This window comes from Ascaphus truei, chromosome 16, assembly GCF_040206685.1.
Source record: "Ascaphus truei isolate aAscTru1 chromosome 16, aAscTru1.hap1, whole genome shotgun sequence".
Classification (NCBI taxonomy): domain Eukaryota; kingdom Metazoa; phylum Chordata; class Amphibia; order Anura; family Ascaphidae; genus Ascaphus; species Ascaphus truei.
This window is the reverse complement of record NC_134498.1, coordinates 31,150,232-31,294,410: the sequence shown is the minus strand read 5'-3', so window position 1 is coordinate 31,294,410 and position 144,179 is coordinate 31,150,232. Positions and strand designations below refer to the sequence as shown.

The 144,179-nt window shown below is 45.0% G+C and overlaps 5 protein-coding genes across 28 annotated transcripts; 4 read left to right on the top strand and 1 right to left on the bottom strand.

Moving 5' to 3' along the window:
- The first annotated feature begins 2,347 nt into the window (after positions 1-2,347).
- On the top strand, positions 2,348-15,390 carry LOC142467358 (uncharacterized). 3 transcript variants are annotated; one of them, XM_075572953.1, is made up of 4 exons: positions 2,348-2,534; positions 9,067-10,212; positions 12,686-12,886; positions 14,093-15,390. In XM_075572953.1, exons 2-4 carry the CDS (start codon positions 9,081-9,083, stop codon positions 14,245-14,247), a joined length of 1,488 nt encoding a protein of 495 aa, XP_075429068.1. In that variant the 5' UTR covers positions 2,348-2,534; positions 9,067-9,080; the 3' UTR covers positions 14,248-15,390. The 3 variants fall into 3 exon arrangements, with proteins under 3 accessions (XP_075429068.1, XP_075429066.1, XP_075429067.1); XM_075572951.1 differs by lacking the exon at positions 2,348-2,534 and adding an exon at positions 3,377-3,464; XM_075572952.1 differs by lacking the exon at positions 2,348-2,534 and adding an exon at positions 4,098-4,173.
- Positions 15,391-35,170: 19,780 nt separating this feature from the next.
- LOC142467357 (uncharacterized) lies at positions 35,171-106,010 on the bottom strand. 17 transcript variants are annotated; one of them, XM_075572950.1, is made up of 7 exons: positions 104,822-105,975; positions 102,650-102,789; positions 101,976-102,132; positions 89,211-89,305; positions 88,682-88,817; positions 69,334-70,909; positions 35,171-36,804 (listed from the first exon to the last, which is right to left on the bottom strand). In XM_075572950.1, exons 3-7 carry the CDS (start codon positions 102,073-102,075, stop codon positions 35,646-35,648), a joined length of 3,066 nt encoding a protein of 1,021 aa, XP_075429065.1. In that variant the 5' UTR covers positions 102,076-102,132; positions 102,650-102,789; positions 104,822-105,975; the 3' UTR covers positions 35,171-35,645. The 17 variants fall into 17 exon arrangements, with proteins under 17 accessions (XP_075429065.1, XP_075429053.1, XP_075429054.1 ...); XM_075572934.1 differs by lacking the exon at positions 35,171-36,804 and having other exon boundaries at positions 68,912-70,909; positions 88,682-88,802; positions 104,822-106,010; XM_075572938.1 differs by lacking the exons at positions 69,334-70,909; positions 88,682-88,817; positions 89,211-89,305; ... (1 more) ...; positions 102,650-102,789; positions 104,822-105,975 and adding exons at positions 37,675-37,830; positions 41,121-41,179; positions 44,571-44,645; positions 45,292-45,333 and having other exon boundaries at positions 35,171-37,093.
- LOC142467359 (uncharacterized) lies at positions 57,454-66,716 on the top strand. Of its 2 annotated transcripts, XM_075572955.1 has the most exons (4): positions 57,454-57,608; positions 58,322-58,462; positions 58,860-58,921; positions 60,515-66,716. In XM_075572955.1, the coding sequence occupies exons 2-4, from the start codon at positions 58,410-58,412 to the stop codon at positions 61,942-61,944; spliced, it is 1,545 nt and encodes a 514-aa protein (XP_075429070.1). In that variant the 5' UTR covers positions 57,454-57,608; positions 58,322-58,409; the 3' UTR covers positions 61,945-66,716. The 2 variants fall into 2 exon arrangements, with proteins under 2 accessions (XP_075429070.1, XP_075429071.1); XM_075572956.1 differs by lacking the exon at positions 58,322-58,462.
- On the top strand, positions 91,511-99,616 carry LOC142467361 (uncharacterized). The gene is made up of 2 exons (XM_075572961.1): positions 91,511-91,595; positions 93,595-99,616. Exon 2 carries the CDS (start codon positions 93,664-93,666, stop codon positions 94,789-94,791), a length of 1,128 nt encoding a protein of 375 aa, XP_075429076.1. The 5' UTR covers positions 91,511-91,595; positions 93,595-93,663; the 3' UTR covers positions 94,792-99,616.
- Positions 106,011-106,073: 63 nt separating the features above from the next.
- Positions 106,074-141,548, top strand: CLCN5 (chloride voltage-gated channel 5). Of its 5 annotated transcripts, none has more exons than XM_075572929.1 (14): positions 106,074-106,189; positions 107,092-107,253; positions 108,697-108,844; positions 124,318-124,463; positions 125,276-125,375; positions 125,795-125,982; positions 128,442-128,564; positions 129,569-129,775; positions 130,320-130,400; positions 133,632-134,174; positions 136,756-136,942; positions 137,868-138,266; positions 139,055-139,271; positions 140,568-141,548. In XM_075572929.1, the coding sequence occupies exons 3-14, from the start codon at positions 108,700-108,702 to the stop codon at positions 140,656-140,658; spliced, it is 2,427 nt and encodes an 808-aa protein (XP_075429044.1). In that variant the 5' UTR covers positions 106,074-106,189; positions 107,092-107,253; positions 108,697-108,699; the 3' UTR covers positions 140,659-141,548. The 5 variants fall into 5 exon arrangements, with proteins under 5 accessions (XP_075429044.1, XP_075429041.1, XP_075429043.1 ...); XM_075572926.1 differs by having other exon boundaries at positions 108,652-108,844; XM_075572928.1 differs by having other exon boundaries at positions 107,092-107,292.
- Positions 141,549-144,179: the final 2,631 nt, after the last annotated feature.

Genomic DNA, 144,179 nt, shown 5'->3' with positions numbered 1-144,179 from the left:
TATCCAGACATTTCCTGCAAAGACACAGTAGGGACCCTGGCTCCCTTGCCATTATGGGACTTGAGCATATTCCCCCATCGGTATGGGGGGGTGGGGGAGGATAGGTTCAAACGACTCTGTATGAGGGAGACTCCTAGGGGGTTTAATGAGTGCCTGGATACAAGTACACTCATTTAACCATTAGGCCCAATCATCTCTTGGAATCCTGAGGTTAGTCCTTTATATACTATCCCCTTGGTCTCATGGTTCTGTTGTTTGCATTATGAATTCGGTATTGATGCCGTAGCTACATTTTGGCCAGATGTCAACATCTCCGGTGGTAGGTCTCATTTATCTCACATTCCCCTGTATCTTCATCCCTTCCCAGTCTCTTTCCCATCCTTCCCTGGGTTTCCCCTCTTCCTTTTCTGTCCTCCCTTTCCCCACCCTATATATCATACACATACATATATAAATATATACACACAAAGAAAAAAGAAGTGTCAGCTCCATAGCATAATACTGTATGTCGATTTATTATAAAAGAGAGTGGGTCGCAAGGACATGCACTCACATAGGGAAATATAAAACAGTCATTTGAGAGAAGCTGTAAGCAGGCGTCACCAGCTGGAGGACGGCTCAGGTAATAAGTCACAAACGGTGCTGTGCTGAATACAACTGGAGAAACCTTGAGGTGTGTGCAGATCTGATAACCAGGGTCCCCAGCAGGCCTCCACGATCTCCCTGATGCCAACGATGATTATTCTGCCTCACTGGCGTCGCATATACACCGCGGTTAGTCTTGGGTATTGAAGCACCTCACAGCAAACACTCCGTTCCTCCTAGCTGAGCGTCCCGACGCGTTTCGTCACGTGAGTGGCTTCCTCGGGGGTGATTGGCTCACAGCATTCGTGGGTTGACAGTCACAGTTGCTAAGCAACGGACGTAAACAAGTTCAGAAAATCAGCTGTAAACCACTATATGACTGTGAGTGAGCTAAAGAGTCAATCAATAGAGTAATAACACATACAAAATAAGTTCTATTGGTATTGAGTCTGTCCCGGCCTCGAAATAGGGAGAAGACAGATTCAAAACCCCATGCATTTGTGAATCCTATTGGATTTATCGGTTAGGTACATTCACACCATCAGGGCTTAATGAATGCATTGTTACCAGTATATTGCTATGATGGCATTTGGATGCTGTCACTGCCTCTCTCTTTTTGCCTTAGCTACTTATAGTTGTCTCATTCTTTTAGTGGTGGCCCATTGTGATAGCTAACCATTTACCAGTAATTTGTAGCCATGACCTTGGTCACAGTTTAACCCTTCATGGTAATCGTACGTTATTAGATTGTCTCTTCTATTAACATCAATTACTTATAGATGCTATCTTAAAGTATTTTACATTGCTCAGCAATGTCATACCACTCTAGGTTAGTATTCATATCTACAGTACATAACATTTATATAGATCACGTTTTATATTGTGTTCGAAGTAGTGGTTCGCATTTCTTTCAGCATTTTTATCACATAATACAGATACACATTTTTTAATTCATAAGTGCACGCGACGGATTAAATACATTTGTTTTGACGCGGCGTCACGGGACTATAAGCGCGGCCTAAACTTACCCTAATAGAGCACTCAAAGACTCCTAATGACGAGTGATGGATGTGTATTTGTTAAAACTTATTTTTTTATGGTGATCAAATTAAAATAAGGTGGTACATACAAAAGTTTGTCATTTGTATGTACCACCTTATTTTAACTTGTTTACAATTAAAAATTAAGTTTTTACAAATACACATCCATCACTCATCATTAGGAATCTCTGAGTGCTCTATTAGCGTGTGTGTGTGTGTGTGTGTGTGTGTGTGTGTGTGTGTGTGTGTGTGTATATATATATATGTGTGTGTGTATATACACAAACTAATTTGCATGTAATTTCCCAGAATCCATTGCTGCAGTGGAAGCACTATATGCTAGGATGATAACGGCGAAAAGCAGGGTTGCAGAACAGTCTAGGACATGTGAATGTGCTCACAAGTGATATTTTTATATGATATATATATATATATATACACAAGGTCGAAACAGCTGTCTGTGGGTGGTGTAAATACGAAGATAACCATCTGAGCCAGAGAAGGAATTGCAGAGGGAATAGTAACACAAACAGACAGGGCAATACACGTATGAAAGGAATAGTGATAAATGTGTGCATATAAAGATGTATACACACGCTCGGTTCCTGCCGTGGACAGTTGCTTTCTAATCTGTGTTGCAGGCCCCTCTCGCAGTGAGAGGGTTAATAAGGCCCGGAACCATGCCTATGTTGCCATGGAGTTTGGAAACAAGCCATGGGAAGCGTTAGCCCCTGGAGATCGGAGGGGGATAGCCGCAAAACAATAGCCCCACGTGGTGTAATGTGAGCTGGGCTGACAGGCAGTCACAGCTAAAACAACAAGGCGCCTGTAAGGTGACATCTTTTATTGGGCCGGTAGATAGTCGATATAAGTTGCAAGCTTTCAAACCCACACGCTGATCTTCGTCAGGTAGGTCTCTGAGTAGAACGCTGGCCTTGGAAGTGGGAGAGGGGTTTGTGTTTGTTTTTAATAGTGAGGCACTGCTGGGGAAGTGGTACCAGGGGAGGGGATGGAGATATGTGTTTTGTGTGTGTGTGGAGAAAGATAGGGAAAGATCTGTGTGTGTGTGAGAGATTATATATATATATATATATATATATATATAATAGAATATTTGGGGGGGGGGGGGTCATTTTTTTGGGGTGGGGGTAGTGTAGGTGTTTTTTGGGGAAGGTAGTGTATGTATGTATATTTGTAAATGACATTGTTTTGTACAGAGTAACAATGAAAAAACCTAAAAAAAAGGGACTTATTGTGAGATTTATTCCCCCACATATTTTGTCGTATATTAATGCTGATACAGTATATACCTATTGGTGTGTACAGTATATGTATGTGTTTGTGGGAGTGTAATATTCATGCTTGTGTTGCGGCTCTCGGAATACTTTGGAGAAATACTTTTTTTTTTTTAGAAATAGAAAATGGCTCTTCTTCCTTGAGAGGTTGCAGACCCCTGTGCTAGTGTAACAGCCAGCGGAGAGAGTTTTACTTTACTACAGTCCCAAGTTGAGAGAGAGATATATATATATATAAATAGATGATACCGTTCTGTGGCTAACGAAATGCTTTTATTTGTGCGAGCTTTCGAGATACACTGATCTCTTTTTCCGGCGATGTTACAATATATATATAGATAGATATATAGATATATAGATAGATATCCCCGTAAATCCACCTTCAAACAATACCTGGCGAGACACCTGTGCTCACAAAAAGAGCACACCTGAGGTGCACCTCCCCCCCATTCCCCGTCAAGCACCTACAGTATGGGAGGGGATAGGAAGCCGGAATTGGCTATTTGGTCGCAGCTGGACCCCGGGGGGACGCTCCGCCGAGAAGGTACGTGTTAGGTTAGGGGGTAAGTTTGAGGGTTTTAGCAGTTAGGGTAACGCATTTTAGGGTAAGAGGTTTAATTTTTTTTTATGATAGTGGGTAGCATTAGTATTAGGGATTAACATTAGGGTTTTTGGGGGTAAGGGTCAAGGTTAGGGACTTACTGTAGAGGCGGAGTGTCAAGCGCGGTCATTTAGTCGCAGAGAAACAGCCGCGACCAAATGTCCTTGACCGATAGTACGCATGGGGGTCCCCGATATTAAGCATGGGGGTCCCCGGTAGTAAGCATGGGCCCGGTAGTCAGCACGGGGGTCCCCGGTAGTCAGCACGGGGGTCCCCGGTAGTCAGCACGGGGGTCCCCGGTAGTCAGCACGGGGGTCCCCGGTAGTCAGCACGGGGGTCCCCGGTAGTCAGCACGGGGGACCCCGGTAGTCAGCACGGGGGTCCCCGGTAGTCAGCACGGGGGTCCCCGGTAGTCAGCATGGGGGTCCCCGGTAGCCTGCTGCAGGTGACACTGGTGTTGTACACACAGGCCCTGAGCTTTCAGAGGCTTTCTTTCCTTTAGAGGAGAAAGGGCCAATCAGAGAAGGAGGAAAACGGGACATAGGAAATAGGACCAATCAGAGGAGTGAGGGGGTGGGACAGAGAATCAGAGAAGACCAATCAGAGGAGGAGCAGGGCGGCAGAGAAGAGCAAAGAGAGAGACGGACAAGAGGTACTGAGAGAGTGAGAGACAGACATGGGGGGAGAGACAGCCTTTGGGGGCAGAGAGGGAGAGAGACATGGGGGGCAGAGAGGGAGAGACAGACATGGGGAGCAGAGAGGGAGAGACAGACATGGGAGGAGAGACAGCCTTTGGGGCAGAGAGGGAGAGAGACATGGGGGGCAGAGAGGGAGAGACATGGGGGGCAGAGAGGGAGAGACAGATTGGGGGGCAGAGAGGGAGAGACATGGGGGGCAGAGGAGAGACATGGGGGGCAGAGAGGGAGAGACAGACATTGGGGGCAGAGAGGGAGAGACAGACATTGGGGAGCAGAGAGGGAGAGACATGGGTGGCAGAGAGGGAGAGACATGGGGGGCAGAGAGAGACAGACATTGGGGGCAGAGAGGGAGAGACAGACATTGGGGAGCAGAGAGGGAGAGACAGACATTGGGGAGCAGAGAGGGAGAGACAGACAATGGGGAGCAGAGAGGGAGAGACAGACAATGGGGAGCAGAGAGGGAGAGACAGACAATGGGGAGCAGAGAGGGAGAGTGAAAAATACAGCACCCATACACAACTGTCTTAACCTGTACAGGATTATGTGTGTATGTGTATATGTGTGTTTGTGTGTATGTGTGTATGTGTGTATGCATACAGTGGTCTTTCTGTAGGGAAAAACGTGTCAGAAGGTTAAGCAAGTAAAAATATATCTAAACTAGAATAAATAATTTATTTTAAAAATGTGATAGAAAAAACATTAATCTTTTGCCATTTCTAATAATGTTATAATCACAATATGTAGTTTTTGTTAATCCCTATAAAAAGGTACTAGAATCCCCTTAGTTTGATGTGTCTGTGCTTGGGTGCGCATATGTAAATAATATACACACATTGCCGGGCCAGCCATACCTTTGGCGGGGCCCCTCCTGCAGCATCATGGCGTATTGAAATTGCGTCGCCATGACAACGTGACGCTGCAGAAAAAGGCATCACCAGATAAAGTAAGACCTAACCCAGGTATATACACATACACACACACACACCCTCCCCCAGCTACAAACACACCCTACCTTGGGGTGAGCAGCGGTGCGGTCCTTCGCCATTTCGAGGACTCCCCAGATCCCGTCACTGACATGAGGAGGGAGCACGGGCCCAAGGCAATCTCCTTGCCCTAAGGGCTGGGACCCGCTGCGTGAGAGTTCCCCACCAGCAGGGGAATCCTTCTGAGCCGGTCCCAGTCCCCCCTCGCTGCACGGCTCACTACGCGCTGTGACGCGTCAGCCGCCAGGGGATGCAAGAAAATTGTGATCCCGAGCGGTGACGCGTCACGTGGTGCGCTGATGAGCCTATCAGCGGCGGGGGCGAGAGCTGTCAGACAGCTTCCTACACAAGGTAGGGGGGTGGTGTGTGTGTGTGTGTGGCATTTGTGGGGGAAGGGAGCGGGAGCTGCTTACCTTCCAGCAGCCCGCAGCAGCTCCCTCCTGCAGCCCGGGAGACCGAGCCCGTGGAGGGAGGGGGGGGGAGTAGCGGGTCCCTCCGCGCAAACCACGCCCCCGCCCCCCTCCCGCTCCGGCTCCCTAAAGACCGCATATCGCGGTCTGTGCCTGTCAGCGCGCCGCCTGTCTGCAGGGAGCGGGGCCTTAGCCTAAGGCCTGCCCTGCGACAGGAACCCTTGGGTTCCCCAGGCATCCCTAAAGGGTTCCCTACAATTGTTAGGTTATTTGAAAATTGTATCAAATACAGAAGAATTTACAATGCATCTGATCACAGAGTTGCTATTAGAGATGGTTGGATGTTCCACAGAATTTTACTTGGGGTTCCTTAACCAAAAAAAGATTGGAAACCACTGTACCAAGGAATCGCTAACGGCCTTTTTTGGCACAAAATTGGCATGTTAAACTGAATTTCAATTGCACTTGTGTGTACAAACAGGAAATTTCTCCATCTGTGTCAAAAATTAGGTTTTTCGTTCATTTTGGCGCACACAAAACAGACTGCGCTTGGCGAACACAAGTTATTTTAATGGTATTTACTCAAATATAATGTTTCTGTGCATTAAAGAATCTATTAAAAGTGCGTGAAATTGTCCGCCAAATTTTACTTGTAATAAACCCTAAAAAGTCTGTGAATAGTGTAAGCGCAGAATTAACTTGCTATGTGTCACAAATGTTTTTGACTCAGCGCGGATGTTTAATTATATAGGTTAAATACCATTTCACAGTATGGCTGTTATCAATTATTAGTGTAATATTATTTATATTTACCACATAGTCCGTTTTTCATTTAAACTGTATCAACCAGTTATTCAACATGAGGTGATACGTCAATATTCATTTCAAACAGCAATATATGAGTCATTTGTATGAAGTCTTCTTACAAACTTTGCACATTTGATGAAGGTTTGTATTACTTTTAGCACTGAAATTTTGAAGCACAAAAACATGTAAAATAAAATATTAGTACAGAGGCCCCTAAATCAGGTTGTAATTCCAGCGCTACATTTTTTGTCAACACTACTGTTTTTCTGATTACATGTAAATTCTAAATTGTGTCAATATGCACAGATGCAGTGTTATCTAAGTTGGCTTTCGGCGCGAGGAAACTTCTGCTGAACAGGGCCTGACGCGGCCGGATCGCAGCTTCCCCATGCTCAAAAGCCCAGTAAACTGGCTGCTCTGAAGGGATTGACGCAGTGGGGATCCCTGCTTCTGAAAGGGACTCCCACTGCGTTAATTGTACCCGACCACCACCAGTCTAAGAGCTGTGCAGAGAGATGCGGTCCCTCTCTCTGTGTCTCCCCCACACAGCTCTTACAGCAGAGAGATCAGAGAGAAGCGGCCCCTCTCTCTGTGTCTCCCCCACACAGCTCTTACAGCAGAGAGATCAGAGAGAAGCGGTCCCTCTCTGTGTCTCCCCCGCACAGCTCTTACAGCAGAGAGATCAGAGAGAAGCGGCCCCTCTGTCTGTGTCTCCCCCGCACAGCTCTTACAGCAGAGAGATCAGAGAGAAGCGGCCCCTCTGTCTGTGTCTCCCCCGCACAGCTCTTACAGGCGAGAGATCAGAGAGAAGCGGTCCCTCTCTCTGTGTCTCCCCCGCACAGCTCTTACAGCAGAGAGATCAGAGCGAAGCGGCCCCTCTCTCTGTGTCTCCCCCGCACAGCTCTTACAGCAGAGAGATCAGAGAGAAGCGGCCCCTCTCTCTGTGTCTCCCCCACACAGCTCTTACAGCAGAGAGATCAGAGAGAAGCGGTCCCTCTCTCTGTGTCTCCCCCGCACAGCTCTTACAGCAGAGAGATCAGAGAGAAGCGGTCCCGCTCTCTGTGTCTCCCCCGCACAGCTCTTACAGCAGAGAGATCAGAGATAAGCGGCCCCTCTCTCTGTGTTTCCCCGCACAGCTCTTACAGCAGAGAGATCAGAGAGAAGCGGTCCCTCTCTCTGTGTCTCCCCCGCACAGCTCTTACAGCAGAGAGATCAGAGAGAAGCGGTCCCTCTCTGTGTCTCCCCCGCAGAGCTCTTACAGCAGAGATATCAGAGATAAGCGGCCCCTCTCTCTGTGTTTCCCCGCACAGCTCTTACAGCAGAGAGATCAGAGAGAAGCGGTCCCTCTCTCTGTGTCTCCCCCGCACAGCTCTTACAGCAGAGAGTTCAGAGAGAAGCGGCCCCTCTCTCTGTGTCTCCCCCGCACAGCTTTTACAGCAGAGAGTTCAGAGAGAAGCGGCCCCTCTCTCTGTGTCTCCCCCGCACAGCTCTTACAGCAGAGAGATCAGAGAGAAGCGGTCCCTCTCCCTGTGTCTCCCCCGCACAGCTCTTACAGCAGAGAGATCAGAGAGAAGCGGCCCCTCTCTCTGTGTCTCCCCAGCACAGCTCTTACAGCAGAGAGTTCAGAGAGAAGCGGTCCCTCTCTCTGTGTCTCCCGCACAGCTCTTACAGCAGAGAGATCAGAGAGAAGCGGTCCCTCTCTCTGTGTCTCCCGCACAGCTCTTACAGCAGAGAGATCAGAGAGAAGCGGCCCCTCTCTCTGTGTCTCCCCCGCACAGCTCTTACAGCAGAGAGATCAGAGAGAAGCGGCCCCTCTCTCTGTGTCTCCCCAGCACAGCTCTTACAGCAGAGAGTTCAGAGAGAAGCGGCCCCTCTCTATGTGTGTCCCCCGCACAGCTCTTACAGCAGAGAGTTCAGAGATAAGCGGTCCCTCTCTGTGTCTCCCCCGCACAGCTCTTACAGCAGAGAGTTCAGAGAGAAGCGGTCCCTCTCTCTGTGTCTCCCCCGCACAGCTCTTACAGCAGATTGCGCTGATTTTATTATTATTTTTAGTACATAGGATCTCTGAAGCTGAACCGCATTAATTTCAGGTCAGGGTGTTTCCCGAGGTACATGTCTCCGTGTCGGCTGCCGGTTTCACCTGCAAGTTTAAATCTCCTGCATCACGGCCCACGTGACCGGGACATATAAACTTGCAGGTGATACTGCACCCCATTCTGAGACCTGTACCTCGGGAAGCAGGGGGTCCCTGGACCAGAAATCTTGATAGGTCTTATGGTGCTTGACACAATACCTTGCTGTCTGTATTTGGGAACTGCCACTTCCACACAGACTGATGAAGGAACTTGAGTGCTGGTCCGTGGATAGAGCTGATAAGCAGGCACCCAGGAGCCTTCTTTTCTTGAGCCCCCTATGTCGTGCCATATTCCTTTTACTGAAACTGTTTAGGGCTCTGTCTTTAGGGGCTCCATACTTAAGGGTTACTGGCCCTACCTGCAGCTATTGTTCTGCAACTGTATATTTCTGTTGTAATTAGAGAAAGAGAGGGAGACTTCATAACGTAGATTATACATTGAATAAATGAAATGAATGAATAAAAAAAGTATTGTCCTGAGTACTGTATAATAGTTTCTCTTTGATGTTGCAGCCTATGGAAACACCATGGAGAAGTATGAGAAAATACTGAAGATTGGGAGAGGGGCAACAGCTGAAGTTTTCCTCATGAGGAATGTAGAGACCAAAAAAACATACGCAGTCAAAAGAATTAAGGTAGATGCCACAAAACGGATGAGAACCAAAGAATCTATCATTCAGGAGGCTACAATCTTGGGAAAGCTCATGCACCCTCATGTGGTGATGTTCCACGAATACTTCTGTGACCCGGGGGACGAGCATATATTTATTGTTGAGGACTATTGTGATGGTGGGACTTTGGATGACCACATCAAGCAGAGGAAGGGTGTCCTCTTCTCAGAAGACACCATAATGGACTGGTTTGTCCAGTTGACTATGGCAGTCCAATACATCCACTCAATGAAGATCCTTCACCGGGACATCAAGACATCCAACATCTTTCTCACCAAGAAGGGAATGGTCCGGCTTGGGGATTTTGGAATCTCTAAGATGATGAGTAGCACCATAGATATGGCAAGCACGTGTGTGGGAACACCATATTACCTGAGCCCAGAGCTGTGTCAGGACATACCTTACAGCTCTAAATCAGACATTTGGGCACTTGGGTGCCTACTTTATGAGACTTGCTCTTTGAAGCCGGCTTTTGATGCAACAAATCTAATAAGTCTCTTCTACAAAATCGTAAAGGGGGAGTATCCTTCTCTCCCTGAATGCTTCTCCAAAGACTTGCATAACTTGGTTCAAACCATTCTGGATAAGTGTCCGGAATCTAGACCTAGTGCAAACTGCATCCTGAACCTTTCGTTTGTCCAGGGCCACTTGAAACTGTTTATCCAGAAGCAGGAATTCCAGCTGTTAAAGCAGAATCTGGAGAAACAAAACACAGAGAATGTTCACCCACCAGACAATCAGAGCAGAACATCAATGGGTCATCATGACCCAGCCAAACTTGAATTCAGGTCTAAATCGGTAACACCCAGTTCTTACAAGCCTGACGTTAACGCTTGTGAGCTGTGGGATCAGGAGGAGCTATCCAGCACGGGAGACAGATCGGACTATTCTGAAGACTTTGACAATGACAGCTTGTCTTCCGTTGAGGAAAACATAGAGGGGGAACCTAGTGTTCCCTGCCAGACAGAGGATATTCCATCAGAGATAGGTGAGTGTTAAAGAGTACAGACATACTAGTAACCATCTGGATCCTGGAGAAGTGTTTGGATATTTTTTCACGGACCAGCAAGAGTTGTTTATAGATAGTAATAGTGTATACAGAGCTTTCCAGACGAACATGGTCTCTTCTTCACATGTGCAGAGCCTTCCAGATCTTACAGTTTTCTTCTTCACATGTGCAGAAATTTCCAAGCCTCACAGATCTCTTCACGTGCAGAGTTTTCCAAAAGAGTTTTCTTCATGTGTACAGAGCTTTCCAAATATGACAGGTGTCTTTCTCACATCTACAGAGCTCTCTAAATATAACAAACCAAATTCTGTTACTTGGTATAATATGACAGCATTTGAAAAAAAAGACTTAATACTGTAATTCAGTTTAATGGGTCAGTGTTTGAATTACAGGATTTCATTCAATCATGAAATTTTTATGGCACCATGTTTAAAATTACACTAGATTATAGAATTAATTGTTGTAATTCAAACATGGTGAGGCTTCATGATATTTATGTTTAGTAATTAAAATTAATGTGACAATACACTGGGAGCCAGTATTGAGTCTCGTCATTCTGTCTTATTGACATTGCCCTAAATTATAGTATTGTGTGTTGTAATTCTGTGTCTAAATGTCAAGCCTTAATTCTTAATGACAGAATGGTTTAACTTTCCAGATAAAGTTAAATTTCAAGTTCAAGTAGCCCATTGCAATTCCCATATTTGAATCCTGTCTCAATCACCCCTTGATGTGTCTCTTAATTAAATTCAGCTTTTACACTTAGGCAGGACAACACCCTGTTTAGAAAAAACATCTGTTTTAATGTGCCTCACATATGCTAATTAAGCAGGCTGGGCTGCACTTAATTCAGTCAGGTGACTTCTTAGGCCCATATAACCGCAGACATAGCAGCCCTTGCTGTCTGCAGCCCATGTTCAAGTAGCCCATTGAAGTAGCAAGCAAAGTGGGGTTTAAGCGGGAGTGGACAACAAAAGGAGTGGACAACACCTACTGGTCCTGATTCCTGAATTTAATCTACGCTGGAAAGGAGGATATTATCTTTCCCCGACTGCCCATCTTGGCACTTTACTATTGCTGTGATGCCGCCTTTACTGTTTATATTTGCTATGGCCTCACTTCTTTTCAAATTATGCACTTCTTTCTACCAGCCTCTTTATGTCTCCAACTCTATTCATATATCTCCATCTCTCCTTCCGTCACCACTTCTCAGTTCACATGATCTCCTTTGTTACCGGCGCCCTGTGACACTACACAGCTATATCTCCTGCACTAAAACCCACCCCTACTAATCCTCCTCACTCATTTTCTTTCTATCCATGCTTCCCCTCCTTGCTTCTGGGGATATCTCTCCTAATCCTGGTCCCTGCCTTATTTCTACCTGCCAAATGCAACTTCTACTCCTTCTGGTGTCAACCCCTCCAACCTCATACCCATCCCCTGTCACCCTCTCTCCCTTTCTCCTGTGCCCTTTGGAATGCTTGCTCCCTTTCTAACAAGTTCCTCTCTGTGCATGACTTCTTTCTCTCTCACTCTCTGCTCCTATTTGCTATAACTGAGACCTGGCTCACTCAGTCTGACTCTGCTCTGGAAGCTGCCCTCTCTTATGGTGGCCTTTCTCTCACACTCCACGCCCTGTTGGCGAATCTATGGCCAATCCACAGAGATCACAAACTATAAACATAAAATTAAAACTATTTAGCAGATAATCACATGCTGCCCCTACAGTGTATGATGGGATATACTGGAGAAAAATCTCCTACAGTACTTGGTTGGAAAAACAGACTTGGTAGCATATACCTCAAATGAGATGGTCTGCAACTCCCATTTATACACAATACTAAAACTCAAAGAAGACGTAGGGACAGACTTGGAGCACTAAATCTCATAAGGAGAGACAAACAGAGGGATGCAAATAACTAAAATACCGTATTACAATATATGTAAAGCGTGCACATAGCCATAATAGTGGTGACTATGTGGTCATGAGTGATAAATTGATAGCTAGTATACAGTAGTGCTTGTGTACTAATCAGTCTGTGGCCACAGATGAGAGCTTAACTGTTTCCCTGTGTGTTACATTCCATTCCTGTAATAACACCTCCTAATTATTATTGGGGTTATTGCTCATGTTCTTCTGGGCAAATTAAAGATGTCACCTTCCCATCTTTGAGTAGGGTGGTGGGGACACAGACACTACTCTTTTGGCGACGGGAACAGCCTCCCCTCTTTTGTAGCTTCTCTTCTTTGGGAGGAAGTAGGAGAGAAGTTTTTTCAGGGAGAGGGGGGAGTTTGGTCTCTGTTTTATGTGGGGGAGGGCAGCATCTTTGCATTGAGTCCTCCCTCATCTTCACCACCACCACTACCCTTACTGCCCCATTAATATCTCACTCATTCAAATCAATTTATGATCTGGGACCGAAAAGATATTGGTTTTATGTGTTTTCCCAAGGTTCTGATGATGAAGGAGATGTTCCTGATTATCCTGACGATTTTGAGGAGCTTGAGGGAAACACCCTGGAGATGGTAGTCAGTCATGCCCGGTCAGCGATGGAAGTGGCCGCTGATAACGAAACCTTCCAGGATGACAACGGAGACGAGGAAGTCTCCTCTCTGTCAGCGACACTGAAGACAATACGCCAGCAATGTATAGGTACAAGGGGACCCACCATATCTATCGCTTCATAGACACTGACCTCATATAAAGACCATATAGTGCACCCAGTCTGACCATCTCCCCTACTTGCTACAAATTCAAAGGGGCATCTGAATCCAGATGGTGCTCATCCCTCTATCCCAAACATGCTTATATTTAAAACTGCCTTTGCAGTGGATGAACTCACTCGAAATCCCAGGATCTGCTCTCATGGTGACTGTACGAGATGTGTGCAGAGGTTTAAAAGAGGAGACGTAGTTTAAGAGAAATCAAAACAGGCTTTTAATAGCCAGTGGTTTTAAAAAACACAGCTTAGTTTCCACCAAAAAGGGAGCAGCAAAATAAACAGACCTAGCTCCTATAAGGAGCTCTGACTCACATCAGTCTTTAGTCCCTTTACCATTGGGCCCCAGCTTCCTCCAATTTGGCCTAGAGGGGAGGGGGTCGGGGGGGGGGGGAAGAAGAGTCCCAGTGCAGGTTTCTCTCCACAGAGGTCCAGCATCCAGTACTTTCCTGTAGTCCCCGTGTGATCTCTCCAGAAGTCCAGGGTGTCTCCCTGTGCTAGAGATCTCCATGCAGTCCCTACCGCAGGGTTTTTAAAAGTCTGCTAATGACCCAGGTGGAGACGTATTAATTGCTTCAGACTGCAGATAACCAACTCCCTGCTACTGATATGATTTTTCATCAAAGCCTTTTGACAGGGAAGAGACCCTGTCACGGTGACATTTTCAAAGTCAGTTTATCTCCCTCTGCTACCAAAATTAAATTGAAATTTTGGACAGGGACTCGCTGTGCCGGTGCTACTTACACTGTCAGCTCTACATGTGTGTAAAACGAGCGCAACCTTTGAGGAATATAGGATGAATATATATATATATAAAGGTTACCAGTAAGGCACATTTCCCATACAAAATAGGAAGCTTAAAACAAAAGGGCATACTCTGGAGCTGGAGGGTGGTTAGGCTCAGAGGAAATGTGAGAAAGTCCTTCACCTAAAGAGTAATGAATCCATAGAACAGCTTCCCAGCAGAGGTGGGACGGGTTAGTACAGAAAAGGGATTGAAATAGACTCCAAGGGGTCCTAAATATGGGGAAATGCAATCTAGTGGGGTCTGAGGCTTCACAGCAGGTAGGAAAAACTGCAGACAGAGCGGGACCAGTGCCCCTTATCTAATGTCACAAGGCTTTATCTTCTTTTCGTAGGTGACGTTGGGAAGACAGTATATGACGAGATTGCCGTTCACTTCCTCAGTGGTTTGACGCCAGCAGATCTCCAGCCGCAGTTTGAACACAGGATGGGACCCGACAGGCTAGAGACTTGCTACCTCCTCTTTAATATGGACCAGGAAGCATCTTAAAGCAACAATCCCACCCGAAATGTTTATCTCCAATGACCCCGTGGTTCATGAGGTACTTACAGTTTTTTGTGCCAATGCAATTCCTTGTTTATTAAATATGGCGCCCACGGCCATCCAGTAGGAAGCCACATCATCATCCATGGTTTGACAGCCACTTTGCTTCTCTGGACTAGGAGAAGAATCCGGCACCTAAAACTATAAGTATCTCAGCTATGAGGGGGTCCCTGGAGCTAAAAATAGTGTGGTTGTGCTCTGAATGGACTCACTCCCCCTACCCGTTTTAAACCCTGTTAGAAAAAAACGAGCAACCGGTATTGCCTTTTCCAGGTACATCATGGGCACTTACTCTTTTTCTAGTGGGTGATCGGGGCGACCACTCCCACAGAGTGGGCACCCTGATCAAAACAGAAGTGGAGCTCCCTTCACTTCCATTCGCGGTCATGTGATCGCTTGTGAAAAATCACATGACTGGAAGTGCCGAAGGTCTGGCAGCACCAGTCAAGGATTGTGGACCATATTTGGTACTGAAGAGGACACAGTCTTCTTCCTGAAACATAGACATTCTGTGCTATTGAGGTTCTACTTTTATACTAGGTGCAGTTCCCCTTGTTTTATCACTCAAGGATACCACACACTGTACAATACGTGGTCTGGTTTTACCCCCCTGGTGTTTACCCTGCTTATTCCACGTTTTATTCCTACAAAATGAACCCAAATCTTAAATGAATATGGCTGCTAAGCACCTACCACATTGATATCCCTGGACTTCAAATGTGTCATATCAGAGAATCCCAGGATAAGACAGTTTCTCTGACACTTCTTTTTCAAGACTGCATGGAAAACAGCTCTGTGCTGCTTGGTGAAGTGGAGTAAGTGAGAATTAACAGCAAGTGGACGCTGCTGGCAAGTGGCACGCTGTGGGCCTGTTTAAAGAAAAATAATTATTGTTATATTGTAATATATATATAAACAGTTATATTAGAGATACATATATATTAATTGCTCTAGGTGTAAAATATGTATTATTTGTTAGGTAATAATTCTTTTCTGTAACAAGCAGTTCAGGATCGCAGGTCATTATTTATTAAAGTGATGGTAAATGGGAGCAGTTACATTTGGCTCCAAATAATCAAGAGATTTCAATACGTATCACGTGTTTTTATTTCACCATTTCAACATCAATAATAAGCTTAAGAAATGCAAGTTTATTTTTTGTGTGTATATAAAGATGTATTTGTCTGTTTATACAGTATATCTATATATAGTTGTGTGTGTACACATACCCATCCAATTGCATCTATTTAGTAGGTACACTACATGTTTTTAGCTAAAAGATCAGGTGTGTGTGTGTGTGTGTGTGTGTGTGTGTGTGTGTGTGTGTGTGTGTGTGTGTGTGTGTGTGTGTGTGTGTGTGTGTGTGTGTGTGTGTGTGTGTGTTTGTGTGTGTGTGTGTGTGTATATATATTGGTGTGTGTGTGCTATGTTTTTTTCCTAAAATCGGTCCTTCCGAAAACTTTACTCATATTACTGTATATGCTCAAACTAACACCTTTTACTTTTCATGTACTGTAGAACACCTTCAAACCTTTAGGGTCGTATTATGTGTGAGGCCGTACTATATTCGGGCCAATACGGTAATTTTGAAGTGCCTGTCCTTCCTTTGTTCTGTATACCTTCTTTATTGCTGAATTCCTCAATATATCTTAAAACAAGCCGTCCCCACCCAAGGCCATAATCTGACAAAGTATTTGGATGAAAACGGCCCCAGCATTTATTAATACAAACCTAGTCCTTGCTATCCATTAACCATTTAACATATGCCAGCTGCTAGCTTCAATGTCAGTGGGCATGCATCAACCTTACCAAAGGTTAGTGCAACCCGAGCCGCGAAGCTAAAGGCGTTGCACTACCTTTCCTAGGCCATATATGGCCAACAAAAACCCATCATCTTTTAAACAAAAGAAAAAGATAGGAGGCGCAGACACAGTGTAGAAACTTTATATAGGAATAAGTTCAATGCCAAGTAAAAATTGCACTCACAAATATAATGTAAATATAGATATAGCCGCCTGTAGTTAGAGACCCCTGTCTCTCACTGCCTCTGATAGCAAACAGCTGCTGATTTCCTCCCCCGTTTCCTCTGGCGCTTGGGATCTTAACCGTTGGAGCCTCTTCGTCTTTTTGAGGGTGATGAGGTTCTCCTGTGAGCGCGTGGCGCCCCCTGTTGATGTGCAGAGGTCATTCCTGCATTCCGTGAAGCTCCCTTGTGTCCTCCACCGGCGTCCTGGTTTTTACGGCAACCTCCCGGATGTGACGTATGTGTCCCAGAAGTGAATTTTCCCTGTATGCGCATCGATGGAAACTGAGCTGTGGGCTGATGCGGGGTGTCGGCTTGGGGCTACTGAGAGACGTCTCACCAGTGTGTTTGCTGACATCCCTCTATGTCCCTACCTGTTTCCCTGCCCCTAAAAGGTGATACAGTTATAACTTGTAGGACATGAGACTCCTCTCTGTGTGATTCCCTTCTCTCTTACTGTTCTGCAGGTAATAAATGTATATATCTTTATTTATATAGTGCCATTAATGTACATAGCGCTTCACAGCAGTAGTACATGTGACAATCATATAAATAACATAAATAACACAAAGTGCTCCAGACAAAAGTACCATTTAGGCAAAAGAGTCCCTGCTCCGAAGAGCTTACAATCTAATTGGCTGGTAGGAAGAACGTACAGAGACAGTAGGAGGGCGTTCTGGTAAGTGCGTCTGCAAGGGGCCAAGATTTACATATGAGGTGTTAATTATCAGCCATGGAGCTACTCATATGGTTTCTTCAGCAGGTGTGTTTTGAGGTGGGTCTTAAAGGTGGATACAGAGGGTGCCAGTCGGAATGTAACAAAAATTGCAAAAGGGCAATCAAATGAGCAAAAATGGATAATGAAAAAAGGATTGCAATAGAAAGTAAGATCAACCCTAAAAAGTTCTTTAAGTACCTTAATAACAAAAAAATGAGAAAAGAATATATAGGACCCTTTCAGTTAGAGATGGGCAGGCAGATAATTGGAGATAAGGAAAAAGCAGAGGTATTAAACAAATTCTTTGCCTCTGTGTTTACCAGGGAAGAATCAATTGCAATTGTAGTTCCGCAGGAGGAAGCCACAACCTCCATATTAATGAGCAATTGGTTAACTGAGGAAGAAGTTCATTGGCGGCTTGAAAAAATTAAAGTAAACAAGGCACCTGGCTCCGATAGCAAACATCCAAGAGTTCTCAAGGAGTTAAGTTCAATAATTGCCAAACCATTACATTTAATATTCAAGGACTCCATTTCCACAGGCTCAGTACTGCAAGATTGGTGTAAAGCAGATGTGGTGCCTATATTTAAAAAGGGAGCTAGATCACAACCGGGGAATTACAGACCTGTAAGCCTGACTTCAATAGTGGGGAAACTACTTGAAGGTTTAATACGGGATAATATTTAGGAATACCTAATGGAAAACAAAATTATTAGTAATAGTCAGTTTCCAACGACGGTGAAGAGAAAATCTAAGGCTAATAAATCTTCCCAATTGAACTACTCTATTGGTCACCACCAAATAACTGTGAAACAGTCATTTGAAGAGGAACAAACTTTTGACCCAAACACCCTATTGCACAGCAGATCATGAGAGCCATTGTTGGCATTGGACACGGAGGTAAGTGAAGAGTATGTGTCCAGAATACCAAATTCCATCTAGATTTTATTTCTATAAATAAGCCATTCCAGATCTGTACATGGAGTTTCAGGGCAAAGGTCACCAGTCATGAAAAATACCATAGCCAACTATTGTATCTACTTGATTACAGATATGTGGACAAGTAGTTCTGTTCAAACTAAGGACTACATGACCATGGTACCCTACAGGACATTGCCTTCAGCAATAGCAAGACACCCTCTGTCATCATTTCGGTATACTAACATATACTTTTCCCAGGCAATCTGCTTTTTTGATTGCTAGCTTCACTAAGAAGAATACCAGTGCTAATCTCTTAGATAAACTAAGAAATGTCTTGCAAAATGGCTGACCCCTCTTGGACTCTCCTCAGGCTTCATCATTTCAGATAAGAGTGTATATTGTTTGGGTACTATGACCTTGAGACTTTGAACACGTACCTTGTTTTGCACACACTATCAACTTGATCGTATAGAATTTTCTGAGACATGATAGGTCTATACAGGAAATGCCGGCTGTCATACTTAAAACCTCTGGTCTTTTTCAGCATTCAGTAACAGCTTGCAAAACACTGGAACAGCTGCAAGAAAAGTAGAATATGCCATGGTATCCACTGAAGCAAGAGGTTGTAACAAGGTGGAATTCCACCCTCCATATGCTTTAGCGATTTGTGCAGGAGCACCAAGCCATCGACAGCTATACTGCATCCCATGAGATAGGGAACGAAAGGACTTGTCTTACTTTTGGAAAAGCAGCTGGAGGAGCAGGATTATATGAAAAATGATGGTGTTAGATACCCTGACTCATTGTGGTGCTTAGTAAGGCCTCAGGGGTTTCTACCATACTGAGGTCTGAGCAGTTCGTCTTGGCAACCATGCTTGACCCTCAGTTTAAGCCAAACATGCCTTCTGTTCTTCCACCAGGCACAGATGTCAACACCTGCAAAAAGCTCCTTGTTGCAAGGTGTCAGTTACAAAAGTCACTTGGACGTCAACCTTCTGCTTCACCACAAACCACTGGGTCTTCTAATGTTGTAAATGTATTGGTACCAATCAAATGTAAAACTTATTGGTGCCAATCAACAACAAGCAAGAAAAAACGGACATGTATAGCCCCGGTGTACAGTAATAGTCAGGTAGTGATATAGAAAAAGAAGATATATGGTCAGACTTAAAGGACTTGTTCAAAGATCCTGCTGTTAAGACTCAAACAACCTGCTCAGTTTCTAGAATGGTGGAAGATTATTTTAATGGTAACAAAGAGGTTGACATCAGCACGAGCCCATTTATATACTGAGCGTAAAAGAGGACTATTTGGAGCCCAGACTTCACTTAAGCTGTCCACCCTCCTGTGTGCCCTCTGACACAGTATTTAGCCCAGCTGGCAGCTTTGTAAGTGACCGTCGCCGGAGGCTATTGACAGAAAATGTTGAGAAACTGGTATTCACGAAAATGAACTACAGCGTCATTAGACAGTACATCGTGTTTATTATCACCATATGGATACTCAGCATAATTATACAGTACAGCATGGTTATCAGTGTATAGAGATACTACAGCCTGTTTGATGAATACCGTCAAATTGAAAAGAAACATTTTGTGGTTGATACCAGTTGGACGAGCTTATATTAGGTCCAATGGACAATGCTGACAGCGATGATAATGATCAAGGTAAGGAATATGGATCATAATCACGAAACATAATTCTTGTTGCTGATACAATAATCACTCTTAGAGGGCAAACACACCATTTGGATGGTGGAGTTGAAATGGTAGTGTTAACATATACCGATGCACATACTGTAGATGGTGACTATAAAATTTCTATTTGTTTTATATTAATGGCACAATATAAGGGTTGGGAAGGGGGCATTGTGGTTGTAGTTGTGGTCATTTTGTGGGGACCCAAACAAGTTACCAGTTGTACAGCATTGCCAACCAAAGATGTTACATCCATGTGGGTACAGTGCCTGGCTTGTTCTGTATGTATGTCCTACCTGTTTTATCTGTGACACAAGGGACAGGAGGGGGGGCCAAAGACATACAGAACTTCTTTTATTTTTTCCCCTCGTGATTATTTTTGCCTATTGCCACAGCAATGTAGTCTAGTGAGCCAATGTTTGCTGCATTAACGAGAAAGTGCTCAAGACCACAAAGTGAGCAGAATTCTTCATGCACTACATCTCCAATATAACATACTTGATTTGATAAAATGGTTCAATACTGTTGGTAGGAGGGAGGGTCCGAGAACCTACACTTTATTTATTGGTTTTGGACATTGTTTTGAAAAGTATTACACACTTTTAATTCTTGTAACCACAAGAAATGAGGATGTGTCTTATGTTGAAAGTGAGCCCAGTGGAACCCTGTTTAAAGCAGATTAACAAACTTATTTTGTGTTTTAGCCATAGTTGTTTTAGATTTGATGTAGTGTTTTCTTTATAAAGGCCCAACACCTGCAATAGATTGTCCACATGGCAGCCTCTACTGTTTATTCTCACTTGCTCCACTTCACCAGGCAGAACAGAGCTGTAATCCATACAGATTTAAAAGATTGATCATAGAAACTGTTTTATCCCGAGCTCCTATGATAAGGCTCTTTGATGCCCAGTAATGTCACAAAGTAGGAGCATCTGTGCAGTCATATTAATTTAGATGGAATAAAATACAGTTTACAATTCTGTGAGCAGGGAAAAGGCTACAGAGGTGAAAACTGACATAAACACACAGTGGGAACTTCGCCTGTAAATAGAAAGTGGAGTATATTAAAGTGTATTATAAAAAATAGTGGTAATATCAAACATCGATGCCAGTGCACACGTTTAGGATGTAGGATTACACCACTGTGTAATTTACTATCTAATGATTCTCTATGGGACTTAGGCCCATATTTTCTAAGCAGTGTTCTGCCATAAGACTCCTTCTGGCGCTAGAAGACACCTTACAGACTACTGACTTCAATGGACTATAAAGTGTCTTCCAGCACTGGAAAATTCCCTTTGGCAGAAGACTGCTTAATAAATATGGGCCTAAATGTTCTCGATGCTCTTATAAATATACTGCATTCGCTGTGAAATACCTGGACCTGTTTACTAAGCATATAAGCCCAGATTCAAAGAGTTTTGTTATTGTCTTAACTCAAGTTAATGCCTCATTATGCTTTAACGAGTACCTTCAAAGCTCAATAACGCAGTGTTAATTGTTGTTTTAGTCCCCATAAAAAAACATCCAAAACGGTTTGTTAAAGTAAATACAGTGCAGGTATTTAATGTGACGTTAGTTAAGTCATAGCCAAACTTTTTCTTACTCGGTTTAAGGCCCTGAAATAGGACTTTTACAGGGTCTGGATAAGTGTAAGACGACAGTTAGGTGTGATTTAACTAACATAGATATAATGCCGCAAGCAACGTTCTCTCCTTTCCTCTACTTTTTTAACACCTATTCGGGGTCTGGATAGGAGTAACGCCACCCTTAGGTAAGAGTTGTTTAACGCCATGTTATTTGAAGCAGACGCAAGATAGTGCTAACTTAACACGGAGCTAAAGAGTTCAATCATGGCCGTTGTTCTTGTATATAATTAGCTTTGTGGATATGCATTCACCCCAGGGAAAATAACGTCCTTTGTTGAGTTTGATATCAGTAAGTTACTAGCACAGAGTTAATAGACCTCTGTGGATCTGGGCCTCGGTGCGTCAGTACTCACCCTCTCTGCCCCACAGTTGCCATCGTACATAGACCTTATTGTTGTTTTAAAATCATTAGTCTGTGGCTGAAACATTTTCCTCTATAAGTTCAGGCTTTGACTTCTCGTCTTTGTGACATTTCTGATGCGTCTTGAGATGTGAGTGTTCAGGGAAGCTCTCCCCGCAATCGCTGCAGACGTAGAGAATCTCAGCCGTGTGGATTTTCTGATGTATGATAAGATAGGACTTGCGTGTATACCTTTTGCCACACTCATCGCATGCAAACGGCCTCTCTCCTGTGTGGATTCTCTTATGTAACACAAGTTGCAGCTTACGTGTGAAACCTTTCCCACACTCAACACATACATATGGCTTGTCTGCTAAGTGGGTTTTCTGATGACTAGCAAATGTAATGCGGTTGCTGAGGCTTTTCCCACACTGGTTACAAATATACACAGTGTTTTCTGTGTGAAGTCTCTGGTGGGCTACCAGATTTGAGTTGCTACTGAAGCTTTTTCCACATTGACTGCAACTGTACGGCTTCTCTCCTGTGTGTGTTCTCTGGTGTATGACAAATGTTGAACCATCGCTAAAACACTTCCCACAATCCTTACATGAATACGGTTTATGTCCCGTGTGGATCCTCTGGTGTAAAACAAGGTGTGCACTTTGAGTAAACCTCTTCCCACATTCTATACATGCATATGGTCTCTCCCCCGTGTGGATTCTTTGGTGAGTAGCCAGAGTTGAGCTACGTGTGAACCTTTTCCCACAGTCAGAGCATGGATAAGGTTTCTCGCCCGTGTGAGTTCTCTGATGTGTAGCAAGAGTTGAGCTATGAGTAAAGCATTTGCCACAATCCAGGCAAACATATTGTCTGTGTCCAGTCCAAGTTCTGTACTTCGTCTGTCCTGATTTCTCTGTGCTGCTGGTAATAGGATCACTGTGTTTATATCCCATAGACTGCACGTTTTCCTCTACTTGAACTGATTCCGTAATGAAATCACTGCTGCTGTTATTACGCTGAATCTCAATGCTGTCTCCTGGTTTGTACATCAGGGTTACTGAAGGATTTTTCCATACACATGGGGTGGGTCCCTCTGGCGAATCTATTGCAGAGTTTGCCTCTTTATTAATCCCTAATTCTTCATTCCTCAAGTTTTCTTCTTCAGGACCCCACAGGTTGTTATCTTCCATAGTCCAAAGCAATGAGCGATAAGCTGTGTTAGACTCCTCTTGAATATCAGCGCTCATTCATCCCACAACCTAATGGAAAAAAATATACAGTGAACAACGAATGCGAATGATTTTTATAAACAGGGTACATCCTTTCTTTTAAATACATGGTCAAAATGTTAAAGACAATATACATCACATGGCCATACTAAATCTAAAAAAAACAAAACAATATAAAAGTCAAGCATAATTGGGGAGGGCTTAATCACCAATATAGTACAATATACAATTAAGAGTATGTTTGTTAGTAGCTATTAAAGTAGTCATATTTAACTGAGCACTAAATTACGGGGAAATCTTTATACAACAAACTTTACTATACATATATACAGTATATATCAGGGATGGAAAAATCTTGAGCGTGTAGTATCACGGACGCCTAAAACTTTAGTTACGGCACATATGCCATTGCTGTTTGACCTGTGAGTCACAGCTGCAGCATAGGCACTATGCTGGCCAGGCCGACCGCAAAGCATGGTTCCAGAGCCACATTACATAAACATAAGGCCTTTTCATTTAAATATTTTAAATGCTATGTGATGAACATAGGGTTCGGATTTTGCCAGACTATATGTTCTCTTTTTGGACCATACCATTCGTTTTTTGGGCTAAGCCCAGCATCCTGGAGGCATGATAACACAACATGCCACTCCTGCACCGCTGCAACAGGTCGGCAGTGTCTTGCCCCCAACACTGCCTTCTCATTTTCACCTGGCATGCTTATTTCCACCTTGACCTTTATAGCGATGGGAATGGCATGCCCCGTGAGATAGGAAAAGGCAGTGTATGGGACGCCAGGTGGGCACACCATTGCAGCACTGGCTGGCTGCAGCCCAGCTGGGGTGGGCTGCGTTCATCGCTTCTGTCCTGCAAGAACTCCAGCAACAAGCCCAGAGAGCAGTTGCCCGGGCAAGCTGTCCCTAACAACATCCAACAACTCCTGGCAGGGCCCTGGGATGGCATCCGATGAGCAGAGGGGAGAATTGGACTGTTTGTGGCATGCAAAAAAGTACAGCCACTGACACATCTATTCAGTGTGTATTAGAGCACCGTGGGGGTTATTTAATAGTTTCCAATAGTGCTGATTGGGGCACTATCACCCGCAAAATACCATTGATCACAGGAGTTTCTGTGCTCTACTGCCCAGTTTGGCACTATCATAGCTGAATAATGAACCCCCCCCCCCCCCCCATATACTGTATATTACTATACTGCATATTTTGGTGCAACGCCATTATTCAGCGTCAGGACATCTTTCTTTGGGCGAGATTCACGAAGCTCCGTTATGTTATCTAAATCAGTAACAGACGTTATGTTCCGAGATTAACTTGTATCCACAAAGCTATGTCCAAAAGCAATGTCTGTTCTACTACATCTAATGAGCATAGGCTCAACATAAAGTTATTGTAGCATCACGTTGGTTTATCTCCCAATTACATGTTAAGTATGTCTTGGCTTTACTCTCCGATCCAGAAATAGGGCTTTAAAGCAGCAGTCCAAGCTGACGATTAAGTCACTAGATACAATTGGTGCACAGCTAGAGAGAGGGCAGAGCTCAAAAAGGGGTGTGCCACAGCCTGTTTCAGAAGATGAATGGGATGTGACTTTGTAAATGGTTGCTATAGAAACAAAAAATGCTTGTTACGTTATAATACATAAAAAATATCATTCAGAGTTGTTTAAAAAAAAAAAAACTCTTGTGGCGGTAGGAGTAGCATGCATCACAAAACTGGGATGAAGCCCAGCTAGCTACCCCTAAATCCATGTAACTTGTCCACCTATGTAAGGCTTATTTCGGCCAAATGCACTTTAATATCTGGGAAAGAACAGGGAATGTGTAAATGTAACCCATGTCTGTAAGTATGTATTTCAAAGCATTCCCTGTGACAATCCTTCCCCCAGTTTAGAAAGCTGGCATTGTCTTATGATGTTATTGGTGGTCTGGGGTGTAAATCACTGTAATGTGCTTTAGGTGTCAGCCCTGCAAGTAAGTAAATGAGATATTCCACTGTTACTGTCATTTCTATGGAGAAAGACTCAGCAATCCACTTAGTTGAAGCTTCCCATAGAATGTGGGCATGTGTAACTGGAGTATGTGTGCGTACGTGTGTATAAGTGGGATAGTGTGTGCACACACGCAAGGGGGAATGTGAGGGGGAGAGAGACGGGGCCGAGAGACAGGGGACGAGGGTTGGGGTTCCCCAGAATTTCAAAATCGAATTCTGGGGTTCCCTAACCAAAAAAAGGTTGAAAACCGCTGGTGTAAATAGAGAGCAGCCATTCAGCTGTGTGTGTAAATAGATAGTAGTGATTCTGCTGGGTGTGTAAATAGAGAGCAGTGGTCGGATGGGTGTGTAAATAGAGAGTAGTCATAAAGTTGTGTGTGTAAATAGACAGTAGTGGTTCTGCTCAAGGTGTGTAAATAGAGAGCAGTGGTCTAATGGGTGTGTACAAAGAGAGCAGCAGTACTGTTGGGTGTGTAAATAGAGAGCCATGGTGTGCTGGGTGTGTAAAGAGAAAGCAGCGGTACTCTTGGGTGTGTAAATAGAGAACAGCGGTCTGTTGGGTGTATAAATAGAGAGCAGCCGAACTGTTGGGTATGTAAATAGAGAGCAGTGGTACAGTTGGGTGTGTAAATAGAGAGCAGTGGTACTGTTGGGTGTGTAAATAGAGAGCAGTGGTCTGATGGGTGTGTAAATAGAGAGCAGCGGTACTGTTGGGTGTGTAAATAGAGAGCAGTGGTACGGTTGAATGTGTAAATAGAGAGCAGTGGTCTGATGGGTGTGTAAATAGAGAGCACAGTACAGTTGGGTATGTAAATAGAGAGCAGCTGTACTGTTGGGTGTGTAAATAGAGAGCAGCTGTACTGTTGGTATGTAAATAGAGAGCAGCGGTACTGTTGGGTGTGTAAATAGAGAGCAGCTGTACTGTTGGTATGTAAATAGAGAGCAGCTGTACTGTTGGTATGTAAATAGAGAGCAGCTGTACTGTTGGGTATGTAAATAGAGAGCAGCGGTACTGTTGGGTATGTAAATAGAGAGCAGTGGTCTGATGGGTGTGTAAATAGAGAGCAGCTGTACTGTTGGGTGTGTAAATAGAGAGCAGTGGTCCTGTTGGGTGTGTAAATAGAGAGCAGCTGTACTGTTGGTATGTAAATAGAGAGCAGCTGTACTGTTGGGTATGTAAATAGAGAGTAGCTGTACTGTTGGGTATGTAAATAGAGAGCAGTGGTACTGTTGGGTATGTAAATAGAGAGCAGTGGTCTGATGGGTGTGTAAATAGAGAGCAGTGGTCCTGTTGGGTGTGTAAATAGAGAGCAGCTGTACTGTTGGGTGTGTAAATAGAGAGCAGTGGTCCTGTTGGGTGTGTAAATAGAGAGCAGCTGTACTGTTGGGTGTGTAAATAGAGAGCAGTGGTCCTGTTGGGTGTGTAAATAGAGAGCAGTGGTCCTGTTGGGTGTGTAAATAGAGAGCAGTGGTACTGTTGGGTGTGTAAATAGAGAGCAGTGGTCTGATGGGTGTGTAAATAGAGAGCACAGTACAGTTGGGTGTGTAAATAGAGAGCAGCTGTACTGTTGGGTATGTAAATAGAGAGCAGCGGTACTGTTGGGTGTGTAAATAGAGAGCAGCTGTACTGTTGGGTATGTAAATAGAGAGCAGCTGTACTGTTGGGTATGTAAATAGAGAGCAGTGGTACTGTTGGGTGTGTAAATAGAGAGCAGCTGTACTGTTGGGTGTGTAAATAGAGAGCAGTGGTCCTGTTGGGTGTGTAAATAGAGAGCAGTGGTCCTGTTGGGTGTGTAAATAGAGAGCAGTGGTCTGTTGGGTATGTAAATAGAGCAGTGGTACTAATGGGTGTGTACATAGATAGCAGTGATATACACAGCCCTGCCTGGGTTCAGACCCCTGCATGACTCCTTTGAAAGGAGCAATTGAATCATCATTACTGAGCTCATTAGCACTAAATAAGCAATGACGTAATAAAGCCTGCAATTAAAGCCCCTCTGTGAGCAGCCTCTTACCTGCAGCTGTCCTTTGTGTGCAGAGGTGTTACTGTGAGCTCACAGAAGCCAATAGGAGGCATAGGGGCAAGGGGTTCTGTGAGTTGTAGTTTCCTTGCCATTAGGGTGGTGTGTATTGTGCTGACAGTAGAAATACAACTCCCATAATGCAGTGCGCCCCACACAGACAGTGCATCAGCTTGCTGTCACTATGTGCTTCCACTGTGCTGCTGGCAGTCTGTGAGGCTCTCTGTGTGATTATCACGTGTGGTGCTATAAAGGGTTACTCCCAAGTAGCAGCAAAGTTACCCAATGACAGTGACTTGTTCAATGGGTTAAACTGCAGTGGTGCACAAACTCTGGGGACGCGCCCTCCAGGGGAGTCGGGAGAATCTTTAGAAGGGGCGCGGCAGTTACAGAGGCCCCGCGCTCTTCCCCAAGGCATTTAAATTAAATGCCGGGGGAGGCGTGAGGCCTCTGTAACTCGCCGCGGGGTCACGTGACGTCACGAGTCGCCGTGGCAACACGCGTCAAATGACGCGGCAGGGTCACGTGATGTCACATGACCCGCAACGTAATTTGACGCCGAGCTCATGGGTGAGGTTGGGCGCGAACGCTGCGGCTCCCGGGAAGGGGGGCGCAGCTCCAAAAGTTTGCGCACCCCTGGGTTAAAAGGTCAGTCCCATGTTGGAGCAAAGTGACCTAATGACAGTGTATGTATATCTTTATTTATATAGCGCCATCCATATACATAGCGCTTTACAGCAGTAATACACGTGACCTAAAACGAATAAGCGCTTCATAAATAAAAGTAACATTGGGAAAAGTAGTCCCTGCTCAGAAGAGCTTACAATCTAAGTGGTAAGTAGGGAGAAATTGCAGCGACAGTAGGAGGGTGTTATGGTAAGGGTGTATGCAAGGGGTCTAGGTAAATGTATATGAGATGTATAGTACTAGCTAAGGAAGCTACCCAAAAACTTAATTAAAGAGGTGTGTTTTAAGAAGGGCCTTAAAAGGTGGAGACAGGGTGCTAGTCGGATATTGAGGGGCAGGGCATTCCAGAGGTGTGGGGCAGTCAGTGAGAAAGGTTTAAGGCGGGAGAGGGCTTTAGACACAAAAAGTGGTAGAAGACATCCTTGAGCAGAACGCAAAAGTCGGGCAGGTGTATAGTGAGAAATTGGGGCTGCGCTATAAAGGAGGGGCAGAGGAGTGTTTAGCCTTACCAGAGCGAAGGAGAATTTTGTAAGTAATACAGTATTTAGTAGGAAGCCAGGAGAGGGATTTCAGCAGGAGACAAACAGATTTAGAAGAGAGTAAAGTGATTCCAGCAGCATCTAACAGTGTGTAGGGTAGATTGTAAGAGAGAAGGGTAAGAGGCAGGAAAGCCAGACAGTAGGTTAAAATAGTCAAGACTGGGGAGAATGGGTTAGAGCAGCGGTGCGCAAACGGTTGGGCGCACCCCCAAGGGGTGGCGCAAGACTGACTGCAAGGGGCGCGGGGTTTACAGAGGCCCCGGCGCTTCCCGAAGGCACTTAAATTAAGTGCTGGGGAAGCGGCGAAGGTCCCCGTAAACCTCACTTACCTTTGCTTCGGCGGCTTCTTAGACGGGTCGCCATGGCAACGCGGCTGCAAACGACGCCGCGAGGTCATGTGACGTCACGTTGCTATGGCAACGTGACGTCGACGCCAGAGCCGAGGTAAGCTGGGTGGGGGTCGCGGAGAGACAGGAACTGCCGGCAAGGGGGGCATAGAGAAAAAAGTTTGCGCCCCCCCGGGTTAGCGTTTTAACAGTAGATGGAGCAACAAAGGGTGTATATTTGCAATTTTATTGAGGAAAAATCAACAGGTTTTAGTTACAGTGAGAGGAGAATGTGAGGGAGGTCAAATGTGAACCCTGGGCAGCATGCTTGTGATACGGGGTGTGTGATAGGGCTGGTAACAGTAATGGAGAAGGGGACCGTAGGACCAGGCTTGGGAAAAAGTATGAGGAGCTCTGTCTTTGACATGTTTAGTTTGAAGGTGAAAGGCCCACCCAGGATGATATAGCAGCGAGATATTCACTAAGGTCATGGGTTGATAGATAAATGTGTGTGTAATCAGCAGAGGTAGTATTTGAACACAAGATATGTGATAAGGTGTAACGATGCTCGTCTCAAGACAGAAAGCGACCTGCAGGGCTGAGATAGGATATTAAATCACCAACCTGAACCGGGAGACAGAGTCCTGAATCGAATATAGAGTAGTCGAGTTACAGGCTGGGTTCAAGGTAGGTGACAGAGGTGCAAGGTCAGGGTCACAGGCTTGGTGCAAACAAACAGGAACCATGCTCTGGTATCTTCCTGGAGGACGTCCGGCCTATTTATAGGCAAGACGCCAATAATCAAGATGGCCCTGGTAGCTTGTGTGGGCGGAAGTGAGGAAAGGATTGCCAAGGAATAAGATGGTTGTGGCAGCTTCAGTGTGGGTGCTGATAGCGCCGAAGCCTCGTATAATGCCACCTAGAGTGTGAGAAGAGGTTCCAGGACAGACCACTGGGATACACCCACAAAAAAATCGACAGAGAAGGAGGAGTTCAAAAACGAGACAGTATGATACGAGAGATTAGAGGAAATACAGGATAGAGCTTTGCTGCAGATACTAAGGGGCTTATTCTGTAAGCTCCGTTAGCGCTATACCGAGCGATCTGCATGGAAATCCCAATTGACTGGATTGGGGTTTTCCGTGCAGAACGCACATTAAAGCGCTAACGGATCTTACAGAATAAGCCCCTAAGAGTATGGAGAATGTGACGAAGAGGGTGGTCCACAGTATCAAAGGCTGCAGAGAGGTCGAGTAATATAAGCAGGGTGTAATGACCTTGGTCTTTGACAGCATGGAGGTCATTAGTTATTTTGGCGAGGGCTGTTTTTGTGGCGTGAGAAGAATGGAAGCCAGATTTTAGAGGCTCTAGGAGAGAATAGGTGGTAAGAAAATGGAGCAAGCGAGAGAATACAAGGCATTCAAGGATTTTAGAGGAAAGGTGAGAAGGGCAATAGAGAAGCAGGTAGACTCAAGCCTGATGTTTTTGAGTAAAGGTATAACTGGTGCATGCTTGAAGGAGGTGGGAAAGATACCAGGGTTGAGGGAGGAGTTGAAAATATGCGTAAGTGTAAGGGCTGTTATATAGTGTGTGCGGCCATGCGCACGCGTGTGCCTGTGCGAAGGCGCGTGCACGTGCCGCACACGTTTTGTGTATATACTGTGCACGACTGTGTGTGTATGTGTATGTATGTATGTGTTTTAAAATAAATAAAACCTGCAATAATTTTTTTAATACGTTGTACATACATACACACACATACACACATATACACACACACATATACACACATATACTTTACATTTTCAGTGGCGGTAGCAGCGCGATTTCTTTTTTTTCTTTCTTCTTTCCCCCTGTCGGCCGGTTACACTCTTCTTGCCGTGTGTGCGCGCGGCGCCATTATAGAAAGGCTGACTAACGTCAGCCAACTAAAATTCCGCGCGCGCGCACGGTGTAGCGTGCGCCCGGCACTATAGAACGGGCCTAAGGATTAGAGAGCAAGAGGTTTGAGGAGATTGGAGGGAATGGGATTAAGAGGGCAAGTGGTAGAGGGGGGAAGATTAGATCAGCAGCGACACATCCTCCTCTGTGACAGCGGAAAAAGATGGTCGTCTGAATAGACAGTCAAAGACAGACAAGATGCGGCGTGGTTTGGACTTACGAGTGTTGCTTAGTGAACAAAAGTGGGTTTGTTTAGCCTGTGAGAGGGCAGAGTTGAAACAGGATAGGATATGTTTGTAGTGAAGGAAGTCTGCGAGAGTATGAAACTTCCTCCAGAAGTGTTCAGAGGAGCGAATCATACATGTATGGGAGTTTGGCCACGGTCTGGGGTTAGAAGGGTGAGAACAGCAGAGAAAAAGAGGGGCATGTAGATCAATGGCGGATAGAGCAGAGTTTTCGTTCATTATCAGGTCGTCAGAGTCTGTAGTGGAGCAGGGGAGAGGGGAGGAGCGCAAAGTGGAGTCAAGAGCCTGTAGATTAATGGAACGCAGAAATTAGGTATACAGTAGATGGAGGTGAAGAAGAGGAGAGCGGAGTGTAAATGAGATCAGGAGAGGGGGAAATTGAGAAATTGAAAAGTTTTCGTGAAAACAAGGTCCAGGTAGTGTCCATCCTGAGGCTACGCTTAAAGTGCCAGAGACGCCGAAGTGCACTTCCCTGAGGAAGGTCCTCTTGCTGGGACCGAAACGTTGGAGTTTGTGTGTCATGTTTGTGTTTTAATACACTGATTTGAATCATTTTATATCTGAGTGCTGCTTGGTGATTGCTATTTTGGTGGGGATCGCAATATTGTGTAGATAGATAGATAGATAGATATCTGTACCGTGTTAGCCGAGCTTAATAATCAAAAACAAATACTCAATACCGTTCTGTGGCTAACGAAATGCTTTTATTTGTGCGAGCTTTCGAGATACACTGATCTCTTCTTCCGGCGATGTTACAATGAATGAAGCAAGAAAAGTTTTACTTTAAAACAGCCTGGAATGTTATCTGTGGATGAAACCTATCCCTCCCCCCTGTGCAGTATACGATTTATGACTTTAGGTGTTAAAGTCCCTAAATGTTTGTGATGTGTGTGTGTATGTGCGTAAATATAAATTTATAAAGCGGCCACAGTGTATACAGCGCTTTACAAAAGGTGTGTGTGGAGGGGAGGGTATACCAATAGTGTTGGTGGGTGTTGAAATGTAAGAGTGTATTGTATTACTATAAATGTGTATGGATACTATGTGGTCCCTATTGGTATATAGGGATAGAATTACATTGTACATTGGTGTGTGTAAGAGACAGATGTGTGCATTCATATTGTGCAGTATTTATAGACATGGGATTTAGCACTCATGGGAAGAGAGTTCTCTTGTGTAGTGGCTCATGAAGCTGCGGTCTCGGTTTAGGCCACCGGTCAGTGTCCCGAACAGTTTAATAAAGCTGTATTCATGCAACCGTCCCTCTTTCGGTGTTATATTACCTTTGAGTATAGCCACCTTCAGATCGTTCATCTTATGGCCAGAGTTAGAGAAATGTTCGCCAACAGGACTGTCTCTTGTTCCGCGTGTGATGCTGTGGCTTGATAAAGGACCGGAAGGTCGCTCCGTCCTGTCTTGTATGTACCCCTGATGCTTCTGATATAAATGAAAATGTTCTACTTATGATAGTAACCAGCGAGTGCTGCGGATCTTTTGGATTTTTGTTGCTGGATGTTGATCCTGGCTGCACTGCAAGCACCCTGACTGATAAGGGATTTGACCTATTTTTTTATCAATTTAAGTGCCCTGAACAGTGTGTGTGTGTGTGTGTGTGTGTGTCTATATATATATGTGTGTGTCTATATATATATACATATATACAGTGTTCGACAAACCTATACATTTGCTCGCCCCACACACAGTGGTTGACAAATCACAAAAAAATCTACTCGCCACCTAGTACCAAACGTGTGCTGCTTGGGCCAATATTTACTCGCCCGGGGGTTAAATCCACTCGCCCGGGGCGAGCAAATGTATAGGTTTGTCGAACACTGTATATATGTATATATATATATATATATATATATATATATATATATATATATATATATATATATATATATATATATATACATACACATATATATATATATATACACACACACACCAACTAAAGAGCAGATACATTTAGGAGGTGAATAAAATCCTATTAGAGAGTATTCTAAACATAATATATCAAAGGAAAAATACCAAAATAAAAACGTAATTACAGGTGATAATAGTTAGGTAATTGTAGGATCATGGGGGGAGGTAAGGGGGTAAGAGAAGGGAAAGATTAAAAAAGGAATGGGAAAATGACAGTAGTAACAGATGAAAGAATGTGCTCTTAGACCAGGGTACTCGTGTCAAGGCATTCATTAAATCCTGCGGGGGTCAGAGTACGTAGACGCCCCAGAAATCGGGCGAGATATTGATGCTTTAATGCATCTTTTAAAAAAAAAAAAAGCATGGGATTCTCCTCTTTATGTATAAGTGGGGAAAAGGGGGACTCTTAAATGTTAGCTCTGGGGACCCATGATTCTCGTGATGCTGACACCTCCGTAGTTGCTGACTAGCACTACGATTCTTAAATCTCTCGCAGCAAGCGGCTTCCTGTTGGCTCCAGTGCAGTGTGAAAATTTAAACCAACATAGCTGAAGGAGCGGCGCAGTGAGTAATGGCGCTGGCTCTGAGAACAATGAGTTTGAAGCAGGGGAGCCTGGTTCATATCCCGGTGTCGGCTCCTTGTGACCTTGGGCAAGTCACTTTATCTCCCTGTGCCTCAAGCACCAAAAATAGAATGTAAGCTCCACGGGGCAGAGACCAGTGTCTGTAAAAACGCTACTGTCAGCGCTATACAAGGAAAAAACGATTATAATTATATTGTTTACCCAGCCAGGCCTTACTTACATAAACAGAAAAAAGACAGGGCGCACAACGCACATAGTGAAATAACGTTTAAAAAGTAATTTTACTCAAACAAAAATAAGTTCTGCGTACATCAAAGTTAAAAGTATCAAGCTATGGATAAGTGGGGTTACCACACAGGGAGACGGCAGGACTCGTCAGACTTCATCCACCGCCGGGAGGAAAACCGGAGACCAACGATCAGCTGACCAGGTACGTGGTGAAGAGATGGAGGAGGGGTAGAGGGGGAAGCAGTGGAAGCCCTAGCAGAGAGGATTACACTGGCCTTTGGGACTTGTGTGTGTATTCACACTGTGGACTCAACACCTGATATCTCGGAACGGAGTGAGTGCTATCCGTGGACCCAGAGGGCTTCCCCCTCTACCCCTCCTCCATCTCTTCACCACGTACCTGGTCAGCTGATCGTTGGTCTCCGGTTTTCCTCCCGGCGGTGGATGAAGTCTGACGAGTCCTGCCGTCTCCCTGTGTAGTAACCCCACTTATCCATAGCTTGATACTTTTAACTTTGATGTACGCAGAACTTATTTTTGTTTGAGTAAAATTACTTTTTAAACGTTATTTCACTATGTGCGTTGTGCGCCCTGTCTTTTTTCTGTTTCTCTAGCTTTAGGGGTGCCGAGCCACCCCTCAAGAAAAGGCTGGAGATGCACTTTTTCTGCACTTATAAGGTTATCAATATTGTTCACTATACACTGTAATCACTTTGTATATTATTATTTCCTATTCTGTTCACAATTAGTGAATTCTTTCACCATATCACGGTATTAGCTGCGCACTATCACCTTTCTTTTTATCTTACTTACATAAGTAGTGTAAGAAGTACCTCGGGAAGCAAGGGGTTCTGAAACTAATGCCGTTCCGCTCCGAAAACCAGGGGGCCTTAAAAAAAAAAGACAAAAAAAACAAACCTAGGCGAAACACTTTTAGGAATTTGAATTATTGACAGGAATGTGACGTTTCCAACAGCGTAAATGGAACCGATTGTCAGGCAAAAATCGGACGTGTCTTTAAAGCGGGGGCGCGCAAGAGTTTCTGGGAGGGGGCGTGCAGCACTTACAGAGACTCCGCGGTTCCCCGGAGGCATTGGCGAAGGCTTCTTTCTGCAAGGTCCCTTACTCTGGCTCAAATGGCTTCTGGCGTCGTGATGTCAGAACGCCGGAGCCAAGGTAAGGCGGGGAGGGGGGGCTAAGATTGCGCACCCCTGCTCTAAAGCATTGTTTAAATGTGTAACATTTTCATGGTAAACGAAAGCTTGGGAGTTATGACTTTCATCTAACTTTTTGGGTGATCAGATTGTTAGTCGGCTCTCAAATGCACAGGTAAATCTGAAGCAAGCCCTCATTAGTCAGACAGAGAAACAGAAGGAGCTGATACCCTGGAATTCAGTGTCCCGGAGAAAAGCAAAACATTCATTTATCACCAGGTATAAAAGAAGTAAACAGTTACTTTAACCCTTCGTATGACCCAGGACGTAGTCGCTACATCATAGGGGTTGGCACTTCGGGGGCCGCATGATGTAGTGACTGTGTCACGCCCAGAGAGGTTTGTTTTTCATGCTTTCCCATGGGAGCGCAGGACACGATCTGCCCAGTGGTAACTCCTCTTCCGTTTCCTGGAATACGGCCGCCATGTTCACGTGACGATTCAAAGCAGCTGTGGCATTCTGGTGCCGCAACACCTCCGGAACTCAAAGGGTTAAATCTGTCTAAATACTCAATTGGAAAGGTGTATAACCGGAGCACAGCAAAAAATAAAAAAAGATAAGTAATCCAGGGCAACTCCAAATAAAAGTTAATTTATTGTGTAGCTCAAAACGGATGATAGATGGAAAACGCACCTGCGCGTTTCGCGCACAAGCACTTTATCAAGGCTCAATGTATTATTTACTGTGTAGAGGATATCATTGTGTGCCATATACTGTGTTTACCTCACGGACACCGCTAGGCGCTTACTCCTCTTTACTACCACTATACATGGACTGTTCTTATTGTGGACAAATTATCACAGTACCCAGGATTCATATGGACATATCACAAAAAGTTGTTAACAGGGCTCACGTGATCTTAAGCACCATATTCTACTAAATACTCAATTACACTGAGGTGTTTCATATTTTAATTACTACACAGGAAATAACTGTGGCTAAGGTACAGTGAATAAAATGTGAACCGTTATTAAAACATGAGGGGCTCCTTTTCTACGTATAAATATATAATTTGTTTGGATTTGCCTGTTTTTTTTTTTTTTTTTTTTACTAATCACGAGTTTTTTCTTGGGTGTGATCTTTGCTGTGGATAGCAAGATCGCAGATTTGAGAAAACCCTTCCCCGCATGAATTGCATTTATACAACTTCTCCTCTGAGTGGACCTGCCGATGTTTAACCAGTGTCGATTTGTTAGCGAAGCTCCTATCACATTCCGTACACGCGTACGGTCTCTCCCCTGTATGGCTTCGATGGTGTTTCACAATATGAGACTTGCAGGTAAATCGTTTCCCACACTGCGCGCACTCATAAGGTTTTTCCCCCGTATGGATTCTGCGGTGACTGGTGAGGTGCGCGCTCTGGGTAAACCGCTTTCCGCAGTCTGTGCAGGCGTACGGTCTCTCTCCGGTGTGAGTTCGCTGGTGCTTGAGGAAGGTGGAGCGGTCGGTGTAACTTTTGCTACACTCTGTGCAGGCAAATGGGCGCTCGTTCGTGTGGATCCGCTCATGGGCAGCCAGCGCGGAGCTGTCCACAAAGCTCTTGTTGCACTTTGGACATGGATGGGGTCCCCCCCGTGTGTGCGTACGCTGGTGTTTTACAAGGGTTGCTCGCTGGGTGAAGCGTTTCTCGCACTCCGTACAGGCGTAAGGCTTCTCGCTGGTGTGAGTCCTCTGGTGCTTCACAAACGTGGATCGGTCACTGTAACTCTTCCCACATTCGCTACAGGCATAGGGTCTGTCTCCGGTGTGAATTCTCCGGTGGGTGATCAGTGCAGAGCTGTGGATGAAGCTTTTGCTGCAGTAAGAACAGACATATGGTCGCTCTCCCGTGTGAGCCCTCTGATGTATGAGCAGAGACGTGCTGTTCGTAAAACTTTTCCCACACTCCGCGCAGGCAAACGGTCTCTCCCCTTTGTGACCCCGCTGGTGTATGACCATATTGGAACTGCTGATGAAGGTCTTCCCGCAGTCGCTGCACGTGTACGGCCTCTCTCCTGTGTGAATTCTTTGATGCTTAATGAAAGTGGAATACTGCGTAAAGAATTTCCCACACTCCGTGCAGTTGTACGGTTTCTCTCCTGTGTGAGTCCTCCGGTGTATAACCAGCTTGGAGCTGCAAATAAAACATTTTCCGCACTCAGAGCAGCTGTAAGGTCTCTCTCCTGTATGGATTCTCTGGTGTACGAGCAAATGTGAACTCTGAGTAAACCTTTTGCCGCACACAGTACAAGAATATATCTTTTGCACTTTTACAGTGCGTTGCTGAACGGTATTACCCAAGAACCTCTCTTCAGGTTCATCATACTCATGGATACTGTTTCCATCCCCCATGCTCTCCTCAATAAGTTTAAGTGTCTGCAGCACGTTCCCCATTGCTCCTCCAAGTGGAGTGGATACCTCTCCCAAATTTGAAGTGCTCCCTCTTGGTTGATTCAGTTTGTGTGAGTTCATGAAGCTTTTTTCTCCATACCAATTAGTTCCATCTTCCATAATCCAACCTGGGGAGAGAAGAGCGGAGTTAGGTTCCACTATCTTATTTATATACACTTTCAGCCTTATTAGGGAAGGCGTTGTAGAAAGTAGGTAGAGGAAACTATGTAAGAGCTTAGCGTTTTGGGGATTGATCAGGGGAGCAGTCAGGGGGAGGCGTTGTAGAGAACACGAATGCGAGAAGCTAGGGGAGGCATTGGAGGGAGTGTGAATGGAACTTGTTATGGGTGGATTATAGGAAGCAATTAGGGGAGCAGTTATAAAGTTAGTTAGTAAACATGGCGAGCCAAGAATTGGGATATCATAACATCCTGGACAGGAGTTTGCGCAGGCAAAGTGTCCCTCTCTCCTACCTCCTTATATTTATTGGTTCTAACAGGGACAAGACTGGTTGGAAGTTGAGTCAACACTTGATTGACAAGCCCTCCCACCCATTCAGAGGCCCAGATGAAAAGAAAAATATCTTAATTCTCAGAGAAACCAAAACCGACAAATATTTGATTTAAGTTGTGGTGCATTTGTTTAAGGAGAGAATGATGTTATGTATGCTTTTTTCTTTGCCAACAGGGATTACACCTTAAATACCCACCTGCACTGATATCTGCAGAGCTGTCCCTCTCCTCCACACCCTGCTCCTCCCATACCTTCAACTCCTCTCCTTTACTCGCTGATAGTACCTTGGTCTTCACATTGTGAGGCCCTGTTGAATGCATGGGTTTTGTCACCCCGGCAAATACTGATCTGTCTTTGGGAGGAGATTATAGATATAAGAAACATTTATGAGAATGCCACATCAACCATTAGATTACATAAGGACACAAGCAAGATAAGGATCAGCAAGATAAGGATCAGCAAGGGAGCGAGACAGGGAGACACCTTGTCAGCAAAGCTTTTCACAGCAACACTTGAAGAGCTGTTTAAAACATTGAATTGGGAAGAAAGAGAAAACAACAGCGAATACTTGAGTCACCCATGACATGCAAACGGCATTTTGTGACAAATCTAGAAGACCTTCAGAAACGAATCAGAGAACTCACCAAAGCAAGTGAGGTGGGCCTCCATATGAATCTCAACAAATGTGTCAACTCTACTAAGTTTGATATAAATGCAATAGAACCAGAAGTCTGAAAACTAAGTACTGCTTGGCAACCAAGTATCAATGGAGGGGAACCTTTCAAATGAAAATCAATAGGAGAGTGAAATGGCATGGAGTGCATAGAATATGGAAGAAACAATCATGCAAGTGAACCTTTCACTGTTCCTCAAGAAGAAAGTGTTCGACCAGTGTATTGTGCCTGTGCAGACGTATGGATGTTAAACACGGACCCTAAATGCAAAGATAATTCATAAGCTTCAGACAACGTAAGGAAGTATGGAGAGATGTATGCTGGGTATTACCTGAAGAGACCGGAAAAAGAATGGATGGATTTGAAAGCTAACAAAAACTTAGTGACATCACATGGGTGAAGAAATTAAAATGGCGGTGTGCCGGACATATTGCGAGATAAAAAGACTACTGTTGGACAAAGAAAACACTTGAATGGATTTCATAGTGTTCTAAAGACCAAGACGAAAGACAAAAGTAAGATGGGAGGATGACATTAGAAAATGTGTTGGAGTAACAAGGAAGAGGCTTGCAACCACAGCACCAGGAAGATCACGAAGAGGCCTTCATCCAGCAGCTGACCGATTTCACCATATCGCAGTTATTTTCCTTTACTTCTTCAGTTATAAGCTTATGTCTTACAAATATCTGTATATCGAGGTTTTGTATCTTGGGATTGCTTCATTTCTTGTTGTACCCTCCTTAACTGATGAAAGGCTGTGTATGGGCCTGAAACATCTCATTGTAGTGGGACATGTTCCTTTGCAAACAAAAGCAACGTTTTTTCATCATCCATGTGTTACGTCTATAGTGAATAGGATACGCTCCTACGAATTGCGAGTATTACTTTATTTAGGGGTAGTGTGCTGGCTCTTTTTCTTATGTCCATTATATAAAGTGTGACCAAACTTTCACACGAGCACCTTCCCTTATTCCTCTGAAGAAAAAGAGATTGTTTGGCTTCATTCTGAGGTGTTTGGCACTTGTTCCCTAATTATTTCTTTTTTGAAGTGAAACTTCTTTGCTGGCGCCTACAGGGTTTTCATGGGGAAAAATCCTTGCTTTGTAACGAAAAACCGTAACGCGAGTAACGTTACGGTACTAATAGGCGTGCGTCACCGTCACACTCGTGCATGCGCCAAAAAAACCTCCTGGGTCACGCCGCACATGGGCACTGGCGACCGGGTTGGCGCTTGGGCACCCACCCATACGCAGGCAAACAGACACACAAACGCACACAGAGACAGTTAGTATAACTATATAAGTGCAAATAGCTAAAACAGGTTTGTGCCGAGCACGCGCGTTCTAAGTCAAACTTCTTTGCGTTTTGCCACTGACATTGTGTTTTGAATTTTAATTAAAAATATCACCATCACAAATACAATATTTGTGACAACAGTGACCAAAGACAGAAGTTTCACTTAAAGTGTGTGTGACCAGCACACACGACTGTTTCCACACGACTGCTTTGTCTCATCTCATATTTTCTTATCCTTTTTTTCTACTGTAAGCTTTCAACTACATTCTTGATAAGTGTTTCAGAATTGTTTAAGTATTCCCATGCATCTCGAGCAAGCTGAAGCGATTTTTTTGTCTCTAGTCTAAATTCTCTGCTGTCATTTTTGAGGTTCTTGATGATTGATTTATCTTCTTTTTAAAATCAAAATTTTCTTCTTTCCATCTTCGCATTAAAATGTAGTTTGCCGCAAACCGAATCAGCGATCGCTTTGTGTGCCAAAACGGGTAAGGACTGTGCAGCCTTCAATCGCGTTTCTTGTTACCTAGGATAGTCAATGTCGTTTTTGCTTCGAATGGCTCCACTGCATGTCCATTTTCTATTTGAATTATTTTTAAAGAAAAGATCGTTTAGCAGTTTTTGCATTCTGCAAATTCTATCAATCTGTCGCCACGTTCATTCCCGTTGCCGTAACCATACTTACCAACCAACGCTTCGCTTTTTTGCTGGCCACCACTGTTTGCATGTAAATCTCCCATAATGATCTTGAGGTCAATTGAACAATTTCCTTTGTTGTTAGGTTGGTTGATGTCCTGGTAGAAGTTTTCCACTTCATTGTCTGCATGACTTGATGTTGGGGCATACACTTGGATTACTGGATTATCTGCATCTCTTTTTTAATTTAATGAGGATTGCAGCTGCTCTTTCCAATTAGCTCTCATACTCTACTATGTTGTTTCTCAATCCCTTGTAACCGATGAAGCCTTCTCCACTGATGCTTACATTTTCTGTGCCTCTGTAATATAACAGGTGGTCGTGTTTGAGCTTAATAAGGCCTTCATCTTATCGTCTTCACTAAGGCCAACAATGTCCCATTAAATCTTTTCAAGTTTGTCTTCCGGTTCTTTCATTCCTGCTTCACTGGAAAGAGTCCAACAGTGGTAGGTACCAAGATAGAGGTGTAGATGACAGCTGGTGTTAAACCTCTATTGATTCTTAGCACCCTCTGCCTCCATGCCTTGTTCCTGAACGCTGGAGAATGAGTACCATCGCTTTTCTGTAGTTTTAATATTTTGAGGTTGGGTCTTAACTTGCCATATTGGCCTCAACAACATGTTGGCAAGTACTTTTCTCTCTTTAACCGGGTATACTGTTCAACCTTTCACAGTATGGTTGAACCTACCAAGCGTTACCCATACATAATCATACACACATACACACATACACGTTGAACTGCAATTCAAGCGTATTTTAGTACAAGACATCAATTAGGCCAGGGGTGCGCAAACTGGTGGGCGCACCCAGAGACTTTTTTTTTGGGGGGGTGGCGCGGCTCACTTACCCGGCTTCAGTCCACGCGTCTCCATGGCAACGCCGCATTAGAGGTAAGGGGGGGGCAGGTGTAGAGCAGGCAGGGGGGCGCAGTGCAGGAAGTTTGCGCACCCCAGAATTAGGCGATCGGAATCTCTCTTACCTGGTGAATTGAGGGTCCGATCCTTCTCCATCAATGTTCTTCCGGAGTCTCCCGCACCTCTAAATAAAATCAAACATGGAAACACCTTCTTTAATAAGATGCAAAGTCAAACGTATCACTTACCTGTTCCCAGGGGAAAGTTATTTTCACCGGGTCCATTGCAATTCTAATTTTATCTGATAAGTACTGTCTTGCCCTTTTTTTATTTGGATGTATAATTGGGTTATAAGACAGAGAGACACACAAAAAAAAAAAAAGTGCGCTAACAATATCCCCCTATATAAATGTCTGTTCATTACAAAAGGTCAGGAAAACATTGTAGAAACCCTACAAACAATTAGGTTATTTTGAAGGCATAAAAAAAAAAAAAAAACACGCCTTGAACAATACTTTTTTTTTAAAAAGAAATAAATCAGCTATATTTAAATGTCACTTTGCTCCTAGGTGGGTCTGACCCTTTGACCTATTAAACATGTCACTGCCATTAGATCACTTGGTCCTACGTGGGACTGACTCTTTAACCGTTTGAGTGCCTCATGATGTAGCTAGTATGTTATGGGGTCAGGCTCTCCAGAGGTGTCATGACGTAGTAGCTATGTCAAAACACTGCAGCTCATTTTGCAAAGGAAGATCATGTCATGACATGAGTGCATGACATGATTCACACCAATGAGGAGGGGAAGAGGGTAACTTCTCACCTTTCATTCCATCTTCAGTGACAGAACCATCACGTGATCTGAGTGTCAGAGGGCCCGTGGCACTGATACCGTGGCACTCCAATACCACAGCCCCTCCAGCATTCAAAGAATGAATCCACAAAACTCGTCACGGTCATTAGGTCAGCAGTACGTCTTCTGTCAGTCAGAGCTTTGCTTGCTAAAGTCGCTTCCCATAATGCTTTGTATCGAATCATGCGAAGCACGACATCAGCATACTGCGCGGTGAATGATATTTCTGCTTCCAAAGACGTTTTGCTGCAGCCCAACGGTGAATCAGTGCAGGTAGTCTAAATCTTTCAGAGTGTGTGCGTGAGTGTGTGTGAGAGTGTGTGAGAGAGTGTGTGAGAGAGTGTGTGAGAGAGTGTGTGAGAGAGTGTGTGAGAGAGTGTGTACATATATATAGCAAATGGAAATATTACTGTATGCTCATTTGCATGTCTTAGGCCTCGGCCATGTTAACCGCTTGCTGGCGGAAGCGTGCTGAGGCGCGCTCCCGCTCAGCACTGAGCCCCTACAGTCGCAATTAGAGCGGCTTTAGTAGGGGCTCACCTGCGCTTCTGCGCGCTTGCGGAAGCGCAGGTCTTAGGGGAATTTAAAATTCCCCCGCTTGGCGGCGCAACAGGCCGGTCACGTGAGCGGTTCGCCCAATGAGGGCGAACCAGCTCCGTGACGTCACTGGTCCGCCCCCGGCCAGTGACACGCCTGCCCCCTGACGGCCCGCTGACGGCGCATGCGGTAAGCAACCGCAAGGCCAGGGAAAGCACCCGCTTTCCCTGCGCCTCAGCACGCCAGCAGGGAGCATGGCCGAGGCCTTAGACAGGTCTGCAACCCCGCCTTTCACCATTATTACCCAGCACACAGCACTTCCACTGCAGCAAGGGATTCTGGGAAATGACATGCAAATGAGCACACACTGCCACTTTTTGCTTCAAAACCATTTTTAACATGGTTCCCTATAGGCTTAATCTTGCTGCATGGTCACAGCTTTGAGCACAGCCAGGGTTAAGATGCATAGTCAGTAAACCCACCCACAGACAGCCGTTTCTCATTTGCATGTCATTTCCCAGAATCTCTGGCTGCAGTGGAAGTGCTGTGTGCTGGGTAATAATGGTGAAAGGTGGGGTTGCAGACCTGTCTAAGACATGCAAATGAGTATACAGTAATATTTCCATTTGCTATATGCTTTGCTGTGAGGGTTTTTGTCACTTTTTTTTATCCACCATAACTTAAAAAAAAAAATATATATATATATATATATATATATATATATATATATATATATATATATATATATACACAGTGGTCGACAAATCACCAAAAAATCTACTCGCCACTTAGTACCAAACGTGTGCTGCTTGGGCCAATAGGAGCTCGCCACGATGTTAAATCCACTCGCCCGGGGCGAGCAAATGTATAGGTTTGTCGAACACTGTATATATATATATATATATATATATATATATATATATATATATATATATATATATATATATATATATATATATATTCAAAAAATAAATAGACGATACCGTTCTGTGGCTAATGAAATGCTTTTATTTGTGCGAGCTTACGAGATACACTGATCTCTTCTTCCGGCGATGTTACAATGAATGAAGCAAGCAAAGGGTATACTTAAAAACAGTGTCTCTTGGAATGTTATCTGTGCTTGTCTCTTCCCCCCCCCCCCCCTTGTGTGAATGTGATTTATGGCTAGAGGTGTTAAATGGTTCCTGAAAGTTAGTGATGTAAGAGTGTGTGTGTGTGTGTGTGTGTGTGTGTGTGTGTGTGTGTGTGTGTGTGTGTGTAAGCTCGCACAAATAAAAGCATTTCGTTAGCCACAGAACGGTACAGATACACACACACTCTTACATCACTAACTTTCAGGAACCATTTAACACCTCTAGCCATAAATCACATCCACACAGGGAGAGGGGGGGGGGGGAAGAGACAAGCACAGATAACTTTCCAAGAGACACTGTTTTTAAGTATACCCTTTGCTTGATTCGTTCATTGTAACATCGCCGGAAGAGATCAGTGTATCTCGAAAGCTCGCACAAATAAAAGCATTTCGTTAGCCACAGAACGGTACCGTCTATTTATTTTTTGATTATTGAAACTCGGCTAACACGATACTGATACATCTACATGTGTATATATATATGTGTGTATATATATATATATATATATATATATATATATATATATATATATATACATGTAGAGGTATCAGTACCGTGTTAGCCGAGCTTCAATAATCAAAAAAATAAATAGATGATACCGTTCTGTGGCTAACGAAATGCTTTTATTTGTGCGAGCTTTCGAGATACACTGATCTCTTCTTCCGGCGATGTTACAATGAATGAAGCAAAAGTATATATATATATATACACACATTATTTATATATATATATATATATATATATATATATACACACACACTACCCTATCATGTGTGTATAGACAGGGATTCCAATTGCCACCTGGAGCGGAGCAAATTTACACAAAAGAAAAAGAAAATATCCACATCGTGGAGCTGTGGATAGATATATAGTACAGCACATAGCACAGCTCTGTACCTATAGAGGCATAAATTATTTTTTTACGGCAGAGATTACAATATAAATGAGGAAAATATTGACTCATTTAAGGATAACAGAATTCGAACCGTGAACTACTGCTTCAAAGACATTACTACAATGGGAAGAGGGTAGTGAGAATTAAAATGACCTACCTTGCAGGGACGAGGGTTCAGAGGCACACCCTTAGATATCCAGGCCAGAGGAGGAGGGTTAGATCCACAGTAGGACTAATTTATGAGGTGTGATGATATTAGAGGGGTTTGGAATATTAGTACTTATTTTATTTAGAAAACCTGAGAACTTTATAGTGGGTCCCTGTGCCTGTAACTGCTTCAATTGTCATGGTGCCAGTCTGTCCCTGTCATTTTCACTGTGTCACGATCTGTGTGTCTGTCACTATGACGCAATCAGTGTGTTGGTCATTGTGCCTGTATATCTATCACTGTTACAGCCCATGACTGTCACTGTCTAAATAGGAACCACACTGACACACTGTTTGCCGCTAAGTGCATCTCTGCCACTCACTTGTGTCAAATTATCCGGTTTTAACTTCATATTTAAGCATTTTTGTGGTAGAAAAAGAGGGAGGACAAGAAGGGGGGGGGGGGACAGAGGAGGGGGCCAGGGGACAGAGCCAGGGGACAGAGGAGGGGGCCAGGGGACAGAGAATGGGGCCAGGGGAGAGAGGAGGGGGCCAGGAGAGAGAGGAGGGGGACAGGAGAGACAAGGAGAGGTACAAAGGGGGAAGGGGGAGAGAGTGAAAGGACAGGGAAGAGTTGAGGGGGAGACAGCTAAGAATGAGACAGAAGGAGTGTAGCGACACTGCTTCCACGCTTTAATCCGGATCACATGATCACTGTGAATATGAATTACCTGCACTAGTCACTCACACCTGGACCGGAAAAGAGAAGGTGGGACCGGAAGTTCAGCACAACCCAAGCCTCGCTCCAATGTTACGCCCTGATTGGCTCACAGATTTGTCATTTGCTCTCTGCTCTCCGTGGGATTCTGGGAGATGTAGTTCTATTTCGTATTTTTTTAACACTCGTTATTGAGCAGAGATTTGTACAAGCAGGACTGTGCGATAGACAGACAGACAGACAGACAGACAGACAGATAGACCAATTAATGGTGTACATAAATATTGTATATACCCAGGCTATTTGTACTGCACTTATCCTGATATAAAACGTTTTCTATTTTTGTACCCATAATTTTGGAGCGGATCCATATATATATATATATATATCTACCTATATATAGATTATAGATTATAGATTATTTATATTTATATATATATACATATACATATACATATACATATACATATACATATATATATATATAATACTGAGTTAAGTTATGGTGAGTAAAAAAAGTGACAAAAACCCTCCACAGGAAAGCAAATATGCAAATACAACTGTATGCTCATCTGCATGTCTTAGGCAGGTCTGCAACCCCGCCTTTCCCCATCATCACCCAGCATACAGCACTTCCACTGCAGCAAGGGATTCTGGGAAATGACATGCAAATGAGCACACAGTGTCACTTTTTGCCTCAATAACCATTTTTAACATGGTTCCCTATAGACTTAAGCTTGCTGCATGGTCACAGCTTTGAGCACAGCCAGGGTTAAGGTGCATACCCAGAAAACCACCCACAGACAGCTGTTTCGACCTTGATGGGTCTCATCAGTGTGGGGTTGATTTTACTGGGAACCATGTTAAAAATGGTTATTGAGGCAAAAAGTGACACTGTGTGCTCATTTGCATGTCATTTCCCAGAATCCCTTGCTGCAGTGGAAGTGCTGTATGCTGGGTGATAATGGGGAAAGGCGGGGTTGCAGACCTGCCTAAGACATGCAGATGAGCATACAGTTGTATTTGCATATTTGCTTTCCTGTGGAGGGTTTTTGTCACTTTTTTTACTCACCATAACTTAACTCAGTATTATGGTATATATATATATATACATACATTTGCTCGCCCCGGGCGAGTGGATTTAACCCCCGGGCGAGTAAATATTGGCCCAAGCAGCACACGTTTGGTACTAGGTGGCGAGTAGATTTTTTTGTGTGGCGAGTAGATTTTTTGGTGATTTGTCAACCACTGTATACATATACATGTATACAGTATACATATATATACATACCACATACAGTGGTTGACAAATCACCAAAAAATCTACTCGCCACCTAGTACCAAACGTGTGCTGCTTGGGCCAATATTTACTCGCCCGGGGGTTAAATCCACTCGCCCGGGGCGAGCAAATGTATAGGTTTGCAAAAAATAAATAGATGATACCGTTCTGTGGCTAACGAAATGCTTTTATTTGTGCAAGCTTTCGAGATACACTGATCTCTTCTTCCGGCGATGTTACAATGTTTTGCATGCTTCATTCATTGTAACATCGCCGGAAGAAGAGATCAGTGTATCTCGAAAGCTCGCACAAATAAAAGCATTTCGTTAGCCACAGAACGGTATCATCTATTTATTTTTTGATTATATATATATATAAAATCTATATATAGGTAGATATATAAAAAAATACATATTTATATTGATATATATTTAAAAAGACATACATACATTATATACATTAACATAATATAGAAGAAGGTCCACCTGGAGATGGAAACGTCGGGCTAAATGTTTGCTTGTTGGACTAAATAAATACTCTATATTTTCCACTCCTGTGCCATGCTGGTATATTGGATCACTAACATGACTCTTGCTGATTTACAGTTACCCCCTCTCTATCTTGCACCACAGTGTGTGTGGCCACCTTGCCTGGCTATATGTATATATGTCCATATATTCCAAAATAGGGCTATACCAGACAATAAGGAAGAATCGGGGTACTTCGGATTTTTCAAATGAATTCATTATAAGAGAAAACCTTCCAAAGGTCATCAAGCAGTTCATACGGTCTCGGTCTAATCCAACAAAGGTACCCAGTGAAGGAATATGCTGGGCCCTACGTGCATGAAAAACTATGTCAAGACAATCCCTGCAAAAGAACAGCATCAATCCCATTTACCAAAAGGGCTCCTTGGCCCGTCAGCCAGAGTTGAAGCCAAGCTAGAAGAGAAGAAATGTGATATCTTTTTGGATAGTGGATCCCAAAGGTCCATTATATTTAAGCCATGGTATGTATGATAAGCACCTGAAACATCTCCCATTACAGCCCTTGGAAGGGCTTCCCGTTCTGGGGCCTCAGTGATGGAAGCTATCTGTAACTGGGGTATTTAGTAGTGAAACTGGAATTCCAAAAGATGGTCACGGTAAGACCCCTTATAACATGGGGTCGTAGGAACTTGGGAGAGACTTTGGCACACAACTGTACAGTGAATTATACTGTATTGTGATTGTATGTATATGATCATCCCCTAGAGGATCATATACATACATTTGCTACTTGAGTTTATAGGGGTTTGATAAATACGTTTTTGTTATTCAAAGCCTTGTGCCGTGTCCTATTTTGTGACCTCTGGCCCCACGCCAAGCAAGTGGGCTAGCACCAGTCATAACGGGGAGTAGGACTTGGGACCCCACCTTAGCATAAAGAAGTAAACCTAAGGGAAATAATGATGAGTTACAAACAGATTCTTTGGAAGTGTGGACTTTTGTACAGCATCCAAATCCCAGAAGCTCCGGACCGACCATGGACATGGCATACTGGGTCCAACTTCTCAGTTTGACCCACATGATACCGGCAGCTCAATGCCCAAACCTTAACATATGTCTATCCGATGCCTCGCATGGATGAGCTTTTAGATGAGTTTGTGGACGGGAGGTATCAGACTACCATGGATCTGAGTAGGGGGTATTGACAGATCCCATTAACCCCAGAGTCTCAGGAGAAGTTGGCATCAGAAGAAGTTGTCACCCTGAATGGCTTGAATTAATTTTCACTCATGCCGTTTGGGATGAAAAATGCTCTGACTACCTTCCAACACCTGGTCAATCACTTACTGGAAGGGATGCAAGGGCATGCCCGGATGTATAATGATCTAGCTGTCTTTAGTAAGACATGGGAAGAGAATCTGGGGCACGTAGCAGCAGAATTAGATAAGATTAGGAAGCAGGTCTCACCACTGTGTTAGATCGGCATGGCCGAAGCTTTGTACCGAGGACACCGGGTGGAAGGTGGGCAGCTCAAGACGGAGCCAGCAAAGGTAGCCACCATAAGAAATTGGACGGTTCTCTGTACGCACAAACAAATACTCGCTTTTCTAGGAACTGCCAGTTATTATAGGAAATGTGTGCCCCAGTACAGTGCCATCGCTAAGCCCCCTGACAGACCTAACATGTATATGGTTTCCTCGCACTGTGATCTGCTTTCCGGAATGCAAGATTGCTTTCCAAACCTTTTAAAACATACTCACGAGCTATATATATATATATATATGTATGTATGTATATATATATATGTGTATATATATATATATATATATATATATATATATATATATATATATATATATATATATATGTATGTATGTATATATATATATATATATATATATATATGTATATATATATATATATGTATATATATATATATATATATATATGTATATGTATATATATATATATATGTATATATATATATATATATATATATATATATATATATATATATATATATATATATATATATGATATGACTCTGGGGTTTTTGTTTGCCTTCCTCTGGATCAATAAGGAAGTATAGATATAGGATAAAGTATCTGTTGTCTAAATTTAGCATAGGTTGAACTTGATCGACTGTGACGAGCAAAGGATTAATCAGGCCTACAATAAAAGGTTATACCCGGCTGATTAATCCTAACCAGCATTGGGAATTAAGGGGTTAACAGTCTCTGCACTACACCACTGTATTTGCCCCAACTCAGCCTTTTTAACCCCCATTTGCAGGCTATTCCCTGCCTGCTGGAATGAAAATTAATGCATTGCCTGCTATATTCTGTGGAGACACAAGAGGGAGTAGTGAGCACCACAGTAAGCGCTCATTGAAGAAGCGTGGCTGCGGTTAGCGGTCTGTGTAAAGCATGGGTATCCATGTTCTATCGGTTTGACCCTGTAACCACAAGTCAATTGAATAAGTGGCTTGCAGTTAAGTTCTGAAGGGTTTTACCGATAGAATGTATCCGTGCCTTAACTTGAAAGCCGGAAAGTCAATTGCCGTGGGAACTATGTAAATTGACGTGAGAATTCGGTGAACTTGGCTCCCATAACCCAGCATTTCAATTACGGGGGCTAACTCGAGAACGGAGGCACCCAGCACCCTGTTTTTTGGTGTGCAAGTGTAAATAAATAAAACACGAAGATACATATAAAAATTACAGTGATAATACACCCAGAACATGAAGTTTGAATAAAGTGTGGAAAACTGTGATTTTAAAATGTACAAGCAGGAACCGTTTTTTCTGTAAGCCCGGGAAAAATCCTCTGGCATGTAAATGTGCTAGGGATGGATGAGCTGAGGATATTTCCTCCCTGGCACTTCAAGGGGGTCCCGCTGAGCCGGCGACCATCAGTCTAAAGAAGTGACAGGGATGAAAGACCTCAGAGCACCATAATGTATACATGGCCGGACTCCTGAGAAGTGGCAGATCCCAGACCATTGACACCTTTGGGTCAAACCTCAGACGAAGAGGCGCCAGCAAGAGGGTGTATCCCAGGTATGCTAAGTTGCCTGTGTGTCAAGCCGACACATGCGCTTTGCGAACCGTAAAGCCTTTTTGCCCGGTTTTGCAAACTGCGGGCAACGCGGCTATTGGTGGGGTAAATATTCCCACAGTGGGGATTGGGTGCACATGTTAAAGGTACCCAGGAATCGGCTATAACTGTGCCCACCGGACTATCCCCGGTGTGATTCCTATGATCCATGATATAACTACGCTTCACGCACAAACTACGCTTTGTTCAAGCACAGCGGCAACCGTTCCAGTATGCAAGGGGTTAATCTCAACGCAACCAAGAATCTACCCTAAGCTACGGAATTCGTTAGCCCTGGGGACTCACAAACGAATTCCTACGAACCACAACGAAATACTTTGATTTGGCCAAGATATCAGATAGGCAAATTGCAATCTGGCCACGGGACCTTTAAACCAAGACTGCATTTCTTGCACTTGCATGCAAAGGACAATCTATTTTGTATCCCTATCCCAGTAAGTGTTGTTTTAAGTGTATTCTGAAGTTGTCGTGTGTTTGTCAATCCAGGAAATAAATCACAATTTATTTTGCTCCTTGTTGTGTTCAATCGAGTACCCAGAAATATAAATGTGTTGATAAGTTGTGGAAAATGAAGAAGCAGGCACACGGTCTTAATCAGCAACAAATAGGTTTAATGTGCCATGAAATCCATCGTTTCGGCAGTACAATACTGCCTTTCTCAAGGTGTAGGTAAGATAAGTTGTGTCCATCGTGACATTGACGTATGTCTTTTTTCAACCTCATCTACTATGTAACTATATGCAGTTCCTATGTGTTCCCAGCTTGTATCCGAAATCCCCATGTTAGGAATAGGAACCTGGCCGGGTATAAAATCCTTTGTGTTGTCTCAGACTGCCCGGTGCGTTCCTAATTAGGGAAAGATACTGTATAACTTTCGCCTGCTCCCAAGCCTCGTGTGTGCCAGTCCCTGAGTCCCAGGAGTCCGTCCCGCCGTCCCATGTGACCGGGTTACCTGCGTGCACACAGTGTTTGCACATACTGTGTTCAAGTGTCTTGCCGTGAGGCTGTGGAAGTCTTTTCAAAGTAGAACAAACAGCTTTCATAAGAACTTTACTTTCTAAAAGCTGTGATTATTTGTACTCTTCCTATCCTCCAATACCTGGGAAGTCTCTCCTCCTGCATCTCACAATGCCCTCCCTATTGCTTTTTCTGTTTACTGTTTCCTCACTCCTTGGTGAATGTCCCTGTTCTCTCCAACTTCCCCACTCCCCACTGCACCATTATTTATACACCTCTCTCCCAACAACCCTCAATAAAAAACACCCCCACAAATCCTCTATTCACACCCTCTATCTACTCCTTCCTGCTGCTGGAGATCTCCCCTAAGCCTGAACCCAGACATACACACCTGATCTCACTCACAGCTCCCTGCCATTTCTTCCCCTGTAAATGGTGTTAACCTTTTCATTTAACACCGACTAACCTTAAAACTTGCCCCACAAATCAAGCATCCCAATAGCCTGCACTCATGGCTATTGTCCCACAGTCACTTATACCACTCATTGTGGCCAAGCACACCCATCTACAGCCCTTATTCCCTCACCTGCTGTCTCTGTAAATTTCCCCTCAAACCTCTTAGATTGTAAGCTCTTCTGGGCAGGGATTTCCTTTCCCATTGTCTGATTTTTGCTGCACTTATTGTATTATTTGAATTCCCTGTACTGTATTGTTTGTGAAGCGCTGAGTACACTTTTGGCGCTATATAGATAAAGACATACAAGAAAGTACCGGCACTCAACAGGTGCAAAAAATATATAACATAATGTGGCTCAAATGTTGTTATATATATTTTTGCAGGACCTGTAGAGTGCAAGTACATTCTTATGAAAGCTGCTTGTTTTACTTTGTAATATTGTCTTCCTGCAAAGAGTGCAGCTCCGTGCCCCTGAGGCATTTCCTTACTGCGTTCGATCATGTGAGTTACCTAACTCCCTCAGATTCTAAGGCTGCGTCCCCGCTAGAGCTGAGCAGGCAGCGCTTGCGGCGGTTACTTACATATACAGTATAGATATATGTAAGTCCCTGCTCACGCTGTGCGCGCGCGCTTGTGGGCGGGCACACACGGTCACCTGCGCACGCGTTTAGATAAACAAAAAAATTATACTTTCCCGCGCGCTCAACTACCCGCAATGCCCCCTCCCGCGCGCGCACATGCAGGACACCCCGCGCTCATGCTTAGCCTAAGGTCTCGGGCATGGTCAGCGCTTATGCGCTGACCCGTGCTGAGGCGCGCTGCTGCTCGGCACTGCAGCCGCAATGAGAGCGGCTTTAGCAGGGGCTTGCTTACGCTTCCGCAAGCGTGCGGAAGCGTACACTGGCGACACACTTTATTCGAGCTCGGCTAGTCCCACGAATTCGGGTATACCCCGGTGTATTGAGGTTTGTGACTGTTTGCTGCCCGAGTGCATTGAGTTATTTTCCAGGCAGGGATTGAAGCATTTTATTCCCGCTGGCTGCAATACTGCACAGTATATCTTATACTATATTAGTGAAAGCACTGTATGTTTGCCTGCCTGGATGTCCGGTGTCCCTAGGGGAAATCTCATTGGTCCCTTGGGTCGCCCGCCCCCGCACACCTCTCATTGGCCTGAGGCGGAGTGACGGCCCACACACACACACACACACAACACAGCAGCTCTATACACACACACACACACACACACACAACACAGCAGCTCTATACACACACACACACACACAACACAGCAGCTCTATACACACACACACACACAACACAGCAGCTCTATACACACACACACACACACACAACACAGCAGCTCTATACACACACACACACACAACACAGCAGCTCTATACACACACACACACACAACACAGCAGCTCTATACACACACACACACACACACAACACAGCAGCTCTATACACACACACACACACACACAACACAGCAGCTCTATACACACACACACACACACAACACAGCAGCTCTATACACACACACACACACACACACACAACACAGCAGCTCTATACACACACACACACACACAACACAGCAGCTCTATACACACACACACACACACACAACACAGCAGCTCTATACACACACACACACACACACAACACAGCAGCTCTATACACACACACACACACACACACAACACAGCAGCTCTATACACACACACACACACACACACACAACACAGCAGCTCTATACACACACACACAACACAGCAGCTCTATACACACACACACACACAACACAGCAGCTCTATACACACACACACACACACACACACACACACAACACAGCAGCTCTATACACACACACACACACAACACAGCAGCTCTATACACACACACACACACAACACAGCAGCTCTATACACACACACACACACACACACACACAACACAGCAGCTCTATACACACACACACACACAACACAGCAGCTCTATACACACACACACACAACACAGCAGCTCTATACACACACACACAACACAGCAGCTCTATACACACACACACACAACACAGCAGCTCTATACACACACACACACAACACAGCAGCTCTATACACACACACACACACACAACACAGCAGCTCTATACACACACACACACACACACACACACACACACACACACAACACAGCAGCTCTATACACACACACACACCCTCTGTCCGCCCCCCTCCCCCCCCCCTCACGTGCGCCATCCTGCACTGGCTCCGGACGGGAAGCGCGGCCCTCCTACCCCAGCCGCTCCCTTACCTCCCCGGCGCTACCACCCGCTCAGGTAAGTCACTGTGCGTCCCGCCTCAGCCTCAGGCCCACTGCGCGTCCCGCCTCAGCCTCAGGCCCACTGCGCGTCCCACCTCAGCCTCAGGCCCACTGCGCGTCCCGCCTCAGCCTCAGGCCCACTGCGTGTCCCGCCTCAGCCTCAGGCCCACTGCGCGTCCCGCCTCAGCCTCAGGCCCACACAGGGCGCTTCCTACCGCCGCTCAGCCAGACGCCACATCGAGCGGGCGCCGGGGGGGGGGGGGGAGCGTGAGTCTTAGGCCCACACAGGGCGCTTCCTGCAGCCGCCTGCACGCCTCACTCAGCAGGACGGCACATCGGGGGACCAAGCGGCCGCCGGGGGGGGGAGCGCGAGTCACAGGGAACGGGGGGGGGGGAGTCACGGGGAACGGGGGGGGGGGAAATGCCCAAACATAAATTATGACAATACATATGCCCACCGCTCTCCACCCCCCCCCACTCCCCTTTCCCCCCCCCCGCTCCCCTTCCCCCCCCTCGCTCCCCTTTCTCCCCCCCGCTCCCCTTTCTCCCCCCCGCTCCCCTTTCTCCCCCCTCCGCTCCCCTTTCTCCCCCCCCCGCTCCCCTTTCTCCCCCCCCCGCTCCCCTTTCTCCCCCCCCGCTCCCCTTTCTCCCCCCCCGCTCCCCTTTCTCCCCCCCCGCTCCCCTTTCTCCCCCCCCGCTCCCCTTTCTCCCCGCTCCCCTTTCTCCCCCCCCCGCTCCCCTTTCTCCCCCCCGCTCCCCTTTCTCCCTCCCGCTCCCCTTTCTCCCCCCCCCCCGCTCCCCTTTCTCCCCCCCCCCGCTCCCCTTTCTCCCCCCCCCCCGCTCCCCTTTCTCCCCCCCCCCGCTCCCCTTTCTCCCCCCCCGCTCCCCTTTCTCCCCCCCCGCTCCCCTTTCTCCCCCCCTGCTCCCCTTTCTCCCCCCCCCGCTCCCCTTTCTCCCCCCCCCGCTCCCCTTTCTCCCCCCCCCGCTCCCCTTTCTCCCCCCCCGCTCCCCTTTCTCCCCCCCCCGCTCTCCTTTCTCCCCCCCCCGCTCCCCTTTCTCCCCCCCCCGCTCCCCTTTCTCCCCCCCCCCGCTCCCCTTTCTCCCCCCCCGCTCCCCTTTCTCCCCCCCCGCTCCCCTTTCTCCCCCCCCCGCTCCCCTTTCTCCCCCCCCCGCTCCCCTTTCTCCCCCCCCCCCGAAACCTTTACAACAAATACTCACCTATTGTTCCACGAGTTATAAATAATACTACCTATTACGCATTTACATCCCGGGCAACGCCGGGTCTCTCAGCTAGTATATATATATACTGCATTACAATTCATGAATTTATGCCATCTGGTAGACACGCGAAGCAATGCAGCCTATTAAATCCTAATCATTATCATTTAACAGATCAGCCGCCCATCAGCCAGGCATGAACCCAGGCTGGGGAGAGGTGAAGGTCATCAGGAAGCGCAAGGTCATGTAAAAACAGAAGAAAATTCCCTGATGGTGCAGTATTGTGATTGATATGTGATTAATATCAAGGTGCAGTGTGCTAAATACTCACAAGTGTAGAGTGAGCAATGTTCCCATAATGGTTTCTTTATGTGTGGCAGCCCGTTGGACCGTCAGACAGGTAAGTGGAATGGTAAGTGCTGGAGACCTTAAGTGAATAATAAAACGGACATAGTGCAGACTGTACAAAATCTCTTTAAAAGTAAGTATATGTGCAATACACTCACATGGTTTAAAAAGGTAATAAGCGTTTAGATCACACAGGTTGGATCTCAGCAATGAATGAGCTGCTCTCTCAGTCCCCCTCTGCCTCGGCGGGCATGTGTGTCACCGGTGCGTCTCACCCAAACCGGAAACCGGAAGTGACGTCATCTGCTCTGGGGGACTCCGATCCTGTGGGAGTTTTCTCATCAGCCTCACTCTACGCGTTTCTCCGTATTGCGGTTTTTTCAGGAGTGTCCTCAGGCTGGGAAGGCAAATGCAACGGGGCTTGTCAGAGGTGAGGAGCGGCGCATTCCAGGTATCTGCCAGGTACATACTGGGTATTTACTCGAATAAAGTGTGTCGCAGCAGTAAGTCTCAGAATTTTTTTAAATTCAAGAGCTCAAGGGAGCGCAGGGCCGGTCACGTGAGCGGTTCGCCCAATGAGGGCGAACCAGCTCCGTGACGTCACAGGCCCCCCCCCCGACACGCCCCCGGACGGCGCGCAGTCTAAGGCCAGGGAAAGCACTTGCTTTCCCTCAGCCTCATCGCGCTTCCGCCAGGCACAATTCACCATGGACGCAGTATAAGGCTGCGTCCCCGCTAGAGCTGAGCGGGCAGCGCTTGCGGCGCTTACTTACATATACAGTATAGATATATGTAAGTCCCTGCTCACGCTGTGCACGCACGCTTGTGCGCGGGCACACATGGTCACCTGCGCTAGGCGCTTAGATAAACAAAAAAATTATACTTTCCCGCGCACTCAACTACCCGCAATGCCCCCTCCCGCGCGCGTACATGCAGGACACCCCGCGCTCATGCTTGGAGCGCTCTCCAAGCATGAGCGCGCTCAGCGCCAGCGGGGACTCAGCCTTTGTCAAGACTGTGCTTACTCGCTTAAAAGAAACACTTATTGTTCTGGTACTAAGGAGACCCAAGGAGGCAAGCTAGCTACGGCAGCACCTTCCACGTCGCTAAATTAAGCTGGATTAGTGCTCTCAGAGAAAACCCTTACATTAATTTATAACAAGATACAACTATTTAAAACAGTCACACTTAGGGGGCTTGAATCTTTCTAAAAAAAAAAACTGATTACACTGAGAAGTGGTTTAATACAGTATGTTTAATTCCCCCCCTATGTGGGCCTTTTAAATGCAGGCTACAGGAAGATGTGGAATATAGATAAATATGAAATAGCCTCCAAACAGATGGAAAGCCGTAAGGCTATCCTAAATATAAAATACAGAGGGAAAAAGACAACTATCTGCCGTTAAATTCTATGTTTCTTACTCCTGTCCTTAACTCTCTCTTCTCTCTCTCTTCTCTCTTCTCTCTCTCTCTCCCTCCCTCCCTCCCTCCACACACACTATAAACTATACATGCATAAACACATATGTATACATAGATATTGAAATAAAAACAGATGTATATATATTTATTTATATTATATATATCTAGATGTGGGGAGGTGTGTGTGTGTGTGTGTGTGTGTGTGTGTGTGTGTGTGTGTGTGTGTGTGTGTGTGTGTGTGTGTGTGTGTGTGTGTGTGTGTGTGTGTGTGTGTGTGTGTGTGTGTGTGTGTGTGTGTGTGTGTGTGTGTGTGTGTGTGTGTGTGTGTGTGTGTGTGTGTGTGTGTGTGTGTGTGTGTGTTTAAATGTTATCCCGCTTGGCATACTGGGAATTGTAGTTCTGATGTTGCATTCATGCTACGGATGACTACAAACCCGTGAATACTCACTGCAATGCCCTTGTGTAATCATCCAATCAGAGAGCAGGGAGGTGATGAACGATGTCCCGGATCACGTGATACAGGAGGGGCTTTAGCCAATCAGCGCAGAGGGGGAAGTGCCTGCTGTTCCGTTGCGGCCAGGCATTGGTCTGATGATCTAATAGGATGCACAGCGGTGGGTCAGTATGACCTGCCAGCAGGACTGGCGTCACTAATCGGTTACAGTCAGCTCCATAGTGGAGCAGAGGGACTTAATGACAGTGACATGAATCAGGTCAGTCCGTTTAGGAGCAAAGTCACCTAATGACAGGGAAAGGGGGGGGGGGGGGGGGGGGTTATGGTGGGTGAAAAAGGCAATACGAAACATTTGAACGTGCTCACAAGTGATCTTTTTAACACACACACACACACACACACAGAGTAAAGCATATAGCAAATGGAAATATAGCTATAGCTGTATGCTCATCTGCATGTCTTAGACAGGTCTGCAACCCCGCCTTTCACCATTATCACCCAGCACACAGCACTTCCACTGCAGCAAGGGATTCTGGGGAATGACATGCAAATGAGCTCACAGTGCCACCTTTTGTCTCAAGCTCACAAGGGTTGTTCATGTAATGTGAGCTTGAGACAAAATGGTTCTGTTTAAAATCCTGTAAGTGCACATTCTTATGGGTTGCTGATTTTTTAAATAAATGTACCTTATTTTTTACTCAGTTACGTACTATGGAGCTTGCACTTTTGTTTGTTTTTTGTTCATATATATATATATATATATATATATATCTACAGAAAAAAAACAAAGAAGCGCAGGCTCCATAGTGTTTAACTGTATAAAAATAAAGTCTATTTACTATGACACGCAGTCCCTAGGAATCACACTTACAAGATTTAAAAAAACACTGAACATTTAAGAGAAATCTCTAAGGGGTACGCCAGCTGGGTGGGAGGGGTCCAATGTAATACTCTGCCCTTGGTATGGTACAGCCGTTGGAAACTCCTGTCGCACTTCCGCAATGCTACACTCGATCAGCCAGTCTCTCTGCACATTAATGCCAGTCCTCCGGTCAGCTGAATGCTCTGGACACAGACCACATGTGCAGCGTTTGCAACCAGGCTATCCGTCAGGTACAGAGACCTCTCTACCGCCGTGCGTGCTGACGTCACCACCTTCTCCCAACTAGTTTCGTCACTATCAAGTGGTCTGAATCCTTTCAATTGCATTACATTCTTAGTGGATCCGGATGGACTCTAATTGTGAACTCTAAGTGTTCTATATATTCATTGGTTTACTAACACTTTATTTTTATATTGGTTATATCACATATAGATTTCGTACTCATTAGTTTTTGTATCACAATATTATATTTAATTAATATTTCACTTATATTCACTTTAGCCTAACGTTTTTTTCATTAGTTTCATAGCGCTACTTTTTTTGTGTGTATATATTATAACAAATTTTAATTAGGTGTTTTTTTTATATAAATAAAACATAATTCATTCAAAATCTGTTTCTGAACAGGTGGAGATTGTGTGAGGATCAAAACCTTCAACAGATAGAAGTCCCTGCATATAGCATGGCAGGTGGGTGTTAAACAATCTACTTGGCTTCTTTAAACTAATCTAAGGTAAAAGTAAATCGTTTGTTGCTTTTTAAAAAAAATTGTATTGTAGTAATAATCACAAATTGCATTTATTTGGGGCCTCTGAATGAGAGAATATTACCCGCGTCCCACTATGTCCTTATCAGAGAGCTAATAAAGAAACGGGGGAGGGCTTTGCCTGTGAAAACTCTTGTTGAACACAAAGTGACAGACAAAAGACGCAGCATGTTTACAAACTGACTTTAAATAACGAAATACATAAATACATAAACGTGTCATATTTTGGTTCAAAACAAAATGTGTTAAACACCCAGATGTGACCCCTGAGATGTGCCACTGCCATTAGCACACTTTGATCCTAGGGAGGACTGATGCCTTAAACATGCCACTGCTATTAGTACACTTGGGTCCTAGAAGTGGAATCTAAGGCCTTTAACTAAGGCCACGCTTATAGCGACGCGACAAGTCAAATGTATTGCTGCCATCGCGTGCACTTATAGTAGAAGTGGCGCGACGGCTTGGTCGCGATCGCTGGAAGTCAATTTGATTTTTCCAGCGACCGCAGCGTGACGTCGCTGTCGCCGGCACTATAAGCGCAGCCTAACACACTTTAATAAGTAATCTCCTTCCCATTTAAAAAAATTAGAGAAATATCTTTCATTGTATTTAAAATGTAGAAAGTGGTTAGACAAAGGCAGTGCACTGCCTAAAAAAGTGGAGGAAGCTCACGGTGGCTAAAAGGTTCACACCTTGATTAAGGGCGCACGGCCCGAAACGCGTAGGTGGGCGTCTACTGCGTTATCCAGGGGTTATGTTTGATCCCCTTATCTAATAAAGGAACATTTTAGCCACCGTGAGCCTCCTCCACTTTTTTAGGCAGTGCACTGCCTTTGTCTAACCACTTTCTACTCACCTCGCCTGGTGGATTGCACGCTGTGAAGGATTCCCGTTGTGACTGCTCCCTAAAAAAGCCTGGAGATAAAAAGTGAGTGTTTTTTGCATATTATCACTCTCTACATTCCAATGGATGGGACAATTGATGTACTGTTTATTGTGCCTGTCAGCACTAGGTACTAGTCCCTTAGCCCTATTAGGGTGTCTTATTGCTGCTCACTATTACATTGGAGTGGTACTAACGGAAGAATTTACTATTTATCATGGGGACTTGATTTTCTTTGATGCACCGGTTACCCACACCCTATTTAAAATGTAGGACAGAAAGTCCAATGTGTCCTTTCAGACATCCCCCTCCTGCTGTCACAAAAGTGTCCCTGTCAAAGGTAGAGCCAACAATGACATTAAATGAGGTGGCAACCGGACAGCAGAGAGCTGCAGAACGCTAAACATGGCAACACACAAAGCAAAACCATGGAATCTATAACTTGGGATAATTAAACGTAATTTTGTTTAGAGATATTTAGATCGTTCTTGATATAGTAGACACACACCTGACATAAAAACATAGATTATAGATTATATTAATTGAGTGTAACCTGTCTAAAAAGGGGAAGGTATTAAGAGGGACCTTTCTTCAGTATGATATTCTTATTTAACTTGTGTTTATCGTCCGCAGATCTTGGGACCATTAGTCTGGACAGTGATGAAGAAACAAGTGCCCCTTTTCGTTGGGCAATCAAAGAAAACATTATTCTGTGCTCTCAGGATGGGAAAGATCTTTTTGAATCATCAAGCCAAAGAAACTATGAAGTACTGGAACCATGTAGTTCTAAAAATCTCACCCGAGAACATCACCTAACAGAGAACAGAGAGATTGGATCTCGTGACGGCACGGGTGGGGAAGAAAGCATGGCCGAATTCGAAAGTCCACAAACTGCGGATTCTACATGCAGTGAAGATTCTGAGGATTCAGAAAGTCTAAACGACCAATCTAACTCAAGTTGGAGGCTCCATAGCTGCACTAAGTGTAGCAAAATTTTTAATTATCCATCTGAGCTTGCCACCCACCAGAGACTCCACACAGGAAACAAGCCATTTACCTGCCCCCAATGTGGCAAAGACTTTTTATGTAGAACACATCTTTTCCGGCACCAGAAAAGCCATACGGGGGAAAAGCTGTGGATGTGCAATAAGTGTGGCAAAGGCTTTAATAACAGCTCCAATCTTGATACCCACTATAGAATTCACACAGGAGATAAACCGGTTGCATGCGGTGAGTGCGGAAAGAAGTTCACTCAGCACTTGTATCTCGTTCAACATCAGAGGAAGCATACACAAGAGATGCTGTACAACTGCAGTGAGTGTGGGAAAAACTTCAATTGTAGCCCGTCACTTATTAGACACCAAAAAATCCACCCTGGAGAGAAGCAGTATACCTGTTTCAAGTGTGGGGAAAGCTGTGCAGACAGTTCATGTCTGGTTAAACACCAGAGAAGTCATACGGGAGAGAAGGTGTATGACTGCAATATGTGCGAAAAGAGTTTTACACGTCTGGCTTATCTGATTCAACACCACAGGACACACACGGGGGAGACGCTTCACATCTGCAAAGAGTGTGGGAAAAGCTTTATAAGTGGCCCATCGCTTGTTAGACACGAGAGAACTCACACTGGAGAGAAGCCATATTCATGTTCTGAGTGCAGCAAAACTTTTGCAGATAGCTCGGGTCTAATTAAACACCAGAGAAGCCACACGGGGGAGGAACCGTATTCCTGCGGTGAGTGTGGAAAAGGCTTCCACAACAACTCGAATCTTGCTATTCACCAAAGAACCCACACGAGAGAGAAATCATATGCCTTTTCTGACTGCGGGGAAAACTTTGCAGACAGCTCATGTTTAGTTAAACACCAAAGAAGCCACACACAAGACAAACCTTATGCATGCGCTGAGTGCGGTAGGAGGTTTGTACGCAGATTGTCACTCGATAATCACCAGAAGAGCCACAACAAGATGTTTATATGTACTCATTGTGGGGGAAGTTTTTTCAACTTCCCACTTCTTGTGGAACACCAGAAAAATGAGAAAACCTTGTGTCCCTCTTTCTAACCTTTTATGTTAACCCCAAATGCGTTACCATCCCTCTGGCAGTGAAAGAGGTTAAGGCTACAATAAACGGTTAAATGGACACAGGGCACTTCATTTATATGGCAGGTGATTTAGGATTGTGTTGTTTAGTGTAATCTCCCCCTTTCAATACTCTAATTTGTCATCCTAATCCCATGTCATTTTGTCACAGTAACAATCCCTTACCATGTAAGGATGCCGTCACACTTAGGACCAGAGTGAGCTAATGACAGTGATTGTATTGTATGTCTTTATTTATATAGCGCCATAAATGTACATAGCGCTTCACAGTAGTAATACATATCATATAAATAACAAATAATATAAATAACAGATCATGGGAGTAAGTGCTTCAGACATACTGTAAAAGTAACATTAAGGAAGGAGTCCCTGCTCAGAGGAGCTTACAATCTAATTGGTAGGTAGGGAGAACGTACAGAGACAGTAGGAGGGAATTCTAGTAAGTGCGTCTGCAGGGGGCCAAGCTTTATGTATCATGTGTCCATGATTATCCAGTGCTATTCATATGCTTCTTTAAGCAGATGTGTCTTAAGGTGAGTCTTAAAGGTGGATAGCGAGGGGGCTAGTCGGGTATTGAGGGGAAGGGCATTCCAGAGGTGTGAGACAGAAAGTGAGAAAGGTTTAAGGCGGGAGAGAGCTTTAGATACAAAGGGGGTAGAAAGAAGACATCCTTGAGAAGAACGCAAGAGTCGGGATGGTGCATAGCGAGAAATTAGGGCTGAGATGTAAGGAGGGGCAGAAGAATGTAAAGCTTTAAAAGTGAGCAGGAGAATTGAGTGCGAGATACGGGATTTAATCGGAAGCCAGGAGAGGGATTTCAGGAGGGGAGATGCGGAGACAGATTTAGGAAAGAGCAGAGTGATTCTGGCAGCTGCGTTAAGGATAGATTGTAGGGGAGACAGGAGAGAGGCAGGAAGGCCGGACAGCAGGAGGTTGCAGTAATCGAGACGTGAGAGAATGAGGGCCTGAGTCAGAGTTTTAGCAGTTGAGTAACAAGAGGAAAGGGCGTATCTTTGTGATATTGCGGAGGAAAAAGCGACAAGTGATAATGTTTAATCTGTTAAAAGGAAGATGATTGACACCTTTTTATTAAACAAATCAGTCATGTAAGTGTGTTATCTTTTTTTTGGAAGTCTGATAATATTCATCCATTTAAAATAAGGGCAGACAAAGATGCCCAAAGCTACTTCCAATGTGACAAAAATACACAGTGCAATACCTATATATTCTCTTGAAAAAGGGGTCATTTAGTTTAACCCTTTGGCCAAAGCATCTTAAGCCTTCTGCCACTGTCAAGGCATGACCGTAGCAGGTCCTAACACTCCTCACTTCTCAGAGCTTGTTGGGTATCTGTGTGTTCATTTAAAATAAGGACCCTAAATGAGGGAGAGAAGAGGGGACTTGATTGTAAATAGTTTTTGCTGTAGTGCTGTGGCTTTTACTACCCTATGTGTGCCATACTTTCATTTAACCGGTCTGCTGTCTTTTTACTTGGACATTTAACATGAAAGGGTTGTTATGAAATCTGTTTCCGGTGGTCAGATAATCGGGGGAGGACAGGATAAAACCGAGATTAGACAGACAAGGACAAAAAAAAAATCTCTTCATTCTAAATAACTACATTTCCAGGAGATACTTTCACAAATAGTTTGAAATACTAATGTGGTTTGACTTTCAACCTATAAAGACATCACCACATATCCTTTACCAGCTTTAAAATGGAATTGTCTTCTTTAAATAGCCCATCCCTCTTAGGGCCAAAGTACTAATGGCAGTGACATGTTTAGTGGATCACATCTGGGTGATTGACGTTTTTTTAATTTTTTTACCCAAATTGACAATTTTTAAGTATTTTAAAATCATTATTTAAAGTCAGTTTGTAAACACGATGAGCTGAGACTTGGGAGGGGTTTCATCTCCTCTGGCTGCTCACTTTTGTGTGATATCACTGTGTGTCCAAGACGAGTTTGCTCAGGCAAAGGGACAGGATGGGCCATGGGTAAAGAAAACACCTGATTGACAGGCTCCCCCCCCCCACCCCCTCCTATTCGGAGGTCCCTAACAATTATAATTTGTAATTAATTTACAGAAAAACAGACGCCAAATATTTGTTTACAAAAGTTAGTTTCTTGGCCAGCTATGTGGATTGCACCTTTTAAACAAATGTTCTCAGTGGAAAGTATATTGACGTCTCCATATTGCTGTATTGATGTCACTTATGGATGGGAAGCTCCAAAGTAATGCCAGAACTTTCGTCCCTCGCCAGATTACAGGAAGGTACAGTGGAACTAAATGGTCCAGCAGCAGCAGCAGAGATACTTTGAACACTGGGGATACATCACTTGTAAAGGAAACCAGTCTGAAAGGGAGACTTTATAGTGAAATCCCACTCCTTTCATACACCCAATGTGACAGGAGAAGGGATCCTATTACTCGTGCATGCATAATACATACTAAATGGGCCAGGGCCCCCAATGGGGCGAGCAACAGGACACTAATCCCGCATAGTAAGGGTGTCTGACTATTTGAACCCAGAAGTGAGGCTGCGCTGGAAGTTGACCCGCTATTGGCCTCTACCTTGCTGGCAGTTATGGACGAGAACCACTCTTCCCTCCGTTCAAAAGCTGGTTCATTCACGTTCAACAACTAGGGGCCAGAGTGGAGACTACTCACAGGGAATGCTGTTGTGGCCTTGTGTTAATCTGAGCCAGTTCTGTGTTTCCAGCATACCTGGGTGTGCAGGCTGATTAAGAAGATCCAGGTCTGCCAATTTCACTTACTAAGGGCAGGGCCTCATACAGGTCAATTTTCACTGAAGGGGGCTAAGCTTTAGCACGTTTCAACTCATTCAATTGAATGGAAGGTAGGGCGTGCTAAAGCGTAGCAGCCTTTAGTGAGCATGAGCCCATCTCTAGCCAGCTGAAGGACTTTGAAGTTACACTCTTCTCATACTGCTGTTCTTTATTTTTGTTACTGTATTAAAGCTCTTTAATGTGACCAGGCTGTTTCCTGTGCCTCTGCTCCGCGTCCCCCAAATATGGGGCCCTTCTATTAAGGGTCACAAATAGCTTTTATGGTGCAAAATTGGTACAGAAATCTCATTTTAAATTGCACCTGTGTACTAACCTGAAATGTCTCCATCTGTGCCAAAAATTATTTAATTTTTAAAAACATTTTGGTTTGGTGTAGAGAAGTGGACTTCACTGGACATACTGATGTAAATGGTATGTACTTAAAAAGAAGGTTACTGTGCATTGAAAGTAGGTCTGGCAGAACAAGTGGCATCCTGGAGGACTGCCATTGATCTCCGGACCCAGTACTCCGCCTTTCCCCGCTAACCAAATGCTGTTCGCACCTCTGGTCATCCTCTGGCTGCTTTGGACTCCGATGTTCAGCAGACATACTGGCGCCTATGGGTTTGCACGGGCTGCCTGTTTGGACATGAGTTCTGAATGTTTAAGAAGTCCAGGTTTTTGGGGGAATGCAGGAATATGTGAAAAGAAAACATACAAACAATAGTGTAATATGTATTTTGGTGATTATGAGGAGTTGATTTCTCCAAAATCCAACAAAATTTGTACTCACAAATTTCTCAATCTTTTAGGAACCTACGTGGGATAGGATAAAGAGACCAAAGTTTGTGTAGACTGATAAAAACTTTATATTGTGTAATTATATGGTAAAACACACTCACATGGTGTTAGATCAAAGCAAGCATTTTGATGAAATGTTAGACGCAGGCGGCTGGAATCTGGAGCGATCGCCTTACTCCTCCACTCAGCTGGGCTCGCGTCACCGTCTCCATACTTCCGGGTCAAATCCCCGGATTCTGGACTGGGGGCAAGTCTAGACAAGCAGGCAGCATTGTGTGTAGCGTCCCACTCAACAGTGACCGGATCAACAACGCGTTTCACCTTTAGCAAGGTTTCATCAGGAGCTAATGTTTAAACATATTAAAACTATATTTTAATACATGAAAAATCCAAATAGGAAAAACCGGAGCACAGCTTACCAAAAAATGAACTAGTAGAGACAGGAACCAAAATTAAAGATTTATTAAATTAAAAATGAATACATGAAAGGTCCTGACAGATTCTCTAACGCGTTTCACGCATAGGGCGCTTTGTCAAAAAGGTTCCTGTCTCTACCAGTTCATTTTTTGGTAAGCTGTGCTCCGGTTTTTCCTAATTGGATTTTTCATCTACTGAGCATGCGCACGGGGATGCATGCTGTGCTGGAGATCAAAGAGAAAGCCCATACTGGGTGAAACGCGTTGGAGGCGCGGGGGGCTGTTACCGCTCCTCTTGTTTTTTTAATCCATGCTTTAATAAAGATTTTTTATAGCTCAGTCCAGCCTTTGCAACTTTTTGCTGCGTGGTCGTGCCCGCTGATTCACCCTCCTCCTCGACAGGGGTGATTTCTTCCTAGTTTCATTTTCAGTTTTGTCTTTGAAATCTTAATCTGAAATCCGCTTTAGATTTATGCAACACCCTAGTAATAAACAGGTTTAGCCAGTTGCCCCTTGCAATCAAAACTGCTATCACACACGCTCACTCAATAGGGGATTTGAGGAGTGGTGACACACAGATGTGTTATTGATATCACGTATATACCTTTCTAAAGGATCTCCAGCAACCAAATATGTTTATTCATATGTTGTTTCATTGAGCACCGATTCTTCTGAGGGCTGACATCAGTGCTGAGCAGTGGTGGGATTCAACATTTTTAGCAACAGGTTCTCTCTCACGGTGGGGGAGGGGGGAGACGGGGGGAGGAGAGAGATGGGGAGGAAGAGGGTGGGGGGGAGAAGAGACGGGTGGGGTGGAGAAGAGAGATGGTGGAGAAGAGACGGGGGAGAGAGACGGTGGAAAGAGATGGGGAGGGAGAGACGGGATAGAGAGAGAGGGGGGGGGGAGAGAGAGATGTGGGAGAGAGAGGGGGAGAAAGACGGGAGGAGAGAGAGATGGGAGGAGAGAGAGAGACGGGGAGAGAGACTGGGGGAGAGAGAGATGGGGAGGGAGACGGGGAGGAGATTGAGAGACGGGGAGAGAGACTGGGGGAGAGAGAGAGCCAGGGGAGAGAGACGGGGGAGAGAGACGGGGAGGAGATTGAGAGACGGGGAGAGAGAGACGGGGGAGAAAGAGACGGGAGAGAGAGACTGGGGGAGAGAGAGACGGGGGAGAGAGAGACGGGGGAGAGAGAGAAGGGGCGGGGGAGAGAGAGACGGGTGTCTCTCCCTGACCCCCTCACATCTCCCAGCCCCCCTCCCCAGCCCCCCCACATCTCTCCCAGCCCCCCACTCACATCTCTCCCAGCCCCCCCTCACATCTCTCCCAGCCCCCCCTCACATCTCTCCCAGCCCCCCCTCACATCTCTCCCAGCACCCCCTCACATCTCTCCCAGCACCCCCTCACATCTCTCCCAGCCCCCCCCCCTCACATCTCCCCCAGCCCCCCTCACATCTCTCCCAGCACCCCCTCACATCTCTCCCAGCCCCCCCCCCCTCACATCTCCCCCAGCCCCCCTCACATCTCTCTCTGACCTCCTCACATCTCACAGGGGTGAGAGACCAGGGTGGGGGAGCAGGGTGAACCAGTGGAAATAAGTGCAGCCTGCAACCAGTGCAAATACAAATGGACACAAGCCGGCAAACAGCACAGGACACAAGCCGGCAAACAGCACAGGACACAAGCAGGCAAACAGCCTCACACAAGTCTGCTGCAGCGTCCATGCTGATCCAGATTCCAGGCAGTCTAGGTGTGCCTCAGTCAGTATGATACAGGATACAAGATGAGAAGAAAGTAGCAGAGCACAACCAGGGATATCCAAAAAAGATAATTAGGAGGAAAGTGCGTTTTCCATAAAATAATTATTTATTGGTCATGATAGAAAAAATAGCAAGCATTGCCCTACCAATAAGTAATTATTTTATGGAAACCGCAATTTCCTCCTAAAGATCTTTTTTGGATATGCCTGGTTGTGCTCTGCTACTTTCTTCTCATCTTGTATCACTTTTACTCTCCTGTTTATTTAAACGTATTCTGAACATTTAAAACTTTACCTGGTTAGAAATGTTAATGTTAAAATAGAAAACAGAGGAAGAAAAGATAATTTAATAACTTTAAAATGGCATACAGCAATTACTTGGTATATTTATAATAATAAAAATAATTGTTTGTTCTTGTATAGCGCTGCTAGTTTTATGTAGCGCTTTACAAAGACATTTTGAAGACACAGTCCCTGGCCCGTGGAGCTTACAATCTATGTTGTTGTTTTTTTGGGGGGGGGGGGGGGGGCTAAGGAACGGGGAGATAAGGTGACTTGCCCAAGATCACAAGGAGCTGACACTGGGAATTGAACCAGGTTCCCCTGCTTCAAACTCAGTGCCTGCCAGCCTACTCACTGAGCCATCTCTCATTCTAAAGGAACTGTATACTGTAAATAGCTGGATAACAATGTGATTGTTTGTACTATACTGTGCTGATAATGTATATTTCTTGTGTTCCACGTATATCTTTTCCTCAATAAAGAAATATATATATATTATTTAAAGTCGCCGTCATTATGTCATTTTGCGCCTACGTGGGGCTGAGTGTTTGTCCCATTTAAGACGTACCCCCCACCTAATTTATCCTCACAGTAAGGAAGTGGGAAAAGCTGGTGGAAATTTTATTTTCCTTACTGTATATAGCACTCACCATGTACAGTATATAGCACTCTACACAGAATTTGAGAGGTACAGAAAGTTCCTGCCCTGAAGAGAATACAATATAATTTTGCTAGGCACAGGGGGCTGTAGCTACTTGCCCGAGGTCACGGAAAAAGCTGACCATAAGATCTGGAAATGGTTCATCTACTTCAAAGGCAGTGACATAACAAGTGATCTACAACTTCAGCCCTCCTAATTGTCAAGATAATAAAGACAAGATTTTGCATTAATAATCATTACATTTATTTAGGGACGACATTGGTACCTTGTTTATAGGACATTTTCTGTGCAAGCGTGGGGCTGTCCTTTTAGAAGACTGTGCAGTGGTAGGGACTTCATATACAGTAACACCCCAACGGAACGCTAATGGATTATGTAAACTCTGGCGGCAAAGGGATTTATCTTCATATATTCCAGAAGAGTTGTGCTGGGGTATCAAGACTTCTGTGGAAGAGTCAACAGTCCTTTGGGGGCATCATAACTTTTGTTGGTGTGTGAACTTTATATTAAGCAAAGCAGTGGACTTTTCTTTGCAGATAAATCTTTATTACACCTTAATATGTGTTTATCAGGGCATATGCTCAGGATTTTCTCTCATGTGGACGTTATGGTGTTTGACGAGAGATGTTTTCTCAGCATACTTCTTCCCACACAAAGTGCAAGCATGCGGCTTCTCCCCTGTATGCGTATTCTGATGTTTAATAAGGGTTGAGCTATCAGCAAAGCTCTTCCCACATTCAGTACAGGCATATGGCCTCTCTCCTGTGTGGATCCTGTGGTGCTTAACTAGAGTTGAGTTATCGATAAACTTTTTCCCACACTCCATGCAGGCAAACGGCTTCTCCCCTGTGTGAATTCTTTGGTGAACTACCAGCGTTGAGTTGTCCGTAAATCTCTTCCCACATTCAACGCATGCAAATGGTTTCTCTCCCGTGTGGATTCTCTGGTGCTTGAGAAGGGAGGAACTGTCTCCAAAGCTTTTCCCACACTGTGAGCAGGCGTACGGTTTCTCTCCAGTGTGAATTCTCTCATGCTTCACTAGAGATGAGCTATCTGAAAACCTTTTTCCACACTGGTTGCATGCAAATGGCTTCTCTCCAGTGTGGACGCGCTGGTGTTTGATGAGAGAGGAGCTGTCAATAAAGCTTTTGCCACACTGATTACACACAAATGGTTTCTCCCCTGTGTGCATACGTTTGTGAACAACAAGAGAGGTATTATCAGTGAAACTTTTCTCACACTGTTTGCATGCGTATGGCTTTTCTCCAGTGTGAATTCTTTGGTGCTTCACCAGATCGGAGCTTTCGTTAAAGCTTTTCGGACACTCGCTACATTTGAACGGCTTATTCCCTGTGTGAACTCTCTCGTGTATCACTAGAGCGGAGCGCTCGGTGAAACCCTTCCGGCACACACAACACGCGAACGGCTTCTCCACCATGTGCAGCCGCTCGTGTTTCACCAGATTGGAACTGTCTGCAAAACATTTCCCACACTCGCTGCATGAAAACGGTTTTTCCCCAGTGTGCGTACGTTGATGCTTCACAAGAGATGAACTGTCCCTGCAGCTTTTTCCACAGTGAGCACACTGGTAAGGTCGCTCTCCAGTGTGAATTCTCTGGTGCTTAACAAGAGTTGACCTATGAGTAAAACTCTTCTCGCAATGAATACATCGGTAAGGCTTCTCACCGGTATGAATTCGTTGATGCTTAACGAGAGCTGAACTCTCAAAGAAGCTTCTCTCACACTGAGGGCATGCAAATGGTTTCTCTTCCTTATGCACTCGTTTGTGAACTATGAATGACGTACCGTTGCTGAAGCTTATTCCACAGGTAGCACATGTGTAGGGCTGTTCTGCATATTTAACGAGATGTGAGGTCTTTCCACTTTCCAATGAGGGCATCATCTGATCCACGAGAGTTCCATGTTGCATTGAATCTTCTAACCTCTCACAGTACTCATTGTTCACCTGAGTTTTAATGATTTCTTTGCTTTTCTGCTCAACATAACATTGTGTCTCAGGATTACACACATGTGCTGTTGGGAATCTTTGCATGTATAAACAAGATTCCTCATCTGGTTCAGTTTTATAGAGCATCTTCCTGCTCTGTTTGCACAGGCTCCTCCACTCTCTAGGATAAAACCGTGCAAATGTTTTCTGTCCCATTGGCCAATCTGGAGAGCTAGCTTCTGGTTTAATTCCATTGATGAATCCACCACCTATAAGATAGGAACGATTAGTTTAAAACCAATATTTATTTTGCATTGTTCAATATATGATAATAATAAAAAGGCTTCATTTAATTGAAACAGGTTTAAATCTTAATAAGCTTACTAAAGTACTAACGCAACGGTAGGAGTGACTGTGGTTGTGGAACAGTAGTCATAAGTCCAGGCTATTAGAAGAAACAAAGAAAAACCCCATCCAAGAAGTCTCCTGAGGTCGGGAGATGACAGGAAAGCCCCAAACTTTGTATGCACTCGAAATGCCCTGACTGTGACAATACTATAGTAACTTATAGATAGGCTGTTACATATGAGGCTATACCGGATATTGATAGCCCTAGGGCTGGAGAGCAGGACTATAATAATAACCAGGACTCGACAAAAACCCACTCGGCCGCTTGCCCGAGGCGAGTGGATTTTGGGAGCTGGCAAGGCGGCCTCGTCTCCAATAAGTGTCTGTATTGCTGCAGCCAATCCCAACCCTTCTGCAGATGCCCAAACCTCCTCCCTTGGACCAATCGCAGCGCCCCGTTGCCAACAGTCCCGCCCTCAGTAGTGACGTCCGGTGTGGCTCGCCCAATCACCGAGCGTCTCCTACCTCTCCTATGTGTTTGTGTCTCTGGCTACACATACTCTCCCATGGGGGAGGGAGGGCAGCTGATGCGAAGGAGGTTAGTGAGGATGACGAGGTGAAAATGGCGGATCATTTGAAATACAATCCCAGCCCCTGACTTTCCCGGAGAGTCTGCAGAAACACACACGCACTATAACACCACCACGACAACCCCACGTATCACAACCTCCCCACTGTGCATGAGAGAAAACATCAGGATAGGTCAGCTGGAAGCTGTGACTGATACCCCACCCGGTACAGGAGACACCAACACACACAATATGCACACTAAGGAAGTGCGACACATTAACACAAGCAGTAGAGCTGGAATATAACAAAAGGTTAGAGCAGAGGAGGACACGAGCAGCCGGTGACGGAATCCGATGAGGTAACAGGTGGGCAGTGATGTCAGTGAAGTTATTGTGCTGGTGTTTTGCTGTTCCTGACACAGCACTGGGAGAAGCTGTTGCTGCCCCCCCCCCCCCTCGGCACTCTGCCGCTTTTGTGTCTGTGTAGACTCGAATTTGAAATTTTGTGACCCACTAATCAGGTTTGAGTTACAAAAGTTTGAAGAAGGGGGAGGGAGAAACCACTATGTCAGGCCTGCACAACTTGTAAAGTGAGAAGGAAGGAAAACAGATTCAGGCCACCTCATCATCATCACCATCATCAGGAGAGGGCACTGAGTTTGAAGCAGGGGAATCTGGTTCAATTCCCAGTGTCGGCTCCTTGTGACCTTGGGCAAGTCACTTTAAGTCCCTATGCCTCAGGCACCAAAAATATAGATTGTAAGTTCTATGGGGCAGGGACTGTGTCTGCAAAATGTCTCTGTAAAGCGCTACGTAAAACTAGCGCTATACAAGAACCAATTATTATTTCCCCCAGAACCCCTTATCATCATATATCTCCCCCAGCACCCATCATCATCATATATCTCCCCCAACACTCCTCAACATATATCTCACCCAGCATCCCTCATCATCATATATCTTCCCCAGCACTCGTCACCATTATCATCATATATCTCGCCTAGCACCCCTCATTATATATCTCCCCCAGCACCTCTCATCATCATCATATATCTCGCCCAGCACCTCATCATCATATATCTCCCCCAGCAACCCTCATCATACTGTCTTCCCCACCCCAGATCATCATCTCACCCCCCCCCCCACCCCCCTACCTGATTAGGAGTCGGGCGAGGGAGATACAGGTATGCTGCGGCAGCGGGCAGCAAAATAAACTCTGAGCAGAGCAGGCAGTACTGCACAAGGTAGAAGCGCGCACGCGCTTGCTCTAGCAGCAGGCACTGGACGTGCCGGGTCACACTGCTAGAGCGCGCTCCTACCCTGCCGTCCTGAATAATAATTCAGTGTGTGTATTATATATATTCATGTGCATGCTCAGTTGTACAGTGCGATAAATTATTTTTTGGGGGAGGGAGGGGGGGGAGTCACTTTTTTTGTTTGGCGAGTAGCATTTTTTAGAATTTGTCTTTGTATTATTTGATAACGAAATAATAAGCAACACAGATTTTTATTCTACCGTGATTTTCACTGCAGGCTATCCCCAATTAATTTAAATTTACATTATTATCAAAGTATTGTTTTTATTAATGTTCATTGTCTAATTTCTACACACCTGGACAGTCCTGCTCTCCAACCCTAAGGCAATCAATACAGGCAGTCCTCGTTTTACAACGCTTCGTTTTACAACGAATGGCTTATCCAACGCTATGCAATACATACCTATGTTGTATTGTATTGTATGTCTTTATTTATATAACGCCATTAATGTACGTAGCGCTTCACAGTAGTAATGCATGTGGTAATCAAATAAATAACAGATAATATAAATAACAGATCATGGGAACAAGTGCTTTAGACATAAAAGTAACATTAAGGAAGACGAGTCCCTGCCCCGAGGAGCTTACAGTCTAATTGGTAGGTAGGTAGAACATACAGAGACAGTAGGAGGGAGTTCTGGTAAGTGCGTCTGCAATGTTCATTTTTACAATGCCAAAACGGCTTATCCAACGCTCTTACGACGCTTTGCAAAGTTGTTTATGTGTATATAATATATATTATACTATATATTTTATATTTTTATATTATATATTATGTTATATTATATATATATAACACAGTATATGCACTATATAATTTATGTGTGTGCTGCATATCTTATTGTCTGCGTAAAATATTTTGTGTATTTTAGCATTAAAAATTCCTTCAGGAGGAGACATGGCCCACATTTGGTGGTCATGCCCAAAAATCCAAAAATTTTGGCTTTCTATCCAAACTTTAATCCAAGGGGTAACTAGCCTCACATTAGCCCTAGATCCACTGACCTTCCTCCTGGGCAGGCCAATAGATGAAATTGACCGCCCGGTAGGAAAACTAATCTCCTCCATCCTTACCGCGGCTAGGTGTGCTGTGGCATTCTCCTGAAAAAAGATCTCTCCCCCCTCCATTCAGGCGGTTAAGAGAAGAATAGACGACGTAATGCTTATGGAACGTCTGACGGCGTTTCTCAAACGCAAGACTACAAGTCATTACAAAATCTGGGAGCCCTGGGAGACTCACTGACACCCGAGAGAATCCGATAGGAGAAACTATGACCACTCAGGCCATAACCTGAAGGACGCCAGGGTCAGCGGCACAGGGGAGGCCCCCCCCCCCATCCCCACCCCTCTCTTTTTCAGACCTCTCGCTCCCCTGGTCACCCGGTGACCCAGAGGTCGCGCCACTCTTGGCGGTACACCCCCCCCCCTCCAACATGGAAAATTTGAAAATCAAAGTGTATTAGGATACTGTGATGTGAAATTTGCCTGTAAACTTGCCTGTTTCCTAATAAAAATGTCAAAAAAAAAAAAAAAATGCCTTCAGAAACGGAACCTTTCATTTAAACAGTGTTCATATGGGAAACCGTGTTTCGCTTTACAACGTTTCGCTATCCGACGCCATTTTGAGTAACGCATTGTGTCGGATAACCGAGGACTGCCTGTATCCGGTATAGCCTCATATGTAACTTGTGACTCAGCCTATCTATAAGGTACTATGGTATTGTCATAGTCAGGGCATTTCAAGTGCATGTAAAGTTTGGGTCTTTCCTGTCATCTCCCGGCCTCAGGAAACTTTTCTTGGACAGGATTTTTCTTTCTGCTGCAGAATAAAACTTCAGGTGTTGCTATAAAAGTGGGTTGTGGGTAAGAACTTGTCTTGCTGAAGAAATGTATTGTGGGTAGATAGCAGCTGTTTAAGGAATAAAATCACAAAGTGACTCCCAGTGTTGTGAGACACTGACAATTTATGCATTCACGCCTCCTTCCCTTTGGTATAAGATAGACTGTTAAGAATAAAGATTTAATGTCTATGTTATTCAGACTCAGCTCTGACTATTATATGTATCTCTTCCGCAATAAACATCAGCCTCTGGCACACTCTTGCCCTAAAATGAGTGGAGTTTTGTTTCTTCGACACTACCTTAAGTACATTCCCCTTATGCACCAACCCTAACCACTACTTATTTACCTACGGTTGAGCAGGTGTCACGTCTGTTTTTTTCAGGCTATTGGAATGCTTCATTTAAGAGGTGAGTTTTAAGGTTTGTCTTAAAAGGTGGGTAGAGAGGTTGTATACTGAGTGTGACGGACTTCCACAGGTAAGGTGCAGTGAGGGAAAAGGTTTTAAGGCGAGAGAGAGCAGTAGAGATGAAAGGGGTGGCGAGGAGACATTTATGGGTAGAGCGCAGGAGACGAGAAAGGGAAATTATTCTAGAAGCCACATTTTGGATGGATCTCCTAGGGGGAGAGGGATCTCCTAGGGGGAGAGGGGGAGAGGGATCTCCTAGGGGGAGAGGGGGAGAGGGATCTCCTAGGGGGAGAGGGGGAGAGGGATCTCCTAGGGGGAGAGGGGGAGAGGGATCTCCTAGGGGGAGAGGGGGAGAGGGGAAGAGGGGGAGAGAGGGAGAGAGGGAGAGGCAGAGAGAGAGAGAGAGGCAGAGAGAGGCAGAGAGAGAGAGAGGCAGAGAGAGAGAGGCAGAGAGAGAGAGAGAGAGAGAGAGAGATCCCAGAACAGAGCCCTGAGGTTACACCAATAGACAGATCAACAGAAGATGAAGACACGTTAGCAATATAGATAGAAAATGTACAATGGGAAAGGAAAGATGAAAACCAGGATAGAGCTTTGTTGCAGATACCAAGCGAGTTTAGAATATGAAGAAGAGTGATCGACAGTATCAAAAGCTGTAGAGCGAGCAGGTAGTATTAGTAGGGAAAAGTGACCGTGGGATTTTATTTCATGTAGATCATTGGCTCCTTTAGTAAACACAGTCTCTGTTGAGTGAGCTGTACGAAAGCCAGAGTGTAAAGGGTTCAGGAGCGTATGGGAATTAAGAAAGTTGACCATACGGGAGAACATGAGATGGTCTAGCAATTTGGAGGTAAATGGCAAGAGGGATAGAGGGTGGTAGTTAGTAAGGCACGTAGGGTCTAGGTTGTTTTGAGAATAGGTGTGACCACTGCATGCTTAAAGGAAGAAGGGAAAGTACAAGAGGTCAAGGAGAAATTGAAGATGTGGGTGAGAGCGGGGACAAAGACAGAAGTAAGATCTGATAAAGGTGTGAGGGGTTAGGATCGAGAAGGCATGTGGTAGAGCAGCAGTGCGCAAAGTGGGGGCGTGTGAGATTCGCTGCGGGGGGCGCGGGGTTTACAGAGGCCCCCGCACACTTCCAGAATACATTTAAATTAATGCCAGGGGAGCTGCGGCGCCTCTGTAAACCTTACGTACCTTGATTCAGACGCTCCTGGTGACGCGTCGCCATGGCAACGCGGTAGGGTCATGTGACATCATGTTGCTATGACAACATGACGTCATGACGCCAGAATCAAGGTAAGGGAGGGGGGGGGGGCACAGAGAAAAAAGATCGCGACCCCTGTGGTAGAGGGAGAAGAGAAGTTCAGCTTAGAAACTTCTAACTCTAACAGGAGAAAAGGAGGCAAGAGTGGAAGGAGGAGGTTTAGGTAGAAGCTGAGAGGAAGGGGAAAGGACAGAAGGAATCGCCTTGTGGATAGCATCCACCTTGTCTTTAAAGTAGTCTACAAATGATTAAGAAGTGAAGGAAGGATCAGAAGTGGAGGAAAAGGTCGGAGGAGGGAGTCAAATACAGAGAAAAGATGGTGAGGTTTGGATTTGTGAATGTTGACTAATGAGAACAAAATAGTGTTGTTTGGCCTTAGAGAGAGCAGAGTTAAAACAGGAGCAGAGCGAACAACAAACCCCCCTGGAACATTATCCAAATGATTTCTCCCTGGATTAACATCCTACCCATGGTTACTCTGGCAGCAGTTAATAAATCAAAGACAATAGTGATGGTTCAGACTTTATTATGGATACAATGTGTCTCTCCCTGCCTGCTACAAACGCCGTTTACTCTCGCGGACCCGATGACACAATGTTGCGATTATGTTGTGCCTTCAACCTGTTGTTAACTATGCAATATTCCCATATTATATGTTTTATATTTGTATAGTCTTTTGTGCTGTGGGAACAACACTGGAGATCGCACTGCTTTCATGGTTAATTGGTTGTTTACACTGGGTTGTTAGGCAACTAGGTTCAGGCACCATGACCCCAGGGGTGTGTTCAGGTTTTCACTTTTGGGTTCCCCCTCACTGTATATATGACTGTACACTGCCCTGAGGAAGGACCCACGATAGACCGAAACGTTGGTTATTATGTATGTCCATTACAAAGCTTTTTGATCACTACTCACTACTGTTGTAGTGCTGAGTCTTCTTCAGGAGAAGATTTTGGGTGATGTGATATGTGTGTGTGTGTGTGTGTGTGTGTGTGTGTGTGTATATATATATATATATATATTTGATACGGGCTGAAGATCATCAATAAATGTGTAAATATATATACCTATATACTGTAGGTTTATGTAGAAACGATCTCTACACACAAAAATCACAACTAATCCTCACGTGATATTAATCTAGGTGAAATAACAAAAGTGTACATTTGATAAAAGCGGCCCAATGTGTTACACTGTGACAAACCTTAATACAATGTGATACAATTTAATAAACCTTAGTACAACTCTCATATAGACTTCCCAGTGAGTGCTAAAGGAATACACAAAGACCTGGAGCTCGATGTATAAAGAAGGGCGTGTGTGTGTGTGTGTGGATATAGAGATATATAGATATAGTTCCGTAAAATAAAAATGGCTTTGTGTGTGTGTGTTTCTGAAACGCAACATATTTATGACGTGTATTTCTGCAGTTGTAGAATTTGGCGCAGGCGGCACTAATATTCTGCGCTAAGAAAAAGATTTATGCCTCCTTTAAGGTGATAGAGAAAACCAACGTGTAAAACCGTCAATTGTTGTGCAAGCTGCACATTCCTTAATACATAGACCTACGCCAATATGCAAGTGTAACCGCGCCCCAACTCATACCACGTGTGCCATCAATCGCTCACGTTGTCGCAGGCAAACGCAGATGTCACAGAATACGGCACAAGCAAGATTCATACATAAGGCTCTATGTATTAAAGGTCAAATTCCAACGCAAATCATTAGTTTGTCACAACACAAAGAAATAAAATATACCTGCGACAGACGGCATCAATGTTTATTTATTTATTATTTATCCGGAAGTAGGACATTGAGAGTTACCTCTCGTTTGCAAGTATGTCCTGGGCACAGAGTTATGATAACAATACATGGTTACATTAAATGAACAGAGGTTATACAGGTTGGCTGTGTTACATTTAAAAGTGTTGTGTATAAAGTGTCTGTGGAGTTAATACTGGAGTTATCATCTGTGGATGTTTTCTATATCTTTTAGTATCTTTAAACATGGATGCATACTGAATCCCTGGTCTAACATTCTGATTTCATTTCTTTACGCAGGTATGTTTGTCTGAATCCTATCAATCTACCCTCATCTACAACTCTGATCTAATTAACACGCTCCCTGGTATGTGTGTCTGCATAGAATAGGCAGACTCCTCCCTTAATTATTAGTCAAGAAGTGAATGTACTAGAGTACTTAAGTGAGTCTATCTTGGCTGTGCCATTTATTTACTTATAAAATGTTTTACGTTGGCTGTGTTACATCTTAAAGTGTTGCATATAAAGTGTCTTTGGAGTTTTAATACTGGAGTTTAAATTGGAGGCGAACAATACAAGAAGATCTGGACTCTGAACCCAGCCATATGCTGACCTGCTCTCACCCTCACCTCCCTGCCACCTATTCCCTTGCTAACGGTGTTAACCTATCTCATTGATCTAATACTGCCTAAATTTAAAACTTACCTCACAAATCATACATCCCAATAGTCAGGGCTTGACAAATTACCCAAAAAGCTACTCGCCACCTGGCCCGCCACCAATAAAAAAAATAGAATTCCTAATAAAATTCTGCGTCTCTTGGCACCATTCTTTTCCCAAAACAATCTGCCACATCTGTAGTGGTACAAGCCTACAATTCTGCATCTCCTCCCTCTTCCCCCATCCTCTCTCCTCCCTCTCTCCCCTTACCAGTTCACCCACACTCCAACACACACCCCTCTCCCCTCCTGCACCTCACACATCACCCTCTCCCTCCTCACACAACACCCTTTCCCCCCTCCCTACACATCACTCCCCCCTCCCTTGCATCTCAGATCACTCCCCCCTCCCTTGCATCTCAGATCACTCCCCCCCCTTGCATCTCAGATCACTCCCCCCCTTGCATCTCAGATCACTCCCCTCCCCCCCTTGCATCTCAGATCACTCCCCTCCCCCTGCATCTCAGATCACTCCCCTCCCCCCCCTTGCATCTCAGATCACCCCCCCCCCCCTCACCTTGCATCTCAAACCTGAGGCCTGGTAGCCAAACATGGAGCTGGCGGCGCCAAGACAGCCGAGGTCAGGCACAACTGTCAGCGCTGGCCGGGCCTCCGTGTCCCCTTCCCCCGGTACCTGCTCCAGTCACTGCCTCCGCCTCATGTTTCCGCCAGTCCCGCAATGCCATCAGCAGCACACGCCATCTGTCACCCGCTGCCACAGTGCGCAGCCACGCTCCCTGCAACACTCTTGTGGCTTCTGCCTTACGGCGCCCTGCCCCTCCTACGCTCCTATTGGATGAGGCCTCGGCCACACAAAGCTCTTCTTACCCTGCGCAAGCAGGCCGCACAGTTCTCAGCTCCATTCTTCCTACGCTACAGAGATAGCATAAGGAGAATACCGGAGTGTTATAGGTCGCCTGCGGCTAAAATGCACACGTTCCAGGTGAGTGCATTTGTCAAGCCCTGCCAATAGCCTGCACTCATGGCTATTGTCCCACACCCAGTCACAGAGGCAAAGCACTGACAGCCACTGCACTCATTCCCTCAACTGCTGTCTCTGTAAGTTTCCCCTCAAACCTCTTAGATTGTAAGCTCTTTGGTGCAGGGATTTCCTTTCCTATTGTCTGATTTTGCTGAACTTAATATATTTTAATTCCCTGTACTGTATTCTTTGTGAAGCGCGGAGTACACTTTTGGCGCTACAGTATATAAATAAAGACATACAATAAAATACAATTCCTCAAACAGTCACTGGTTCTCACGCGCATAATACAGTTCACATGGGCATTTAATCAAACATACAACATAGGTAGAATTGCATGCACGCTTCTGGTGAATTTTATATACTTTGTCCACCACAAATCTTTTCATTGTCTCTGTTACATTTCAGGGCTTTTGTCATGCTTGTCTGTACATAAGAACGGTTAGAACCTCTCTGTAGAAATGTATCACCCATGATTGTCAATTGTTGACGTCGGATGTCTTCGTCACTCCCGATACAGGCAACACGTATACAACAAAAGACAGAAAAGCCCAATGCTACAGCCAATGTGACAAAAATACATGGTGAAATACTTCAATATTCTCTTGAGTAAGGGTCACTTAGTTAAACCCTTTGCTCAACTCGAGATCTGGAACATGACATGAACTTTGCTCCGGACGTCCATAGCCTTAACAACTCAGGTTAACATATTTGCTCAGAACAGGGCCGTACCCTGTGCTAATGTCGTTATTGAGTGTATGATATTACTGATACCTTTGTCAATTAATCGATGATGTGTTCCTTGGATATATTTTGATATGCCTCTTTGATCATACCCTAATCTGGTCTACTGTCACACCTACTTTTATACTAGTGGAGGACAACCATTTGATTTTCCACAGTTTTGCTTACTATAATTAAATGCTCTATGCCAGTCACTGTCTGTATGGACAATCCTTCCATGGCCCATTATACATAATATCTTGGATTCAGTCAGTGCCATGACCCTATTTTCTGTCTGGAGATTATATCCTTCTTGCGACTGCCTATTCATAAAAAGGTCCTATCTGTTCTGTCATTTTCTTTGCCACAGGGTATATACTCGGCCGACCGTTTTTCTGATAGGAATTCTGTATTGTACAGTATTGTTTATACGCTGTATCCATGCCTCAGTATCCTGCTAATCCTAGAAGTTCTTACAGTTTGACACATTTACAATCTTTACTCATTTCGGCACATTGTGGTTTACAGGCATTTTATACTTTTATGTAGGGTTCAATACAGTTGGTTTCAAAGTAATCCTCAAAAGGACTACTTATCTTAACTATTACTTAGTTACATAGTAGATGAGGTTGAAAAAAAAAAAGACATGTCCATCAAATTCAACCTATGCTAAATAGATACGTTATCCTATATCCGTACTTACAGTATTTTGATCCAGAGGAAGACAAACAAAAAACCCAGTGAAATATCATCTAATATCTCATAAGGGGAAACATTAATTCCTTCCTGATTCGAAATAATGGCAATCAGATTTCTTCCTGGATCAACATCCTTCCCATATTTACTTATGTGGTATATCCCTGTATACCTTTCCTTTCTAAAAAGATGTCCAACCTTTTTTTGAAGATATCTATTATATCTGCCATCAGTGTCTCCATGGGTAATGAATTCCACATTTTAACTGCCCTTATTGTACAGAGCCCTTTTCTTTCTTTCTTACTGATGAAATCTCCTTTCCTCTAATCTTAAGGGATGACCCTGTGTCGTTTGTACTGCCCTTGGGATGAATAGTTCTTTTGAAGACCTCAGAGAGAGAAATATAAGAAAAAGCGCAAAGAAGCAATGAATGAAAAACAAATTTTATATGTAGAAAATAGCAAAAATATAAAATATGCAGTGCATAATTGAAAGCATAAATACAACAAGAAAAATTATTTAAAAAAACCACAAATGACTTTGCCTGAAATCAGTGGGACTGCTGCCGGTGTGCCAGAAGTGGCTGTTCAGAACACGGTTGCTTTCCTGTAAAGCTCAAAAGCCTTTCCCCGACAGATGGTGCTGGATGGGTTGAGGTGGTAGCTTGCCGAATTTGACCGTGCTGCTGTGTCACTAAGTAAGTGATGTGGTCTCCTGGATGATGGTCTCAGTAGGCTCACAAATCACTGCCATTAAGCTGGTTGCTGCTGCGGCTGGCTGGTGCTCAAACCTCTTCCCCGATACCGGAAGTGACGTGGGGCACAGGACTCGGGGTGTGACGTCAGTTACCGGATATGTCGGTATTCCCGTTCGTGATGGGCTGTGTTCTAAGGCAGGCCGGTGTCTCAGGCCAATTAGGCTTAATGCAGTCCTTCAGAGCTCACAATGAGTGTATGTCTGCTTGCTCTGTTACTGATCAGACTGTGACCCGTAGTTGGCTCCTCCTCCTACGCGTTTCACCAATCAAGTTGGCTTCATCAGGGAGGTTTGAGCACCAGCCAGCCGCAGCAACTGGCCTTGTGGCAACAGCTATAGCCTCATCCCCATTCCAGGTATTACACTCACCACTCTCCCACCATTTAGGATATAGTCATTAGATACCAATGTGTATATTTGTTGGATTCCGTGTTTAAGTGCACCTATTTTTTCTGTTTGCATTTTATACCATTTGATATCTGTTGTCGCTATCAGAAGCATCAGATACACTGGACATTCTGTATGTTTCTTCTTGAGGATGGACTTCCTAGGTGTAGACCTTTTAGGATGCTCTGCATCTCTGGATCCACCCCATCTAGATGTATTTTCATAGCGATTAGGATTTCTTACAGGCGATGGCTTTTGCCAGATGTACAATTGTCTTTGTTCATAGTCAGAACGATCTCTCTCTCGAACTTTTTTTGCTTCTTCAGCATAACTTCTTTCTCCATAGTATTGATGTTTTTTAGGAGTTTGTTGTCAAAGGTATCAAAATCTTCCATGTCTTGGAATTGATCAATGTTGGATTGAAGGGTTTTGATTGTTTGTTCTAGGAGGATTTTTCCTTCGGTTTGAGATTGAATAATCAACTCCATCAATTTTGCTGAGCAGTCATCCAAGATCTTCACCCAGTTGTCATCAAATTCCTTTGATTGAAAGCCAAAAGATGGTGCTTTTTTGACACATAGTCCTCTGGGTATCCTCTTTGTTTTAAGATAGTTTTTGAGGGTAGTGATGTCCCACCAGAGTCTCACATTAAGGAATAAGGCTTTTTCTAACTTGGAGAAGTTCATGGACAGATCCATCACATGGAGACTGCTCAGTGCCTTCAAAGACATGCAAGGCTTTTTGTCTACATTATCAGCACATTTGTATACATAGGTATCTCTGTCTTTAAAACTTCTTGCTTCACTGTTTTCTTCAGATGATTCCATTATAAAAAAAAAATCTCAGGTGTCACCAATAGATAAATGTATTTCATTTTTGTCATACAAAATATGTATAAATATGGGCTATAGCCCCCAAAACAGAATAATTGTTTTCCATACATCTTGAAAAATGTCCAGAAATACTTGAGCTACCGGGTTATTTATATCATACAGGCATACCCCGCATTAACGTACGCAATGGGACCGGAACATGTATGTAAAGCGAAAATGTACTTAAAGTGAAGCACTGCCTTTTTCCCACTTATTGATGCATGTACTGTTCTGTAATCGTTATATACGTGCATAACTGATGTAAATAATGCATTTGTAACAGGCTCTATAGTCTCCCCGCTTGCGCACAGCTTCGGTACAGGTAGGGAGCCGGTATTGCTGTTCAGGACGTGATGACGGGCGCATGCGTGAGCTGCCGTTTGCCTATTGGGCGATATGTACTTACTCGCGAGTGTACTTAAAGTGAGTGTACTTAAAGCGGGGTATGCCTGTAGAAGGGGTAGAACAAAGTTCTTGAACCAGTGCTACCCAGTATTGGGCATAAACAGCATATGAATAAAGCTGTAATTAGTTGCTTTAGGAGAGACCCATGAAAAGTGAGAATAATGTTGAAAAATAATGAAATCTGTAGTCTTCAAAGCTCATAGCTTGGGGTATAAAATATATATATATATATATATATATACACACACACATATATATACATATATATATATATACAGTGTTCGACAAATCACCCAAAAATCTACTCGCCCAACCAAAAAATCTACTCGCCACCTAGTCCCGCCCCCAACCCCGCCCCCAACCCTAGTCCCGCCCCCAACCCCGCTTTAAAATAAAATATATAAATAAAATACATTTAATAAATTCCTAGCCAGAACAACATTCGTTTTTGACATAAATGTCTTTATTGTATTACATTATACTACAATTAGTCCTTGTTACGTGTGTGTGTGTTGGATCTAGAAATAAAAGCCAGGTGTGAATGACTAGTTTCCTGAACCCCTTAACCAGTGTCTGGACATCCCCGCTTCACAATATCTAAAGCAGCAATCCCACCTGGGATCTTACCTGATCCGCAGTTCCTCAATGTCCAGGTACCCTCATTCTCGCAATGTTAGGTGTTCCTACCTGTCTTCTGGGTTAGGGGGGGTTCCGATGTCTTCTGTGTAAGCTTGAGTCAGATCTAGAAGAAAGCATAATAGGTTATTTTGGTGTAGTATAGGGCAGTTAAGATATATAGGGTAAATAAGAGATCCAGAAACAGAGTGTGAGACAGACACAGGGAGAGGGTGAGAGAGAGAGAGGGTGAGAGAGAGAGAGAGAGAGAGAGAGAGGGGGTTTGAGAGAGAGGGTGTGGGGGAGAGAGAGAGGGTGTGGGGGAGAGAGAGAGAGAGGGTGTGGGAGAGAGAGAGAGAGAGGGTGTAGGGGAGAGAGAGAGAGAGAGGGTGTGGGAGGAGAGAGAGAGAGAGGGTGTGGGAGAGAGAGAGAGAGAGGGTGTGGGAAGAGAGAGAGAGAGAGGGTGTGGAGAGAGAGAGAGAGAGGGTGTGGGAGAGAGAGAGAGAGAGGGTGTGGGAGAGAGAGAGAGAGAGGGTGTGGGAGAGAGAGAGAGAGGGTGTGGGAGAGAGAGAGAGAGGGTGTGGGAGAGAGAGAGAGAGGGTGTGGGAGAGAGAGAGAGAGGGTGTGGGAGAGAGAGAGAGAGGGTGTGGGAGAGAGAGAGAGGGTGTGGGGAGAGAGAGAGAGTGTGGGGGAGAGAGAGAGGGTGTGGGGGAGAGAGAGAGGGTGTGGGGGAGAGACGAGAGAGGGTGTGGGGGGAGAGAGAGAGGGTGTGGGGGAGAGAGGGAGAGGGTTGTGGGGGGAGAGAGAGAGGGTTGTGGGGGGAGAGAGAGAGGGTGTGGGGGGAGAGAGAGAGGGTGTGGGGGGAGAGAGAGAGGGGTGTGGGGGGAGAGAGAGAGGGTGTGGGGGGAGAGAGAGAGGGGTGAGGGGAGAGAGAGTGAGAGAGGGTGAGGGGGAGAGAGAGAGGGTGTGGGGGAGAGAGAGAGAGAGAGAGGGGTGAGGGGGAGAGAGAGAGAGAGAGAGGGGGAGAGAGAGAGAGGGTGAGGGGGAGAGAGAGAGGGTGAGGGGTGAGAGAGAGAGGGTGTGAGGAGAGAGATAGGGTGAGGGGAGAGAGAGAGCGGTGTGGGGGAGAGAGAGGGGTCGGGGAGAGAGAGGGTGAGAGAGAGAGAGAGAGAGGGTGTTGAGAGAGTGAGAGAGGGTTGTGTGAGAGAGAGTGAGGGTTGTGAGAGAGAGAGAGAGGGTGTGAGAGAGAGAGAGAGGGTGTGTGGAGAGAGAGAGGGTGTCGAGAGAGAGAGAGAGGGTAGTGAGAGAGAGTGAGAGGGTTGTGTGAGAGAGAGTGAGGGTGTGAGAGAGAGAGAGAGGGTGTGAGAGAGAGAGAGAGGGTGTGAGAGAGAGAGAGAGGGTGTGAGAGAGGAGAGAGAGAGGGTGTGGAGAGAGAGAGAGGAGAGGGTGTGAGAGAGAGAGAGAGGGTGATCGTGAGAGAGAGAGAGTGGTTTGATGAGAGAGAGCGGGTGTCGAGAGAGAGAGGGTGTGAGAGAGAGAGGGTGTGAGAGAGAGAGGGTGTGAGAGAGAGGGTGTGTGAGAGTTGGGTGTGAGAGAGGGTTGTGAGCGAGAGGGTGTGAGAGAGCGAGGGTTGTGAGAGAGAGGGTGTGTGAGGGGGGTTGTGAGAGAGAGAGGGTGTGAGAGAGAGAGGGTGTGAGAGAGAGAGGGTGTGAGAGAGAGAGGGTGTGAGAGAGAGAGGGAGAGAGAGGAGAGAGGGTTTGAGAGAGGAGAGGGTGTGTTGGAGGGAGAGAGAGAGTGAGAGAGGTGTGTGAGTGCGAGAGAGTGAGGAGGAGGGTGTGTTGAGAGAAGAGAGAGAGGTGTGAGAGAGAGGGTGTGTGAGGTGGGTTTGTGTGAGAGGGCGTTGAGAGTTTGGGGTGTTTGAGAGGGGGTGTGAGAGAGGGAGGGTGTGAGGGTGAGAGAGGGTTTTGTGAGGAGAGAGGGTGTGAGTGGGGGTGTGAGAGAGAAAGGGTGTGAGAGAGAAAGGGTGTGAGAGAGAAGGGTGTGAGCGGGGTGCGAGAGAGAGAGGGTGGAAGGAGGGGGAGAGAGGGCGAGAGAGGGCTAGGGCTGGGGTGACTGGGGTACTGGGTGGGGTGACGGGGTGGACTGGGTGAGGGTGATGGGGTGACTGGGTTGACTGGGTGGGGTGGCGGGGGGTGGGGGGGTGACTGGTTGACTGGGTGGGGTGACGGGGTGACGGGGTGACTAGGTGGGGTGACGGGGTGACTGGATGGGGTGGGACTGGATGGGGTGACTGGTGAGTGACGGGGTGGGGTGGTGGGGTGACACTTCTGGTATCCTACACACACACACACACACACACACACACACACACACACACACACACACACACACACACACACACACACACACACACACACACACACACACACACACACCCATACACACACACTCCCATGCATGCATGCACAGACACACACCACACACCACACACACTCTCTCCCATGTATGCATACCACACACACACACACACACACACACACACACTCTTCCCATACACACTCACACACACACGACAGGGGAAGAAGAGGAAAGGCCGCGCGGACCGAGCACCACCACCACCACTGCCCCACTCGCCCCCCCCCCGCGCGGACAGCCACGGGACCCGCGGGGAAGCGGAGACCAAGGAGGTAAGAGGGGAACACCATCTCCCACCCCGCGCGGGGATCTGGAAAGCGGGAAGTGGCGCATGAAGCCGGGAAAACACCCACTACCATCACCCGTCCCGCGCTGGTATCGCGGGAAGCCGGGGTAAGCGGGGGACACCCCCCCACTACCATCACCCGTCCCCGCGCTGGTATCGCGGGAAGCCGGGGTAAGCGGGGACACCCCCCACTACCATAACCCGTCCCACGCTGGTATCGCGGGAAGCCGGGGTAAGCGGGGAACACCCCACTACCATCACCCGTCCCGCGCGGGGACCGGGGAAAGCTGGAAGTGGCGCGGGAAGCTGGGGGGAATAAGGGGGGTGACACCTCCGCCCCACGCGGGGACCGGAGAAAGCTGGAAGTGGCGCGGGAAGCTGGGGGGAATAAGGGGGGGGACACCTCCGCCCCGCGCGGGGACCGGGGAAAGCTGGAAGTGGCGCGGGAAGCTGGGGGGAATAAGGGGGGGGACACCTCCGCCCCGCGCGGGGACCGGAAAAGCTGGAAGTGGCGCGGGAAGCTGGGGGGGAATAAGGGGGGGGACACCTCCGCCCCGCGCGGAGACCGGGGAAAGCTGAAAGTGGCGCGGGAAGCTGGGGGGGAATAAAGGGGGGGACACCTCCGCCCCGCGCGGGGACCGGGGAAAGCTGGAAGTGGCGCTGGAAGCTGGGGGGAATAAGGGGGGGGACACCTCCGCCCCGCGCGGGGACCGGGGAAAGCTGGAAGTGGCGCTGGAAGCTGGGGGGAATAAGGGGGGGACACCTCCGCCCCGCGTGGATAAGCGGGGGCCGGGGAGAGAAAGCGGAACACCCTCGCTACCATCTGCAGCCACGCGCGGGTATTGGGGGGGGGGGGGGGGGGAAGCGGGGAGTAAGAGGGAACTGCAGGAGGCAGGGAAGGAGCAGAGGGGATGGAGGATTGGAGAGTACTTACTCTCGTACTCTCCAACAGATCTCTGGCCAGAAAGAATGGCCGCTCGTTGGGGGCGGGCTCATATAGAGCCTGGCCGCGCGCCCACAAAGCCTGGGAGCGCGCGCCAATCAGCAATCAGGTAGGGGGAGTTATTTATTTATTTTTTCAGCGCGAGCAGGGGGGAAATTTAAAAAAACAAGCACGTGTTCTGCTTGGGCCAATATGTACTCGCCCGGGGGATTTAATCCACCCGCCCCGGGCGTCGAACACTGTAATATACACACACACACACACACACTGCGGTAGGATTGTCGACTGCTGAGTCCATTTCCGGTTTTGACGCCAACGATGCCACGTGGCGTCACTTATATATTGTCGTAGACTAGAGTGTGAAACATTCTTTGACAAAGCGCGAAACGCGTCAGAGGTACTCCCCTTTGCCATCCTCCATGCGGTCACCCTATTTCTAATAAATTGTTTTTTAATCCATGTGGCTTGTGCTTAGCCCCCGTTTTTAGCTGCTGTGCTCCCGTTTTTCCAACCCCGGATTCCTCTACTGTATATATATATATATAAAAGATCTTTGCATGTGAAAGTTTTTTTTAAGGGTGATGCATGTTGTTTAACCCTTTGACTGCCGACAACGCATTGCAGCAAAAGGGTTAACTGAGCCAATGGCTTTGTTAGATTGTTCAAACCCGTATTTCAGGAGTTCACGACTACCCGCTAAAATAAAAAAATAAGTGCAGAAGTCCACCCCTACCTGGCGAGTTGGGCATCTGGTCATATTCCACCTTCATGTCCTCGCTACCCTCCCCAAGGGTTTCCCCGTAGGTCCCACACACCTCATCTTCCTCTTTAGGTGCAATGACGACGTCTTCCTCCTGTTTTATAGAGACCTGAAGCAAAGACAGTTCCACACGGGGTACCGCCCACAATCAGTTACAGAGCAGAGTGTATATACCTGGAGTTAAATAGGCTGTGTATACATTTTTAAATTGTTGCCCCCTCCCCTCTCCCCCCTCTTCTAAATGATCTATTATTCTATCCTGTAACCCCGTAAGCCGCGATTATAGCACGTTGCCGCACGCGCTCACGCTGGACAAACACATTGTAGCAATGTGTTTCATCGTGCTGAACGCGCGCCTGCTCAGCGTCACCCTGGCCGCAGCCTCAAAAATGAAAGGGACAGATTGCGAGTGACAGGCTACCTCAGTGCGTCAGCTAAACAGATCTGCAGGCGTCTGTATCGTGACACAAAAACACACACACACACACACACACACACTTACCTGCGTTAACACGTTCTGTGTCTGTAGATTATCCAATAATGTCTGTGCACCAGCCGCATCCGGGTAACGTGTAGTCATCATGTTACCAAGGGATACTGAAAGAGACATATCGGGAGTCACCAAGACACATGTAGTGAGAGTATCATTAAGACATGAGCAGAAAGAGAGGGCAGGGAGGTGAGAGGGCAGGGAGGTGAGAGGGCAGGGAGGTGAGAGGGCAGGGAGGTGAGAGGGCAGGGAGGTGAGAGGGCAGGGAGGTGAGAGGGCAGGGAGGTGAGAGGGCAGGGAGGTGAGAGGGCAGGGAGGTGAGAGGGCAGGGAGGTGAGAGGGCAGGGAGGTGAGAGGGCAGGGAGGAGTTGGAGTAAGAGGGGAGAAAGAAGGGGGAGGAGCGAGTGAGTATATAAAGAGAGGAGTTGCAGCTAGTGATGTAATTTGTTATATAAATAATATTTTAATGTGTCCCAGTTATTACTTTTAAAAATGTGGTCACCCCAAGAGTAATAATAACGCTCAAAGCAATATAATAACATACAGAGATATACTGTATCTTAACATGTTTTAACATGCAGGATGGTATAACACAGCAATATAGTAACATGCAGAGTTTTAACATGCAGACTGATGTAACAGACAGAGCGCTATAACATGCAAACTGATATAACATGCAGACTGATGTAACAGACAGAGCGCTATAACATGCAGACTGATATCAGACAGAGCGAGATACCACACTAAGATATAACACGCAGAGAGAGCGCTGTAACATGCAGCGAGATAACACACTAAGATATAACACGCAGAGAGAGCGCTGTAACATGCAGCGAGATAACACACTCAGATATAACACGCAGAGAGCGCTGTAACATGCAGCGAGATAACACACTCAGATATAACACGCAGAGAGAGCGCTGTAACATGCAGCGAGATAACACACTCAGATATAACACGCAGAGAGCGCTGTAACATGCAGCGAGATAACACACTCAGATATAACACGCAGAGAGAGCGCTGTAACATGCAGCGAGATAACACACTCAGATATAACACGCAGAGAGAGCGCTGTAACATGCAGCGAGATAACACACTCAGATATAACACGCAGAGAGAGCGCTGTAACATGCAGCGAGATAACACACTCAGATATAACACGCAGAGAGAGCGCTGTAACATGCAGCGAGATAACACATTAGATATAACACGCAGAGAGCGCTGTAACATGCAGCGAGATAACACACTAAGATATAACACGCAGAGAGAGCGCTGTAACATGCAGCTAGATAACACAATCAGATATAACACGCAGAGAGAGCGCTGTAACATGCAGCGAGATAACACACTCAGATATAACACGCAGAGAGAGCGCTGTAACATGCAGCGAGATAACACACTCAGATATAACACGCAGAGAGAGCGTTGTAACATGCAGCGAGATAACACATTAGATATAACACGCAGAGAGCGCTGTAACATGCAGCGAGATAACACACTAAGATATAACACGCAGAGAGAGCGCTGTAACATGCAGCTAGATAACACACTCAGATATAACACGCAGAGAGAGCGCTGTAACATGCAGCGAGATAACACACTCAGATATAACACGCAGAGAGAGCGCTGTAACATGCAGCGAGATAACACACTCAGATATAACACGCAGAGAGAGCGCTGTAACATGCAGCGAGATAACACACTCAGATATAACACGCAGAGAGAGCGCTGTAACATGCAGCGAGATAACAATATCAGATATAACACGCAGAGAGAGCGCTGTAACATGCAGCGAGATAACACACTCAGATATAACACGCAGAGAGAGCACTGTAACATGCAGCGAGATAACACACTCAGATATAACACGCAGAGAGCGCTGTAACATGCAGCGAGATAACACACTCAGATATAACACGCAGAGAGAGCGCTGTAACATGCAGCGAGATAACACATTAGATATAATAACACGCAGAGCGATACAATAACATACAGTGCTATAACACGCAGAAATAGAATAACTGGCAGAGAGATATAATAATCACTGTGCACAGACACTCAGTGCTCCTCTGCCCTGCCCTGCGCTCCGGAGCCCTGGCAGTAATAGTAATAATAGGATGAAATACCTGGCCCTGCTGCTACTCTCTATGTGTACATCAGACAATGGGAGGAAGAAAGCGTTAACCTTGGCCGTGTCATATGACTGCAGCCCCTCGCGCGTAGTGCATGCTGGGAGTTGTAGTTGAAGGCCAGCTCATATTCATACAGTTAAGCGGTGAGGGTGGCAACCAGACTGCAAGTCCCAGCATGCTTACGGCCGGAGTGGTGTCAGTGCTTCGCTGAACCCTCCAGTCACATCTTTGCTCACACAAAGGGACCATCTGCAGTAGGGAGGAGGTGAGGATGTATATATATATATATTTATGCATGTATATTAATGTATGTATATTTATATGTGTGTGTATATCAATGTATGTACATATCTATCTATGTATGCATGTATATATGTGTATATTAATGTATGTATATTTATGTGTGTGTATATTAATCCATGTGCATATCTATCTATCTATCTATCTATCTATCTATCTGTATATGCACAGTATGTGTATATTTATGTGTGTATATATTAATGTATGTGCATATCTATCTATCTATCTTTGTACAGTATGTGTATATTTATGTGTTTCTATTTTTATATTTGTGTATGTACAGTATGTGTATATTTATGTGTGTGCGTGGGCATGGAAGTTTGTACGTGTGTCTATGTATGCATATGTGTGTGCATGAAGGTGTGTATGTATGTGTATGCAACGCATTAAATAATATATTTGGCGTGGTCTCACAGTTATGACAGTTTTGCCTGACAACAGTACGGTCCGATCTTCCAAGTTTAAGTGTAGAATATTTCTCTTGAGTCAATGTTTTCAGGTAATCTTATAATAGTGACATACTTCAGCACATACATAAGGAGTATACATACAACAGCTAGATACAGTTAGTGTGTAATATTTAATATTAATTATATATCAATAAGTATAATTAAAAATGTAAATATATAGGATGCCAAACCATAAGCAAAAATTAAAAATATATAGTTTTGTTTAAACAAAGTACCGAACACATAGGATACAAATAAAAATACAGGACTCATCAGAAAAACGCCAGCTTTAAAACCATAAATTCAGAGATCCAGAAAAATATGATGAATAAAATCCACTGGAATGAACCTTGGTGAGTAGGGCTGTAGGATGGTATAACGAGGTAACCACAAGTCATTAGCATGTAGTTCGTACCTCACATGAGGGGGCTTATTCTATATCTGGGTTGTTTTTGGATGAAATGCCCCATTGTCTTCAATAAGGAAATTTGTCAGAAAATGTCTTAACTGTTCGCTTCGGTGTATATATAATAGGCCCCTCTCGTGCTAACCAAGGGGTGTCCCAACGCCAGTCCCCAAGGGCCACCAATAGGTCAGGTATTCAGGATATCCCTGCTTCAGCACAGGTGGCTCAGTCATTATCACTGAGCCACTGATTGAGCCACCTGTGCTGGAGCAGGGATACCCTGAAAACCTGACCAGTTGGTGGCCCTTGGTGACTGGTGTCGGCCATCCCTGTGCTAACCCCTCTAACGTCATGCCAATTAATTGCCCACCTCTATGCCCTCTCCCTCTTTCCTGTGCTTTTTGGATTGCCCTTTCACTTTCTAACAAGTTCCTTTCTGTGTATGACCTTTTCTTCTCTCGCTCTCTGCACCTTTTTGCTATAACTGAAACCCAGCCTGCCGCTGCACTATAAGCTGCCCTCTCTTATGGTGGCCTTTCTTTCTCCCACACCTCATGCCCTGATTGAAGGGGTGGACGTGTGGACCTTCTCTTCCCTCTACTGGTAGCGGACCCTGCCTATACCTCCCTGTCCTTTCCTTCCTTTGAGGCTCATACTATCCAGCTCTTCTCTATATCTTTTGTTACCCGTATCTGACATCTATAAGTATGTAAAATCATTTTTCAAAGTCATTATATAAACAGGATGAGCTGAGACTTGGGAGCGGGTTGATTTCCTCTGGCTGCTCTCTTTTGTCTGATGTTACTGTGTTCAACAACATATTGCACAGGTAAAGTCCCCTCTCTCCCCCTCCCCTTATCTTTATTGGATTTCTGATAAGGGTAAACAAAACCTACTTGGTTGACAAACACTCCCACATTCAGAGGCCCCCCGAAGAAATGCAACTTGTAATTGATTTTCAGAGAAACTAAAGCAGCCAAAATCGTTGCTCTTAGCACAGTAGAATCAATTTTAGCAAGCCAATTAAAATCCTTAACAAAAGGTTGTTTTCGGGCTGCCTACACGAGATTGCTTTAAGAATTGATTAACTGTATATTTCTCTTCGTTAGGTTGTGGGATGAGTGAGCGCTGCTATTTAAGAGGAGTCTAACACAGCTCATCACGCGTTGCTGTGGACTATGGAAGATTACACTCCACAGTGGGGTCCTGAAGAAAACTTGAGGAATGGAGAATTAGGGAGTAATGAACAGAGAAACTCTGCAATAGATTCGCCAGAGAGACCCACCCCATGTAAAAGGGGAAATCCTACATTAATTCCAATGTACGAACCTGGAGAGAGTATTGAAACTCAGTGTAATAACAGCGGCAGTGATTTGGAAATGGAAACAGTTAAAGTAGGAGAAAACATGCAGTCTACTGCATATAAACGTAGTGATTCTATTACTAGCGGCACAGAGAAATCAGGACGGAGCATGAAGTACCGAACTTGGATGGGACACAGACAATATGTTTGCCTGGATTGTGGCAAATGCTTTACTCATAGCTCAACTCTTGCTACACATCAGAGAATTCACACGGGTGAGAAACCGTATGCATGCTCTGACTGTGGGAAAAGGTTCACACGTAGCTCAACTCTGGCTACTCACCAAAGAATCCACACGGGAGAGAGACCGTATGCATGTATAGAATGTGGGAAGAGTTTTGTTCAAAGCTCACACCTTGTTTTACACCAAAGGATCCACACGGGACATAAACCGTATTCATGTAAGGAGTGCGGGAAGTGCTTTAGTGACAGGTCACACTTTGTCATACACCAGAGAACACACACCGGAGAGAAACCGTACAGTTGCACGAAGTGTGGGAAAAGCTTCAGCAGCAACTCGAATCTCGTAGCCCATCATAAACTCCATACAGAAAATACCATCTATATCTGCAACCAATGTGGGAAAAGCCTTAGTAACCGCTTAACGTTTGCTAGCCACCAGAAAACTCATATAGAAGAGAAGCCGTACGTATGCGTTGAGTGCGGGAAAGGTTTCACACGTAAGCTGCAGCTTGTGTTACACAAGAGAATCCACACGGGAGAGAGGCCGTTTGCATGCGATGAGTGTGGCAAAAGGTATACACGCAAGTCCTATCTTATCATACATCAGAAAATCCACACAGGGGAGATTCTGTACGTCTGCAGCGATTGCGGGCAGAGCTTCCCTGAACACTCACATCTCAAGACGCATCAGAAAGGTCACAAGGACGAGAACCCAAAACCTGAACATATAGAGGAAAAAGTTTCAGCCACAAACAAATGATTATCACACGACACAGAAGCCTTAACAGTGTAATGAAATGAGCAGGAATGAGGTAGAACCGCTGTATTTATAATGTTATTATGATCATGTTAATTTATGTTACACTCAGAGGACCAATACTTCGGAAAGAACATGGTCCACGGACTCATGCAGCTCTGTCTACTTTGCAGTTATAATTGGCAGCATGGGCTGAAACCCCTGCATACGAAAGACGAGGATTGTAAGTATTGCACCAGGAAGACTGGAAGATTTAGGGCTCAGAGAAAATGCGGTACAATGCTGCCTTAATAAACTGATTTTGAGTTCAGCGGAAAAGGTCAAGATCAGTGAGGTAACTGACATTGGGCATTATAAACATGTTTCAAATGATACCTTTCCATGGGTCAACCCCTACTAGGACTAGAGATGTACGAACGTTCGCCAGGCTTGCGAACCTGGTGAAATGTGTTGTTTTTGTTGCTGTTTTCTAAATGTTTGCAAGGAGTTTGCTGAGAGGTAGAAAGAAGGCGGAAGAGTAAGAGATTGCAAGGGATGGATGAAGAGTCCTATTTAGTAGACTACATGTTGGCTTAAATATCTCACAAAACACTCATCTATACAATACGTGGAGAGAAACTTTTGAACATACCTGAAATACCTGGGTAATCATATTTATACGTTCAAATCGGCTAATTTGCATGTTGAAAATAACTTTTTTCCCCCAGGTACCTTGGGTGTGTAACTACATCAACCGGCTGTTGGCTCTAGGAAAAAACTGCTTCAGAATATGTAATAAGGTCCATATGTGCCATAGCAAGGAAAGGGTTAAAGGCACTGTAGTGGGAGGTTTTGGGAATGCTAACAGGATAGCCGAAGTGTAGAAAGGAGACCGCTAATGGTATAAAGTGTCTCCTGAGCAATTCAACTGCAGCCTTGAAATAACCCCTTAGTAGCACTAGCCGGTGTGGAGTATGCACTTAATTCACAATGTATTCACCGTGTCCCGTACCTCGTGGCCACGCCGAGCCATCGGTAAGCCTCCGCGTCCCTTGAAAGCGTCTCTCCGATCCAAAGCAGTCCAAGAGTAGAGAAAAGATCAGAGTGACTGCAAAAAGTTCCGCTGCTTGCAAGTTTTGCAGTCACTCGGATCTTTTCTCTACTCTGCGACCTTGGGTGTGTACACAGGTATCTCCACGTGTTGTATAGCTGAGTGTTTTGGAACGTATAAACGTCCGTGGGTACTCTGCCAAATTGGACTTCCTTCTTCTTTCCCTTCCCCACTCTTCCGTAAAACCTATACTTCAGGGTATATTATTCTCTGGAGAAGAAATTTGGATATTTTGTTTGAAATGTCACTTTGTTAATTTCAACCAAACTTTTTCAGCTAAAGTTCAAGTGAAACATAAGCGAAGAAACTTTGGACAAGTTCACACATCTCTACCTAGAACTGAAATAAACCCTGTGACAGTGACATGTTTACGCAGTAAAATCAAAAGTATAGAATCCTTTACTACAAAGATCAGACCCCTCAAAATATTTTTTTAAATCATTATTTAATGTTCGTTTGTAAACATGGTTCAGTTGAGACTTCTCTTTACCGGCTCTAACAGTGACAGGGTAGGCTATAGCTTACATCAGTGGGTTTTTTTTGGTTAAGGAACCCTATAATTATATTGTGAAATTCTGCAGAACCCCCAACCATCTATAATAGCACGTCTGAGATCAGATGCATTGTAAGGAACCTCAACCCTCTCTAATAACGCGTCTGAGATCAGATGCATTGAAAGGAACCCCAACCCTCTCTAATAGCGCGTCTGAGATCAGATGCATTGTAAATTCTTCTGTATTTGGTACAATTTTCAAATGACCTGAAAATTGCAGGGAACCCTATAGGATTGCCCGCGGAACCCAAGGGTTCCTAGGAACCCTTGTTGAAAAATGTTGGCTTACGTAAATACTTTCACACCCCATTCAGATGTAACGATGGAAAGAAAAAAATCTGAATTCCCAAAGAAAGCAAAACTGACGGATCTTTACTTTCAGCACTGTTATATTTGTTTAAGGAAGACAATGACATTGTGATGTTGGTTTCAAAATGTTTTCTTGCAAAGTAACAGGGATTGCACTTTTTTTTTAATGGATCAACATAACTCTCGATGTATGTCTATACAACCTTCAGGGTCTCAAAATATCTTTTTAGGGACTGTCACTATTATGGTAATATGGCAATAGACCATGAACACGTTTGTCGCTGTCACTAGGTCACTTTGTTCCTACATGGGACTAACGCTTTAAACATGTCACTGTCATTAGGTCATCTTGCTCCTACGTGGACCTGACCCATTAATCATATCACTGCCAGCACTTTTCTCCTATGTGGGACTAACCCTTTAACCATGTATTTTTTTTATTAAGTCACTTTGCTCTTACGTGGATCTGACCCTTTAATCCATACACGCCACTGCCACAACGTCACTTTGATCCTACATGGGACTGGCCCTTTAACCCAAGAAACTGCTATCGGGTTACTTTGGTCCAATACTTAAACCCAGGCACTTAGACTAAGATTTAGGGTATTACTGCCTTAAAATATGATACTTTTTTTCTAGTATAAACCACTTGCTAAGTTGAAGAGATACTCTCAATGCTGTGACTTGTCTACAAAAGACAAGTCACAGCATGGAAATATTAATAGTACTTAAATACAACAAATCTTCTGAATGGCTCTTACCACATCTCTTCCCCTAATGGTTCACAAGACAAAAGAAAGATCAGCAGGAAAAAACGGGGTCTAGACTAAGATCTCGGCTGTGAAGGAGAGACCAGGTGGAGCATCGTGAGCGATTGAGTGAGAATGAAGTGTCCTCCTGCACCAGTGTCTAAGAGCGAGCCAGAACCTGCCAACAGCAGACGAGGAGACAATCACTCATAGTGCTCCTCACCTTCACCGCCTGCTCTTTCTCACTCCAAGTCTCCCATGGTCGCTTTGGAATACAACTTGATGTATTTAGAGATGCTCACACTCCGCAATATGCTGATAGATAAATACACATCAATGTACACACTACAAGTATTTGCACCTTGCTGTTGCGTCAAATCTAGGGAACTTGTTAGCCAACCTCATTAAATGTTACACACATCGTTAGCCAGGAGCCACTTCAGATCTTCGGGAGGTTTTTTATAGGCTAAACAATGATGCAGAATTGAAAACATCCCATTATTACATGCGTATTATGCAGCTCCTTTTATTGCTCCATTTAACCGGTCTGCTATAACTTCTCCCATTGCTCCATATAACAGCTCTCTAAAAATCCTCCAATTGCTCCGTATAACTGCTCCATATAACTCTGTCCTATTGCCCCATATTACTGCTCATTATAACTCCTATTGTTCTATATAACCTTTCCTTATAACTCCTATTACCCCATATATGCCCTCCTTATAACTCCTATTTCTCCATATAACCGCTCCCTATAATTCCTACTATTTCATATAACTCCTCCTATTGCTCCATATAACCCCACCCTATAACTCCTCATATTGCTCCATTAAACCTCTCCCTATAACTCCTCCTATTAATCCATATAACCCCTCCCTATAACGCGTCCTAGTGGTCCATATAACTGATCCCTATAACTCCTCTTATTGCTCCATATAACAACCCCTAGTGCTCCATATAACCACTCCCTATAACTCTTCCTAAGGCCTTGGTCCCGCTGCAGCCGGCGGCGCGCGCAGCCGCGGGCCACCAGCTGCTTGCCTCCGTTCTGGAGGTCCCCACTGGCTCCTTCTGGCGTGGCTGACTGTGTTCTGTGACGCGTCAGCCAGCCGGAGCTACAAGGAGCTTGTAGTTTCGGAGAGTGTCGTGTCACGTGATACGCAAGGGAGCCAATCCGTGTTCCCCATCTGCTCCGTTCCCCCGCCCCCCCAGTTCCGATTTCCTCCCTCTGCACTGACCCCCGTTCCGATTCACCCCCCCGTGTGTATTTACCAGTGTGTGTGTGTGAGTGGAGGGGAGCAGGGAGGGAAGCTGTGTGTGTGTCTTGGATTTTTGTGGTTAACCTTTGGCCGGCTCGGGAGGAGGGAGGTGCGCCCAGCTAGAGGCAGAAAATTTGTATCTCCCGCTCCCTGAATCTGAGCTCCGCTGCAGCCATCCGCAGGGGGGGGAAGAGGGGGGATTTACGGGAGCAGCAGAGGGCATGTGGACACCCCCCCCCCCCGGCCGCCGCTCCCTACAGACCGCAGGTAGTGGTCAATTGCCTGTCAGCGCGCCGCCTGTCTGCAGTGCGGGCGCGCTGACTGAGGGAGCAGGGGCCTTAGCCTTATGCTCCGTATAACCACTCCCTATAACTCCTCCCATTGCTCCAGAAAAACCTCTTCCTGTGGGCACTCCCCGAATCACAAGCTGTCCAACATAAGGGCAAAATAGGACATAACAGAGCACATCATATAAAAATGACTTTCTGTATATACATTTTGCAGAATTATCACTCCGGAGTGAGGGTTATTTAAAATCTGACGCTAAAAATATATTGGGCGCTGTACATTCCCATATGTATAAATCCCATTATTTTTTCTTGCATGAGACTTTTAATAGATCCGGGGGATGTCATTATTTACCTTTACGCGTGGTGTAACTGTAATGGCCCAGCACAGGAACACTGGGTTGTCTGGATATTCACATATATGTCCAATAGATTGTAAGCTCGTCCGGGCAGGGTTACCTTCCCTATTGTCTGATTTTATGTTTGATGCACTTATTGTATTATAATTCCCTGTATTCTATTGTCTCTTTGGTAAAGCGCTGGGTACATTGTTGGCGCAATAAAAATATACATACTATAAATTGCTGACTTTGTCATCCAACTGTCTGCATTGTCATGGATTTAATATGTATATCTATCTCATCTCTATTCATCTATGTTATCTAATATCTAAATGTTATCTTTATTTATCTGTTATCTATATGTATATATCTAATATCTAAATGTTATCTTTATTTATCTGTTATCTATATGTATATATCTAATATCTAAATGTTATCTTTATCTATTAACGTACGTCTATCTAATATCTATATCTATTCATTAATCTGTCTAATACATATTTCTATCTCTTATCTTTCTGTCCAATATATATTTATCAATATCTATTTATATTCTATATTCAGCATATGTTGAACTTGATAGATATAGGTAAGGGCTCTTACGCCACCAGCCCGGGCAATTGTTTGAAGTGCGGCCCTCCTCCTGCAGCATAGCGGTGTGATGTCAAGGTGACGCATCGTCATTTGACATGGCAGTATCATTTGATGGGTCGCCATGACGACGCGGCGCTACAGGCGGAGGGTCGGTCCCGAGAAGGTAAGACCCCCCCCCCCATCTCAACACACTCCTCTCTCCCTTACCTCTCCGTAGGCCCCGCGCTCCCTGCTCCGGACAGGCAGTAATTGGATCCTTGTGCCATGAGGAGGAGGGAGCACAGGATCCTCCGAAGGCACAGGGCCCAATGCAACCACCTTGCTCGCCTGGCCCAATATCTATCTGGCTATCATCTTTCTCTATACATGTCACTGTTCTATGTGGGAAGCAGGGGGTCTCTGGAGCTTACCATGTTAATTGCAGCTCTGGGGACCCCGCTTCCCAAGATACCTCCATATTCATGCCAGTAACAGCCCTGCAATATGATGTTTTAAAAGTCCCAATTCACACGGGCCAATAGAAAACCATGACGTCATCTGTCGTGGCTTCCTATTGGCCTGCGTGATGCGGGATCTTTAAACATGCAACAGATACCAGCAGCACCTACAGAGATAAATATCTCGGAGAGCGGGGGGTCCCCGGAGGTCAAATGCTCCTTTAATCAAGGGTTAGATTTAATTTGGGTTTGATTTCCTCTGGCTGCTACCTTTAGTCTGATGTCTGTGTGTGTTCAACAGGAGTTTACACTGGAAAAGCTCCCCTTATCTTTGTCAGGGTGATAAGGACAGGGTGGGATAAGGGTAAAGAAACACTTGGGGCCTCATGCAGAGAGCAGCGCTATTTAAAATCTCGCCTTTTTCCGGAGAAAATCGCACAAAAAACAGCTGAAAATGGAGAGGTAGGAAAAACGCGCCATTTTTTTTTTTCTATTTGAAAATCTCGCCACGCGGCTGGCGAGAAACTACATCTCGCCAGTCTGAAAAATATCCGAATTCAGAAAGGCGCGCTCGCCATCTAGCGGCTGTTTTTGGCGCGATTTTCTTCAATTTTCTCCGCCAACTAAAGTTGGCAAGAAGCAGGAGCTCGCCGGCTATAGGGAAAAAAAAAATGCGCGATTTTTTTTTTTCCCTTTCAGCTGCGCGCATCTCCTCATTTACAATTCTCCACATGCAGTAATGCTAAAAATAGCGGATTTCGCCCATTTCTGCATATGGAGAATAAAACTCTCCATTAAACCTACTTTTTATTCCCCTCTCCAATTTTAAATAGCGCTGCTCTCTGCATGAGGCCCTTGGTTGGTAAACACTCCCCCATTCAGTGGCCCCTAAGAAATGCAATTTGGAATTAATTTCCATAGAAACCAGAGCAGCCAAATCTTTGATTTTGGCACGGTTAGATTGGTTTAAGGAAGCCAAGTAGATAATGGGAGTCATTTGATTCCTTTACATTGCGTGAGGTCTCCATGTGGAACAGGACCTTACGCATGGAAAGGGCCCTCTCTCCTCCTTATAAACCATCTAACGGGAACAGGTGGATTATGAGTACAGGAAACGGTTGATAAGTCAAGAAAATACTCATCTATCTAGAAACCAATACATTAAACGGATTTGTTTAAAAGGGGTCAGTATAGCCCAAACACCAGGGCCTATGTAATAAGCATCGCAAATGGCTTTTGTGGTGGAAAACTGGCGTAGGTAAATCCCACTATAATCCTTTGAGTGCTGGAAGCATACCCTCCAACTACCTATTTAGCATTTACTGTACCTGTCCTTTATGCCCTGTACCAATTAAAACCAGATGTACCTATTTCTGCCCGTGTGTGAGAGCAGGGGAGCACTGCCCATCTCCCATTGGTTGAAGTTCCGAACCTTCAGCTCATTACAGCACCTTGAAGATCAATGGCTGATTGGATAAATGATCAACAGGTTAAAGGGAATTTATCATCACTTAAAACACAAATAAATCCAAGAAGACATTAACAGAGGAACTAAAGCCCGACTCTACCTATTTTCATGTGCCCAATGTGGGTGGTTCTGTGGCAGGGCCGTGGTACCAGTCTGCAACGACCCATCTGGCACTCTCGATCACCTGACCACTCTGTCATTGATGATGGAACGAGTCCAGAGATAGGTCGTGTTCTGTGCTCCTCAAGCGATCTCCCCTAGAAAAACGAATAGGTAGGTTATGACGAACAAGCAGGTGGTTGTGACGTAGTAGCTATGTCTAGAGGGCACTCAAAGGGTTAAGCTGTGCTTTTGTGCACAAATGTTAAATTTCTTCATCTGTCAATAATGTTAGTGTAGAATGAAGTTGCTCTGCATCTACCCAAAAATGTATTTGACGCAGCACGGATGTTTCATTATGTAGGTTAACAAAATGTATTATTTTCACTGTGCGGCTATTATATATAACTAGCTGATATACCCGGCGTTGCCCGGGATGTAATTTTGGGGGGGCGGGCGACAGGACACTGCTTAAAGTATAATTTCATGCGTCATGTATGAAGTCACATAACCGCCTTCATACATACGGCGTACATGTAACATTTCGTTATCCTCCTTTGCAAATCCCGTGCGTGTCATTATCGCCAACGGAAGTTGGAGTTAATGCTCTTCACAGTGGGAAATACGGCTTAACGTTACATTATTGGCTTTTGAAGATACGCCGTTAGTCTTAACTGTAACATGGCGGTAACCCAACGTCACCCTCCAGCACGTCACGTGATTGCCGCATCACTGATGACGAAACGGGAGTCCTCTTCCGTTCTTCCTGACCGATCGCTTTCTGGGTTCCCCAGAAGCACAGAACCCAATCTCCCCTACAACAAACGAGAAAGTAGTTTATGACGACGTAGCTACTACCTCATGGGACCGAGAGGTCCAGACCGCTTGACGTAGTAGTTACATCCGTGGCCGACCCAAAAAGTTAGGTGACCTAACGGAGGTTTGTGGATCTGGGTCCTAAGAGTGGCACAACATCGGCTTCCATTTCCGGATTTCCTAGAAGTAAAACGAGGAGGTTTAGCCTCGTTATCTCTACGTTTTATTTTGTTTATAAGGCCAATGTTTCATGATCAATGGGCTGAACCTTCACAGTGTCCCAATGACCTACCAGGTACATCATGGGCGCTACAAAAAGAAGCAACAGGACTGACGCCTACAGCAGTATACAGTAACAAAAATCACACTACAAATATCTTTAGAGGACTAGAAGATGGGTTGAAAGTGACTCCAAGTGGTGAATTATGTAAGTGCACTAAAACAGTAACAGATAAAATACACCTTAAAGCTGCAGTTCAGGCAATATCCTGCATGTGTGTTTTTTTTAATAAATCAGTTCTGCAGTAAGAAAAAATACTTTTAGCATTTTCTGTTTTAAAAAAAACAACTTTGAAAGACCAATTTTCTTGTATTCTATTTTAACAAGCATGCTTGTACCTATAGCAGCGATTTACATTCCCCATATTTAAAGATGTCGCCAAACTTTGCCGATCAATAGACGGAGAACGAATTGACCGGCAGTTATGCAGTTCTTTAAGTAGAGATTGCCCACATGTAACTATTGAAGTAAAAAAAAAAATAAAAAAAAAAAAAAAAAGACTGAACTGCAGCTTTAATGTCAAAGAATCAAACGAGTGATTAAGGTATTTGCAGAAAAACAAAACAAAAACGTCCCACTCAACCTTCAATAGAAACGAGTCTTCTTTTTTTTTCTTGCAGATAGTTGTAGAACGGGATTAGGGAGCGGGATCCATTACATGTAAAAATTAAAAACAGCAAAAGGAAAAATATAGAGTAGTATTGCTAATACCAGATGCGAAGATCGTTCTTTAAATCTTCAAACATTATACTCACATAAATATGAATACAACAGGCATATCACACGCTAAAATACAGGTGTGTGGATAGAATCCAATCTTGTCTAGGATTTAAAGAACGATCTTCGCATCTGGTATTAACAATACTACTCTATATGTTTCCATTTACTGGTTTTTATACATGTAACGGATCGCGCTCCCTCATCCTGTTCTACAAACATCATGTGCACCGGCTCGTTTACTAAGGGCTGACCGCCCAGAGGGAGCGACCAACCTGATCCGAACAGAAATGGAGCCACCTCCATGTCCGTTTCCCGGCTCCTGGTTGTGTCATGTGATCTCTCCTGACGCGATCACATGACCCGGAGGTCCAGTGGCCACATTCGGCACTCTAAGGCCGTGATTATACCCAAAAACGTGCGCAGCGCCAAAACAAGTAAAATGTGAAAAAGAAAAAATGTGAACAAGCGCTAAAGACTAAAACACCAGTGTGACAAGTACAAAATATATATAAAGGCTGCCTAGTAATACTGTCAGTACTAACAGAAAAAGTGAAAACAAAGAAAAACCTGGCGTCAAAAGTTCATTGGATAATCCTGTACTCCTCAGGGGATCAGCACACTTGCTTGACAGGCCATGTAGGGGAAAAAACACAAACAGACACAGATCATAGTGCAACACTGTAGGGTTAAAACAGGTCTACACTAAAAAACTATTTATTAAATAAAAAGAACTATGCCATAAAATGGTATGGACATGTATATGTTCTCATTTGTCCATACCATTTTATGGCATAGTTCTTTTTATTTAATAAATAGTTTTTATAGTCACTAGGAGTCTCTATGTTATATGTGCAGTGTGTGTATTAGTGTAGACCTGTTTTAACCCTACAGTGTTGCACTATGATCTGTGTCTGTTTGTGTTTTTTCCCCTACATGGCCTGTCAAGCAAGTGTGCTGATCCCCTGAGGAGTACAGGATTATCCAATGAACTTTTGGCGCCAGGTTTTTCTTTGCCAAAACAAGTAACTTACTTCCAATTGAAGTGCTCATACTGCAAGCGCCGGTCGTGGCACGCCGTACTGCAATGCGTACGGCTGGGGAAGAGATTCTGAAAATTGTTTTTATTCTGGCGACGGCCGTGTCACATGAGCGGTTCAGCCAATGAGGGCGAATCGCTCACGGCCACGCCTCCAAGATTCCTCTGCTCTCCCTCCCTGGTATAATCAAGATGCTGACTGGGTGACGTCACAGAATAGCGCTGCCGCCCTGCAGTTCCTTCATATAATCTCAGCCTAAATCCCCTCCAGAATACTACTGTATATAAATTTAACTCATATAACATTACTCCCTTGCCCCGTAACATTTCCTGCTTTTGTAATTTAAAAAAAAAATACTTTAGTGTTAAAAATCATGGTTTTCTTCATCTTCAGTGTCTGCGGTTACCATGGTAATTTATAGACTACACTGAACTCCAGTGCTTTTAATCTCACAGACACGTAATATATCATATCTCCTGAACACAGATATGGATTCGAAAAATAAAAACAGCGACGGAAAGGGCAAGATGAGATCTATTGAACTTAGTGATGCTTTAAAGTGGCAACTCCCCTTCCCCAGAATCCTATATACATTTAACGCGTAGGCTGCGCCTATATTGCCGGTGACAGCGACGCGACGTCGCCTCAAAACAAATGCATTGCCGCTGTTGCGTGCGCTTACAGTAAGCGCGATGCGACGGCTTGGTCGCGATCGCTGGAAGCCATCTCAATTGGATTTTTCCAGCGACCGCAGCCCGACGTCACAGTCGCCAGCACTATAAGCGGCACATCTTGCGTTTTTTTGTGTGTGTTAAAAGTTATGGTTTTCTTAATCTTCAGTGTCTGATGTTACCATGGTAACCTATAGACCACACTGGACGCCATTTTAACCTCCCAGACATCTACTACTTAAAATCTCCTGAACACTGCCTTGGATGTGAAAAGTTGCAAAGGGCAAGACTAGATCTATTGCAGTAAATGCTGCTTTAATATTCTTTTGGAGTTCCTGATACAAGAACAAATGCATCTGATCCACTTCCTCCACAGGGAGTCTCATAGGGACGCGTTATAAAAAGCCGCGCTCTCCCATTGGCCGTTCGATCTGCTCGTCACGAGTGAGGTGAGGTTTCCATGGTTCAATAGGCGTGGTTACGCGGTCTCAATCTCATTGGCGCGCCGGACCCTGCTCCTCCCCGTTGCTGGAAGACAGTTTGGAGTGGGCGTGGCTCCCAGTATTGTCCCAGTGATGTAGTTATTGGGTGGGCGCGGTCTCGGTGCAGGAAAGAGACGTTGCACAGGGGAGTCATGTGATTGGTCAGCGGAGGTCACGTGAGGGAGGGAGCTCCTGCAGGACCCTGTGAGGTAAGCAAAACTGTGTATATACTGTACTGTATGTACATATCTATATATTCTGTATTCTATCTATATACATATATTATAATATATATATATATCTATCTCAGCGACTGGTGGTGTATACCTAGGATATATATATATATAAATAGAAAGAATATACGTTACCTTCCGAGGACTGATAAAGTGGAGACAGCACACAGTAGGAAGATGACAAAAGGTTATATTAGCTTGAACAGCATCTCAGATAACCATGTTAAGCATCTGTGATGCTGTTCAAGCTAATATAACCTTTTGTCATCTTCCTACTGTGTGCTGTCTCCACTTTATCAGTCCTCGGAAGGTAACGTATATTCTTTCTATTTATTTTTAAGGGACAAGCACCAGGCCTTATTTTCTTTACTAGGAGTGCATCTATATATATATCTCAGAGGCTGGTGGCGTATACCTATAATATATATGTATATCGCCTATCTATATACATGTATATCTGTCAGGGGCTGGTGGTGTATACCTATAATATATATATCCTATCTATGTACCAGGGGCTGGGGGTGTATTTAGCTCAGGATCGTCATATATATTTATATATTATTTAGAGTATGTTTAAATATAGATAGAAATATGTATTACTTGCAAGATGACTACTTACTTGATATGTGTGTATATATAATGTATGTATGTATATGTTACATATATACTTATTTGTTGTTGGTGAAATGTGTGTTTATATATATATATATATATATATATATATATACACACACACATCTATATTTCATAAACAACAAATAAGTATATATCTAACTTCAATGTGTGTGTATGTATATATATATATATATATTTATATATATATATATATATATATATATATATAAAATTTCTGTTCCACCTCTCCCTTTCTCTCTAAGGTCACAGTGTGTCACTGTCATATTGCCATGGGTGTCCACCTAGGACCACCGTCCCCTCTCCCTGTCCACCGGCTGTGACCTCCATTACGGGTTTATAATGAGAGAGAAGATGCGTGTGTCTTGCTGACTGCAAAAGATCCCTCACCCCTATCGGCACAGGAGGTAACAAGGGGAAATTTGCCATATTTCTTTGTTTAAAAGGTATTCTACTTCAGTAAACATACACAAGGACTCACAAACAGTCTGATCAACAAAAGACTTTACACAAAGATTGTAAACCCCCCACCCCACTTTGTACCTATACTTACAAAAAAACAATCGGCTGCATTTATCCCATAAAACAGGTCACTGTCATTAGGTCACTTTGCTCCTACGTGGAACTGACCCATTAATTGTTCCAGATCTACATAATACACCATCTGTGTTGCATACAATGAAGAAACTGTCATGTCAGAGTAAATGGCCGGCTGGATTTGAACACGGCCCAGCGCTTTCTGATTATAGGGCTGTCAGCGTTTTAGGATATCCAGGAAGCTGGGTTTCCTTCCTTTAAAACCCCCCAAAGCAGCCTAAATAACATAATTCATGCTGACATTAATCTTTTTGGGTAAACATTGATTTTGTTGAGATATATATATTTTTGTGCCGAAGGAATGACAGCTTGATTGTGGAGGAACAGCAAGTGAATTTATGGGTCAATTGGACGTAGCCGACCAAATGAAAGCACTCTTGTGTAAACAATTGAAACCTTTGAGTGCCGGAGGCATCGCGGCCACTACGGCAATCGCAGCCATGTGACAATCACATGATCGCTCCGTCACTGGTGACGGAACAAAAGGGGAGGAGTCCTGCTCCTTTCATTCCACTTGATTTGTAGATTGTGTGGGGAGCGCGGAACATGATCACCCCTATAAAAACGAGGGGGAACTTTATGGATTGACGGACCCCATGACGTGTTACCTATGTCCCAAGGACGCCCATAGGGTTAATAAATCAAATCGGCTTCAGTTAACTTATCTAAGCGTGCTAAAAGCAAATATTTTGGCTGCGTTTGTGTTTCTGGAATTAATTACACGTTGCCTTTTTGCATGGTCTTTGAATGGTTTATCAATCAAGTGTTTTCTTTACCCATAGCCATCTCTGTCCATATCTGAGAGTTGATAAGAGGAGGGGGGGGTATATTTGCCTGTGCAAACTCTTGTTGAATACATAATGATATCACACAAGATGACGGGACAGTGACAGCTGACTGGAGGCCTGTAATTGTTTAGAGGCTCCTTAGTATCTCCATATGTACGCTGGGGCCTTGTAGTATTTTAGTGGTACTGTACATACTTTCCATGTTAAAGGGTCAGTACCCCGTTGGAGCAAAGTTACCTAATAACCATGACATGTATATTGAATTTAAAGGATTAGTCTTGCGTGGGACTGACCCTTTAACCCATTAAACATGTCACTGTCATTAGTCCAATTTACTCATAAGTGACGCTGACACTTTCATTTTTATCTTCCTCTGGCTACTAAATCTTCTTCTTTCTTCCCCATGAATGAATTCTGTAGTGTCTGTAACAAGTTCTCACCTTCTGTTGAATCCTTTCCGAGAAGCCAATGATGGAGAACAAAGGTTTCCGACGCTCCAGCCTGAACAGTTTCCACAGCAGCAGCGATGAAGATATGGTGGAGATTACCGAAGCCACGCTGGACTTCTCCATTACAGACGACGTGCCCCCTATAGACCGGGACATGGCAGGAGGTAACCTGAGAGTTGTTTTTTGTTGTACAAGGCAAGGTGCATTTACCCCCAAATTGTCCCTAAACCCTTAGGTTGCCCCAGTGACGTTCCCTTGACGTCTGAAAGGCTGGCACGCCAGTGGCCGACCATCCTTTTAATGCTCTTTTCTAGGAAGAGACCCTGTTCTCCATCGAAGGAGTGAATGTGATTGGAACAAGAGTGGAGCCCACTCCAATTCCGTTTTGCGTTACTTAGACCTGGTCACCACCGTGTGTTTGCTACGCCAAGCGATGACAGCGAAAGGGTTAGAGCATCATTCCCCCCAATATCAAATATTTCTGTTTTTAAACTTTTATGAACCACGAGGTCCCCAGGAGCTGAGTCGAGATACAGTACTTAAATTTGACAGTACTTGCAGAAACAAACAAAGATGGCTGTGGAGTTACCCAATCGAAAGCTGCAACGCCATTTCACGATTGTCACAACTTTCTGTTTACCACCTGAGTGAGTTTGAGACCTGTGGCCATATTTTGTATCTCCCGGACAAAAGTTCTTGGATAGGTATTTCAAAATCTTAGAAACCGATGTTTATCTGGAGTCGTGCGATTTAGCTCTGGGGTGACCTTGTTTCAAATAAGATAAAGTGTGTGTGTGTATTTATATCAATCTATATCTCAATAACACAAAAAAATTAGGATTGCGCCTAGGTCAGATCAATCGTAAATATCAATATTGTGATATTAAATCTATTAATTATATATGGTAACTAAATAGAAGATCTATTGACTGTGAGAGGTATACTAAGCTTGAAACAGAACTATGGGTAGCTATAATAATACGAACTGTGCATAAAACATAATAAATCTACTGCTATGCCAATAAACTTCAATATATAACAAAATCAATACATACAAATAATAAAATGTCCAAAAAACTTAGCATATCAGCTAATTGTGATCAAATGAATCTTGTAAGTCCACCGCGAGGCTGTACTCAGGAGGCTGGCTGATTTTGAATAAACGGATACTACCAAATCTTCAAAGCGAAACGTAGAAAAAAGAAAAAGCGCCCGCTCCTAGTGTAAAATCAATGGGGAGGTCTATTTTCCTGAACAAGTAACAAAGGCACACTCACAAACATCCGATTTTATTTCAAGCCGTGTATGAGTAAATTCGTGCTCCAAGGACGTGGCTCCACCAGATCAGCTGTCCTGTGTATCTCCTGGGGAACTCCGCTGACTCTGCCTCCCTCCAATTCGGGTCCTCCGGCGGTTGTAGATTAGTTCTACCTTCAGGCTATTTGTCTGGATCAGCTGGAAACATCCTTGTCCAAAGTTTGAGAGTGGCTGTAACGATGTAGGCTAAAAGCAGCAACCCTACGCGTATCTTCAGCTGAACGCTGATGTCATCAGGGATCCTTATAGCAGCTCTTTCTTGGAAGATAAAAGGCCATACTGGTGTGCACCATCATTCTGTTTTCCCTTATTTCGAGATATTTATGCATCATACCACTTACCTGATACAAGAAGATGGAAAATTCTACTTGCCACTGGGGAATTTGCCTTTTTTATTCAGACAAACTGTAAGTAGATATACTGAGGGAGCCAAGACCCCCTTCCCTTTTTGCAACAATCCTATACAGTTGTACACTATATATTTCTTCTTCTTTTCTGGGTGATTTGGAGAAACGCTCCCTCTGGATTCTGGAAACGTGTACATGCTAAAGGGAATTTGAAGCAAATTCCCAACAGAGGTCCTGAGATTTCTACAATCACAAAGTCAATACCTACAAACATTTGTATTACTTTACTTTTGTTTTTCACATCACTATTGTTCTAGTAACTTGCTGAAATGGACAGGACTCACTGCAGTTCCTTCCCCTCATACAGAGGTAACAGGAAGGGTTCACAGTTTTAGTACCTGCATTTTTGGTTTACCTTGACGTTGGTATGCAGGCTTACGACGCTTTGGCCAAAGGGTTTAACTAAATAACCAAGTTATTACTATTATTATTCACGTATTTAAACTTTATACTCATTACCATATATGTTTTGTCAATTTGATGTAGCATTGGGCACCCGTGTCTTCTGTTGTACGTATAACATTTGCCACGCTCAGTAGCACTCATTTTGGCATAAATATATATTCATGATGTAGGAGTTTGAGCTCGCTGGGAATGTGTGTTTATTAGTCACACTAAAGTTTATTATACACTTGTTACACTTTATTTTGTCACATACACTACTTCACTTTGTATTGTATATTTATGGTTCACTTTGAACTCTAATTACTACGTATTATTATTATTATTAATAATATTATTATATGTTTGTTTAAGCGCCTTTACCATTCACCTTTGGATATTTGCACTAATTGGAAGTAGACTGATCTATATTTCTTGAGGACTCCTTTCTTGTGGATGAGTATAACTATGGCATTGCTTCATTGCTCTGAAATGTTCCTGTTCTTCAAGCATTTTGCAAGGATTTCTTTTACTTTCCAAGCTTCTTTCAAGATTTCAGTTGCAATTCCATCTTTCCCGGGGGCCTTCCCATTTGCTTTTGACACTTCTTTTGGAAGGAAGCATGGTTCGTCATTGGTGGTTTCTTCTTGGTTGTCCTCAGCTGGATTCTGTCCTGTATCTGTGTACCTGTTCTGTCCTGTATCTGTGATTCTGTCCTGTGTTATCTGCGTTCGCGTTTAATTTAATGTAGAAGTTCTCAACTCCCTCTACGATAAGTATACAGTAGTTTATTGTTGATAGTCTTATTTGAGTGAAATGATTTTGCTTCTTTCCGACCATAAATCGCAGCTTTTTGTCTTCTTTAAGCGTCTGTTATCTTCAATAGTCTTCCTCAACATATCACGGTTACATCTTCTTACATCTTCCGTTATACGTTTTCGAATTGTCTTGCACAGCTCTGCATGTTCAATCCTATTCTTACTACTTGGGATTGCTTCATTTCTTGTAATTTCCTCATTGTTTTGTCTCATCAGATACGGTTTACTTTCTTTTTATCCTGTTTTGGTAGCGATTCCTTCATATCATATAATTTTTTTTGTGCTTACAACTACAATCTTCAAAAGTTCTTCATAATCGTTTGTTAAAATGTCTAATGTCTAACTTCTCTAAGGCCGACAATTTCCCATTTAATGTTTTCAAGTTCGTCTTCCAGTTCTTGCAGTGCTGCCTCACTGGAGAGAGTCCAGCGGTTGTAGGTAGCCAGGTTTAGCTTTGAATGACAGCTTTTGTTTAACGTCCGGAGGTTCTTTGCACCCTATGCCTTCTTCCTGAGCACTGTCGAGCCGAGGGGCAATCCTGCCTCCGGAGAATGAGGGTCATTGCATGTTTCTGTGTTTCGTATTTGCGAGTTGAGGCCGTACTTGCCATGCCGGCTTCATTTGCATGTTGGGAAGTACCTTTCCCACTTTAGCCGGGTATAGCGTTCAATTCAAGCTTTCGTAGTATGGTTAAACCTTACAGCACAAGTGCCATTATACATCTTCCCAAGCGCCCGTGTCTCCACCTTGCCACTACTTCAATTAACTGCCTGGGAGCAGACTGCAGCAAAGGCCAGTATAAAAGGGGGATAGTACGCAGGCACACCAGCTCTTGGAGAAGAAACATCACATTGATTTAACCATATCAACATTTCGGCTCACCCTGGAGCCTTTCTCAAGTCTTTAGTGAACCGAAACGTTGATCTGTTTAAATGTCATATTTTTTTTTCTCCAAGGTGTGTGTGTGTGTATATATGTATATATATATATGCAGTGGTTGACAAATCACCAAAAAATCTACTCGCCACACAAAAAAATCTACTCGCCACCTAGTACCAAACGTGTGCTGCTTGGGCCAATATTTACTCGCCCGGGGCGAGCAAATGTATAGGTTTGTCGAACACTGTATATATGTATGTATGTGTATGTGTGTATGTATGTATATGTATGTATGTATGTAGGTAGAGGTATCAGTACCGTGTTAGCCGAGCTTCAATAATCAAAAAAAAAAGTAGATGATACCGTTCTGTGGCTAACGAAATGCTTTTATTTGTGCGAGCTTTCGAGATACACTGATCTCTTCTTCCGGCGATGTTACAATGAATGAGGCAAAAGGGAATACTTAAAAACAGTGTCTCTTGAAATGTTATCTGTGCTGTTCCTTCCCCCGGTGTGGATGTGTTTTATGGCTAGAGGTGTTAAATGGTTACTGAAAGCAAGTGAAGAAAGAGTGTGTATGTGTATCAGTGTGAATAAAAATGAATGGAGAGCCCACAGTATATACAGTGCTTTACACAAGGTGTGTGTGGAGTGGGACTGGATATAAATGGTGTGGGTGGGTGTGGAAATGTGAGAGTTAGTAGCACAACTAAAAGTGTGTGTGGATACTTAGTGGTCCCTATTGGTGTATAGGGATGGAAAAACAAGGAGTATTAGTATGTGTGAGAGACAGCTGTGTGTGCATACATATAGCACAGTATGTACAGACATGGCCTTTAGCGCTTATGGGACGAGAGTTCACTACTGTCAGTAATCTTATACTATATTAGTGAAAGCACTGTATGTTTGCCTGCCTGCCTGGATGTCCGGTGTCCCTAGGGGAAATCTCATTGGTCCCTTGGCCCGCCCGCCCCCGCACACCTCTCATTGGCCTGAGGCGGAGTGACGGGCCAAAGGACACACAGGGACACACACACACACACAGGGAACACAGGGACACACACACAGGGAACACAGGGACACACACACACAGGGGGGGACACACACACACAGGGACACACACACACAGGGACACACACACACAGGGACACACACACACACACACACACAGGGGGACACACACACACACACACACACACACAGGGACACACACACACAGTGACAGACACACACACACACACTGTTACATACATTAGCGGGGCTCACAGTGTTAGCAGCACCCGCGCGCACCTCCTCCTCTCCCCGTGTCTCCCGCGCTTTCACCCCGACCCCCCCCTCCCCCGGCGCCGCTACAGTCAGCGGGACACACACACTATTATTACCCCTTCAGCGCCCCCCCCCCCCCCACCCAGTGTCAGCGGCCGTGCGAGACCCCCCCTCTATATCTCCCACCTCTCCCCCCCCCCACACATATACATGCCCCCCCCTCCCCGGCGCTACAACTCACCCCTCCCCGGCGGGGGAACAGCCAGTGGCCAGGCAGGCTGCCTCGCGGCGCCGAGTGCCCAAGATGGCGGCGCCCGGGACACAGCGGGGGAGCGGCCACAACACGCTGCCTCCCGCCTCAGATCCACGTGGGACCTGCCGGATGGGTGAGTGAGCGGCCTTCACCTCCCCTCCAGCCCCCCTTCACCTCCCCTCCACCCCCCCCCCTCCCCTCCAGTGTCAGTGTCTCCCCGATACCCCCCCCCCGGCGCCGCTACAGTCAGCGGGGGAGCGAGCGAGCGAGCGCCCGGGACACAGCGGGAGAGCGGCCACAACACGCTGCCTTCCGCCTCAGATCCACGTGGGACCTGCCGGACGGGTGAGTGAGCGGCCTTCACCTCCCCTCACCCCCCATCACCTCCCCTCACCCCCTTTCACCTCCCCTCACTCCACTTCTCCCTTCCACCCCCCTTCACCTCCCCCCCTCCACCTCCCCTTCACCACCCCCCCTTCACCTCCCCTCCACCCCCCCTTCACCTCCCCTCCACCCCCCCCTTCACCTCCCCTCCACCCCCCCCCTTCACCTCCCCTCCACCCCCCCCCCTTCACCTCCCTTCCACCCCCCCTTCACCTCCCTTCCACCCCCCCCTTCACCTCCCTTCCACTCCCCCCCTTCACCTCCCCTCCACCCCCCCACCTTCACCTCCCCTCCACCCCCCCTTCCCACCGCCTCCCCCCCTTCCCACCGCCTCCCCCCCCTTCCCCCCCCCTTCCCACCGCCCCCCCACCTTCCCACCGCCTCCCCCCTTCCCCCCCTTCCCACCGCCTCCCCCCCCCTTCCCACCGCCTCCCCCCCCTTCCCACCGCCACCCAGCCCCCCTTCCCACCGCCTCCCCCCACCCCTTCCCACCGCCTCCCCCCACCCCTTCCCACCGCCTCCCCCCACCCCTTCCCACCGCCTCCCCCCCTTCCCACCGCCTCCCACCCCCCCTTCCCACCGCCTCCCCCCCCCCCTTCCCACCGCCTCCCCCCCCCTTCCCACCGCCTCCCTCCCCCCCTTCCCACCGCCTCCCCCCCCTTCCCACCGCCTCCCACCCCCCTTCCCACCGCCTCCCACCCCCCGCCATCCCACCGCCTCCCACCCCCCGCCATCCCACCGCCTCCCACCCCCCGCCATCCCACCGCCTCCCACCCCCCGCCTTCCCACCTCCTCCCACCCCCCGCCTTCCCACCGCCTCCCACCCCCCGCCTTCCCTCCGCCTCCCCCTTCCCACCACCTCCCCCCTTCCCACCACCTCACCCCTCCCCCCTTTCCACCACCTCCCCCCCTTCCCACCACCTCCCCCCCCTTCCCACCACCTCCCCCCCTTCCCACCACCTCCACCCTCCCCCCCTTCCCACCACCTCCCCCTTCCCCCCCTTCCCACCACCTCCCCCCCTTCCCACTACCTCCCCCCTCCTCCCCCTTCCCACCACCTTCCCCCTCCTCCCCCTTCCCACCACCTCACCCCTCCCCCCCTTCCCACCACCTCCCCCCCCTTCCCACCACCTCCCCCCCTTCCCACCACCTCCCCCCCCCTTCCCACCACCTCCCCCCCTTCCCACCACCTCCACCCTCCCCCCCTTCCCACCACCTCCCCCTCCCCCCCTTCCCACCACCTCCCCCCTCCTCCCCCTTCCCACCACCTTCCCCCTCCTCCCCCTTCCCACCACCTTCCCCCTCCTCCCCCTTCCCACCACATCCCCCCTTCTCTCCCTTTCCACCACCTTCCCCCTCCTCCTCCTTCCCACCACCTCCCCCCTTCCCACCACCTCCCCCCTTCTCCCCCTTCCCACCACCTCCCCCCTTCCCACCACCTCCCCCCTTCTCCCCCTTCCCACCACCTCCCCCCTTCTCCCCCTTTCCACCACCTCCCCCCTTCTCCCCCTTTCCACCACCTCCCCCCTCCTCCCCCTTCCCACCACTTCTCCCCTTCCCCCCCCGCTCCCCTTCCCCCCCCCCGCTCCCCTTCCACCCCTCCGCTCCCCTTCCCCCCCCTCCGCTCCCCTTCACCCCCCCTCCGCTCCCCTTTCCACCCCCCCTCCGCTCCTCTTCCCCCCCCCCTCCACCTCTTTTTTTCCCCTTTCCCCTCCCACCCCCTCCCACACTTCCACCCCCTCCTCTAACCCTTCCCCCCCTCCTCTAACCCTTCCCCCCCTCCTCTAACCCTTCCCCCCCTCCTCTAACCCTTCCCCCCCCTCCTCTAACCCTTCCCCCCCTCCTCTAACCCTTCCCCCCCTCCTCTAACCCTTCCCCCCCCTCCTCTAACCCTTCCCCCCTCCTCCACCCCTTGCCCCCCTCCTCCATCCCTTGCCCCCCTCCTCCACCCCTTGCCCCCCTCCTCCACCCCCTCCTCCCCTTCCCGCCGCCTTTCGCCTTCATGCCCGCCTTACCGCCTCCCCACCCCCGCCTCTGCCTTTCACCCGCCCTTACTCCGGCCGCCTCTGCCTTTCACCCACCGCCTCACAGCCGCTGCACGCACTCAACAGACACCCGCCACACTCGACATATACCTGCCGCCACACACACCTGCTGCCTCCCGCCCCTACGCACCGACATCACTGACCCACCGCCTCACACCCTAGCAGGACCCCCACTCACAGACAGCACTCACAACCCACGCGCCAGCCGCCGCCTCACACCCTTGCAGGACCCCCACTCACAGACAGCACTCACAACCCACGCACCACCCGCCGCCTCACACCCTAGCAGGACCCCCACTCGCACACAGCACTCACAACCCACGCGCCACCCGCCGCCTCACACCCTAGCAGGACACACGACTCAGATTTTTACATCACTTATGCCACCAAAATATACATTGTACTGTGGTGTGGTTACAATAAACCATTTTTATACAACATCGTATTACATTTTCTTCCATCTTTCTTTTCAATATTATTATCCAACCTTTACAACAAACAGTCACCTATTGTTCCACGATTTATAAATAATAATACCTATTACGCATTTACATCCCGGGCAACGCCGGGTCTCTCAGCTAGTGACTCATAAAATTTCGATCTCTGTTTAGGCCACTGCTAAGTGTCCCGAACAGTTGCATAAATTTGTATTCATGCAACCGTCTCTCTTTCGGGGTTTTAAGATTACCTTTGAGTATGGCAACCCTCAGATCGTCCATCTTATGGCCAGAGTCAGAGAAATGTTCGCCAACAGGACTGTCTCTTGTACCGCGTGTGATGCTGTGGCGATGCAGGTTCATTCTCTTGTTTAGCCCCTGTCCTGTCTCACCTATGTAGTAGCAGCCCCCTGGGCATTTCATGCACATGATGAGGTACACGACATTGCTGGAAGAACAGGTGAACCTTCCTCTGATTTTGTATTCCCGATTCCTGTGTGGTATTTGTATTGTGTCCGCTGTGTAGAGCATTGCGCAGGTTTTGCATCTTGGGTCCTGGCATGGTTTTGTCCCGCATTCAGTTGTACTGCTGAATACTTTACTCCTCACCATAATATTCTTGAGATTATGGGGTTGTCTGTATGATAATAAGGGTGCTTCAGGGAAGACCTGTTGCAGTCTTGTATCTTCCTGGAGGATGGGTTGTAGTTTCCTGGCGATCTTGCGTAGGGCTCCTAGGTGTGGGTTAAATGTGACCACCAAAGGTACCCTATCACTTGTCTCCTTCTGTTTGTATTCAAGGAGATCACTTCTTGGTATTCTGGTGGCTTTGTGAATTTGCTGGTCTACAATTCTGTGGTTATATCCACGGTTTATAAAGTCTGATCGCAAGACTTTAATCCGCTGGTCTCTGTCTGCTGTGTCGGAGCATATCCGGTTGTATCGTATGGCTTGACTGTAGATGGTTGCATGTTTGGTGTGTGTCGGGTGGAAGCTGTTGTCCCTCAAATAGCTGGCTCTGTCTGTAGGTTTGCGGTATACAGAGGTCTGTAGTTTGTTGTTCTTTATAGTAATGGTGGTGTCTAGGAAATGTACTTCATCCGGGGAATGGGTGAGTTTGAGGTTGATGGTCGGGTGGAAAGTATTGAAGTTGTCATAGAACTGTAGGAGGTCCTGTTCGCCAGAGGTCCACATCAGGAGGATGTCATCGATGTAGCGAAGGTATGTAAGGGGTTTCAAGTGACAGGTGGACAGAAAGTCACTTTCCAGTTTTGCGCAGAACAGATTGGCATACTGTGGCGCCATCCGAGTACCCATAGCGGTCCTGGTTGTCTGAAGGTATGTGTCATTTCCAAATGTGAAGTAGTTATGGGTCAGAATAAATTCGATGCATTTAGTCACTGTCTCTGTGAGTGGCTCCTGCGGTCCCAGAAAGTATCTGCAGGCTGAAATCCCATCCTCGTGGGGGATGTTGGTATAAAGTGACTCTACATCCATGGTTGCTAGTAGTGTTCCTGTTGGGAGGGGGCCAATTGCATTCAGTTTGTTTAGCAGGTCGGTGGTATCCTGGATATAGCTGGGTGTGTTCCTGACGAGTGGTTTTAGAATGCCCTCCACCCAGCCAGAAATATTCTCGGTAAGTGTGCCAGATCCAGAGATAATAGGGCGCCCAGGGTTACCCTCTTTGTGAATTTTAGGGAGCATGTAGAATGTGCCAGGTTTTGGGTTAGCTGGTATCAGGTCCAGAATTTGTTCTCTTGTGCGGATCGGGAGTGTTTTAATGATCCTGTTGAGTTCTCGCATGTATTTTTTAGTTGGATCCTCCTGCAGTTGGGTGTAATACTTTGAATCAGAGAGTTGCCTGTGCGCTTCCCGCAGGTAGTCTGTGGTGTTCATTATGACCACTGCTCCTCCCTTGTCTGCAGGTTTGATTGTTATGTTGTGGTTGGCCTTTAGCGATTCTATGGCTCTCCTCTCCATCAGTGTCAGATTATATTTTTGTTTCCTTACTTTGTCCAGGATGGTGGTTTTGGCGCTGTGTCTGAAGCTTTCAATGTACCGTTCCAATGTGGGGTTGCGCCCAGTTTGTGGGATCCAGTTTGATTTTTGCTTCTCCCTGCTCATGTGCAGCGGCTCTCCTTCTGCAGTGTTGGCATAATCTTGGTTGTGTCTGTTGTGGAAGAACTCCTAAGTATCCACACACACTTTTAGTTGTGCTACTAACTCTCACATTTCCACACCCACCCACACCATTTATATCCAGTCCCACTCCACACACACCTTGTGTAAAGCACTGTATATACTGTGGGCTCTCCATTCATTTATATTCACACTGATACACATACACACTCTTTCTTCACTTGCTTTCAGTAACCATTTAACACCTCTAGCCATAAAACACATCCACACCGGGGGAAGGAACAGCACAGATAACATTCCAAGAGACACTGTTTTTAAGTTTACCTTTTGCCTCATTCATTGTAACATCGCCGGAAGAAGAGATCAGTGTATCTCGAAAGCTCGCACAAATAAAAGCATTTCGTTAGCCACAGAATGGTATCATCTATTTCCCCCCCCCCCCCCCGATTATTTATATATATATGTGTGTGTGTATATATATATATATATATATATATATATATATATATATATATGTATATATAAAAAATTGCACAGTAAATAAAAGTCCCAATGTACATCCACTATGGCAAATTATTTGATTCATTTCTATATGGTTTTCTTATAAATACGGGTCATTTAGTTCAATCGTTTGGTCAAAACATGTTAAGCTGCAACCACGTCACATTGACCATAACAGCAGGTGCCACAATACCGATTTTATACTGTGTCCTTTTGTATGTCCCCCACTGCACGGCGAGAGGAGGAAACCGAATGATAGGCAGTAGCGCTGGATGTGTCGCGTGTGTACGGTGCCTTAGGGCACGTCTGGTTTGTAACCAGTTCTATTTAACTGCACTGTATCTTGAACACAGTGTTGCTAAATTGTAACCCCCTAAGCACCGCATACATGTGCACACATCCCATGCTATTGTAGGAGTAGAGTGACCTAATGACAGTGACCTGTTTAATGGGTTTAAGGATCAGTCCCGACGTGTTCCCTTTTATTCTGCTTGAGACATGAAGACATACTTGACTGTCCCTTTTTGTTGTCGGAGTTACCGGTGCTGGGAAAGCACAGTGTGGCGCTTCTGTGTCTGAGCGCTGTGGAAAACAAATATTGAAATAACCAGGCCGTTTTTATACCGCACCAAACTGCTCCAGGATATGACGTCTTAGAGCAGAGGTGGGCAACGGCAGACATAAAAGGCCCGCCAACAGGTCAGGTTTTCAGGATATCCCTACTTCAGCACAGGTGACTCAGTCACTGCTTCAGAGCCACTGATTGAGCCACCTGTGCTGAAGCAGAGATATCATGAAAACCTGACCTGTTTGGCCTTTTAGGTCTGGCGTTGCCCACCCTTGTCTTAGAGGGTCAGGCCCAAAATGTTTAACGGTGTAATCGGTAGCTTGTAAAAATCAATCCCCTTTAAAGTGACTGTTTGAGTTGTCTATCTGGTGATTAAGTGCGTGCGTGCGTGCGTGTATATTTATATCCACTGGAACAACTGTCTGGCAGACGTTGCACTAGTATAAATGATGTTTTGCTCAGCGAACAGAATTTATTCAACGTTTCTTTGCAACAATGCTGAACCGCTATAAATGAACACACTCAACCCAGCAAACTAGAAAGAAAGTTAGAACAACCCACAGACATCTGCTAGTTAGTCATGACCTCGCTAGAATCGTAGAGAAAAACCTAGTGAAAGACTATATATTAGTTCTGAAGAAAGCATATTGAAAATAGAAAAAGAAAAGCTGATACTTTACAGGAATCCATCGGCCTCGGTGCATGCAGAAATATAGCAGCTTTCCAGGATTGGAGAAGCCGTTCCTGTCTTGTATAAGAAGTGACACCACTGGGCTGCCTGTTATAATGTGCACCTGGAAAGTGCCAGGCTTGATAAAGGTGCAGACCATGCATTTGAACATAGGTGGGCAACGGGTGGCCCAGCGGCCAAATGCAGCTCGCTCTCTCCCCAGTGTAGACGTAGCGGAGATGTTTCTGGTGTGGACGGTAGCTTCTTGCTGCTTCCTCCTGCTTAATAATAAATACTGTACTGCCCGCTCCTCTTCTGTGCTAACCACTAGTTCCCAGTGTAAGAAGAACAGCATTCACCAGCGCGCCAGTACTAACCCTTTTGAGGGCAGTGTGCCATGTCAAATTCGGTACTAGAAATCGCGTGACCGCTTAGTCGCTGGCGGAAGGGGAGTCCTCCTCCTGTTTGACTTTCTGATACATCGCGTTCTGCACTTCACAGAAGCACAGAACGCGACCTCCCCTAGAAATACGGCGTAATAGCTACGTCTCAAAGGCACCCAAGGGGTTAAGCAGTTGTGTGTGTGTGTGTTTTCACTCTGTGTCTAGGTATTAAAGCGTTTTACTGATATAGTAAACATGTCACATTGCTCCTACATGGCACTAACATTGCATGGAAAACAGCTCTGTGCTGCCTGCTGAAGTGGAGTTAGTGAGCATTAACAGCAGGAGTTTCCATTTGGACGCTCTACTACAGGCTTTGGGCCTGTTTTTCAATAAAAATAAAAATTAAACAACCAAAGGGAGAAAAAATAAACATAAAGGATGACCCCAAGTTTACTTTCACGAGGAGTAATTTTTGGACGTAACTACACCCCCCTCCTTTTTACTGCTGAAATGAATTGCCTAGGAGTGTTTTTTTTTTTTTTTTTTAACCTCTCCAGGAGCAGCGGGGTAAATAATTAAACTAGAAGCTTAATCCCTTCTACTGGCTTTAGTTCTGTGTTCTTGCTGCTGCCGGACTCTTAAGAGTGTTAATAAATTACACGCCTCGGCATGCCTGGGAATTAAAGGGGCAATAGCTCTTGGGACCAAAGTGTACTAATGGCCTTGACATGTATAAGGGGTCAGTCCCTCCTGGGACCAGTGACCAGTGAGTATTAATAGAAGTGACCTGTTTAATAGGTTGAGTTGACTTGCACTTTTTTTTTTTAAATGGACCAGCATAAGTATATTAGAATATAATTATTTTTAACAATCTGTGATGGGTACTTTGCAATGTTTATCTAATGTCTTTGGTGATCACACTGTGAGTACTCCAACCTTGGTTACATTTCTGTTTTTGTTCTGTTCTCTGTTTGGAAAGTAATTCTGAAGCTGTCATTAGTCATAAACCAAGGGTGCGCAAACGGGGGCGGAGGGGAGAAATTATTTTGGGGGATCGCGGTGCTTACAGAGGCCCCACGCTCTTCCCCACATTTAAATAAAATGCTGGGGTGGCGCGCAACGCGTTGCCAAATGACAACGTAATGTCACATGATGTTGTGATGTCAAACGCCGCCGGTGGAAAGGTAGGGGGTGGCAAACCAAGTTTGCTCTCCCTTGAGATAGACGTACGGACGGAGCTGATACGCTGGAATTCAGTGGTCCCGTAGAAATGCAAAACATTTATTTACCATCAGATACAAAATAGTTAAACTGTTACTTTAAACAGGATTAAATCTTTCTAAATTGCTGATTTGACTGAGGTGTTTAAAAATCCTCCCCCCCCTCCCGCAACGTTACCTCCTTTGGTGTGGGAAGGGGAGGGATGCATGTCATTTCATCACAGCAAGAGGATTGTGTAAGGTGAGAAAGGAGGAGGCGGCGAGACGGAGAGAGAGACCTTTGGTCTCCTTACACGTACGAAATCAACGCAGGAGAGAGGAGCAGAGGCATGACGGGATCATGTACTTAGGGTCTCAAAAGACAGTGAGAAGTTAGGAGACGCCTGCGGGAATGACAGGTGGGTGAAGAGTGTTTTAACAGTTCAGTCCCTTGTCATCTACTGAGGTTATAGGGGACAATAGGAGGAGTTATAAGGAGCATGTATGTAGCAATATGAGGAATTCTAGGGAGCGGGATAAGGATTGATAGAGAGGGTTTACAGGGAGCAATAGGAGGAATTTGTACAGATAAATGTATCTCAATCTCTCGCATACGCAAAGCACCATACATTTTATCAGCTCCCTGATGAGGACAGGGTGGAATAAGGGTAAAATTTAAAAACCGCTGACCAACACCCCCCCCCCATTCAAAGGGCCCCCAAGAAAGTGTATTTCCAGAGAGACAAAAGCATCTAAATCTTTGCTTCACGGCTAGATTAGTTTTAAGAAGCCAATTAGACCGTTACATTCTTTTTAATAGCTGGTTACGTGGAATTGACCCTTTAAGTTAGAGCAAAAAAAATGTACTTTAAAGCAGCAATCCCACCCACATGTCTTATTTTACGGGATGAAGACCAGGGTGTCCCCCAGAGCTGAACCGATCCATTTCAGCTTTAGTTCCAAATTACTTACCGGGTTTAAATCTTCACCCAGAGGGAAAAAAATGGCCACTGAAATCTCTGGGCCATAGGAAGCCACAACATCATCAGTGGCATGTTTCTATTGGCTGGCCCTTTAAATATAAGGAAATGCTGCTGTTAACTTGACCGGGAAGTATCTCGGGAACCAGGAGGTCACCAGAGCTGAAAATAGCGGGATTCAACCCTGGAGGATTCAACCCCCCCCCCTCTGATTCTAATCCTGTAAACAAGAGGTGCGTTAGGTAGAGAGGATTGCTGCTTTAATTAACTTCTCGGCTTCTTAGAAAGATTTGATTTACCCCCACCCCCCTTAAATTTAATTTGTCACTTATTTGCTCCCTGCTTAAAAATCACTACGTTTCTATTTTCTTCGGGTCCTTGTAATTCTCATCAGATCTGGTGGTAGTTGGTCTCTTTTTAAAGTAATTCTGCTGCCACCACAAGCCAAGCAAAACGAAAAATGTCCTTGAGTATCAATCTCCCTGTTTATTCAAGGTGTATGTGTGTGTGTTGTGTGTGTGTGTGTGTGATCCTGTCCCCTATTATACAATAGAGGTTATGTTTCCATCGCTCTAGTTTTTTTTCCCCTGCTCACTGCTTTTTTTTAAACCACATGTTTTAATCCTACAATATGTGCCAAAATTGCTTTGTGACATCACTGGACGTCCAAAAGCCTCCTCAGAGGAGCTCACAATAAGATTGTTTCTTTCATAAGCCTTGTTGTAGTCGTCATGAAAAACAGCTGTGTGCTACCTGGTGGAGTGAAGCAAGTGAGAATAAACGGAAGGAGGTGCCATGTACTCACTACAACAGGCTTTCGGTCTATTTAAATACAGATTAGAATAGATTAATTAAACGCTATGGAAAATAAAAATAAAGTTTTTTGAATCTGCTTTAAAGGGTGACACATTAAGGTCAGTTTTGGTGGCAGGATCTTTAACCACAATCCTGTTTCCCAAGTTTATAATAGGGAGGCGGAAGTTAACCCTTTGATTGTCTCTCCGTAGCCTTTCCTTCGCACAATGGGGTGAATGGGTCCAATAAGGGCATGGATTTCCTGGAGGTGCCCGTGCCGGGCATTGGGACTTACGAGGATTTCAACACCATCGACTGGGTGAGGGAGAAGTCAAGAGACCGCGACAGGCACAGAGAGGTGAGAAGAGACACATTTCCTTGGAGAGCGGTAAAGGGAGCAGCAGAGGTGGGGGATAATGTGTGTTTGGCTCCTTTTAAAATATGATGTGATCTTTGACGCATAATTCGTAAAAGGGTCGGTCCCATGTGGGAGCAAAGTGACCTAATGATGGTGACATGTATAATGGGTTAAAGGGTCAATCCTAGGTAGGAGCAAACTGACCTAACGATGGTGACATGCTTTGAAAGGGTTCGTCCCAGACATGACACTGTCATTAGGTCACCTGGCTCGTACATGGGACTGACCCATTAATCTATTAAACAGGTCACTGTCATTGGGTCACTTTGGTCCCAGGAAGGACTGACCCTCAAAGCAGCAGCCCCCACCAGGAAGGGACGCAGGGGGTCTCTAGAGCTTAATCGTGTTATTTTTAGTTCTGTGACCCCCTGATTCCCAAGATAGTTACTGGTAACGATGGCGTCGATACTGGATAATACGCGACTTCCTATTAGCACACAGAAGATTTTAACTGCCATTTAGTTTCCCTTGCAGGGGAGGGAAGCTCATTACCTTCACCGGCAAGTATCTAAGCTAGTAAGCTAAATATAGCGCGTTTCAGCTCCTGTGAACTCGGGGTTTCCATCCTGGGGGGGAGGGATCACTGCTCTAATGAAAAACTATCCTCATTGAAGCAGAGGCCGGCACCTCACTCATGTCACGCAGTGCTAAATGAGGCGTAGGGTGGTGGAGCTGACCTCATTTAGCACTGCACAGGGTTCTTACCTTCGTTATGAGGCTCTAGTATGTGTTGACTGATCTTTCCTTCTAAGATCTTGAGCAGGAGTAAAGAGTCCACGTGGGCCCTGCTCCAAAGCGTCAGTGATGCCTTCTCTGGATGGATGTTAATGCTTCTTATTGGCCTTTTTTCAGGTAAGGGAAACCTATTGTTGGTCTATGACAGTGACATGTTTATTGGGTTACGTAGGAGCCCAGTGACTTAATGATGCTTTAAGCACTGCTTAGTAAACATGACCCTTAACAGTTTTCAGTCTTCATGACTTAACCCAAACGTCATGAGGGCCGGAAATCTAGGGGCCGCTATGACGGATTGGGTTCGTCATGCTAGATTTCTTTGTAGGTGGAGGTTTATATTCGGAACGTAATCACGACGGAAGTGGGGTGTCCTCTATTTCCTTTCATGTTCCGGTCGTGTCTGCTTGCGACCACGTGATCGTTGCACCAAGCAATCATGTGGTTGAAATGCAGAAGATCGTTGGCCTCCAGGTGCCCCCAGTCTTCCAGCACTCAGAAGGTTGGTCACCTGAGTGATATCTTCCGATGTACTGTAGGTTCCTTAGCCGGCCTGATTGACATCTCGGCTCGCTGGATGACAGACCTGAAGGAAGGTATCTGTCTGCTGGGGTTCTGGTTTAACCACGAGCAGTGCTGCTGGAAGTCCGAGGACACGACCTTCGAAGACCGAGACAAGTGCCCAGAGTGGAGAACCTGGTCTCAGCTGCTACTTGACCAGTCTGAGGTAACATGAATAAGCAGGGAATCCCATTGAGACCCAATCATTAACCTTTAAAGTGCCGTAATGATGTATCTTGTACATCATGGACTCTGGCACGCTACAGGCCCTAATGACGTACCAGGTACCTCCATGAGCACTTGATCATTGAGCTGCCCTAATGACAGAGTGGACAACCCGATCCAAATGGAAGCATAGCCCCATCCACCGGTATAGGACCTTTGGTCGCAGCCACTTCACTGTGATTCACCCAGTCGCCGAGCACTTCGCTGCTAAGTCCCTAATCCCTACCTTTTAAAAACTCCTACCCTAACCAATAAAACCCCCTTACATTAACACCGTGCCAATAGACCTAAAAACCTTTTAAATTAACTCCCTACCCTAAGCACTAAAACTCTTAAATTAACCCCCTATTCTACCCACTAAAAACCCTTAAATTAACCCCCTTCCTAAACAGCAATACAACTTGCCTTAGAAACAGCCAGCGGCAGGGATTCCAGTGGCGGATCGGCTGCGGCGGAGGGTCTGTTTTGCTGCGGAGCGGCGGCCATTTTCACTGCAACCAAATGTTCCGCCCTCTACTTCCCTTTTCACATCTGGGGCTTGGTCGCCTCACTTGATCTCTCCTTGAGCGATCACGTGACCCAAAAGTGCCGGACTCTCGGCACTCTAAAATCAGGGCAGGAAGAAATGACGTCTCCACGTTGCCATTATGATGATGTAACTTGTGAACAGGAACGTTCAGCTCTTCCCAAAGGACAATATGGAAAATAGCTGAAGCGCTCAAATGCAGGTATATCTCAAAATGATAATAAGCCAGACCACTGTACCAGGGTACTAACAATTGATATAGTACCTATTGTGTCATATAATGGGTACTATCCTCCTGAAGACAGGTGGTGTGTGGTGCAACCCACTCACCATCAGTCTCATTGGCAGGTTCCCCTGAAAAATATACAAGTACTCACATCCTGGTAGGGCAGGCAGTCAGGCTGTGCAGCTACTCAATGCAATACAGGGAAAAGGGAGACCAAAACGCACCAGCACAAACGGAGCAGGAAGAACCCAGGACAAAAAATGATTAAAAGGGCACTTTAATGTGACAAAAGACCCATCCAACGCGTTTCGAACGTCACAGCGTTCTTTTTCTTTTTTCCTTGAAAAAGAACGCTGTGACGTTCGAAACGCGTTGGATGGGTCTTTTGTCACATTAAAGTGCCCTTTTAATCATTTTTTGTCCTGGGTTCTTCCTGCTCCGTTTGTGCTGGTGCGCTTTTTGGTCTCCCTTTTCCCTGCTTCCCAAAGGACAGGAAGAGACAGAAGTATCTCTGCAGCTGGATCATTTAGTTATACTAACACCGGGGACAAATCACTGCTAAAGAAACTCGATCTAAAAGGGAGACTTCATGTTACAATCCCGCTCCTGCCATCACTAAAGTCCCTGTCACAGGCAGAGCCAGAAATGACATCACAGGAGGTGACAGCCGGACAGCAGAGAGATGCAGAACACTGAACATGGCAGCACAAACAGAAACCATGACGACCATTACCTGAGATGATTTAACTGGATTATTTTATGGATATTTAGTGATAACTTTGTTTGCATAGCGCTTTTCTTCCAATGGGACTCAAAGCGCTTATTTAACTCATTGTTGAGCTATTAAACTTATTAGTATTGTTATTATTATTATTATAATACATGAAAACATTCACCCAAATGGTTTTCTTAAATGGGGTATATCAGTACTTTAATGATAGTCCTATGTCTGGTTACACATTACACTATATTCTAAGGACGTGTAATTCTGATCTAATGTGAGGATTTATAGTTGTTGGGCTACTGATGGCAGCAAAACTAGTTTAAAGATGCGGTTACGAGATAAGATGGTAAACTAACCCGGATAAAGGAAATAGAAAATAAGGAGAACGTCCTGCACCACAACATAACAACATGACGGAACAGAGTAAAAACAAAGAGCCCAGCCTAAACAAATATGGTAACTAAAAGGAAGGATGGGAGTCACAAACGAGCTATGATACAAGGTTTTGAGTTAAATGGTCGAGATATTTGATCAAGACCAGTTATAAATTCAGGGGGAAAAAAAGAAAAATGGGTATCGCAAATATGTATTGAAGTATGTAACATTACTCGATAAGCTATGTACATGTAAATACAATATGCTACAATGTAATACGGTTACATGTATTTGTAAACACCCTAATAAAAAGATACTTAAAAAAAAAAGATGCGGTTAAACTAATTAGGTTAAAGGTGGGTAGACAAGGGGACTTTGCCTGTGCAAACTCTTGGTTATCACACAGTGATATCAGACAAAAGGGTTCAGCCAGAAGAAACCAAACCCCTCCGAAGTCTCCCTGATATTTTGCGTTATAACTGAATACGTCGGGGTATCAGTGGGATCCCTACTAGGTCCGCCTCTCACGATTGTTTTTCTTCCTGGCAGGGGGCTTTTCCTTACATCCTTAATTACTTCATTTACGTGGGGTGGGCCCTCCTCTTCTCGCTGCTGGCTGTGTTGCTGGTCCGCGGTTTTGCCCCTTATGCCTGCGGTTCTGGGATCCCCGAGGTAAGTGGAGGATGGTTTTGCTCCGGCAGGCTGCTGGCGGCGAAGAGGTTAAAGCTGCAATCCCTGGTCGCTGACCCCCCAAAAATGAACAATTTAGTACTTAACAATTGGATTGTCTTCCTAAAATAAATTAACCACGCTAAAAGCAAAGATTGTGCTGCTTTTTAGTTTCTTTGGCAGCAAAGCACACATTTATTTTCTTTGGTGTCTCCAAATGGGGGGGGGGGGCGCGCATTTGTCAATCAAGTGGTTACTGAATCTCTTGCGCCCACCCTGTACCTGTTAGATCCAATAAGACGGGAGGAGGGATGGGGAGCGGCTTTGCCTGTGCAAACTCCCGTGTCTGCACATAGTGAAATCACACTAAAGGGAGCAGCCAGAGCCAGTCAAACCCCTCCCAAGCCTCAGCTCATGTTTACAAACTGACTTTAAATAATGATTTCAAATTCCCGTGTCAGAATTTTTTAAATATAGGGTCAATCACTTGTGTGTGACCCATTAAACATGTCACTGTGCTCCTAGGCCTCGTCCATGGTGAAAGTGAGCGCGCTGGCGCTCGAGCGCCGTGACGTCAGGCGCTCATGTTCCCCGATCGATTCCTGGCCTGCTTGTTGCGCGTGTAGGGGGGCGTGCCTGTGAGGTCATGTGAGCGGTTCGCCCTCATTGGCTGAGCTGTACACGTGACCAGGGCTAGCACGACAGACAAAAAAATGTTGTCTTTGCGCGCATCACCCCTCCCTGCGCTCACGTGCGTGCAGTATGGACTCTACAATGGAGGTTGATTGTTTTGATTGCATGCGAGCGAGCTCTCACCCTGGACGAGACCCTACATGGACCTAGAATCCATTAAACATGTCTCTATCATAAGGTCACTTTGCTCCTACATGAGTCTGACCCTATACATACACATTAGATTGTCACTGAGTCCTAACGAGCTAATTCCCCATTGTTTAGATTTCTTTATCCCACGCACTCTGTGATTACTGGCTCTTGTTACCTTGCAGATCAAGACCATCTTGAGTGGTTTCATAATCCGGGGCTACTTGGGCAAGTGGACTCTGATCATTAAAACAATTACGCTGGGGCTGGCCGTGTCTTCTGGCCTCAGCCTGGGCAAAGAGGGGCCCCTGGTGCACGTAGCTTGCTGCTGTGGTAACATCCTGTGTCACCTCTTACCCAAATACCGCAAAAATGAGGCCAAACGGAGAGAGGTAAGACTACTGGTGGGGGCAAGGATATTTGGGAATCTATTGCCGGTCCCATGCTCTCTCCCAGGTGTCAGAGGTCAAAGGATGTGCTGTCTTTTTGGGTGGGGGGCATCTTGTTGAGGATCAGAGGTCGCCAGTCCCATTGGGGACTTTTGTCGGGAATCACTTCAGTAATACCAGTGTATCAGTGAGTCATATGGCCAGAGCAGCAGCAGCTCAAAGTGATCTAGTGAGGAGGGGTCTGAAGAGGGGGACATTAACCTGTGGTTGGGAGAAGAATAATGTGTAGGGGGGTTTATCCCCTTGAGTACCATGACAGTGTGTTGTTGGCATTCAAAGGGAGCCATGGAATATGCTACTTCATGCTGGTTTGTAAGCATGAGGCTACAGCCGATCGAAAGAACAATTCAAAATGACTGATTCGATTGTTTTCATTGTAAGTCGCCTTTTATGGGTGCGGGATAGTAATTTTCCGGCTAATAAGAATGCTGGCTAGTGGTTTTTTTTCTTTTCCCCATGCGATTAAAAATGTGTGTCCGTATCTTAGGTGCTTTCGGCTGCAGCTGCTGCGGGAGTGTCTGTGGCTTTCGGTGCACCCATCGGAGGAGTCCTCTTCAGTTTGGAGGAGGTGAACACACATCTTTACTTTGTTGCCCAGCTCCCACAAAGGGAGAACATTTGGGTGCTGTGATTTTGTATCTGGATTGCAACCATGTGATCACTGGTGGTAGGGATCACGTGGATATGACTCTCCCCAAGGGGGCTCCACACTCGTTTTTAGATTGAGATCTTTCCCCAAGAAAACAAGGAATATTGACATGTACCCTTGTGTGTTGGCCCCTATGACATTCAGGGACTGTCATTAGAGCTTAAACAAGAAAGAAGAAGTCCAGAGCAACATCCAATGTGACAAAAATACACAGTAAAATACCTATATATCTCTTGAAAAAGGGGTAATTTAGTTAACCCTTTGATCAAAGCGTATAAGCCTGCGAGCCACTTTCAAGGCATGACCATAATATCGCAGGTCATAACACTAACTGGTTAAAATCCTTATTTACCTCTATAATTAGGGGAAGGATGGTCCTGTCATTGAACCTGTCGCAACCAGCTGCATGAAAAGAAAACCTGCTTACTTGGACAGTGGGGAGGGCGAGCTTTAAACCCTGGGTGGGAGGCGCCACTAACCTCCGAAACAGCTGAGACCAGCTGGACAAAGTTAACAAACACACCAGTTAGTGTTAGGAACTGCAATATTATGGTCATGCCTTGAAAGTGGCTCGCAGGCTTATACACTTTGGCCAAAGGGTTAACTAAATTACCCTTTTTTCAAGAGATAGATAAGTTTTTCACTGTGTATTTTTGTCACATTGGATGTTGCTCTGGACTTTTTTGTTTCTTGTTTTATACAATTAGCCACGCCCAGTAGCACTCCTTATGACATATATATCATTTAATTTCAGAATCATTGGTAAACCATACCCCCATTCTACTTATGCTCAAATTTATTATACAGTTAACAGTCATTTGCACCGTTGTTTCCCCCCTTTCTCCATATATATATATTTATAGTGTATGTGTGTGTGTGTGTGTGTAATTTTGGGGGGTTTCTGAGAGCTTGCTGGGTATCTGTGTGACTGTCATTAGGGCTGCCAACGGGTTAAAACAACAATTCTCCCCGGATCCCCACCCCCCAAATTAATGTTTTATATATATATATTTTTTTTTCATTCTATAAACCAGGGGGTCTATCTGAACTTACAAAACTCTGGGGATCCCCCGATTGCAAAGATATTGAAAACATTTTTGCATCTTTTTGCCAGTATGTGCAAGAAAACACAAAGATGGCTGGGTGGTCACCCAATGTGAAGCTGCAATGTGATCTCACAATGCTGTCGCAGTTTCTATTGCTTGCCAGAGTGAGGCTGGCGTATTTTTTCTCCCTAGACGACAATTGTTGCTCTGGGAGTACATTTGTTACCGATAATGTCTAGCCTTATCCAGAAATAGAAATACAGATGCATGTATTATTTATCCATCTATAAAAGTATCTCTGGCTTATAAGAATTAACTAGCAAATACATTTTTTTAGTCTTATCCGGACATAAGAATGTGGATGCATTTATAAGTTATCCTTCTATAGAAGTATCTCTGGCTTATAAGAATTAATATAATAACACATGCAAAATTATTACTTAAGGAAATAGATGTGTAGATTTGTATTCCAATAGGATATACATTTACACATGTATACCCTGGTTTATGAGTTATTGACATGATAGAGATGGCTTCAATCAAATAAACAGATATTTATTAGAACAGCAACAAAATATAACAATTACACGGTCGTACTAATTATACTTCCTTATAAGGTTTGTACTTATTACAGACCTAACAAAACAACACAATACAGTTCATCCTATCTAAACATACATAGATATACACAGTTTTAAAAGTGCACAAGAATTATGATCATAATTACCTTAAATGATGTCTGTTGGAATTCCAACAGGTCTTTCTGTGAGCTCTCCCTCCAAACTCTTCTCTAACTAACTGATACCCTGTCTGTGGTTTAAATGTGTTTCTAATCAACATGTAGGGTGATTCTGATTGGTTGAGGAAATATGCTCAAACTAAATTTTGTGTGTGTTTCTTTGAAGTTGATAGGAATTCCTAGTAATACCTGATCTATCATATGATGGCAATACATGTTGGACAGGTCAACAATACCGGAGTTTGATATCTGATTGGGAAATAGCATCTGTTTCCCCTGGGGTCTAAATGTTAATTCAGGAGACACATATGGTGTTTGAAGTTTCTTGTAGCGAAGCAAAATAATGTTTTTATTACCAGGGTGTGGAGTAAACAAACCTTTTGTTTGTCAATTTCCCTCACTTCCTGCTTCCCAATGGAATGTGTATCCAGGTTCAGCCAATATTGATATCCACTAGATCCATATCAAAGACAGTTTCTCAAGTGAATCCTACATAAGCAATTCTCTCGGGTAACAATACACACACACCCAAGCCACACTTTGTCCAATGCACATTTCCCGCCACTGGCCAAAGTTTGAGTTTTAGAAGCTTAAAACAGGTGCTGTGGTGCATAACCACTACTAAATTCTACACGTTACAGATTGCTGGAAATTGGTACCCCTTGCGTTATATCCCGATCATGTGCTAGGACTCTCCATATTTCTCTTTCCGACTCTTGTCCCAAATTTTATCTAAATTCCTAACGTCTTCTTTTCTCCCTAATCCTCATCTCTACTCTCTCTTCCCCTCACTTATGCCCCTCCCTTTCATCTTCTCTTTCCGCATAGCTCTCCCTTTCTCACACTCTTTTCTTTTGCCTTTATTTAGTTTCCCTCCTTTTTTTTTTTAAATTTTTTTTTTCTCTTTCCCTTCTCTCCTCTCACACACGCTTATCCCTCTTTCTTCCCCACCCCTTCTTTCTTTAGATCCGCTCTCCATGTAGGTGATTTGATAGAAAATTGAATAGAAAGTCAACCAAAGGCGTTGAGGAGGAGAGAGACAGATCTCTGAGACAGTACCATATAAATTGTAAGGTAGAGAGCTGTGAAGTCCAGATAACAGGTTGCAGTAATCAAGACGGGAAAAAATGAGGGCACAAATTAGAACGTAAGAGGAAAGGACAGATCCTAGTAGTGTTGTGCAGCAACAGGTCCAAAGCGCAAACTTTCTCGAGGTGCATATAGAAAAACAGAAGAAATAATATACATAGTGCAAGAAACCTAATTGTGTGTGTGTGTGTGTGTGTGTGTGTGTATATACAACTAGTGTTGTGCAGCAACAAATGGAAAGACTTGGCTCATCTATCCTTGTCCTCTCTCCTCAAGGTCAGTTATTACTTCCCACTAAAGACCCTGTGGAGATCATTCTTTGCTGCCCTGGTCGCTGCCTTCACCCTACGATCCATCAACCCTTTTGGAAACAGTCGCCTTGTCCTGTTCTACGTTGAGTTTCATGCCCCCTGGCACCTGTTGGAGCTCATCCCCTTCATCCTTCTGGGCATTTTCGGGGGACTCTGGGGTGCATTCTTCATCCGGGCCAACATTGCCTGGTGCCGTAGACGGAAGACCACCAAGCTGGGCCGCTACCCAGTGGTGGAAGTTCTGGTGGTGACAGCCATCACTGCAATCTTGGCCTTTCCCAACGAATACACACGGATCAGTTCCAGTGAGCTGATATCCAAGCTCTTCAACCACTGCGGCCTCATGGACACATCTAAAATGTGTGATTACGTCAACGACTTTAACAGCACCAAGGGAGACTACCTCCCCGATCGTCCGGCCAGCAGCGGGGTCTACACAGCCATGTGGCAGCTGTCTCTGGCGCTCATATTCAAAGCGGTGATCACAGTCTTCACATTTGGAATGAAGGTAAGGGTAAAAGTAATCTTTCTCCCTGGCCAATCAGAGTTGATGGTAACATTAGTATTCAGCTAACATATGGGGAGAGATTAGTTTTATATGGCTCACAACATATGGTTGATCATTTCCGTGGAAGATTATTCATTCAGAAGACTTCTAAAAAGATGCTATACCCCCCAAAAGAACCTATATTGAAAGTCAATGTGACTCCCTCTGTAGCAGATGATCAACTTTATCTTATGTTGTTTTTTGTTTTCTAAAGGCCCAAAGCCTGCACTAAAGTGTCCACATGGCAACCTCTGCTGATAATTCTCATTTGCTCCATTCTGGCAGGCAGCTCAGAGCTGTTTTCCATGCTGACGTCGGAGACTTAAAAGAGAAACTGTCTGATCCTGAGCTATTAAAATATAGCTTTATTAAAAAATAATTCCTCTATATACGCACTATCTGATACTAATTGCCAAAACCTATGAATACTGTGTTAACATGGCATGACACACAGCAATGCTTGTATAAACACTAACTAGATTTGCCATCTAATGCCCAATAAATAATTGTCTTGGAAAGGAGGTACCGTTTTAGTTCACATTTTCTATATTATATTAACCTAAGCATAGTGTACTATAATCAGTCAGTAGTACACAAATTGCAACCTCTCCATTTGCAGTGCTAATCATAGTGGCGTCAAACTAAGGCTGCGATTATACAGATGCAATGCTGCGCGCGCATCTGTGATGTCACAATTACAGCGTCGCAGAGCGTTATGTGCGTAAGCACGTTCTTCTGCGAACGCGACTGCAGGGGAGACATGGCTGATATCTGTTCTTTGATTGGACAGCTGCGTCACGTGATGTGGCCATCGCAACCAGAAAACAAATTTGGAAAACGCTTCAACTGTCTCCCGCATTGCAGTAGCAAGCGGCGCGACAGTCGCGGTAGGTATAAGCGCTTTGCGGGGATGCATACTAATTGTTTTGGTGCTGCGCGGCGTCCCTCTGGGGGCACGGCCACGACGTCTCAGAGCTGGTTTGCCCTCATTGGACGAACCGCTCACAGGACGCGCTTGCGAGCCGCAAAATCAAATTTGCTTGCTCTAAGCAGGGCGCAGGCGCTTGCTCACGCTGGCCACACATTGCCACATTGTGTTTCATCGCGGCCAGTGTGAGCGCGCCCGCCTGCTCGGCGCCACCCTGGCCGAGGCCTTACTGTACCTCACAGAGAGAATTACTTATCTACTTTCAGCTATTACCAGGGCACTATTTGCAGGGACGCTCACCACTTTTCTTCTCTATATATTCCTCTCTCTCTCTATTGAACATTGAGACCAGAAGACCGATTTTAGTTTAACCTGAGTAGACATACTTGTATCTGTTGCTACTATGTCTCAGACGAGGCCACTATTACCATTTCAATCCAGCCTGAGTTTTGTTTAAACTATTAGTCTGTTGCTATTATTGCAAAAGGACGGCCTAACTGCTCTCCGATCCCTGGTCTGCTTTAGATTAAGAGTTACTTTCTATATTCATTTTAATGTGTGTTCAATACTATTCTCTAACCCTTTGGGGTATTTAACCATTTCCTTGCATTTCAATGATGGAGTTACATTAAATATGAACTATTTCTGACACATGTACCTCGGAGATGATGATACACTAATATATATATATATATATATATATATATATATATATATATATATATATATATATATATATAATATATATATATATATATATATATATATATGTATATGTTGTGTATGTACATGTGTCATGCTGACGTACTTATACTACATTTATATTAAAAGTTACATTTTAATTTAACAAGCATTACTCTTAGCACACATTATTATTATTATTTTTTTTCATCTAGTATGTAACAATTTGTGGTTCTCTTTCCTTTGTATACTGGTATTGGTATATTACCCCTGTTAGCTCATTACTTCTTTATTTTTGGCTGAGCAAGAGCCCAAGTATTCCCTGCCTAGGGACACTTGATCAGCCTCTCATTAAGTCATCCTTTTCTAGGATCAAAGTATACCACTAACAGTGACATGTTTATGTGGTCAGTACCTCCTAGGACCAAAGTGTACTAATGGCAGTGGCGTTTAAGTTGTCACATCTGGGTGCCTTGTTGACCAAAATCTGACACCACAATATTTTTAAATCACTATTTAAAGTTCGTTTGTAAACACCTTGAACTGAGACTTGGGAGCGGTTTGATTTCTTGTTGCAGCTCCTTTTTGTGTGATCTCACTGTGTTCAACAAGAGTTTGCACAGGCAATGCTCCCCCCCCATTATCTTTATTTTCTCTATGATGAGTACTAGGTGGGATAGAAGTAAGGAATACAGTTGATGGACAAGCTGTCTCCCATTTAGAGGCCCAGAAAAAAATGCATTTTCTAATTAATTTCCAGACACACAAAAGCAGCCAGTTAGATTGTTCAATTGTTTGCAAAAGGTTATTATTATTTTTTGCCCCGCTATGTGGGATTGCATCTTTAAAGTGTATCTAGCTCCTTTTTAGTGGAACTGAACTTTTGAATCCAAATCACTTTATCTGATGGTGTTTTTATGCTCGTTTTTAAAGGTGCCTTCAGGCCTCTTTATTCCCAGCATGGCTGTGGGTGCCATAGTAGGACGGCTATTGGGAGTCGGCATGGAGCAGCTGGCTTACTACCATCACGACTGGGTCATCTTCAAAGGCTGGTGTAGCCCAGGGGCAGATTGCATCACACCGGGTCTCTATGCCATGGTGGGAGCGGCTGCCTGCCTGGGTAAGTGGTAGAGCCCATATCTTGGGCACCATCGTGGATCTGTGTATAGACGATGGCCCAACATGACTTGGCCTAATAGATTTTGGGTTCTAGCCCAGTCCTAGCCCATCACCACTGGGCAGACTGTGTCATTGTTTGCAGTGACTTACTTACATTATTTTCCCAGTCTAAATATGTTACTGCCCTCATCTGGGAGGGAGAAGCCAATAAACAGGGCAGGATGAGAAGTGGATTGTGGGGAGAAGATATGGCAGCCTCAGGATCTCCCTGATATAGCGATCAATCCTTAAAGTACAATAGTTTAAAAGTCAGTAGATGTTGCGATGTTTTGGGAATACAATTTGGTTTGTGCTTGTTATTGGGCTAAACACATATGAAAGAGCAGTCAAAGTTAATTATATGCTGCACTGCTAATGATCTTTTAAGTTAGAGGGCTTCCAAAATAGGACCAAAGTGGCCTAATGGTAGTGACATGTCTATTGGGCTAAAGGGTCCTTCTCATGTCAGACCAAAGTGATCTAATGATAGTGACATGTTTAATGAGTTAAAGGGCCACCCCAGGGCGTTTGGGCACATTCATATTAAATGGCGCCCTGGAGGCCTTATGAGGTTGCCCCAAAATCATTAGGTGAGATTCCTGCCTCGGCTGTCAGGAACAGGAGATTGCGATAGGAATGGAGGAGGACCTCTTCTTTTTTTACTTTCTAACATTGGGGCAGATCGCGGTCATGTGGTAACTACTCTAGTTATCATATGACCGAAGAAGGTCTGTGGCAATGGGTGCCACGAACCTTCCTGCACACAGAGTTAACAGTGAATTATCGTTAGTTCATAGTCAACTGCGCTTCAGTAGGGCCCATGTTGTATTATTGTTGGTTCTGGGAATAACCCTGGGTCTCCAGGCTAATGTAGAGCTCTCTTCCAGGTGGAGTCACACGCATGACAGTTTCCCTCGTAGTCATCATGTTCGAGTTGACCGGCGGGTTGGAATACATTGTGCCACTGATGGCTGCAGCCATGACCAGCAAGTGGGTGGCAGATGCACTGGGGCGGGAGAGCATCTATGATGCCCACATCCACCTGAATGGCTACCCCTTCTTGGAAGCCAAAGAAGAGTTCAGCCATAAGACGTTGGCCATGGATGTCATGCGCCCGAGGCGGAGTGATCCATCGCTGACCGTCATTACGCAGGACAGCATGAGTGTTGAGGACATTGAGGCTGTGATCAACGAGACTACCTACAGCGGCTTCCCTGTGGTGGTTTCTAGGGAGTCCCAAAGACTGGTGGGCTTCGTCCTGAGGCGGGACCTGATTATCTCTATTGGTAGGAGCTCTTTAGTTCAACAAGTGCAGCCCTCCCCCCAAAAATACCCACCTTGAAAGGTATCTGTGATTTAAGCAGATAACCCAACCTAAATATTTATTTTCCTAGTTGGTTTTCATTTAATTTACATTTTTGGGGAGTAAAATGCCAAAATCTTGCAGTAGTGTCCACACGGCAGCCTCTACTGCGTCTCCTTACTTGCTCCAGTTAGTCAGAAAGCATTGAACTGCCTACAGGTCAGGTCAGACCAGTCTGTGTACCGTGTACTGTGCCCCTAGGCATGCACTAAATTGTGCCAGTACATTATTAATACAATATACATTTTCAGTGCCAAAGATCTAAAAAAAAAAAAAAAAAAAAAAAAAGCCAATTCAAACCACTGCTGATAAGTCAAACACTATCAATGAAAATAATCTCCTAAAAGAGTATCAATGTTTGTTTATAGATTGAAATAACATTTCCAGACAGAGCCACCACACTAATTCAAACCCTACAGATGTCACCCTTCCCAGTGCTTCCTGTTCATCCTTATTTCTCCCTTTAACTCCTCCTATTACTCCATATAACTACTCCCTGTAACTTCCCCTATTTCTCCATGTAACTGCTCGCTATAACTCCTTCTATTCTTCTATATAATTTCTTTCTTTAGATCCCCCTACTGCTTTATATAACTTCTGCCTATGTCATCCTATTGCGCCATATGTGTAACTATTCCCCTGTTACATCTGAGCCTTTGCTCTCAGAGAGGATATGATCAGCACCTTTTCCATATTGATTGTCCTTATCAGAGAGTGCCCGGAAGAAGCAGGAAGGGGTCGTGAGCACGTCACGGATTTACTTCACCGAGCACACACCGCCGCAACCTCCAACCTCCCCGCCCAGCCTGAAGCTCCGCACCATCATGGACCTCAGCCCCTTCACCGTCACTGACCAGACACCCATGGAGATCGTGGTGGACATATTCCGCAAGCTCGGTCTGCGCCAGTGTCTGGTGACTCACAACGGGTGAGCAGGCAATGCCATTTAATAAGGGTGTTTTAAAGATTAGTCTGCCCTAGGTCCAAAGTCTACTAATGGCCGGGTGGGTGTTACAATTTTTACCCAAACCTGACATCTATAAGGCAAAGCAGCCCCTCTCGCCTTCCTCTTTATCGACTAATAGGGACAGGGTGAGCTAGAGCAGAGGTCTCCAACTCCAGTCCTCAAGGACCACTAACAGTGCAGGTTTTACGGATACCCCGGCTAGAGCACAGGTGGTTCAGTCAAAATGATTGGGCCGCCTGTGCTAATGAGAGGCTATCCTTAAATCCTGCACTGTTAGCGGTCTTTGAGGACTGTAGTTGGGGACCTCTGGGCTAGAGGTTGCGTAAACACCTCATAGACAAGCGACCCCCATTCAGAGGCCACACCGAAAAGATACATTTTCCTAATTTGTAAAAAGAAAAAAATGAAAAGGTGGGTGGAGAAGAGAATTGCAAACCGCAACGTCTGGAAAATCCTTGGGAAGGCCTTCATTCAGCAGTAGATCGACAAGGGATGAGATATATCTTTAGCTATATATAATATGCAATTTGGAAATGGCTGCACACGAAGTGTTAAGTATCCTACAGAGGGTGTCTGTGCTGGATAAAAAAAATACAATTAAAGACAAGTCCAGAATGGTCTAATTATCTGCACCAGACAAAATATACGCAAAAGTAAAGGGTGTTTATTGACCCATAACACACACGGCTCCAGTGTGTAATGGGTCAATAAACACCCTTTAGTTTTGCATATATTTTGTCTGGTGCTGATAATTAGACTTTTCTGGTCTTTTCTTTAATTATATCTATATCCTATCATAGTCCCTCCTAAAATTAATCTGACCTAATGCGCGTGACATGTTTAATGGGTTATATGCAGCAACTATCAACTTTAAAAAAAAACATAGACTGGTTGAATTAATTTTAAATATATTTTTTCAATATTTTAAACCGGTAACATTTCCATGGTAAAATAAAGATATATTTTTACAACCTTTATTTAATGTCTCTTGGTGATCAGACTGTTTGTCAGTCCTCAAAGCCCCAGGAAAATGTTTCTTTTTGTTTAGTTCTCTCTTTGCAAAGTAAGTCTGAAGCCGCCATTAGTCAGACAGACAAACAGAAGGAGCTGATACGCTGGAATTCAGTGTTCCCGGAGAAAAGCAAAACATTGGTGATAAATTAAATACAAATACGTAAAGCAGTTTCTCTATGTGATGATTTAGTTTTTCTATGGAGCTGAACCGTTAACACCATTCTTAATTTTCTCTCTCTCCAGGCGATTGCTCGGTATAATTACCAAGAAGGACGTATTAAAGCACATAGCCCAGATGGCAAACCAAGATCCTGACTCTATATTGTTTAACTGAACAGTCAGAACCGTAGTATTATTCGAATTTCACGTGAGTGCCACACTTCGTATCACTTAACAGCTCACGGACACCCGCAGGGTTTGAAGAGCAAGTCTCCTTTTTTGTACATCAAAGTTGTTGAGACGATGTTATATCTTCAGCGCGTCCCTTCCCAAAGCAGCATGGCACAGCAGTACATCGCTACGTTGCAGTTATTGAACAATACGCGAGGAGCACGTGGAGGGGAAGGGGTTATGCGTGGTGGGCAGAAAGGTTTCGGAAAGATGTGAATCTCAGAAGACGGAAAGCAAGTTTATGGAGCCGAATGCACCTTGAGCAGAGACGAGAATAAATTATATATTTAAATACCACCGTACTGTCTTAAAAGGTCAACTAATTTCCATTTATATTCCCATTCTAATGAAGAGACGGGTTATGTAGAATTTATGGTGTGCCAAGAGATGAGATATACAGTTTTGGCATCTGCACCGGTCATTATCTGCATATAAACACGTTTGGAACGTAAACCAAGGATCGCCTCTTTCTTAATAGTAACTGCAAAAGTGACCATTTTAAAAGAAATTAAGTCTTAAAAGGGGATGTCTTAAGACATATCCATCACTTTATTTTTAATTTTATTTACAAATGCACTAGGTGTTCTTTGGGGAATCGTTTCAGCGTAAGGAAATGTTTTATTGTTGATCATTATTGCCGTATGCTTTTTGATTTCGTAAATTTGAAATGCACAAATTCCTTGTATTTACACACACAAAGGCAGTAATGCGTTTACATCTGTATATTTTTATTCAATACTCGAAACGTACAATCGTATTTTCTGATCAAACATTTGTGTCCAGGATTAGGGATCGGTACAATACCCCTATGCGTAAAATAAAACTGAAAATCTGTTTTCCTTATCTTTTTGAAAGTTTTCACCTGCTCCCCCCCCCCTTTGCCAGACCTTTTCTTAGCTGGAGATTGTCGTTCTACAAATCCCTGCTGCCCGGGGATAGGACAATATGGCAGATTAGAATCAGTGCAAACTTTCACTCTAGTCTGATGTCGCCGCCCTCCCTTGGGAGGGAGAAGCCAATAATCAGCATGGACAAGACAAGCATAGGATTCTGCGAGAGGAAATGGCAGCTTCACAGATACAGCGGCCAACCCCATAACTACAATTGTTTAGAAGTCAGTAAAATCTGGGGATAAATGTAGGGCCGGTCTTGTAATTGACTGCTCTTTATATGATTTGTTTAGCTCCTAGTTGATTTGAGGGGGACTGCACTGTTAATGTCCTTTTTAATGGCAATATCCTTTAAAGTTTATATACTACAAAGGGTCACTCCATTCTATGACCAACGTGTATTAATAGCAGTGACATGTTTAAGGTATTAAATCTAGGTGAGTGGTACCCTTACTAGAAATATCTGATGCCTACAAGTATAATTCATAATGTAACGTTCTAGTCCTGACATGATTATCTGAGATTTGGGAGCGGTTTGATTTCTGGTTGCTCACTTTTTTTGTGTGATATCTCCAATTGCTGAACAGGAGTTGGCACAGAGAGAGCCCGCCTTTCTCTTCCCTCCTTGTATTGATTGGCTCAAACAGGGACAGGGAGGGCTAGAGGTTAAGTAAGGACTTACAAGTGCCTCCCATTACTTTCTCTGTTCCGTCTCCTTTATGTCCTTGTACCTCTGCTCTCTTTCTCTCGTGCTGTCTGCTTTCTGACCACTCCCATTTAGAGGCACCAATTAAAAGAAAATTCTTAATTTCCAAGCAGCCCCAAATAGCCAAAGTTGCATTGGTTGAAGGCAAACATTGATATTGCAAAAACAGCATTTTGAAAACCACTTCACATTAACAAGGATTGGACCTTTATGTTGTTAAAAGTTTTAGCACCATTTAGTATATGAGCCCTAACATCTACTCCTTTAGTGTTTTGACCACGTTACAGTACAATGATCCTGTAACATCCTTGGTAGGGCATATATAACGACAATGATATTGTTTCTGTAATGGCCCCATTTTTCTATGAAGAGATTCATGGAAGACTGGGGCCCTTAAAAGTTAAACCGCAAAAAAAAAAAAAGTACACGTGTCTATTGTATCGTTGTCATGGGTAATACACAAGTATAGGGGAAAATGTAGGAAGATTAGCTGGTCACAGTGTATGTAATGTACGCACTTCAGGGCTGGACACGTATATAGAGTAAGGCAGAGTTATAAATCTGTCAACTATAAGAAAATATCTCCCTATAGCAACAATGGTAGGTGGAGCAGCCAAGCAAGGGAGTGAAAAGCCACTCGGGCATGGAACCGAGCCCCTGGGACACGGAATTTTATTTATGCGACCAATAAGCCATAGCAGCACCAAGCCACAGATGTGTAGAGGTGAAAGTGAACTTACATAGTCCTTGCTCAAGACTCCCACCGACCAGAGTATAGGGCTTGTCCAAGAGCCAAACCTATACAAGATAGGACATACATATTCTACTGTATAACAAGATAGGACATAGCTGATCTTTAAACCAAGCTTAGCAATCATATGAGAGGCAAAAGTAAACCGTGTACAGTGCCCCAAGGACGTGCTTAAGACAGACTAAATTGTGCCAGTACATTATTAATATAATTTATTTGTAACGGGGTAAAATATTCCGCAGCGCAGTACAATGGAGTTGGAAGAAGAGAACAATGAAATATCAAACATTAACATAACTGGTACAGTAAGGTGAGGGCCCTACTACAAGAAGATTAAAATCTATAGGGATGGGAGAGTGGGTACATGAGGTACAGATGGAGAAGAGAAGGGTGATATGTTTCTGAGAGCTCCTATCAAGCTCATGGAAAATTGGGACACAAAGCATCAACTTTCTAGATATTGTCTATATTAACACAATTTGGGCTTATACACCAGAATACATTATAAATCCACAGATAAAAGAAAATTGCTGCACGCAATTGGCCCCAACCCTACTATTTATGTATATCTTTATATAGCGCTGAAAGGGTACTCGGCGCTTCACAAAGAATACAGTACAGGGAATTATAATGATACAATAAGACAATAGGAAAGGAAACCCCTGTCCTGATGAGCTTACAGTCTAAGTGGTGTGATGTGAGGACAAACAGTGGTCCATATTTTTGTGAGCAGTAGCTAGGGGAGATGGACCAAAAATGTCGACAAAGTGGATACCCCTGTCGGGATGGGGAGAATTATATTGGTAAAGCTATGACGCTGAATCGCTGTAAACTACAGTATATTTGAACGCAAGTTGATCCCAGTAACAACGAAAGATCATAACCAACTGCCCAGCTTTCCCTCCTTTTTCTCTCTTGTATCCCCCTCCTTTCTCTCATTTTCCCCTCTCCTTTCTTTCTCTTATACACCCCTCTATCCTTGTACTCTTGTGCTTGCATACCCCTCCCCCTCCTTTCTCTTCTATCCCCCTACTTTCTTTGTCTCATTACCCCCTTCTCCTTTCTCTCTTTTGTATCCCCCTCTCCCACCTTTCTTTTATCTCTTGGATCCCCTTCTC

Excerpts from the sequence above, each read along its gene's own strand:
- LOC142467358 (XM_075572951.1), top strand. The coding sequence starts at position 3,392 with ATGGGAGGGGATAGGAAGCCGGAATTGGCTATTTGGTCGCAGCTGGAC. Across the intron at positions 3,465-9,066 it reads GGGGACGCTCCGCCGAGAAG|CCTATGGAAACACCATGGAG; the intron begins GTACGTGTTAGG and ends TTGATGTTGCAG. Across the intron at positions 10,213-12,685 it reads GGATATTCCATCAGAGATAG|GTTCTGATGATGAAGGAGAT; the intron begins GTGAGTGTTAAA and ends TGTTTTCCCAAG.
- LOC142467359 (XM_075572955.1), top strand. The coding sequence starts at position 58,410 with ATGCTCTGGACACAGACCACATGTGCAGCGTTTGCAACCAGGCTATCC. Across the intron at positions 58,463-58,859 it reads GCAACCAGGCTATCCGTCAG|GTGGAGATTGTGTGAGGATC; the intron begins GTACAGAGACCT and ends GTTTCTGAACAG. Across the intron at positions 58,922-60,514 it reads CCCTGCATATAGCATGGCAG|ATCTTGGGACCATTAGTCTG; the intron begins GTGGGTGTTAAA and ends TATCGTCCGCAG.
- LOC142467361 (XM_075572961.1), top strand. The coding sequence starts at position 93,664 with ATGGAAGATTACACTCCACAGTGGGGTCCTGAAGAAAACTTGAGGAAT.
- LOC142467357 (XM_075572950.1), bottom strand. The coding sequence starts at position 102,075 with ATGACAGAGTGGTCAGGTGATCGAGAGTGCCAGATGGGTCGTTGCAGA. Across the intron at positions 89,306-101,975 it reads CATTGGGCACATGAAAATAG|TATCCCTTGGTAACATGATG; the intron begins GTAGAGTCGGGC and ends TGTCTCTTTCAG. Across the intron at positions 88,818-89,210 it reads CACAGAACGTGTTAACGCAG|GTCTCTATAAAACAGGAGGA; the intron begins GTAAGTGTGTGT and ends TCTTTGCTTCAG.
- CLCN5 (XM_075572929.1), top strand. The coding sequence starts at position 108,700 with ATGATGGAGAACAAAGGTTTCCGACGCTCCAGCCTGAACAGTTTCCAC. Across the intron at positions 129,776-130,319 it reads ATGAGGCCAAACGGAGAGAG|GTGCTTTCGGCTGCAGCTGC; the intron begins GTAAGACTACTG and ends TCCGTATCTTAG. Across the intron at positions 138,267-139,054 it reads GGACCTGATTATCTCTATTG|AGAGTGCCCGGAAGAAGCAG; the intron begins GTAGGAGCTCTT and ends TGTCCTTATCAG.